Source organism: Phyllobates terribilis, unplaced genomic scaffold (assembly GCF_046119375.1).
Source record: "Phyllobates terribilis strain yellow unplaced genomic scaffold, ASM4611937v1 Scaffold_4__5_contigs__length_816908805, whole genome shotgun sequence".
Lineage (NCBI taxonomy): Eukaryota > Metazoa > Chordata > Amphibia > Anura > Dendrobatidae > Phyllobates > Phyllobates terribilis.
The window spans coordinates 172,585,998-172,694,841 of record NW_027362764.1 but is presented as its reverse complement, the minus strand read 5'-3'; the positions used below and the strand labels follow the sequence as shown (position 1 = coordinate 172,694,841).

At 42.7% G+C, this 108,844-nt stretch overlaps 1 protein-coding gene across 1 annotated transcript; it reads right to left on the bottom strand.

The window, feature by feature from the left end:
• Window positions 1–22,399: 22,399 nt before the first annotated feature.
• Window positions 22,400–81,239, bottom strand: OXNAD1 (oxidoreductase NAD binding domain containing 1). The gene is made up of 9 exons (XM_073677941.1): window positions 81,103–81,239; window positions 77,983–78,057; window positions 74,201–74,352; window positions 73,811–73,877; window positions 68,810–68,916; window positions 49,455–49,596; window positions 45,687–45,929; window positions 30,002–30,110; window positions 22,400–22,775 (listed from the first exon to the last, which is right to left on the bottom strand). The coding sequence occupies exons 3-9, from the start codon at window positions 74,320–74,322 to the stop codon at window positions 22,621–22,623; spliced, it is 945 nt and encodes a 314-aa protein (XP_073534042.1). The 5' UTR covers window positions 74,323–74,352; window positions 77,983–78,057; window positions 81,103–81,239; the 3' UTR covers window positions 22,400–22,620.
• Window positions 81,240–108,844: the final 27,605 nt, after the last annotated feature.

Sequence of the window (108,844 nt, the reverse complement as noted above, 5' to 3'; positions counted from 1 at the left end):
CTAATATAACTAGTTTAACACAAAAAGAAGTACGCATGCGACTGAGCAATTTAAACATTGACAAATCCCCTGGCCCAGATGGTATTCATCCACGGATACTGAGGGAAGTAAGCTCAGTAATTGACAAACTGCTGTATCTCATATTCTTAGACTCTCTGGTAACAGGGGTAGTGCCACAGGATTGGAGGATAACCGATGTGGTACCGATATTTAAGTAAGGTAAAAAGGTGGATCCAGGTAACTACCTGGTAAGTACTGGTAAGTCTGACATCAGTAGTGTGCAAAGTTTTTGAGGGCATTAGAAGAGATGACCTGCAGAGTTATATCACAGAGAATAATATAATAAATGATTATCAGCATAGATTCAAGAAAATAGGTCATGTTTAACCAACATGTTAGGGTTCTATGAGGAAGTAAGTGCAAATCTGGATGTTGGTAATGCGGAGGATGTGATTTATCTGGACTTTGCAGAGGCATTTGATACTGTACCACATAGCAGCCTTATACTGAAGCTACAGAAGCAAGGAAATGGGGGAACTATATGTAGATGGGTAAGGAATTGGCTAAATGATAGGAAACAAAGAGTCATCATAAATGGTACATTCTCTAAATGGGACATAGTCAGCAGTGGGGGCCACAGGGATGTGTGCTAGGACCGAATCTTTTTAACCTCTTTATTAATGACCTTGGAGATGGGATTGAGAGTAAAGTGTCAGGTTTTGCTGACGTAGGATATTAACCCCTTAATGACCGGAGCATTTTCCGTTTTTGCATTTTCGTTTTTTGCTCCCCTTCTTCCCAGAGCCAGAACTTTTTTATTTTTCATTCAATATGGCCATGTTAGGGCTTATTTTTTGCGGGACGAGTTGTACTTTTAAACGCCATCACTGGTTTTACCATATCGTGTACTGGAAAATGGGAAAAAAATTCCAAGTGCGGTGAAATTGCAAAACAAATGCAATTCCACAGTTGTTTTTTTTACCACGTTCACTGAATGCTAAAACTGACCTGCTATTATTATTCTCCAGGTCATTACGAGTTCGTAGACACCAAACATGTATAGGTCCTTTTTTATTTAAGTGGTGAAAAAAAAATCCAAATTTTGTAAAAAAAAAAAATGGCACCATTTTCCGAGACCCATAGCATCTCCATTTTTCGTGATCTGGGGCTGGGTGAGGTCTTATTTTTTGCGCGCTGAGCTGACATTTTTATTGATACCATTTTGGGATAAATCCGATGTTTTGATCGCCCGTTATTGCATTTTACTGCAATGTTGCGGCGACCAAAAAAACGTAATTCTGGCGTTTGGAATTTTTTTCTCGCTACGTCGTTTACCGATCTTTTTTTATACTGATAGATCGGACGATTCTGAATGCGGCGGTTCCAAATATGTGTATGTGGGTTTTTTTTTTATTATTTTATTTTGAATGGGGCGAAAGGGGGGTGATTTAAACTTTTATATTTTTTTATTTTTAAAATATTTTTAAAAACATTTTTTTACACTTTCTGCTTGCTTCAATAGTCTCCATAGGAGACTAGAAGAATCAGTTTTCTTATTGCTTCTATTGCATACAGGGGATGAGCAGATAGCCTGTATGAAGTAGAAATGCAATCTTTACATGACAACCACAGGGGTCTGCTGCAGACCCCGGGTTGCCATGCCCAGCCGTCAGTGACCCGCGATCATGTGATGGGGTCACCGATGTGCGGGGTGACGCGGTTCCGGCGCTGTTAAATACTGCTGTCAAAGATTGAAAGCAGCATTTAACTGGTTAACAGGCACGGGTGGATCGCGATTCCACCCGCGGCTGTTGCGGGCACATGTCAGCTGTATAAATCAGCCGATGTGCCCGGTTCAGCGTGGGCTCGGTGCCAGAGCCCCCGCTGAACTGGCCTTTCCGACATGGTGCGTACTGACCACGTCGGAAAGGGGTTAAAACCTGATCTTGACTTTACAATATTGCAGAATGATCTGGATAAGATGACTGAATGGGCAAATACTTGGCAGATGAGGTTTAATGTAGATAAATGTAGAGTAATGCACCTAGGACGGAGAAATCCTATTGCTACGTATACATTAAATGGGAGTATACTCGGGACTACAGAACAGGAGAAGGATTTGGGTATTCTGGTTACAAGTAAGCTGAGCAGCAGTACTCAATGTCAAGCAGCAGCCACAAAAGCAAACAATATTTTAGGATGTATAAAAAGAGAAATAAAATCCCGCGATCCCAACGTACCATTGCCCCTTTATAAATCACTGGTGAGGCCACATCTGGAATATGGGATCCAGTTTTGGGCTCCACATTTTAAAAAAGTTATTCAGAAGTTAAAGTCAGTTCAAAGGCGGCAACTAGATTATTACAAGGGCTGGAAGGCCTCTCATATGATCAGAGGTTGAAAAAGTTGAGTATGTTTAGCTTAGAAAAACGACACCTCAGAGGAGATCTCATTTACATGTATAAATATATGCGTGGTCAGTACAAAGGACTGGCACATGACTTATTCCTTCCAAAGACCATACTAAGGACCAGGGGGCACTCATTACTGGTGGAAGAAAGGTGATTCCGGCAGATAAACAGGAAAGGGTTCTTTACAGTCAGAGCAGTCAGACTGTGGAATGTCACAAGAGGTAGTAATGGCCGACACTATAACAGCTTTCAAAAAAGGTCTGGGCGATTTCCTTGATACACATAATATTGTAGGCTACAGTTAAACTAGAAAAAATATTACACCTATAGTAGTACATTTAATACGGTAATAGTAATTACATAACTAGTATCATATTTAGGTTTGATCCAGGGTTCTAGGACTGATCACCTTTTCTCAGGGTCAAGAAGGAATTTTTCCCGTGACGCGAATTGGCTGAATGTGTCCTGGGGTTTTTGCCTTGTTCTGGATCAACAGATTTAGGCATAGGGATTTTAGTAATACCATTACTAGAATCACAAGAGTAATACAAAATATAAAACAAAATTAAAAAATTATAAACTAGTTCATTTTTAATTGTAATAGTGTATCAATAATAACAATGGTAATAATACATTTGTGAGGCCAAGTCCCTGTAAGTTAGTATGTTAGTGTAGGGAGTACAAGAGGTTGAACTGGATGGACCAAGGTCTTTATTCAACCTACGTTACTATGTTACTATGTTATTTTTGAAATACAAAATTTGAAAAAAAAACCCAACCTTTCAGGGTTTCTTTGCCTACATTAAGCTGCTCTACGATGAGGTAGCAAAAACCTGGTGACAGATTCCCTTTAAGGGATTCAATACTAATGCTTATTTTGAAATGATTGTGTTAACAATGCAGCATTAAACTTTACTACAAATGTACAAAAATCAATTGTATGTTCATGATTACATGAGCTAGAATGTCATCAACGTTCTTTTCATTCAGTCTGTAATGATTGCCTCAAATTGTTTGAAGCTATAATTATTTGTCCAGAGATGTTGGCTTGAAATTTTCCATGTTTACAGGATAAAATCAATACTGGGTTTTCTCTTTTTTCAATTATTAGTGCATAAAAAAATCCTTGTAGGACTCAAGTACATTTATTTTTGGAACATGTCACATTCTGAGCTGTACAGAAAAGTCTATGGACCCAGAGCGTAACTCAATACGCGCAAGGCTCTGTCGTGGGCAGACAGCATTAAAAAAGGTACAGACAGCAAGTACATGTGTTTCTACAGGTTTTGTATTAAATGACAGGTACACTTGTGAGTAAATATTCATAAAAAGTCACATGTACAATGTGTATCAATAGGGCAGACCATTCCTAAGTGTGTTTCACTATCTATACATTCAGCATCTAACATTCTATCACAGAACGATGGATATTTTTTTTTTATTTCTGACATTTATAAAGGGAGAATGAGTTATTTAGTATGCTGAATGGTATCTGGCGCTCTGGTGCTGACCTTCAGAGATTTGCTCCTTTTATCCGTTATATGTTAGAGGTGTCCGGTGAGAAGTCACTCAAGTTCATTTACTGTGCAAATTGATACAGGCAACCGATCAAAGAACAACTGTCAGATGTAGACTTTTGCTTGCTTCATGCTATTTGCAAGATAGACTTTAACTCGGAGACATTTTACCATCATAATGCCATCATGATAGAGAGCTCAGCGCCATAGGAGCCTCCTGGCTATGATCTCCGACAACCTGTATACTGTATATGCCATGTGGTCATTAATAGCTTCTCATGACACAATTATAAAACCCATGCAATCTAGAAATCTACATATACCTGCGTGTCACCCCTATCAAAAATATAATGGCATTCCCTGCCAGATTCGGGGTAATCCAGAACTGTAGGGGTGAAGGAAGGCAACAGGCTCCAACAACAACGTGGTGAATGGCACAAGAGAGATCACGCAGAATCCCACTGCTGCCGCCACATGTAAAGGATCCCCACCATGCCTCCTGCCTGACGTCGCTATTACGTCAGCCAGATCACGTGATATGGATCCGCACTTTGCACCAAAGTGACATTTCACACCCACTCAGGGACACGTAAGGTCAGATTGGTACAGTTCTACCCAGACACCCCCTGTCCTCATGGGTTCAGGAAGGTACCGAGAGTGAGAATTATATCGTGGCCAGAAACCAGCCCCGGTAGCATGTGAGTTGAACCGAACAACGGATGTGTGGCTACGTGGATTGAGATAAAAGAGCAGCCCAAGGTTAAATTATATATTTAATCGCTTTAAGGGCATACTAGACAATACACTATATACATAAGGGTTATACATACATAATAGTCAGAGATGCAAATGATGCGCCCCCTGGGCCGTGCAGTACCCGTAGCCTGGCCGGTAGACGCTGGGGGTAGTAGTCACAGTGGCAGTGACCCGGTCCGTGACCCAGGCGGTCAATCCAAGGGTAGTATAGGTGTAAAGGTTATATATAATGTCCGACTATGCCACCTGTGGAATGCGGCTAATGGAGGCTGCCGCTGCGGAACAGTCCTCTGAAGCTGGTGGTTTTGCAGCAAGGGTGGTACAACTCCCCACAGGAAGAGTTAGCTTCAGGGCAGTGTGTGCGGATGATGGTGGTTGTGCAGGTTGTGCTGGGCGTTGTAGTGCAGTGAGGGATGGCGCAGCAAGGAACACAGAGACAAGATAGTGCAGTCCCAGGGTCTTTACTCACAATTATTGCAGTCCAAGTTACAGAGCTCAGTATAACTGTCCACGTCATGCTGCGCTTACTCAGAGTGGGGCTCAGTCCACCCTCAGGTATTTCCAGAGCACTTCACAGGACCCCTTTCTATGTGCCTTCCTCAGTCGTCTTCCTGCGCTGGCTCTCACTCTCCTGCCCTGCGCCTTACAGTCAGTGTCCCAAGCCGGTGGCCTCGGGTCTTGGCGGGCGACCTGCAGTCCCCTGGGCCCTATGTGGCCACCTTTTCGGCGATTGTTAACTGTGGTAGTGGGCAACTGCACCCTGAAAGTACAGCCACCTCTGGTTGCTAGATGGACTTGAAGTATCCGTGCTAGTTAAGGGGCCAGTACCCCTTCTGCGGCTTGATCCCTCCACTGTCTTGTAGATTCGGGCGTACGGGTGGCCTCCAGCACTGCCCGTACCTCTAGGATCCCTTCTGTTCCTGGAGCCTTCCTGCTCACTCTCCTTCTCCTTTCAGACTTGGGCCTCGCTATCCAGGCCTGCCTCTGGAGCAGAGCTCATACAGAGCCTCTGCTCCTTTCACTTCTCCTCCTCTGACTGATCTGATCTTTCTAAGATGGTTCTCCCTTTTTATACAGCTCCTGGCAAGTGCTCCCCTTTTCTACTTCCTCCACCCCATCCACTACATGGTTCCCCCTCTCTTGGTGGTCCCTCCCCCACTCCAGCCAGGGACCAGGGACTGTGTTCTCCTGTAGGAGCAATCTCGCCCTGTCCCCCGGAAATGTGGTGTGTGAATGCAGGTGTTAGGGTCCTGAGCTGTACTCCTTCCTTACCTGAGAGTGAGATACCACACATCTGGGTGAGATGCAGTACCTCTGTGGCGACTGAACCCTCAGGGGCGCCACACAAACACAATAGTAGTGGTACAAAAGCATGCAGATATTGAGTCAGTGAGATGAAAGGTCTGGCTTGCGGGGGGGCTGCCACATGGGAGGCTTGTGGTTCCCTCTGTTGGGGTACTTCTTCCACACGATGTGTCATCGCGACCTCCCAGAGAAAAAGCAATAGGCCAAGAACTGTAGGAGCTTTTTAGCCCCTCTGGGTCACCCCCTTCTGCCCCCTGGGCTGGACCTAAATCTCCACCCCTGGCTTCTAGCAGCTATAAACTCCAGAAACTAAGATGGGTCATAACTCTTTAATGGACAATCCTAGGGAGCCGGTTCTGGTGTCATCGAATCCAGCCGGGCCACTGCTACGCATGGAGACTAAACACAGTGGCCCTAGGGGTTTCTGAATGGCTGTGACGTGTATCTCTCTATCCCGATGTGCTAGACTGGGTTGGAACCCAGGCTGACATTCACCATGTCCTCGAGAGTTCAAAAATCTATTCGGTGTATGGCTAAGACGTATAGTATTTCCAGAACTTGATATGGAATTCCTATCTAACTAAAGGAAACTGACATGGCTTGGGACCACATGGCATGCAAGTCCTTTGTGCTGAGAGAGCTGGGATATTTGTCACTCACAGTCTGCTCCATGCCCTGTTACAACTGCACATTGAAGGGGGCTTTATAATCCTCTGCCAAATAGGATACAATGATTGACATGGAATTATATCTCCAATATTCTTCACACACGTCATTTGGAGTTTGCTCAGTGTAGAGCACAGCATAAACTTGATCCAAAATGGTATGTAAAATGTTCCCAATAAAATCTTCAGCTCAATCTGCTAAAAATGCAAGTCCCCACTCAGGTCCGTCATCTCTTGAGGGTAATATAGGGTGCTTCCACGTTACTGGTAGAACAAAGGCTCCGGAAAAGTGCTATGACTCCTAACCTCCCAAAAGAAATCCAGTGAATTCTGCGCTCCCAAATCTAAATGTTCCTCTCCATTCTGAGCCAAAGTGTTAATAAACCACATTTAACGTCCACATGTTTGGCATTTCTGTAGTGATGAGAGCCTGCTTAATTTATGGCTCCAGAAGCATGAGCTGGGCATAACATACTGGTCACTACAACGTACTGGCCACTACAATGGCAGATTTGCAATTTTCGCTCAGCAACATACACTGCTGCTTGTTTCTGGAAAACACCCATGGAGTCAAAATCATCAGTACACCTGTAGATAAATTCCTAGAGGGGTGTAATCTCCAAAATTGGGTCACTAGCGAGGGGATTTGGCTCATCTGGCACTTAAGGGCCCTGTATATGGAGTCCACAAACTATTCTAAGATAATTTATTCTCCAAGAGTCAATTAGCGCTCCTTCCCTCCCGAGTCTCACCGTGTGGCTAAGCTGTACTGTACACATATATGGGATATTGCTACATTCAGCAGAAATTGTGTGACAAATTTTGGTGCCATTTTTACCCATTTCCGCCTTGTGAAAATATAAAATATGGAGCTAAAATATTTTTTTTGTGGCAAAAGTTTAATTATTTTTTGGGTAACACATTTTACAGTTCATTTTCTCCTATTACCCCTTTAAAAATTAAAAACTTGGGGCCAAAGCAATATTTTAGTGGCAAAAAATGGTAAGTTTCCATTTATTCAGTCCTATGTTATACAATTCTGTGAATCGCCTGAGGGTTGAAAATGCTGACTACACCCCTAGATGAATTCCTTAATAGGTGTAGTTTCCTTAATGGGGTCACTTGCGATGGTTTCTGCTGTTTTGGCAAGTCAGGGGCTTTTCAAATGTGACATGGCATCGGCAATCTATTTCAGCCAAAATTGTGCTCCAGAATTCAGTTGGCGCTCCTTCCCTTCCGAGCCCTGCCGTGCACCCAAACAGTAGTTTTTCACCATATATTGGGCATCGGTTCACTCAGGAGAAATTGCACAACAAATTGTTGGTCAATTTATTTTCTTCTGTTAACCTTGTGAAAAAGAAAAATTGGAGCTGAAGCAACATTTTCATGGAGCAACATTATAAAATTGGTGGAAGCACCTGTGGGTTCAAGGTGCTCACCACACCTCTAAATAAATTCTTTGAGAGCTGTAGTTTAAAAAATGGGGTTACTTTTGGGGAGTTTCCACTGTTTAGGCACATCAGGGCCTCTGCAAACGTGACATGGCGTCTGCTATCTATTCCAGCCAATTTTACACTTCAAAAGTCAAATGGTGCTCCTTCCCTTCCATGGGCCCAAACAGTAGTTTTCCACAACATATGGGGAATTGGTGTACTTGGGAGAAATTTCACAATAAATTGTATGGTCCATTTTTTCCTGTTACCCTTGTGAAAATGAAAAATTTGGGGCAAAACCAACATTTTTGTGAGAAAAATTAAAATGTTAATTTCTCCTTCCACATTGCTTTAATTCATGTGGAGCACCTAAAGGGTTAATAAACTTCTTGAATGTGGTTTTGAACACTGAGCGATGCAGTTTTTAAAATGGTGTCACTTTTGGGTATTTTGTGTTACATAGGCCCCTCAAAGTCACTTCAAATGTGATGTGGTCCCTAAAAAAATTGGTTTTATAAATTTTGCTGGAAAATTAAAAATTGCTGATAAACTTTTAACCATTCTGTTGTCCTAACAAACAAAAAATATCTTTCAAAAATGATACTGTTGTAAAGTAAACATGTGGTAAATGTTAATTATTATCTATTTTATGTGATATATTTATCTGGTTGCAGGGCATAAAAATTCAAAGTTTAAAAATTGCAAAATTTTCAAATTTTTTGGTCAAATTTTAGATATTTTCATAAATAAGTGTAAATAATATCTACCAAAATTTACCACTAACTTAAGTACAATGTGTTATGAAAACAATCTCAGAATCACTGAGATTTGTTGAAACGTTCCCCAGTTATTACCTCATGAAGTGACACTGGTCAGAATTGTAACATTTGGCCTGGTCATGAAAGTGAAAACAGGTTTGGGGTTGGATTAAACCAAATTCTTATTTTTAGTATTTTTTATTTATTTATTTTTACACAGAATTTGTCTCCCACGAGATCAAAATATTTTGGTTTAATGTAATGACTGATTTTTGTACACCTATAGCTTTAACCCTAGATCGCATACCTGGGGCCTCGCAGGCCCGCCCTGTTAATTGTTTTCTATTTTCTGCAAGATTACTTTAGTTAGAATTTTGAAACTCTAGGTATTCCTCAGGTATATAGTTGTTTGTCATTTCCAGTTGTTCATTTATTTTTATGTTACAGGCATTTCGGTATAACAACTCTTTTTTGTGAATACCCCATATTCACATACCTGGGGCCTTTTAGGCCCATACTAGGTTTACATGTGATCCTAAGTCTTTTTGTCTTCACTGTTGCTGGGGAAGACTTTGACTCAGTCTTTATGACTCTGCTGTTGCTATGAAGACTGTGAATTCTGCCTGACTACATAGTCATGTGATCTTGGGAAGGAGGCTCCCTCACAACGTCATGCGTCTCTGACATCATCATAGGTCCTGAACACTGTTCATTGTGTGCTACTTGCTGAAGAGACTTTGGAGGAAGGAGTCAGCTTTCTTGTTTCTTGAAAAATAAACTTTCTGAGTTCCAAAAATCCAAAAGCTTCTACTGCACCTAAAAGAAAGTGGTGACCTGCTGAAGGTGAGAGGACAGGGGCTGCACTTTACCCTTAGCACACACACTAACAAAGAGTGTTCAACCCTGATTGTAATCTTTTTTTTTTTTCATTTTAGTTTACTGACTTCTAAGGTTACAATGGCACAGTCTACATCTAGGGGTTTGACTGACCAAGAAATCGAAGCAATACTTTTTGATAGTGATGAAGATAGTGAACTTTCTTTGTCTGATGTCGAGTACATGCCACCATCTAATGTCTCTACTTCATCGTCCAGTGATTCTTCAGATGATGAAGAAGTAATGGATCCAGCAGAACGTACAAATAGAACATCCAAAACTAATGTTTTTGGAACAGTACTGCTGAGGTTCTTGGACGAACCCCATCACATAATATTGTAAGAGTTGCTCAAGGAACTGTAGGAATTCCACAATTCTTGTCCAAAAGAGATATGTTCTGTAATTTTTTTTCAGATGATATTGTAGATGAGGTAGTTTTGTGTACTAACTTAGAAGGAAAACGTATCGCTTCAGGAAGAAAAAAAACATGGAAAAATATAACAAAAGAGGAACTGTATGCTTATATTGGCCTTACTCTTCTGGCAGGGAGTACAAAATCATACGATGTTCCTATCAGAGAACTCTTTATGAACCCTTTTTCAGATCCACATTACAAAGCTACAATGTCAGTCAATATATTTGAGCATATTCGGAGAAGCCTTCGTTTTGATGACAAGAGAACTCTTCCTGTCAGGTTGGAAACAGATAAATTAGCCCCCATTAGCTACATCTGGAATCTTTTTATCAAGAACTGTACTAAGCATTACCATTCTAGTGACAATGTGACAGTGGATGAGCAACTTCTTGCATTTAGGGGACGTTGCAATTTCATTCAGTATATGCCCAGCAAACCATCTAAATATGGTATTAAAATTTTCTTAATGTCTGATTCTACAAGCTATTATGGAATGAATGGTCTGATTTACTGTGGCAAAGATGTTGACGCTCCAGTCCAGAAAGACCTACTGTATGTTCTGACGTAGTAAAAACACTTGCGAAACCAATTTTCCATTTTGGAAAAAATATAACAATGGACAACTACTTCACCAATCTTGAACTGGGCAATTTTTGCTTCAGAAACAAATTACACTTGTTGGTACAATGAAGCAAAACCGCAGAGAAATTCCTCCAATCATGAAGCACAATCAACATCGACAACTTTATGATAGTGTATTTGGTTTCTGCAATCAAGCGACAATGGTGTCTTATAAAGCTCAGAAAGAAAAATCTGTGATATTACTGAACACAATGCACCGTGATGGAAGTATAGACACCAATAACAGGAAACAGAAACCCAAAATCATCTTGCATTATAATAAAACCAAAGGAGGAGTGGACAAGATGGACGAAATGATTGGAGAGTATACGTGCAAGAGGCAGACAAAACGTTGGCCTGTAGTTCTTTTTTATATTATGCTAGATGTGTCAGCCCTCAATACCTATATTGTTTATAGTGATACTCATCCAGAATTCCATGCCAACAGAAAGGACAAGAGACGTCTATACTTGACAGAACTTTGCTATGAACTTTTAATGCCTATCATGATGGAGAGAAGCAGAACAAAATGCTTACAAAGGCAAACAACAGAAGCTATGATCCGATGTGGTATACGTTTTCAGGAACATCCAGAGCCAAGAGATAAAAAAAGAAAGCGATGTTATATTTGTCCAGCAAAGAAGGACAGGAAATCTGAGCGTGTCTGTACTACTTGTGGACAAAATGTCTGCAAGGAGCATTCTTCCGAACAGATAACGTGTGAAAGTTGTTGCGGTCATTATTAAAGTAGAAAAGGAACCTTTGAAAAGAGATATTCCTGCAGCATGTTTACTGCAACTTTTATATAAAAAACTGTTAGACAAAAAAACATTATTATAAAGAGTTATATCGAATGCGTATACTGGGCGTTTTAAGCCCGTTCAGTTACTTTTTTGCTTTTTTTTGCACATAATAATGTTTTGAATTATTCACATCTTAGGCTGCGTTCCCACTGGCGCTGGGGTCTGCCAGGAGGTGATCCGTAATGGATCTGATCTCTTGGTAACTCCAGTTAAGACTGCTGGAATGCCGGGATTCCGCCAGCCTTAGCTGGGGTCCCCATGACGTCAGATCCATTACAGATCTCCTCCCGGCAGACACCAGCGCTAGTGGAAATGCATCCTTACTTTGCAATTTTCAAATAAACTTTGAAAATTATTTTTGTTTGAGTTATTCCATGTTATTTGCACACGGGCCTAAAAGGCCCCAGGTATGTGAAAGTGTAGATTTTTATAGTCATGTGTTCTAGGGTTAAAGCCTAGCTACCTTCTTATTGATGGCGAGTAGGCAAGAGAGGTCATACACATTGGGATGGGAAGGACGATTTTGAGACTCAATACCAGTGGAGTACCGCCAATGGCGGCAGACCACGCGACTGCTATGGGGCCCGTGAGCTGGGGGGGCCCCATAGCAGTCCAGGGTTGGACATACCGCCGCCGGTGCAGCTGCGCCGGGTCCCCACCATGCAGTTGCACCAAGGGGCCCGCAAAGTGCAGCTGCTCCCTGCACGCGGCGGTCAGGGAGCGATCCCTGCAGCTCCGCTGCTGTCAGGAGGAGAATAGCAGCGGAGCTGGAGGGTTCGTCCTCTGCTTCCTCCCTGACCCAGGCGCGTGCAGCTTGATGACGTCATCATGCAGCGTGCGCCTGGGTCAGGAAGAAAGCTGCCGGCAACCAGGAGGATGCTGCTGCAGGGGAGCGAGCTGAGGTAAGTTGTTTTTTTTTACTGAAATGCTGGGGAGGGGAGGTGGGGGGAGAGCAATAGTGGGATGGTGGGGCTGGGGAGAGGAATGATGGGGCTGGGAATAGCAATAATGGGGCTGATGGGACTGGGGAGAGAAATATTGGGGCTGGGGAGAGGGCTGATGGGGCTGGGGAGAGGAATAATGGGGTTGATGGGGCTGGGGAGAGCAATAATGGGGTTGATGGGGTTGGGGAGAGCAATAATGGGGCTGATGGGGCTGGGGAGAGGAGTGATGGGGCTTGGGATAGTAATAATGGGACTAATGGGGCTGGGAAGAGCAATAATGGGGCTGATGGGGCTGGGGAGAGGAATAATGGAGTTGATGGGGCTGGGGAGAGGAATGATGGGATGATGGGGCTGGGGAGAGCAATAATGGGGCTGATGGGGCTGGGGAGAGGAATGATGGGGCTGGGGAGAGCAATAATGGGGCTGATGGGGCTGGGAAGAGCAATAATGGGGCTGATGGGGCTGGGGAGAGGAATGATGGGCCTGGGAAGAGCAATAATGGGGCTGATAGGGCTGGGGAGAGCAATGATGGGGAAGGGGAGAGCAATGACGTGTTGCTGGGAGAGAGCAATGATGGGGGTGCTGGGAGCGAGCAATTATGGGGGGCTGGGAGAGAGCAATTATGTGGGGCTGGGAGAGAGCAATGATGGAGATGCTGGGACAGAGTAATGATGGGGGTGCTGAGAGGAAATGATGGGGGTGCTGGGAGAGCGCAATGATGGGGGTGCTGGGAGAGAGCAATGATGGGAGGGCTGGGAGAGAGCATTGATGGAGGTGCTGGGACAGAGCAATGATGGGGGTGCTGGGAGAGAGCAATGATGGTGTGCTGGAAGAGAGCAACGATGAGGGTGCTGAGAGAGCAATGACGGGGGTACTGGGACAGAGCAATGACAGGGGTGCTGGGAGAGAGTAATGATGGGGGTGCTGAGAGAGAGCAATGATGGAGGTGGTGGGAGAGAGCAATTATGGGGGTTTCACTTTGCTTGTACTGTGAAGCCTTGTATGTTTTCCGTGTGCACATAGCCTTACAGTTAATTGGGGAGAGTCACAGAGACTGAATAATTTATATTATTGGCCGGTGCAGATTATAGTTAATGGGGGGCACAGTGCTGCTTATCACTTTATATTTTGATTACTAAGTGGCTAATAGTATATTAATGGGGGGGGGGGGGTTACATATCTGTATTCGAGGACGCAGTGTGGGGGAGACACATGTATGCATACAATGTATGACCTTGTTATTTTCTAGGCTGGAGATCATCGTGACAAGACGAGTCGTGGCTGGGAGATGTCGACATGAAGGTCTGACCAGATGGAGAAGAACCAGCAGAAACCGGCTCTGATCAGATGAGACGTCAGCGGTAAGTGCCTGGATGTAAATATTATTCTGTATCTGCACTGTGTGACTTGAAGTGATGTCATCAGTAAAATCCCTTAGGCCACATTCTCACATTTGTGTGAAATGTCCGTGTGCTGCCAGATCTTTTTATCGGATGGTCCACGGACTCGTACAGTTTTATAGACCCATTCACACATCCATGAAAATCACATATCTGAGAATGAGATCTAAGAGGGTCAGAGAATGTCCTGTTCTGATCCGATTTTGAGGATTAGAATAGGACATGCTCAATGCGTCGGTAAAACAGGGCAGCACACCGACACTGCACACAGATGCAGGAATGTAGCCTTATTATGTATAGCACAGTCCCTTAGTATATAGTGTACTCACTTATTATGTATAGCACCATCCTTAGTTATATAGTTTCCTCTTTTATTATGTATAGCGCCATCCCTTATTATGTACCATCCTCTCTAGCGGTTCACAGTTGGGGGATCATACTGTGTTGGGGTCAGCATACTTTACCCTGGGAGTTGAGGTGAGGTACAGTAGGGTCATTATACTGTGCATGTGGAGGACTTCACCAGGGGGGTTTCATACTGTGTTCGGGGGGGCCTTTTATGGGGCAATGAAAGAGCGATCTAGGACGTCAGCAGGAGGAAAATTACTATGTAAAGGATGGAAAGTTGTGAGATCTGATCTTTGGTGACCCCGACAATTATTTACATTTTTTTGTGAGGGGGGCCCAATTGGAGCTTCTGCTATGGGGCCCCATGATTCCTATGTACGCCCCTGCTCTATACATTGTTATAATACCACAAAGCTTCTGTGAAATTAACTCACTAGACATTTCGTTTATTTTAAGCCACAAACTTAATATAAATGATCACAACCAACTCCAAGAACTTCAGCTCAGCAATATTTAATTGAATGGGAGCTGATCTGCAGTTTTTATCAACGACTTATACAGTGTATGGATCTGTTCTGCTCTGGCTCCATGCACTGTTTACATCCGGCAGTGCTAATTACATCTGATCAGTGGGTGTGCAGTAAGATGGACCCCCACCGATCTAATATTGATGACCAAGAGATTAGAGGCAATGTCAGAAAATAATATTTTACTGAAAGAGTAATGAACGCAGGGAACAAAATTCCAACATTTGTTTTAGGAAAATCAGCTATAAGTTAATGTAGACTAGCCCGTAGCTATCCTAAGATAATAATAAAATAATATAAAGCCTTAGAGCATACTACATGGGCCATTGTGTCTATTCTGCCATCAGTCCTCTGTTTCTATGTAATAGATGAAAGGTAGATTATTTGAAAAACCATTCACGCATCATACATAAAACAATAAGCCGCTATAGTATCAAGTACTCAAGGTCAAGGTGTCGGTCTCCCCCTTATGCTCCAGTCCATAGCTATCTGATGACAGTTACTCATGGTATTGGAGCAGACTGGTTATTTGATACCTTTTCATTTTTCACATTACACATAAGATCTTCTAATTATGGTTCTGTAATATAATAACCCTTAAATTACATCATACATGTGGTTTAATGGGTCTGGAGTTTACTTTCAGATTCTGTAGCTGGAACTCTTGGGAGCTTCAAAGAAATGTTATGTTAGGTTATAGAGTCTGATTTTCCTAAAAATAAATCTAAAGATGTATACAAAAAAAATTCTAAAACATAAAAGTTCTCTTGACCTGGGTCTATCCAAGATGTCTGAGATGCGGAAGAGTGCACAGATGGCACATGGATCCAGGTGTGAAAGACATTCTGTTGGGAGAATGTCAACTTTTGTCTAAATGTATCCTTAGGACATGTGCACATATTGCATTCCTTGCAGGTTTGCACTAAAGCCGAAGAAACTCCTGGTACCAGCAAAATGAATGAGAATCCTTAAGTCTCATGCACATGTTGCTTATTTTTTCCTTGCAGATTTGCAGCAGATTTAAATCTGCAGCGTTTGTGCAGCAGATTGTACCCATACTAATGAGCGGGAAAAAATCCTCATCAAAACTATATATAAAAAAATGAGACAAAAACAAACATATTTTACGCAGCGTTTTTTCTGCCAACCCATCAGGATTTGCAGCAGAATTCTTTGCTACAAATCCTAGACATTTGCAGATACCATTTTGAGGGCAGGAGACAAGGCAAATTGATGCCTTCTGGGGCATATATTATTTTCTTTTTTTACCTTTTTAGATTACAGCAACAAATAAGATGAAGAAATGGGTGGTGGGTAGGTGGGTATATTACAGTCTTACCAGTATTTCATGCTTTAGGCATTTTTTTTTTTTACTTTCATGCCTTTTTTATTCATTTCAACTTTTATTACAAAATTTCCAGTTTATACAGATTCAATCAAGATGTTTTGGTCCATTGCACAAGCTCAGAGTTCAGAGCAGTAGACCAAAACACCATGATTGAATCTCGCTAAACTGGAAATTTCTCAATAATATAAGTAAAATTAAATGTGGAGGACCATGAATCACTTCTGGACAGGAATTATGGATCAGAGGTAGCAGCTCAATCTATGAGTAGCAACCCTTAGCATAGTGACAGATAATGGCATTTTTCTAAGTCCTCATAGAGACCAGAGAACAATAATGTCTAAGGCTGTGTGCCCACTATGCGTTTTTTAAGCATTTCCGCAGCGGCAATTCCGCTGCAGAAACGCTTAAAGAACGCTTGGTAGGTCTGCAATGTTCCCCAATGATAATCCGCATGTGCTGCGCACATGCTGCGGAAATTTCCGCTGCGGATTATCATTGTGGAAAAATCCGCAGCACTACCAATTATTTTGTTTCGCCGCCATTGACTTGCATTGGAACGCATGGATTACGCATCACTGCATCTGTCGATGTGCATTCCATGCGTTTCAATGTGCGGATGGTACCCGGGTCTGGAGGAGAGGAGACTCTCCTCCGGACCCGGGTACCATAGTACCTGTAAAAAAAAGAATAAAATAAAAAATATACATTATACTTACCTTCTGATGGCCCCCCGTGCGCTTGTCTCTGCTTGCCGGCAGCTCACGGTGGACTCAAGGGCCTGCGGTGACGTCATTTAGTCATGTGACGGGTCACGCGACCGCTGACGTCGGCAGGTCCTTTAAGCTACCGCGAGCTGCCGGCAAACCAAGACACATCGAATAAAGACACCGGGGGCCATCGGAAGGTCAGTATAATATTTATTTTTTACCATTCTTTAAGGTCACACTATATAAATCCATGCTGGTTGCTTGGATTTATATAGTGTGACCAAGTTGTCAAGCACTTTCCAAGTGATGCTAAAATCATTGCATGCGGAAATGCATGTGAAGAACGCTTCACTTCCACTTGTCCCTGACAGGAAAAACGCATGTACAATCCGCATGTACAATCCACATGCATTTTTTTCTGCCAGAGAGATGCAGAAACGGTCAGGAAAAATCCGGAGCATTTCTGCATCGTGGGCACATAGCCTTAATCTACCTTAACTCAAGTACCATATCCCATTGTGGGTCAACTCATAACATTTTTGGTTTTCAGTTAAAAAAAACAAACACCTTAACTTCTTATATGTTATTTATTATACAGTAAGAATTGGGGAAGGGAATCATTATTTGCTAGTATTATTTCAATTTAATATTATGATGGGAACATATACAATTTTGTTATTGCATTGTGGAAGAACATGTTGCTTTCAGATTGCCAATTTAAGGCAGAGGATAAGCTCTCTCTTAAGTTGGGTGAGAGAATGTTTACAACTTTTCCATTCCTTCCTGTGAAGTGGGCTGCTGTCATTAGGAGAACATAACATCAAAGACAGCACGATACAAACAATCCTCTTGAACGCAGTGTCACAAAGAAAATGGAAGAGGAGTACTGCTCACTTGAAACAATATCAAGTGCTTGACAGATCACATGATAATTGAGAAATAAACAATTTCTCAGCCAGAGGAAGATGATGTATTCCCAATAAAGAAGGCATAGAAAAATTATTACTATGAGAAAAAAAAAAAGCTCTCCAACAATAATCATTAGATTTTATACACAGTACTATGTTGAGCAAAACTGAAACTAAGTAATGTTAAGGGCTCACCTGGTTGAGGTGCATTCTCTAAGCCAGGGGTCTCCAACCAAAATGTGGTCTGGGGGCACATGGTTATATTTAGGCTGGGGCTAAAATGTGGCTTTGAAGAGTGTGTGTCTAAGAATGGGCCAAAATCACACCTGAGCAATGCATGCGACTAGTTTCTCCATACAGGAGGCGTCTTGAAGCTGTCATCACCAACTAAGGCCTTCGTACGAAGATTACATTTCAGTAAGCATGTTTAATACTTTTTTCCTTGTCATTTCTCATTATTACACATTACTTAATTTATGGACATCTATAGTTTGATTTCTTTGCCTGTGTTGATTGGATGGGTTTCATACCAACATCTGGTGAGAATTTCACATCAATAGCACTTTTAGAAATATATTTACTTAGAAAATTGATGACGTGTTCAATACTTATTTCACCGGCTGTAAATAACAACTTACCTTTCATTTACATTCAGGATTAAGAACTGATCAGGGTACTGTAGTGACCACAGTGAGTCACGGATGTGAAATATGGTTAAAGAAGTTGTCCACTACTTTTTAAGAGTCCCCCAATATATTAACCCAGTGATTATAAGACGTTTTGTAAGTACCTTTGGTTGTCCTTCTTGCCTCTGAGCGGCGCTATCGCTGGCCGCTCACAGGCATCATGTGACCCCCCACTGATGTCACATCAAGTGAGGCGTGACATCAGTAACGCGGTGGACGCTGGGCTGTGAGCGAGGTTACCCTGCGCGTCACATCCAGCATGTGCTTTCCCAATGAATGTGGAGAGGGAGAGCGCGCAGTGGATGCCAGGTGTGACGCGCAGGGTAACCCTGCCCACAGCCCAGCGTGGAACGCAGAAGTGATTCACCCCCGGCTTCAGCCAGAACTTGTCGTGACATCAGCGGATGTCAGAGCCGGCTGCAGTCAGGGGTCACGTGATGCCTGTGAGCGGCCAGCGATAGCGCCGCTCACAGGCAAAGGACACAGCAAGGTATTTACAAAACGTCTTATAATCACTGGGTTAATACATTGGGGGACTCTTAAAAAGTAGAGGACAACTCCTTTAAGACCATGTTCACATTAGAGAAGTGCTTTGTGCCAAGTACTCTGTTGGGGAGTTATGTATAGTTACCTGGAAAAATAAAGATATTTTGACATGCCCCTTAATGTGTCCATTCACTAGAACGAGGAAAACAGAGTTCAAAGGACGAACATTTGGACTCCTTTCCATCATTTTTAAGGGACACAATAGCATGAAAGACTACATTGCAGGAGGCACATTTGAATACCATTTTCAGGCATGCGCCAAGCACTCTTCTAATGCAAGGACAGCCTTAGGTGACTAATTAGTACAAAAGTTTTAAAATTTGTTTGTGTTCCCTTGTGAATAAGCATTCCTGTATTTTCTATCATCTGCATTACAATAAACACACACACATACAGTACAGACCAAAAGTTTGGCCACACCTTCTCATTTAAAGAATTTTCTGTATTTTCATGACTATGAAAATTGTACATTCACACTGAAGGCATCAAAACTATGAATTAACCCATGTGGAATTATATACTTAACAAAAAAGTGTGAAACAACTGAAAATATGTCTTATATTCTAGGTTCTTCAAAGTAGCCATCTTTTGCTTTGATGACTGCTTTGCACACTCTTGGCATTCTCTTGATGAGCTTCAAGAGGTAATCACCGGAAATGGCTTTCACTTCACAGGTGAGCCCTGTCAGGTTTAATAAGTGGGATTTCCTGCCTTATAAATGGGGTTGGGACCATCAGTTGTGTTGTGCAGAAGTCAGGTGGATACACAGGTGATAGTCCTACTGAATAGACTGTTAGCTGCTTTTTTCTTGCCATAATGCAAATTCTAAGTAAAGAAAAACGAGTGGCCATCATTACTTTAAGAAATGAAGGTCAGTCAGTCCGAAAAATTGGGAAAACTTTTTGATGCCTTCAGTGTGAATGTACAATTTTCATAGTCATGAAAATACAGAAAAATCTTTAAATGAGAAGGTGTGTCCAAACTTTTGGTCTGTACTGAACACAAATAGTTTGGTAAAAGCAAGAAAAAAAATCTTCTATTAGTAATAATGCCTGAAAACAGGAATTTTGAAGTCTGTTTCATGAGGCTCCTAATAGCCCCGTTAATAAATTTAGCGCGTTCTTGGGATATTCATGTGACAGCTAGGCGCACATCATAGTAAATTTATTGTGGGGTCCTCGAACACCCTTCTTCTTTGCCAAATCCCACCTACTTTTCTTTAAAAACAAAAAAGTTGCACATTTTGTTTGTTCCGTTTGTCTTTGACTTGTATTATTCCATGTAAGTACAGAGAGTGCACTAGAGAAGCTGTACAGATATTAAAAAATAGATGTTAAAAGAAAAACTTATTAATCTAGCAGTAACTGCCATTTGTTCTACATTTCAACCATAATATATACACTATTCTGTACATTATGTAAACCTTCAGAGGAGCTTCACAACAGTTTTTCTCTTGGATAAAGTCCAAGAAGATCAGTCAGAGATCACAGTAGATTGATTGGTTTCTTGCATTGCTTAGTATTCATAACCATCTTCTTTATCCTCCATCTTCCAGTTCTTTTAACAAAAGCCATATCTTGATTAAAAGCTTTTCAATGATTGATGTAACTTCAGAATATATGACCACCGGAGGAACTACAGGGCACTTCTAGTCTTAACACAGCGATTCTAAATTGTCCCCACGCAAGATGTTGTTTAACCTCCTAATATCTACTCTCAGAATATGTCATTTTTCACGGCTAAACTTTTCCGTAGTATTTTTCCAATTTATTATTGCTGTTTTAGCTAATACTCGTGATGAATGGATGTGTTTGTGCTGTTGTCAAAGTTTTTAAACAGGCTACCTTTGAAGTATTTGGGCCAGTTTTAAGTTCCAAAGTTTTTTTTTACATTTGCAAAATGCAGTCACTTCATTTATCTTCATGCTCTTACCACCAAGTGCATTTATATTCTGTACTTATAGCGTGTTCTGGGCTAACTGTTTAATGCAAATAACATTTTGCCAATTCATACTAGACTCACGAAGTTGCAATCAAACCATGCATAAAAAATATTCCCTTGCCCCCTACATACTACCATGACTGTTTAGACCAGTGAGTTGCAACAGAGGGTCAACTGAGTAATTTGTCCCTGTAAAACCAAATTACAGTATTTTTAACGGCTCCAGATTTTTATATTCTAAGGTCATTGTATGTCAGGTCATGGTTGTTTTGCGTGATAGGCTTATTTTAATCTGAGTATTCTTGATACCGTATTTTTCAGACTATAAGATGCACTTTCCCCCCCAAATTGGGGAGGAAAATGGGGGTGCATCTTATAGTCCAAATGTAGCTCAGCTGGCTCGCTGTGGAAGAGGGCGGTGGAGCGGGGTCACAGGAGGTAGGAGCCGGGTCGCTGCTGCAGGAGGCCGGCGGCAGTAGTGGGATGATGCTGCAGTCCATGGGATGGGAGGAGGGAATGTCCTGGCAGTGTGAAGCAAGGGAGGCAGGAGAAGAGTGCCCACGGCGGCATACTATAGTGCTAGGGAGGAGGGTATAAGCACGTACGTGCCTCCATCATGAGACTGGTGTGTCCTCCATTAGCATAGGCAAATTCCACTGCAGGGCGACCTGTCAAAGTGACCCTGCCGCTGTTGCAAAACTACAACTCCCATCATGCTTGGACAGGCTGAGATGATGGGAGCTGTAGTTTGGCAACAGCTGCGGTCTCCATACAAGAGTGTTGCACAACATGTGGCCCTCCAGCAGTGTCAGTATGTTATTAAATATTTTACCACAATTTTTGCTTCAAAATTTTTTCCCCCATTTTCCTCCTATAAAACTTCGGTGCGTCTTATAATCCGAAAAATACGGTAATTGGTGAATGAGTGAGAAGACAAAATAAGGAACCCATAAATGAGAAAAAAAGGCTTCTTGAAGGTGTGGTCCAGTGGCTACAAGTTATCAGTCATCCAAAGGTTGGGTGAAAAATAGATCTCTGGAGGTCCAGCCACTGACACTGTCCAGCTGACCCACAGAGATCTAATAGAGTGGCAGCGGTCATATATAGCTGCAGTCCTGCTTAAACAGAGGGAACAAGCCCTCCGTTACGGCAACCGGTTGGAGGGGGGATGTTTCGACGCACACTTTTCATACTGGTGGCATGGCTTCAGTTACAGGAGCAATGAATGGTGACCCCTCTAACAGACCAATTACAATGCATTTTTATTACATTCGCTCAGGTTTCCGCCCCTTTTTTTTTTTTCTTTTTTTACCTCCGAATGAGTAGCACAGTATTCTCCACTAGTCTGACCGCAAAATGGTGATGCAAACCTGGGAGAAAAGGACTAAATGCAGTGTGAACTGAAAGTGAAGCATCGATGTATTGTTAATCATGTAGGTGTATGAAAGGTTTGATCTACAGTAAATAAGGGCACAACACGCACATTTCAGTTCACAAATGTACAATTTCAATTTAAATAAAAAAATTATTGAGTGAACTGTACATAAAATATAATCCATCTTTTTTCCCCCCATCAGTGCTAGTAGCTGACTGGTGTTAAAATCTAGGAGCGGCAGATGTCATTTATTATTTTAAAATCCATTCCCAGCATCTCCGTGTCCTCTCCAGGAACAGGCGGATCACTGGAGACCATTACACTGCTCCTCTACCACCACTTTTCAAAGTAAATTTGTTCTCTAGGCACGTGGAGGTCTTCAAGTTGTTTGCACATGGACTCGATCATAGGAGGTGGTCCACATATGTAACACAGATGATCCCTAGAAACATAATTTGCTAGATGACTTTCCGAAATTCTTCCCTCTGTGATAAAACAAACAAATCCCATATTATTAATAATTTGTTAGCCTTCTTCCCAGATTTAAAAATACATCCCCCATCCTATCCTATTTGCAATAAATGTGTGTTGTCAAATATATACATTTTTCAAAAATAGACCACTTGGCAACAATGACCCCTCAAAATACCCCATTCTAACCATGTGTCTATACCATGTCTTTGCTGGAGATGTCCTCCAGTAGTTCTTATTAGTTGGGTTGATCAGTGACATCTATGAATACTACACCATGTATTACAAAGTTATGTCGGTACCGGGGTTTTCAAAAAAACATTACATGATGAAAATTATTGCTTTAATTTGAGCAATGCACATGGCATTTCTTCAGAAAAATATGCCACCATTTACTGTTCAATAGCATAACAAGTCTCATATTAGAGAGCTGCTTATTATGGACCTTGCGCATCAGAAAAAAACAAAGACTTCCTCTGCCATGTTGAAAACATTGAGAAGGAAAATGCAATGTTTTCCCAGAAAGTCAAAGAACTTCTTTGCTTCGGACTATCCCTTTTTGTTAGAAGGCTTGATATTAAACTAATGACAGATTGTCCTGCTGCCGAGACCCCCAAAGATAACCTATAATCTTTTAAGGAACGTGTCAGCAAGTGTTTATCTGCAGCACCCCCATAAGGAAAATGACATTACACAATACCCTCGAAAATCAAAGTGAATGCAGAGCTTTGCTGAGTCCTCCATACAGCAAAGACAGATCTCTGTATCCACCCTGACTAATACAGGAGGATCATTTCTAGCATAGATTAAAAACCTTCCTAAAATAGCTCAGAATGCCCTAATAAGATAACCTCCATTGTTACCAGTAATTGACCAGTCCTCCTGGGGATTTATGGCCATCTGCCTCTTTCTGCCACCAGAAATATTGATAGCATACAAATAACATAGGGTTCTTAGTAAACACGGTTTTTGACCAAAAAAGCATAAAAGCCATCCCACCAGCGTCAAGGTGTACCCAGCCGGGGCGGTCCTAACCTCTAGTATTACAGCCTTACCATGTGTCAAAAATGGCCTCAATGTGAACATGGGCAAAGCAGGACCGGGACTCAACCATGGACATCCAGCAATGGGAAGCTATAGAAACGTAATGCCCAGCTCAAAGAGAAAGAAGGCCAAGCCCTTGTCTGCACAGAGTGCAAGAACCTAAAGCAAATCCAAAAGAAATGAACTGAAATATAAGTTGGTATACATGCAACGTGTAGGAGCATGTTCACACTGGCCATTAAACAGGCAAAATCTAAGACATATATGTTCATTTTGTTTCTAAGTAAGAAAAAAGCAATAGTGCATATAAATAACATAGGGTACTTAGTAAACACTGGTTTTGATAAAAAAAAAAAAAAGGTAAAAGCCATCCCACCAGCGTCAAGGTGTACATGGCCTCCCTCTCTTTGAGCTGGGCATTATGTTTATATGGCTTCCCATTTCTGGTGGCCCATAGTTGGGCCCGGTCATGCTCGACCCTTATTCACATTGAGGCAATTTGTGACACATGGTAATGTTTCAATACTAGAGGTTAGGACTGTTCTGGCAGGGTACACATTGGCGCTGGTGGGATGGCTTTTACACTTTTTTTTGGTAAAAACAGTGTAAACTAAGTACCTTATCTACTATATAATTGTCTTATCCCGTCTGTCTGTCTGTCCTGGAAATCCTGCGTCGCTCATTGGTCTGGCAGCGGCCAATCAGCGCCGCGGGATTTCTGAAAAAAGATGGCAGCTGTTAGCGGCTCATCTGGCGGACGGAGGTCAGCGGCGATGCAGCGGGGAGATGAGCGGCGCTAGCAGCACAACTACCCCGACCGGCGCCGCTGACCTCCATGCGGCTAACGTCGAAAGATCAGCGGCTTGGCCCGCTGATCTCCCGACAGCAAGTGTGAACGGAGGACCGGGGAGCGGCGCCGCCGGTCGGGATGCTTTTGCTGCGAGCAGCCGCTCATCTCCCGGCTTCTCGCCGCAGAAGGAGCCGCACAGGCAGCGCCGCTCCCCGGTCCTCGCTAATACGGAGCCGCACAAGCCCCGCCGCTCCCGGGCCCACACTAATACGACGCTGATTGGTCGCGGTGGCCGGCCGCGACCAATCAGCGATATGGGCGGCAAATTTAAACGCCGCTCTGCTGATTGGACGCGGTGGCCGGTCGACCGCGACCAATTAGCGAGATGGGCGGCAAATTTAAACGCCGCTCTGCTGATTGGTCGCGGTGGCCGGCCGCGACCAATGAGCGAGATGGGCGGCAAATTTAAACGCCGCTGTGCTGATTGGTCGCGGTGGCCAGCCTTAACCAATCAGCGAGATGGCCGGCAAATTTAAACGCCGCTCTGCTGATTAATCGCGGCCAGCCACCGCGACCAATCAGCGAGATGGGCGGCAAATTTGAACAACGCTCTGCAGATTGGTCGATTTTATCGCCAAATTTAAACAAGCTCTCCGGTCCTCACTAACACAGTTCGCTGATTGGTCGCGGCCGCCACCCGTGACCAATCACCGATATTGCCGCCAAATTTAAACACCGTTTTGCTGATTAGTCGCGGTTGCCGGCCGCGACCAATCAGCGATTTTGGCGCCAAATTTAAACAATGTTCTGCTGATTGCGCCCGGTCGGCCGCATACCTATTCTAGAATACCTGATGCGTTAGAATCGGGCCACCATCTAGTGTTATTTATATGCACTATTGCTTTTTACTTACTTATAGCAGGGTTTATGTTAATTTCTATCTTAGGTTTTGTCTGTTTAATGGCCAGTGTGAACATGCTCCTATACGTTGCATGTATACTAACTTATACTCCACTTCTAATTGGAGGTATTTGGTTATTTTATTTAGTATTACACCTACTACATATTAGGATAGGATCTTGGAGCAGTGGATGGGTAGATAACTGATCATAGCACAGCTACTACATCACACCAGAAGAGCCCATCCACTGTTGCAAGATTAGCTGTAAGCTCCCATGGCATTACAGGGACCACTAGTTTGACACCACTACAGTAGACAGTAAATATTAATAAAATAGTCTCAAACTAATTGAAAAAAATTCACAACAAATTTTAATTATCAGAAGAAGCAAAAGTACACATTGTGATTTATTACCATGTTAATAAGCCCAAATAATTCATGTTCTGTTCTAAAGGCCTGAAAGCATTAACATTTCCACATCCCTGCTGGAGCTCTCCGCTTGCCATCACTAAAACACTTCTGCTATTCTTTAAAGTCTGTTGAGCCTAAATGGCAGCACTTAGTGGTTAGGGAAATTTTTCACTTGCAGAACTGCAGTACCATTTTCTTTATAAAATGGTACAAACAACAAATGTAACCCAATTACAGGAAAAGAAGCTGCAAATTAATGCATTTCACCCTATAAATCTAAGTGAAAACCTTTCCTTGCATAGTCTATTAAACTTAAGTATAAGTTATAGGAGTACATTACACAAAATACTGCCAGTAAAAGGCCAGGCATATGTTTTCTTACAAGTTTCTGTTCTAGCACGGTCAGGGTGAAGATGTGGAATTCCTTCACCTTTTGTCTCTCGACACTCATCACACAATGTTTTGCTAAGAACACCTTGAAGTTGTTTTTGGATTTAAAGGGGCTGTTAGACTAAAAAGAATAAAAATATGGGGAAAAAAAGACAGAAACCAGAAATATTGGATGACTGGCAAATCAGAGGAGTATCAGATGACACATCATTCACCTGACAGCTGGAGAACTGAAGAATCAGTCATCGTGCCTTCCTGACCCGCTGGAGATCAGCTGCCCATTTTATTTTTGTTTACACATATATACAAGTGTTACTCACTAAATTAGAATATCATCAAAAAGTATTTCAGTTCTTCAATACAGAAAGTGAAACTCATATTATATAGAGTCATTACAAACAGAGTGATCTATTTCATGTGTTTATTTCTGTTAATGTTGATGATTATGGATTACAGCCAATAAAAACACAAAAGTCATTATCTCAGTAAATTAGAATAAGTAACAAAAAACACCAGCAAAGGCTTCCTAAGCATTTAAAAAGGTCCCTTAGTCTGTTTCAGTAGGCTCCACAATCATGGGGAAGACTGCTGACTTCACATATATCCAGAAGGCAGTCATTGAGACACTCCACAAGGAGGGTAAGCCACAAAAGGTCATTGGTAAAGAAGCTGGCTGTTCACAGAGTGCTGTATCCAAGCAGATTAATGGAGAGTTGAGTGGAAGGAAAAAGTGTGGTAGAAAAAGGTGCACAAGCAACCGGGATAACCGCAGCCTTGAAAGGATTGTTAAGAAAAGGCCATTCAAAAATTTGGGGGAGATTCACAAGGAGTAGACTGCTGCTGGAGTCATTGCTTCAAGAGTCACCACACACAGACGTATCCAGGACATGGACTACAAGTGTCTCATTCCTTGTGTCAAGCCATTCAAGACCAGTAGACAACACCAGAAGCGTCTTACCTGGTCAAGGAGAAAAAGACCTGGACTGTTGCTCAGTGGTCCAAGATGTTTTCAGATGAAAGTAAATTTTGCATTTCATTTGGAAATCAAGGTCCCAGAGTCTGGAGGAAGAGTGGAGAGGCCACAATCCAAGCTGCTTGAGGTCTAGTGTGAAGTTTCCACAATCAGTGATGGTGTGGGGAGCCATGACATCTGCTGGTGTAGGTCCACTGTGTTTTATCAAGACCAAAGTCAGCTCAGCCGTCTACCAGGAAATTTTAGAGCATTACATGCTTCCCTCTGCTGACAAGCTTTTTGGAGATGGAAATTTCATTCTCCAGCAGGACTTGGCACCTGTCCACACTGCCAAAAGTACCAATACCTGGTTTACAAACAACAGTATCACTGTGCTTGATTGGCCAGCAAACTCGCCTGACCTTAACCCCATAGAGAATCTTTGGGGTATTGTCAAGAGGAAGATGAGACACAGGACCCAACAATGCAGATGAGCTGAAGGCTGCTATCAAAGCAACCTGGGCTTCCATAACACCTCAGCAGTGCCAGAGGCTGATCGCCTCCATGCCACGCCGCATTGATGCAGTAATTGATGCAAAAGGTGCCCCGACCAAGTATTGAGGGCATTTACTGAACATACATTTCAGGAGGCCGACATTTCGGATTTTAAAAACATTTTTCAAGCTGTTGTTATAAAATATTCTAATTTACTGAAATAATGACTTTTGTGTTTTCATTGGCTGTAAGCCATAATCATCACCATTAACAGAAATAAACACTTGAAATAGATCACTCTGTTTGTAATGACTCTATTTAATATATGAGTTTCACTTTTTGTATTGAAGAACTGAAATAAAGTAACTTTTTGATGATATTCTAATTTAGCGAGAAACACTTGTACATACATATAACTTAATCAGATAACCAAGAAACAAAATCTTTACGAGATTAAAGAGGCTTTAAAAGGGAATTTGTCACTAGGATTTTGCCATCTAATCTGGGAGCAGCATGATGTAGGGGTAGAGATCCTGACTCCAGCCATGTGTCACTTACTGAACTGCTCGCTATACTTATTAAAAAAAATCAGTGTCAGCAGGAGATTATTATTAGAGGACTATTAGGCCTGCTGACAGGGAGTCAAACCCTGCCAACCCCCCAATGATTAGCAGCTTTCTGCCTATGAACAATGTACACAGAAAGCTGCCAATCAGTGGTGGGGATGGGGTTATACAGAGCTCAGCATTCAGAGAACTGCTAGATCTGCAGCAGGGAAAACTGTTTTTAATTAAAACCACAAAGACCAGTAAAGTAAGACATACATCACTGGAATCAGGGTCTCTGCTCCTACATCATGCTGCTCTCAGATTAGGGTAGCAAGAACCTGGTGATAGATTCCCTTTAAATGGGGTTACCCAAAAGCTTAAGTAATATCCCATTCACCAGGTAGGGAATAAATTGATTATTGTGGAGGTCCGACCATTGGAACCACCAGTGATGCTGAGAACGGGACTCTATGCAGACCTGTCTAGAATGGAGTAGAGGTGCACATGCTCCATGGGACCACTAGAGACGAGAGTACAATGCTCAGCTATTTAAGCTAGTCACATTGAAAATGAATGAATGAATGGAACAGAGTTCGAGCCTGCGCACTTTTGCATCATTAAAGATGTGGCTCAGGAGCTCCGTTCTCTGTATCGATGGTGATCCCAGCAGAACGGACTCCAGAGATCAGCAAGTTATCCATTATCCTCAAGATAGGGGCTAGACATGTCATTCTGGAAAAAAACCTCTTTAATGACCAATACATAAACCAAGTGGTAAGGTACACTTAGACCTCATGCACTGAACGTGTATGGAGGCACATGAGGTTAAAGGGGGTTTTCCCACGAACAAAGTACATTTTAATCAATAGATCTTGGAATACAAATAAGTTCTACAATCTGATGTGTGTAAATAATATGTTCCTGTGCGGAGATAATCTTATAAATGTGCCCCTGCTCTGTACTGTGTAATGGCTGTGTCTGACCATGCAGGAACATGGTCTGATCATACCACAGCTCCTGGGCAGGGGAGAAAGGAAAAGATTATACAGACATTACAGTATGGGATCACAGCCGATTCCTTTTGTGCAGCAAAACATTTCACCGTCTGTTTTTAAGCAATATTTTACCTCAAGAAAGAATAATTTGTATTTGCATTAGATTGTGTGCTACACATGTGATGCCTTATGTTAGAATGTAACCTACGCTCCCATTACAATGGTGATGGACTGTGTGTCGGACCAAAAAGTATTCGGTGTGTTACTGCCATCAAAAATATCAAAGCATGAAAACAATTGAGACTACTAAAGGTTAATTCTCTCGTAAGCAGATACATAGTCGTCCACAATTTGTGGAGGCAAAGCAACGAGACATATTGGTTAGATTAAAAACCTATCCATTTACACCCAACTTTTGCTTTGACAAATACATAACTGAATAGGATCTTTGTTTTGTAACAAGCTGTAAACTTTTTCATCTTGTTAAATGGATTATACATGGGTTTTCAAAGAATGCATGTCTTGTCGGGGTTAAAAGATATACTTTCACTGCACTTCAAGCTAAAAATAATCAGAATTAGTCAAACACAAACTAAACTAATCATGGTTTCTCAACATTTCATAACTTTAAGTGGCCCCTGCATTCCTGAATATTGTGTTCCAGCAATTCATGACGGATACTTGAACTATGTCCAGCCATAAGGACTTGCTCACCAGTGATGAACGGCTGAAGTTCTGTACAGACTTCTGAACTCTGCTGCGTGACATGAAAACTGCATGTTATTTTTCCTGGAAAACTGTGCATCAAATTAAGAATGTTTTTCTGCAAGAAAAAAAAAAAAGAAAAGCAAATCAAACAATGAAACTCATTACTGAAGCAATGAGACCAAGGAGAAAAATATATGTTGGCTCCTAGATGACAAACGAGTAACATTTTAACTCCATTTTTAAATATAGTACTTCTCCAAAATGACTGCATATATCTTATATTGGAACCATTGCACACTGACAAAGTCACTGGCAGAATACTGGAAGGGAGATATGTTTCACTGAGGCTGTTAGCTTCAGTGATGTGAAACATGGAAGTTTTTCTCCTGCATGGTTGGTGAAGAGAGGGTTGAGCAGACATATTTAAAAAGGCATGTTTTATAGGTGGATGGTTAAAGTGCGGGCGGGAGGCCATCCACCATATCTCCACCTCATGAAGTGGTCTGGGCTTTAAATAGTCAGCCTTTTCATCCAGCTGGTGTTCAGTATCTGGAGAGGCTTACTCCACGGAGGAGCTGGCATGTGTTGTGCTGAACCGTGTGTGGCTAACCCTGAGCGGCCGGACCCCGGCTGATATACGGACTGTGCTACATCTTTGTATTTTGTTTTGCTGTTATGCTGAATGGGCAGTATTTAAGTTATGGACTCCAGGTTTGGTTTATGACGCTTTAATAAACCAACCTGAAATTTAAAGAGACAATGTTCCGTTGTCTACCTCTGCATACAGCTGAGCAAGCCACTTTACCACAACATACATAGGTTCATGAACCATCAGTTATCTCTAAGAGAATATATTAGACAGCTTTCTGTAAAAAGTAGGAATTACCTGTGGCCTTGCATCCTATTACTGGTATGAATAAACACTAGCCGTTTATGCACATGGTAAGAATTTGGGCTGGAAAAACAATGAGTAAAATGCATGCGTTTTTGCAGAGTTTTTTTCCCCATTAATTTGAATGGAGGAAAGCGTTGCAAAAAAAAAAAAACGATGAAAGAATTGACATGCTGCAGATTGGAAACTGCAATAAAGCAGTATGTGCATAAGATTTCAGAAATCTCATTCACTTTTGCTGGTTTAGTAAAACACTGTTTTTCTAGGTAAAATCACAATGAGTGAACAAGCCCTAATAAAAGTGAATTTAATATTAACACCATTGAAAGGAAGTTTGCATGCACTGATAGTAATACGAAACTCCTGATCACCTATTTGCCAATTTATTCATATATTTCTAGGAGGAATAACCAGAAGAACAGCACAATGCAGATGTTTAAGAAAAGATGCCCTAGATGTTTTATTTCATAAGGAATACAAGTGTTTATAAAAACAGATATGGGAGGAAAGACCCTCTAAGTTTTATTTTCTAATGCGACTTCTCAATAATATTAAATTAAAATTACATAAGCTTCGAAACGGATGATCCCTTTAAAGACGTATACAAACAGAAAGGCAAAAGAAGAAAAAAAACAAACAAAAGCTTAAGAACATAAGAGCACAGCTGGAAGGTGGGCAAAGTGTTTACATGGAAAAAATGTAATTATTCCCTATTTGTTGTGCAGTAGGGACACATATGTACGTGTTGGTTTTACTACAGACTGTTGTGTCAAATGTAAGGTGGTCTGCAAAAAGAAAAAAAAGGCTAAACTTGAGCACACCGCACTTAATTTACCTTTCTGAGTATTATTCGTAAAGGGAACATTTGCATTTTGAAAGCATTACGGCTGTTGATTTCCTCCCGTGTGCAGCTGTGAAGGTGGCAGAGGCGAAACCATTTCCACTCAAATTGAATGTAGGCAACAAATGAGCTGCAGAAAACAGTTTGTAGGCTTTTGTTCACACCATTTATTCCAGGCATTGCCTCTCCCTATCCCACTGGGCAGTACTTACACTCACAATGAAGCAAGCAGCCAGGCTGAGCTTTAGTCGATAATAGACACTGGCAAGCCATTGTTTACGGACTTAAATGCACGGTTCTAAATATGGGAAATAAATGGCTGACTTGGAAATTATGTTTTATGTGATTTTGAATTCTATTTCAGATACTGAGTTATTTGTTCAAATCCTCAACATCACAAAAACAGAAATACGGTATGGGGCAAAATAGTTACACTTACTTTACGAGTGTTCAGTAACAAAAGGTTACCAAACGGTGTGGATTGATTTAGTAGGAATTCAAATTGTATAATAAATATGGATACCCTCTATTATTAGGAGAAAAGGCAAAGGTATTAATACATTCTGGGAGAGAAGGTCCATGAGGACTGGGCTCCAGCACCAATGATGAAACATAATTTTTACTATGCAATTAAAAACATGCTGAGAAAAGGCAAAAAAAACAAAAAAGATTAAGAATCCATAAGTATTTTGGGTTAGCAACCCCTATTCATAGCAGTTGCTAACCTGAAATGCATACGTTTATGGATTCTTAATCATAACTATCTTTTTATTTTTTTCTCACCATGTATTTAAAGGGAATCTGTCACCACATTTGATCTATCTAAACTATTAACATGGGTATACAGGATATAAAATACTGAAAAAAGTCCTTCCTGGATGTCTCGTATCAGAAGCCTAGTTCTGGATAAATCAACTTTTATCACTGTATATAAATGACCTTTTCCAGGCTCTGGGGAGGACACTTCCTGGAGGATAACTCTGCCTCCAGAGAATATTATATATACAACCCCTGGCAAAAATTATGGAATCACCGGGCTCGGAGGCTGTTCATTCAGTTGTTTAATGTTGTTGAAAAAAAAGCAGATCACAGACATGGCACAAAACTAAAGTCATTTCAAATGGCAACTTTATGGCTTTAAGAAATACTAAAAGAAATCAAGAAAAAAAATGTGGTACTCACTAAGGGTAATTTTTTTCAGACCAAGCAGAGGGAAAAAATTATGGAATCACTCAATTCTGAGGAAAAAATTATGGAATCACCCTGTAAATTTTCATTTCCAAAACTAACACCTGTATCAAATTAGATCTGCTTGTTAGTCTGCATCTAAAAAGGAGTGATCACACCTTGGAGAGCTGTTGCACCAAGTGGACTGACATGAATCATGGCTCCAACACGAGAGATGTCAATTGAAACAAAGGAGAGGATTATCAAACTCTTAAAAGAAGGTAAATCATCACGCAATGTTGCAAAAGATGTTGGTTGTTCACAGTCAGCTGTGTCTAAAATCTGGACCAAATACAAACAACATGGGAAGGTTGTTAAATGCAAACATACTGGTAGACCAAGGAAGACATCAAAGCGTCAAGACCGGAAACTTAAAGCAATATGTCTCCAAAAAAGGAAATGCACAACAAAACAAATGAGGAACGAATGGGAGGAAACTGAAGTCAATGTCTGTGACCGAACTGTAAGAAACCGCCTAAAGGAAATGGGATTTACATACAGAAAAGCTAAACAAAAGCCATCATTAACACCTAAACAGAAAAAAACAAAGTTACAATGGGCTAAGGAAAAGCAATCGTGGACTGTGGATGACTGGATGAAAGTCATATTCAGTGATGAATCGCAAATCTGCATTGGGCAAGGTGATGATGCTGGAACTTTTGTTTGGTGCCGTTCCAATGAGATTTATTAAGATGACTGCATGAAGAGAACATGCAAATTTCCACAGTCATTGATGATATGGGGCTGCATGTCAGGTAAAAGCACTGGGGAGATGGCTGTCATTACATCTTCAATAAATGCCCAAGTTTACATTGATATTTTGGACAGTTTTCTTATCCCATCAATTGTGAAAGGATGTTTGGGTATGATGACATAATTTTTCAAGATGATAATGCATCCTGCCATAGAGCAAAAACTGTGAAAACATTCCTTGAAAGAAAACACATAAGGTCAATGTAATGGCCTGCAAATAGTTCGGATCTCAATCCAGTTGAAAATCTTTGGTGGAAGTTGAAGAAAATTGTCCATGACAAGGCTCCAACCTGCAAAGCTGATCTGGCAACAGCAATCAGAGAAAGCTGGAGCCAGATTGATGAAAAGTACTGATTGTCACTCATTAAGTCCATGCCTCAGAGACTGCAAGCTGTTATTAAAGCCAGAGGTGGTGCAACAAAATACTAGTGATGTATTGGAGTGTTCTTTTGTGGGTTTGTTTTTCATGATTCCATAATTTTTTCCTCAGAATTGAGTGATTCCATAATTTTTTCCCTCTGCTTGGTCTGAAAAAAAATACCCTTACTGAGTACCACATTTTTAATCTGGATTTCTTTTAGTGTTTCTTAAAGCCATAAAATTGCCATTTGAAATTACTTTAGTTTTGTGCCATGTCTGCGATCTGCTTTTTTTCAACAACATTAAACAACTCAATGAACAGCCTCCCAGCCCGGTGATTCCATAATTTTTGCCAGGGGTTGTAGAAGGGAGAGTTACCAGTGTGATGTGTAATGGCCGCTCTTCTGATCTCACTGCAGAGCTGTGTGTGATTATACCTGACACATCTGTAGGTTTCTCACAGGCAGACAGGGCTACAATATTGTTGCAGTACAGCAGAGCTCAGAGAGAAGCAAAAAATGTGTTTGCAAGAAGATAAATGTAATTTCTCCTGTTCTGTGTTAGTTACTAGTCTCACACTGGTAACTCCCCCTTCATGTAAAATAATCTCTGGAGTCAGAGTTATCTCCCAGGTAACATCCTCTGCAGAGCCTGGAAAAGATAATTTACATATAAGAAGAATGTGGATTTCTCTGGAATAAGACATCAGATCACAGATATCAAGGTATCATTTTATACAGCTCCCTATGACCCTATGCCCATATAGATGGCTTAGGAGGGTTGATCCTACTGACAGATTCCGTTTAATTGCACAGTAAAAGTTATGTTTAAACATTTTTTCCATTGGTGCTGGAGCCCAGTCGTCATGGACCTTCTCTCCCATTTCTGACCTGGATACCAGCCTGGTGTGTTGCTCGATTCCCTGCACTACACCTTGATCAAACAATGTCTACCAAGGTTCCTATGTGAATTCAAGTGGTTTTCACAATGAATTGTCCTCTCTTGAAGGGGAGATGATTACCATTTTTTCTTCTTCTATTCATTCATTCTACCGATCTGTCCATTTGTATAATCTATGGTTTATCCTATAAAGCTCTTCTAGTCTAGTAGCTATATTAGAAAAAAAAAATTCAGCCAGTAAAGGAGCTGTCCCACTTTGGAAAAAAAACAACAACTATTAAATGGGTCATCTAAAGTGTGGTAAATAAAAAGAAAAAAATGTAAACGTACGTCCTGGACTGACGGCAATCTTTTGCTGAGCCCTGTGTTCCCCCACACAGTATCTTGACATAAACAATGTCATATGATCACTGCAGCCAATTACATCCTTCACAATTTCATTCTTCCGCTTGGACGTAATTGTGAAGGCTGAGACCGGCGAGGAACACAGGTCTCAGAAGGGAACAGTGGTGCCAATCCAAGAGCTAAGTATACATATCAGGCATTAAATAAGGGGTTGTCCAGTAGGGGTTCAACTAATTTAGGGCTTCTTTGAATGGCTGCACTACAGTGACTTCCAAAAATATTCAACTGATATAAAGGCAATAGATTTTTCCAGATGATAGAGGACATCAAAACACATTGAGAGTCTGTCACTAATTTAAAAATTGCAGGCCATAATACATTCAGCATTGAATATCATCTATTTAACCAAGTAGAAACAAATCCAACAGGATAACATGGGTGAAAAACATTCACAGATTGTGAAAAAAGTTGACAGAAGCTTACCCCAACAGACAAGAGGTGTGCACAAGTAGCAGACACCCTGGCCTTGGTTTTTGAGAAGGCATTGAATATTAAGGTCTTCCGCCAGTATAATAAATTCTCTATTCATTCAATGTAAAGAAATCAATGGAGAACTGACACTGCAGTTTTACAAGTTTGCACAATGCTTATCCTTGTGCACATTGTCACTCATTGCAATGGGAAGGATGAAATCCATAGCAAAATCAAGTAGGGTTGGTTTTACAAAGTCTTTTTCTTGTGAAAAATAGACCTTTAATTTTCAGTGTGCAGGTCCAGTTTTGGTCCCTGTAACAGTTTTGACAATCCTTGATGCACCTGTTTTCTCATATGAAGTAAAAAATATTTTTTGCTTTTCTTGCCCATTAAAGCACCACTCCGTTTTTTTTTTTTTAATTTCAGAGCTGGAGTGGTGCTACTAAAGTAAGGTTCCTGTACCTAGTCTTATACTTACTAGCCGCTGGCTTCAGCTCTTCCCATTGCTGCTCCAGTGGTCCTGTACCCCCATCTTGTGACCACAACTTCTGTTAGACCGTAAGTCAGAGGTAACGGTCACAAGCTCTCAATGCAAGTCTGTGAGAGCCAGAACGAGGCTTTATTAGACATGCATTGAGATGTGACTTCCAGATTGCTCCAGCAAACACTGGAGTGATCCGGCAGGTCACAAACTGCTGGAGACCGACCGGAGCGGTGCCAATACAGCTGAAACGGTGGCTGGTAAGCATAATACTAGGGTCAGGGAACTTAGATTAGTAGCACCACTCCAGAGCTGCAATTAAAAATGCAAAAGCACCCCATGAAAAAAAAATAAAATAATGCACAGCAATGTCAAAACGACATTGCTGTGCACATGTTCAGTCTTATGTCACTTTTGTACCTACTTCAGGGTTCAGATCCCTGAAATGGATAAAAGAGGGATGCTCATTCGTTGGGAAGCTTCGGCTAGGAAACTGCCCGCTCCTCTCTATGCTTAACAGTACTGAGCGAAAGAGGCTTCAAGAACGACGGGGAACCGCCTCAACAAAATTACCGCCGGTGGTTTCCTGAAGTGGCTTTGTCTGGGAACACTTGGCAGCTGCGCCAGCATCTAAATGGTCCCATGTGAACATACCCTACCATAAAAATACTTTGTGAAAGTATTCAGTTGCCAAAGAAGGCAACGGATTTGTCAGTTTTACAAATGACTACTAGGGATGGCTTCAGGCAAAGTGCTTATTTATTTTTTAAACAGAGGAAAAAAAACACAAAAAAAATGATAAATCAGATGATATCAGCACCTATATTTTATATAAAAAAGTAAAACTGAATTCTAAAACTCATATTGCTGATAAGTCTGATATGCTGACAGATGGAGGGCCCAGATACAAAGCACTAAGAATATTTTTGTCTTTCTGGTGCTTTGGCTTTGTACTGTTCTTCAGAGGTATATTTATTCATGCATTGTGCATAGATCTAAATAACTGCTGTCTATGCTGGTTTTCTGTTGCTTTGCATTGGCAAAAGTTCATTTCTTTAACATAAAAACCCCCCACAAAACAGAGAAACACATTCAGAATTATTCTGTGATCTGTAAGGTTGCATATTGCAGTTTGCCAATTTTTACGACAAAAACAAAAGGGACCTCATTATTTTTCATTTTGAAGTCAAGGAAACCAGATATAAGATATGATTTGGTATATACACATGCAGCAGACTCAGAAGTAGTACTGGGAATCAGTGCTTGGCTCGGCTACGCCATTCTTGTCCATTGGCTGGGTCTTGAATTGCAGCTCAGCCCTGTTTAAGCAGTCTTTGTTTTCTTACCTTCTGGACGACTTGACTCCAAAAGGCTGGCAGCGCCCAGAAAAATTGTATTTCTGGAATGGGATAACTCCAGAAGTGGATATAACCAGCAAAACAAAAAAGTGCATGCTTCTTTGCTTTGTAGCCATTCCCTCCAGAGGTGGCAGATAGCAATCCATCTCAAATAATCCATCTCAAATTGTGAGATTTTGGTTGGATTCACACATCCGCTTTTATAATCTTGAGTATGCGAACTTGACAGCCTCATAGGCATACGTAAGGCTTTCGAATTCAGGTAGAATACACACAAGCCGGTCTTTGCCCTGCGGTTGGTACTAGGACCGCAAAACACAAATATGTGGATCCGGCATTTGGAAATGTCAAAATGATTGATATAAAGTGGATAATCATGTAACATCTATTCTAAAGGGATTGTCTGATCCTAAACTACAAGTCTGCAGACAAGCGATGATTCTCCTGTGGCAGCGGTCATGTAACTTCAAGAATGCGATATTCCCCCTTCCGTGGGCATTGGCTTGTTTCTTTTGCTCAGGCGCTGGCACCCGAGCAGAAGAAACAAGAAGCCACTGCCCATAAGAGGGCGGAATATAGGAATTGCAGGGTGCTGGTGCGGGACAACCACTAGACGTCAGAGGACCCTGTGATGCTGATGGGAGGCGGCAGGCACATAATAAAGACTGGAGGCAGGAGTTACCTACCAGGCACCACACGCCCCAGAGCCTGGAAGAACGGATTAACAAAGGATTAAAAGAGGATTTCTGAAGAACAAGACCGCAGATATGAGGCATACAGGTATGACCATTTTAAGTATTCCAGAACCCGTATGCCCAGATTAATAGCTTAGGTACGTCCAAGAGGGTGACAGATTCCCTTTAACCTTTTCCCACAGCAGCAAATTTTGTTTGTTCACTTCTGATTTTTTCTCCTCTTCTTCCAATGCCCATATAGTTTTTAACCTTCTGTCAACAGACATATGAGGTCTTGATTTTTGTAATTCTGAATGACACCTTTCATTTTACCATACAGTATACTGGAAAATCACTTAAAAAATCCAAGTGGAGCAAGAAGGCAAAAAAAATCAATTCAGCCTATGGTATTTGGGCTTTGCTTTTATTATACACATTGTGTGGTAAAACTGACCAGGAATTTTCTTTATTACTCCCCCTATAGGGAATTTGAACCACAATCATCTGTTCACTTGTTCTATATACTACAATACAACTGCAGAATGATAAAATCATGTTCTAGGAAGCCCACCCTGAGGCTGGGCTTCAAGGACTGCAGACATGATAGCCATCACAGCCCTAAAAGGTTCCCTGCTGTCATGGGGACCCAGTGGCAGCGTTGGAAGGTCAATAAGAGCACAGACCAGCATGCCCTCAGGACGGAGCGCCTCAAGTCCCTTTGTCAGAGATTGACAGTGGCATTTAAAGGGGTTAACAGTAGCGGTCAGCTCCAGTGCCAGTTATGTGTCATACATGTGGACACTACATCGTAGGAAGGGGTTAAAGAGTCATGCCATAGACTAGCATGCCGATATGCAAATAGCCTTTTCAGTGAAAGACTTATAGCAAAGCCCAAAAGTCAATATCGAATCCTTTAAAGAGCCTTGCCATGTGATCAGGGGTGCATTGCATGGCTTATAAGTCTCCTTATGCCAACTTGGCACCCCCTACAAGAAGAAACGTTGCCTCTTAAATCCCCAGTGTGTGCTGAAGGAACAAGGATGCTTAGGCTTTCTGCACGCTCACAGATATGTCAGAAATCCTCTGAAGGTGCACTTTAATTGTTTGGCAACTTCATAAAGGATGTATCCTCCAGCATTTCTCGATTCTTGTCTTATCAGTGGCAAATTCTAATTTTTGTAAGTTTTGCCATTTCGTGAAAAATCTATATAAATTTACTATGCAAATACAGAAGTCACATGTAGGGGACTATATAAACATATGTATAAAGGGCAGCACTAAAGAATATTGAAGATTATTAAAATTACAATCACACAAGTTGGAAATTCTAAACAAACAAAACATAACAAAAACCACATCTCCTTAACAAATGCTTATTGGTATTACCATCTTTACAAGTGGAAGAGTTTAATTAAGTATGGAACTGGCGGGGAACTCACATTACCATTTTACAACTACCTGCATCTGCTCTTCCATTGACAGAACAGAAGTGATTAGAAACGGTGACCTGCATCTGTAATACAATTTACAGAGTAACAGCAGAAGCCCCTTAAGAAAGTGCTCAGCTGAGAAAGAGATCGATATAGTCCGAGTAGTCACATGTGGGAGCAATTACAAAAGGATAAGATACGCTGGAGGGACGTGCGACCATCTGCCTGAACAAGTCTGCAGGACAATGAACTTTACAAGCTGACCCCGGTCCCTGAACAAGTCTGCAGGACAATGAACTTTACAAGCTGACCCCGGCCAAAGTCAGCAACATCAACTTGTCATTCCTGCACAAAACAATGAAAAATGGATAGTTTATGGAAACAACTACAGTAATTCCTAATGGATCAAAAACATATGAAACATCTGTCACTGGGCGGCTTACACACGGTCTCGGACTTGCCCCTGACATGTGACCAGGCCTGGTATCCAGCTGCATAAGTTTTGGTATAGGTGCAAGTAGTTTTAATTCTTTTGCACTTCTTAGAAGAGGGGTTAAATAGAATTAAAGCACCACTCCAGTGTTTTTATTTCAGTGCTGGAGTGGTGCCATTAATCTAAGTTCCCTCCCCCTAGTATTATACTCACCAGCCGCTGTCTTCAGCTCTACCCAGCGCCGTTTCGGTTCTGATATGTGATCTTGTGACCACAACTTCTGACTGACCGGAAGTCAGAGGTAATGGTCATAAGCTCTCAATGTAAGTCCATGAGAGCCTTGTTCTGGCGTAGTGACATCCAGTTAGCCCAAACACTAGAGCAATCCGAATGATACAATGTTGGTGCTATATAAATAAAGATAAGTACATTTCAATATGAATACGCCAACATAGGAGACTACTAGATTTAGTAGTAAATCTCCTATACGTATGATGGCTAGCGCAAGCTGTCAAACTTGCCTTTTCTCAACGTGAAAGGATGGAATGTGATCTACGTATACAGCCCCAGCACAGAGCTGGAATGGGGACTTTTCCACGAGTCCTACACTTCATAGAGATTTGCATCCACTAATGTATTCCCAAGCAAGTATTAATAAGTATTAATTCAGATCTTGGATCGAACCTGATCAGAGTCAGGTGTGAGAGTAACTTAGGTAGAACTATCATTCCCAAGCTAGATACTAACAATAGCAGAAACATACCAAATCTACCAGAAGCCTGCATACAGACACTCTTTTTACCCAGTTTTTGAATACCTGAATTAGAGAGGAAACCTTCCTGTCTACTACAATCTACTCACACAGAATATCATGTATTGTTAGTTACCCAGCCGTGCCAATTGGCATATTGTTTAGAATACCCGTCCTACCATCTGTTTCAATTCTGTGTGTAATAGGCGGCTTCTGGTGCCCGGCTTGTAAGCATTTCTCTAGTAGAGTCTTTCCAGTGTTGAACCTCTGTTAGTTTATTCTATGAAACATGTTTCAAGCATATAAAATAAAAAGAGATGACGCCATATTGTGCAGATGGGAAATGTAGTCTACAATCATCAGAGAGCTATAACCCTCTTTTCGAGACATTACGTACTGGGATTTGTAGAGAGGTCCAGTAATATAATAACCAGTTGTGTGCTATGGAAGTCCACTAGAAACTCCTTCAAGACCAAGGGATTTTTTGTTTAAGCGCTTCTGTTTTTTCCTCCTCTTCTTCCCAAAACCATAACAATTTTATTTTTCTGTTGACAGTCATATGAGGGCTTATTTTTTTGCGGGACAAGTTGTACTTTTAAATGACACCGTTCATATTACCCAAAAATTTGCGAAAGTAAGAAAAAAAAGAGTAAGTGTCAACATTTTTTGAGACCCGTAACCTCTTTACGTACATGGATCTGTGATAGGACTTGTGTTTTGCGTGCCAAACGGAAGTTTTTATTTATACCATTTTGGGACACATGCAACATTTTGAGCGCTTTTCATTGTATTTTTAGGAATTCACGCATTTTTTTTTTTCACTTTACACCATTTACCATACAAGGTTAATTGTATATTCTGGTAGGCCATAATGCTTGTGGCTATGGTGATAAACTAACAAACATAATATTTATTTGTTTTCTTGAGGGAGGGAAAATGAGTGGGGGTTTAATATGTAATATATATATTTTACATGTGTATTTTAAAAAATATTTTTTTGACTTTTTCTTTTAAGTTCCCTTAGGGCACTTGCACGTGTGACCATCTCCTATGAAGGCTAAGATGGCAATCATATGAGCAGGCAACCGGCTTACATGATAACTCCTTGACACCCCGCGATCGTTTTGCGGTGTGCAGATGGAAACTATTGAACACCCACACTGGCAATCGCGCTATTTAAACATTGTCAGTGATTGACAGCGGCAATCAGAGCTAGCTCTGATATACAAATAATACATGATAAATGCAAATTATCTTCAGGAGTTGCTTAATAATTGTGAGAGAACAGAATCCATTTTGAGTATGTGGTATCCATCTTGTCTTGTAATCTCTGTGTAATGGTGATCAAGTAACACTGATGGGCAGGGAGGTTTCACATTTCTATTCACTCCCCTAAGGTTACTATTGGTTCATAGGTCAGAGGGAACTATTCCTTTGTCTCTGACTCTATTTAAAGTGCCACATGTGCTAATAAAGCAGAAGTCTCATCTAGTACACCATACATGGCTGTGCTGTATTGATTTCCTCGAGATCTCAAAAATATATTTTAATATTTGGAGTTCGGAAGGCATAGAAGAGAGCGTATTTCGCTCACAATAATACACACATTTTTGGAAACTAACACATATTTAAACCTTCAGACAATATTTACAGCCCCCTTCATTTGTAAACATAAAATCTAATATTTTACTATATTAAGCTATTTGTAATGTAACGGCTCCAAAAACAGTGACCCAGTTTCGGTCCTGCTGAGGTTTCCTTAAATTTGATGGCAAGAATTGTGCAGCAAGTTGAGTCATTCTTCCTGGCAAAAGTGATAGAAACTCTGTTAACATTTACTCTCAGAGCCGCTTTCAGGATTTTCATCATTTTTTCTATAGGAAGAATAGTTGCTAGATTATGCATTAACAAGCGTCGGTAATTTCACTTTTTATTAGTCCAAAAGCTGCTGTTTAACTAAATTACTATGAAAAAAGGAGAGTAGTGTAATTCTTTTTCTCTCTTGGGCAGAGATGGGATGGGCACAGATATACATCATTGCTCTGGTAAGTGCTCCTGCATCTGCTTTAGAGAAGATGACTCTCAGAGGAAGGTGTCAGACATGCTCCGCTATCCCTTCTACTGGATACATGTACTGGAGCAGTTGCACATGTTAATATGTGATCTCAATGAAAATTAATGTACCCATCACTTATCATTGTTCAATAAAACAACAAAAAAAAAGAAACAAAAAAACAGCCCCAGGGATATTTCTGCTTTCCTAAAACACTAGGGAGTGTATGTCGAATGTCATTGTCTCAAACGAAATCTTTCTAGAACCGAGCTCCTTTTGTTTCATCTATTATACTCCCTGCCTTCAACCATGTCTGTAACACAACGATCTTGAAGAGAAATTTGATCGGCCCCATGTCTTGGATTGATATTGGACAAAAATCTATCATTTTTCATTTGATCCATTACTAAATCGTGAATTCTTCAAACCCTTTTTCCCCTCATATCTGTCCTTACCGTAACAATGACACTGCCAAAACCTCAATCCAGTCCCATACAATTTTCTACCTATTACTATCTGGAATTCCAGAATTATATTCAAAATGCTCCGACTAGTCTACGAAACTCTCCACAACACCGCACCGCCAAACATCTCTGCCAATCTATCTTACCAACGCATTTTTACTCTTCATTCAGCAAATGACCTATAACTTCCACCCTCTCTTACGATATCCTTTCCCTCCAGTCTACAGGACTTCCACTATGCTGCACCCTTTCTCTGGAACTCACAGACCTGAACCATCAGACTTGCTCCTCTCAGTTTTGAGCAGGTCATTATATAGTTATTCTCATGATTATAAAATGGTTAAAATTGCAAAGAGCTTTGCAATTTATTTGTTGTTCAAAAATCCTCTACATTCTCAAGAATGGAGATATTTTTATTTTATTTACTGCTCATTGCCTAGGTTATTGGCCACCTCTGCAGGCTATCAAAGGTGGCCGGTCTCTTAGGCAAGGGATGAGTCTCTGACAAAACTCTTTTCTATAGAACTTCTAAGTGCTGTTGTGAGATTAACCAGATTGTTGGATCCAGCAAGCTTCAATCTCCCTGTGCTCCTACGATGCTGCAAATATTGCCTCTGATGGCAGCATCGGAGAGCACAAAGCTCGGGCCAGAAGTGCTAATATGCCACCAGCTTGAACGGCCAATCATTAGAAGCACATCAGGCATGGAAAGCAGGAAGCCGGGATTCTGGGGAGTGGTGCTCTCTTGCAGAACCAGAATATAAAACTTCTTGAAAACTCATTTCTTCCAGGAGAGTCCATGTGACATAACCATATGCAAACAGTCCGCAGGTTATGAACTACATATGTTCTGTAGCTTTGTTCATAATCTGGATAAGTATGTAAGTTGGAACATGGCTAGGAAAACAAAGAAAAAAACAACTTACCTCACCGATGACTGTTCCAGCCATGCACGCCACTGCTTGCGGTCTGCCATAAGGTCCTCCTCTTTCTTTCGTTTTGGGTGCACCGCATCTGCTGACCTCTTCCTAAATGTCAGGGCTTATGGCAGCATCCAGGCCTTGGAGGTTACTGTGTGTCATAACGTCATGGCCAGAAGTCTAGGAGAAGCGGCGTACAACTGCGGAAAGAAGACCAGAAGGACAAGCTGCGGAGCGGCGGGAGAGGCGACTCTTTAGTTTTTGTTTTTTTCACGCAATATTCACCTCACCAGCCACCCCACTGCTCTCCGTCCGGTCCTCTTCTGTCCATTGTTGAGCGCTCTGCATCTCCAGCCTTTTTTATATAGGCAAGTCATAACGTCGCCACCTTATGAGCTGTGACCTCTGGGGCTTAGACCTGGCCGTAGTCTTGGACATGCGGCGCTCGACAAAGTCTTGGAGAAGACAGACAGTTGGTGAGAAGCATGGCCGCCAGAGACATATTTAGTTGTTTTTTTAACCCAAAACTCACCTTGCTTGTTCTTTCTGTTGTCGGGTGTGCCGCATCGCTAGCCTCTTCACTATAGGCCAGGACTTATGGCTGTGTCCATCCCGAAGCTTACTGTGCGTCACAAGGTTGTGGTGATGAAGCGACCTTTTGGTGCTCAGTGAGCTCTGGCCTGGACATGGCAGCAATGAGAGGAGCGAATGGCCAGAGAGGTCAGGTTTTCTTTTTGAACATCCGACGTTTGTAACAAAGGGTTGTATGTAAGTCTCATGTTCGTAAGTCGGGGACTCCCTATACAATGAGCAGTACATAACCTCATTTAATCATATATATATCCACTACATCCTTTCTTCCATGACCCACCTCCGTCATTACACTTTAGATCTGTGTTAACATAATTACTTGTTGGTGAAGATTTCGGGCAGCTTCCTTTATAATCAAAATACCAAGAAAAGTCCCTGGCTCTATAGACGAAATTAGCACCATGTTTCACATATGTCACCTCCGCAATCTTGTTTAGATTGTAAGCTTTTAAGGGCAGAAACCTTTCTCCTTAGGTCTCATTGTTCATAAGCTTTGATTACAAAAATAAAAGGAATATCTTGAGTATTAAGGTGATTCTTATTTTTTTTACAAAAGATTATTATTTAAAAAAAACAGAATGGAGACAGATTAAATATTACTCTTAGTAAAACAAGCTTTTAGTTTGCTTATACACATCAGAGGGTCATCTACGGTACTTAGTCATGACTGAAAATGATGCTTTTACGTATTTTTTTCCTTTATCGACCACAAAATGTGCTAAGAAGTTTATCAATAGAAATTACCTTGAATAGTAACTCACTGGTGTTCTTGGCACAATAATAGAGTCTTACACTCCCCATTTGGAAGCCTTTACCCGTTGTCTCTAGGGCCTTGTGAAGGTCAGCAACATGTAAGAGTATTGAAAACAAGGGATTGATTCCTACTCCACCAGCTATTAAGACCAGATCCACAGGAGAGTCAGATGCTTGAGGATCAAAGAAGAACTCTCCCCCCACTCGTAGAGCCACTTCTGAGCCCAGAGAACACTGTGATACAGAAGAAAAGCCATAATAATGAATACAAATTAAACAAAGCAAAAAAAACAAAAAAAAACAACAAAAAACCCACATAATTAAATGTACAGAATAAGAATAAAAAGTGAACAAATTATGCAGTTTGTGGATACACAGATCGGTAAAGGGAGTGGTGCGCTTAATGTGTGCACTCATCTGATTAGTGATCAATAAAAACCATCAGGATAAAAGAAATCCCCAGTTGTGTATTAGATGAATGCACACAGAATAAACACTTACACAGGCGCAGAGTAATAAATGTGCCATATGTAGCTGACAGAATTCATTTTTATACAAATTTCTTGTTTTCTTTCCCCCCCACTGATCAGTGCTTCAGATATGAAGTGCAAGATAAATTGCAGGGATACACAATCTGTACCCTGTAATAAGAAAAATTGGCATGGCAGCAGTAAACACTTGGCAAAGCAGTTCATTGGCATGGTCACGCTGGTTCCATGCTATTCTGAGTTTTGCTACTGTGCGGTTTGCCTGCTCCACCATACAAAACAAGGCTGTTTATTAATATGCATTACTGAATATCTTGTGGAAGGAGCCAAATATCACACAAAAAAAGAAATACTGATCTAAAGAAAAATAGTGAAAATACATGAAATCTTTGCACAAGGCACCGTGGTTAGAATTTTAGGATTCACTGAATACATGCAGTATTGTTATCTTCTAGATTATATACAGTGCAATAAAATTCCTTTTGTTTAAAGGTGTTAGCCACTATACCTTAAAGGGATAGTCTTATGTTATTAAAGACTTTAGTTAGTTACATAGAATGAAAAGAAGCAAGTTTGCAATTGACTTGCTTTTTCTATTATTATTTATTATTATAGCACCATTCAATCCATGGGGCTTTACATGTGAAATGGGGTATACATAATAATAAACCAGTACAATAATTATCAACAATACACGTCAGCGACTTGTACAGGAGGAGAGAGGACCCTGCCCGCGAGGGCTCACAATCTACAAGGGATGGGTGAGGATACAGTAGGTGAGGGTAGAGCTGATCGTGCAGCGGTATGGTGGAGCGAGGGTTACTGCAGGTTGTAGGCTTGTCGGAAGAGGTGGGTCTTCAGGTTACTTTTGAAGGTTTCCACGGTAGGAGAGAGTCTGATATGTTGGGGTAGAGCGTTCCAGAGTAGGGGGATGCATGGGAGAAATCTTGTATGAGAAGAGGAGATCCCACAGGAGACCATCCGCAACCTCATCAGGAGCATGCCCAGGCATTGTAGGGAGGTCATACAGGCACGTGGAGGCCACACACAATACTGAGCCTCATTTTGACTTGTTTTAAAGACATTACATCAAAGTTGGATCAGCCTGTAGTGTGTTTTTCCACTTTAATTTTGGGAGTGACTCCAAATCCAGGCCTCCATTGGTTAATAAATTTGATTTCCATTGATGATTTTGGTGTGATTTTGTTGTCAGCACATTCAACTTTGTTATTTGAGTGTTCCCTTTATTTTTTTGAGCAGTATACATATAATCAGAATTACTCTAGCCACAAAATAAAGTATTCCAATACCAGAGCAAACCCCCTGCAGCTCTCCTGTCAGCAAAAGCAGGACTTTTCTAGCTGCTAGAATGAATACAGGCTGCTGCACTTATTTTACTGATAAGAGTCTCAGGATAAGTACAAATCATTTGAATATAATGCCACCCAGAAATCCTATTATTGGGTCAGTTATAAGGAAAAATATAAAAAAAATTGACAAGAGATATTTTATGCAATTACCCAACACACAATGCAGAAAGAAATCGAAGTTAAAATAACTGTAATTTACAAAACTGTAATTTTTCATACAAAAAGTAAATCCTGCTCATAACACAATTCTGGGTTCCATAAGCTATTCACAAGGGCCTGGATGCTAGAAACTACTGTCTTTAGCCCAAACCAGGAGAATTCTAATTAAAAAATACAAAGAAGGTTTTTTTTGGACTTGAACCGCACAAACTTAGATCACACTGACTACTGTTTAGTGCTTTTCGCTTGGTTCAGTAAATTGTAATTTAGACATGACAATGTAGCCAGGCTTAGTCTTGTGTTACCTTCAGAGCCACATTGCAGCCCTTTATCTCTAAAGAAAGTACAATATATGCTTTGGAAAATGTCTACCTGTTTGAAGTTTAAAATCTATTTCCACCCATCTAGCAGAACTGACAAGCTCCTCAATGTCCTTCCTCCCTGCCGATGCTGAATTTCTGCTCACCAAGTCCAACAGTTCATCAGTGCTCAAACTATTCAGCACAAGATGCAGCTGTCAGTCAGGACAGATGGTGGAGACTGAATATACTTAGACTCATGCGTTCTCACGCTCTTTCCATTCTGACACAGATTTTAAAAGCAAGTAACCCAGCCTCACCAGGTCAGACCTGGTGAAAGATCAGCTTTAATGACCATCAGAATCGCAATAGCCACTTTGGCCTGAAACTGCCTAGAGGTACAAATGCCGTATGGGCAGCACCAACTAATTGCAAGCCAGAATTTGCTTTTTACACTTACATATTCTATGTTTATAGTACATAGACAGTTAGCAAGTCTAAATACATACTTGAACAGAGGTGAAACTAGACATCATGGATTCACTATTCTCATTTTCCAATCCACAAAAAATTGTTAGACCAGGCAGAAAGCTCCCACACACGAACACCTAAACCTGTCTATGATGGGTGAGACCTCAGGCCGGGTTCACACATCCTTTTTTCTTCTCATACATGAAACATGGTCCATGTGTTTTTTTAGTGTGCCTGATTTATTTTTGGTCTGTGTGTCAGTTTTAACATGTATGAAAAAAAAATTTTTAGCTTCTCCTACCCATTGATCAGTAAAATACGAAAACAGTATATCGATGACATTCCTGTACTTTTTTTCTTCACGGGGCCATTGACTTGCATTTGCGAGTTTGATCCACAAAATTGATCAAAGTAGAACAAGTTTGTGTTGTTCTTACTTTTTTTTTTGCAAACAATCAGAACTTGTGCTTATAGCTAAACCCCACTGACACGATCATGTGTGAGGACAGGACAGTACAAAATAATGCATAGGCCGCTCTTGTACAGAAAATAGTTCCTGTGTTGGTGAAGATCAAGATATCAGAAAGGATAGGTTCACCAACTACTTCTACTATTAGTATATTCATATCTTCCAATACTATAAACTACGTTATAATTATTGGTCATTTAAAGTGCACACAAACAGAAATACACCATTCAGTAGAAAAGAGACAAACTACTTTTTTTAACGTCTAAAAAGATATACCGAGCTTAATGTTTATTTATTTCAAGAATTCTGGATCCCACAATGATGTTCTTACTATTTTCTCTTGAGAAGAGAGTGGATTCTTGTGGGAGAAAAGGGTTTTGGGCTGTCTACAATGGTAGCATGGCAGAGGTTACAAGCCCATCTGGGCCGAGAAGGAAGTCAGACGTTTTCTGCATACAGTATATACTTCTATTAGGATGCATGTACGCTGTGCTACACTTTACCTGTGTATGAATCCAGTGAGCAGGAGGATGTAGGTTGTATTTCACAGCAAGCTCCAGAACCCCTTCTCTTTCCAGAAGCCCAGGACTTGAACAAATGGAAAAGCCCCCGACTTTAGGAACCCCAGGAATAAAGAAATCAACCCTAAAAATAATAATGAAACAGATATACAAAATACATTAAAAACTAATAAAGAAAAGTTCACATTCTATACATTATTCTTTTAACTTAAATGGGTTGTCCAACAAAGTACATTTTAATTAATAAATCTAGAAATATTAATAAGTTCCACAATTGGCTGTGTTTAATAAAAATGTTCCGGTGCTGAGCAATTCTTATTAATGTGCTCCTGCAATGTACAGGTGTAATTTACCAAGCCCGGCTATATAGATCTGCTTCAGTTCACAGTCACGGTTACACACCAGCTGGTCATGGAAGGAAGCATAACTGAATATACTGATGACATGGCAGAGTCTCTCAGCTGCTCGCTTTTGTGAGGAAACACATTTCTTTGCCTGTTTGTTTTATCAGAGGAGCGAGTGTTTCTGTCATGTCACCAGCCCTGTGAGCTAAAAACCTAAATAAACAGGGAGATGCACAGCTAATATGGGAACGGGTGCTACATCTGTAAGCCAACTAAGACATGGCAAGAAGAGAAGCAATACACAATGATAAGCACACGCTGGCATGTGTGCCATGTGTGGCAATAACCTTGATAGCAAAGGATATATAGTACAAATACAACACGATATGCAAGTGTAATAGAGAACTAATTAGGTACAAAAAATATGTATATATAGAACCATAAAATAGGATCAAATATATCCCAAATAAAGCCAAGGCCAAAAGCACCATAGATATGAACAATAGGCGGCACAGCGGTGAAACCGTAATATAGTAGCTATAATAGCAATATCACCAACCAGTGTTCAAATGTGAACAATAAAAGTTTGTGATATACACACACTTATATATATATGTAGAGTAATCTATCGGTGCCCAGAGATTGCGTCACTGGGAAGGGGGGGCGATATGCGGCAGTGCATAAGCAGAGAGATTACTCCATTTAAATACTACTGTCAGTGAGTGACATTTATCCTGAAGGATACGACGACAAAGGAGAAATACATCTAAAAATCTCACGCACAATTATTTATCATGTTTTGCTCATACAGCGCCATTAATTCCACAGCGCTTTACAGACATCATCATCACTGTCCCCATTGGGGCTCACAATCTACTTTCCCTAGCAGTATGTCTTTGGAGTGTGGGAGGAAACCGGAGAAAATAGAGGAAACCCACACAAACACGGGGAGAACATACAAACTCCTTGCAGATGTTGTCCTTGGTGGGACATGAACTCAGAACCCCAGCGATGTAAAGCAGTAATGCTAACCACTGAGCCACCGTGCTGCCACAATGCTGGTACTGGAAAACGCAGATGAAAAATCCCCTGCACTTACTCTATGTTGGAACCTACCCTTATTGCCAGTGCTCTCCACAAATTACAGATCAGCAGGGGGAACTTTTTCGAGTCGTTTATGGCCATGGGACCCCTTTAACAAGTAGGGACCTTCTAAAGCAGAGAACCCTTTTAATTATTGCACGGGTAGCAACTATCAAGGCAAGCTACTGTTGTAATAATTACAGAACAGACATTTATAGGACATTTCATAACTTTCCCAAATTCTTATGAAAAAAAATATTCAGCACATTCTACATTGTACTACTGTACCCAATTTATTATATATTTTAGGAGTCGGTCCATTTTAAATAGACTGACTCCACAGCCCTGCTGTCAGCAGGTTTTTACTATGTAATCTGAAGACAGCATGTTGTAGGGGTTAAAACACAGATTTCAGGGATACCATTCTTATCAAGCTCAGAGATTTTGTTTGCTGCAATGATTGTTGTACCATCAGGAGCTTATAATTACTGGGACACAGAAGGCATGCTAGTCCAACAAGCAGCTCACTGTCTATGGACCTTGTACACAGAGAGCCTGGTGTGGGCAGGGTTTGCTTCCTCAGCTCTGCTGTATTGCTAAATCTAAAAACTCTGATTGTGTCAGAACAGCTGCACCCAGTAAACTAAGTGATACATCGTTGGATTCAGCTTCTCTTTGCCTACATCAGGCTGCTCTCAGATGAGGTAGAAAAAACTTGTTGACAGATTCCCTTTAATATTCTCACCCATCGCCATCTCCTCTGGTAGCTGATGCTGCTCTGCTCCTCTTCTGAGTAACATCATCTGATGGCAATTCAGACTCTCTCAGATGACAATGCGTTCTGAGAGACCAAAAAGTGGCTTTTAGGCCACGTTCACACATTCAGTATTTGGTCTGTATTTTACCTCAGTATTTGTAAGCCAAAACCAGGAGTGGAACAATCAGAGGAAAAGTATAATAGAAACACGTCACCACTTCTGTATTTATCCCCCACTCCTGGTTTTGGCTTACAAATACTGATGTAAAATACTGACTAAGGCTATGTGCACACGAAGCGATTTTAATGCGTTTTTGCGGCGTATTTTCGCCGCGAAAAGGCATTAAAATCGCTTGTAATAGGTCTGCCATTTACTGCAATGCAAATCCGCTGTGCACATCATGCGGAAATTTCCGCTGCGAATTTGCATTGAGGTAAAACCTGCAGCAAGACCAATTCTAGTGCGATGTTGCTGTGAAATCGCCGCCATTGACTTGCATTGGATCGCATAAGATCTGCATGACTACATGTAGTCATGCGTATCTTATGCGATTAATGCGCAGGTGGTATCCAGGTCTGGAGAAGAGGAGACTCTCCTCCAGACCCGGATACAATAGTACCTGTAAGTAAAAAAAAGAATTAAAATAAAAAATAACCTTATACTCACCTTCTGATGGCCCCCGCTCTGCTCCTAGCGTCGCTGCTGGCTCCGTGGCGGGTACCAGTAATGTAAAAGGACCTTCCATGACGTCAGCGGTCGTGACAGGTCACATGACCGCTGACGTCACGGAAGGTCCTTTTACATTACCGGTACCCGCCACGGAGCCAGCAGCGACGCCAGGAGCAGAGCGGGGGCCATCAGAAGGGGAGTATAACGTTATTTTTTACGTTCAAACTCTTTTTTTTTGTTTTAACATTATGTTGGTCACACAATATAAATCCATGTCGGTTGCATGGATTTATATTGTGTGACCAACTTTCAAGCACTTTTCCAAGTGATGCTAAAATCGCTTGGAAAAGCGTTTGACAAAAGCATGCGAAATCGAAAAAAGATTGCTTAAAGGAGATAAAAGTGTCCCGTCAAGGATAAAAACTCCCTGATCTCCCAATTAGTGCGGATCCCAGAGGTCAGATCCCCATAATCAGTAAGGGGTCACCTATAAATAAGGCTGCCATTGTGAACCCTAACTCGCTATCCAAAGTAAAGAACAGCGACAGCATCATTTGCTCTTGGGGACTTGGTGTGTTCTTGTGGTGGTATTTACTCCAAACTCGCTGCTTGATTCCCCTACACAAAATTATTTTGTGTTAACCCCTGCAAACCCACAAATCCACCCTTCTATTATGTACATGCATTTAGAAACCGGGCAGAAGTGTGGAGCAGCTAACATTGTAGATGGAATTCGGTCAATCTCAAGGAAACCTGATGCTTCAAGTATGATTTACACTGTTTTACATAGTGTTAGCAGGAAAAAGAACTCCCTGAAATTCCAAACATTCCAGATAAAGACACACGTATATCATATCGTATATCCGAAACATAACTCGAAAAGGCTGGGTCCTGATTAGACCCCATCATTCATGAAAGCAGGGCTAAAGAATGTTTCATTTCTGACATACTGTACATGGAACGCTATCTATGGTCTAAAAAGGAACAGCTAGCAAAAACTTGAAACAATCCACTAGTTTCCAAGGAGGCAGGAATGGCTATAGTTTCTACTGATGATGTAGTGGCAATGCAATGGGTATAATGGGCTGCTAAAATCTGCATGTATATGCTAAATTCTGCCATTATTTTTTTTTTGACTGGATGCACGACAAATGTGTAGGCTATGTGTTTGAACTTTGCCTTATATTTGAAAACTGTGCCCTGCTATAAGTCTGTTATTCAAATTTCACCTTTTACATGCACAGGGCAATAAAGCGTGTCTGTGGTAGAAAGAATATAGAAGAACATACACCAGGAGACGCGCAGGAGGCATCATTACGACGCAAATCTAACACCAAAATAATCAGGTATCCTCGCGAAGATGATATAATCAAGACCGGAGCAATGTAAAGTCTGAAAAACAATCCTACGTATATCTCTATATAAAATGTATGATAGGTCCTCCATAACAAGCGCCTAACCTGTCGCCAGGTCAAAAGTGGACAGTTTTCTTAAGCCTTCTCCCTGATTATTATTTTTTTTTGTTTTAAATACGCCACACAGCGCTCATGATTATCTGGGGAGCGTGTCCTTAGGCCGTTCTGTGACCACTGTGAGACCATAAAAATTATCACTAAATAAAATTCCATTTGGTGTTTTAGGATAAAAAATACATAGTTACTTACCGGTAACGGGATTTCTCAGAGCCCATGACAGCACCACAGAGAGAGGGGATCCGCCCTTCAAGGACAGGAAACCTACAGATAAAAAGGGGGGCACCTCTCTCCCGCATCAGTTGTTTATAGAGCATGAGAGGACATCCGGATTAATGACACAACAACGTATAACATTATTAATACGCTTATCAGGAACACCCTGTGACTACGTATAAATAACGAAAAATTAAGTGTGCACACCCACACGTGAAGGGAGGGAATGTACGGGTGCCATCATGGGCTCTGAGATATCCCGTTACCGGTAAGTAACTACGTCTTTCTCCTTCCCCCATGACGGCACCAAGGAGAGAATTGCAGAGAGATGTATCATTATGGGGGGGACCACTGCTTCCAGAACCCTTCTACCAAAAGTAAGGTCTTAAGAAGAGGCTAAGTCCAGCCGATAGTGATTGAAGAATGTAGAGGGGGGAAGACCATGTTGCACCTCTACATATCTGATCTATAGAGGCACCAGCTCTTTCCGCACAGGAGGTTGCCACTGCTCTTGTCAAGTGAGCCTTCAGTTTCTCCGGGGCGGCTTCCCCACATGAGGAGCATGACAGGGTGATGGTGTCCCTTATCCATCTTGCCAATATGCCTTTAGAAGCTTTTATCCCCTTTTGAGGACCCTGAAAACATACAAAGAGAGCCCTATCCTTCCTGCACTCTTGTGTTGCCCCTAGGTACTGGATTAGGCACCTTCTGACATCTAATGTATGCAAGTCTCTTTCTCTCTTGCTCTTGGGATTGGTGCAGAAAGAAGGGAGTGCAATCTCCTGAGACCTATGGAATCGGTTTTAAGAGTAACTCTATCCTCCGAGATTTGTGTGAAGGGAGGGCCTGCAGATAGCGCCTGGATGTCACTGACTCTACGTGCAGATGTGAGAGCTACTAAAAGTACTGTTTTAAGGGATAAAATTCTTAGAGATACCCCAAACGCCGCGACCTGAACTTTCCAGGTGCGTGTGGCTAGACCCTGTTCCAACCCCCTCTGGAGAAACTCTAAAATAGCTGTTAATAGAACCCCTTCATCTAACCTGGAACCTGTAAACGAAAGGAACTTCATCCAAGTTTTCCCATAAAGTTTGGTGGTTACAGGTTTCCTACTTTGAAGTAGCGTGGTGATTAAATTCGGGGAAAACCCTTTATCCCTCAACAGAGCCCTCTCAAATTCCAGGCTGTCATGTGCAAGTTTGTTACCTGAGGATGAAGTACCGGTCCCTGAGAAAGAAGGTCCGGAAGCTCCAAAAGTACCCAGGTGTCGGAGATTGACATCATCCTCAGCCAAGAAAACCATATCCTCTTTGGCCAAAAGGGGGCTATCAAGATTACTCTTGCTTTGTCCTCCCTGATCTTTCTTAGAGCTGCCGGAATCAGGGCATAGGCTAGTGGGTAACTCCATGGAATCATGAAGGCGTCCAACGCTGTTTGGTCCCCTTTGGGGTCTAATGAAGAGAACGTGTCTATTTTCTTGTTCTGACTGTTGGCAAATAGGTCTATGGAAGGACGTCCCCACATCTCTACAATCTGATTGAAAACTGACTGATTCAATTCCCACTCGCCCTGTCTCAGCTGGGTCCGACTCAGGAAGTCTGCTGTGCGATTTTCTATCCCTTTTATGTGGACGGCTGATAGGGACCCCAAATTTTCTTTGGCTAACTGAAAGATAGTCTCCGTCACTTGTATCAGAGGAAGGGACAGGGTACCCCCTTGGTGATTCAGGTACGCTACTATTACCCAGTTGTATGAGAACACCCTTACATGGTGACCTCGTAGGGTGTAAGAATTCCCGAAGTGCAAATTTTATTGCCAACAGCTCTTTCATATTTGAAGAAACTAATATGTCTTCTGATCAGATCCCCTGAGCTAATAAATCATTCAGGTGAGCCCCCCATCCCCTGGGGCTTGCGTCTGTGGTCAGGATCTGAGGTTTTAGGATCACACATGGAACACCCCGGGATAAATTGTCTATTCTCCCCCACCACCTTAGAGAAAGTGTAGTTTTTAAAGACAACATTAGCAGCCCTTCTAAATGCCCTTTTAAAGATTTTTCTGCTTCTATGATTTCCCACTGCAAATCTCTGGTATGTATTTGGGCCCATTGGACGGCCGGGAAGCATGCAGTCAAGGAACCTAGGAGGGACATAGCTTTCCGCAGAGTCATAGACGGGTGATACCTTGCCCGAGATATCTGGGCTATGACCTTGTGAATTTTTTCTGTTGAGAGGCAACACTTATGGTTTTGTGAATCCAACATGATGCCCAGATATTCTTGTACTTGGCTTGGCTCATTTTTGATTTTTTTAGATTCAAAAGCCAGCCTAAGTTTGTCAAGGAATCCATGACCTGGACCAGCAGGTCTCTGCAATGTAGGAATGAACAGCCTATTACCAGAAAGTCGTCCAGAAAATGGGTAGATGTGCCATTACGTCTGCGATGGAAAGGCCAAATGGGATGGCTGTGTATTGATAGTGCTTGACTACACTGCCTATGGAAATTGCCACCCTGAGGAATTTGGTAATCTTTGTGGATGAGAACATGATAATAAGCGTCTTTTAGATATAGAACAGTCATAAAAAAGCCTGGAAACAGCATTTTTACTAACGTTTTATTGTTTCCATCTTGAAGGCTTGTATCTTCAATAGTTTGCTAAATTTTTTCAGGTTTATGATTGTCCTGTAAGTCCCATCCGGTTTTTTCCTCAGAAACAGAGGGGAGTAGAAACCTTCACCTTTTTCCTGACCTGGGACTTCCTGAAGGACTGCTTTTTCTATCAGGCCTAGGATCTCCTGTTCTAAAGCTAGTTGCTCTTCTTTTGAGGATCTTTTGGGTGTCACTACAAAGTTTGGATGTGGAACCGAGTGAAACTGGAACTTCAGACCTGATTTTATTAGGTACAGAATCCACGAGCTGTTCGATATTTTTTCCCAGGTCGGGAGAAACCCTGATAGCCTTCCCCCCACTCGGGGAAAACCCTCATTGGGAGGGCTTTCTGCGGTCATTGGGGGGGGTCTGTTGAACAGGAACCCTTTGGTTTTCCTCCTCTTAGCCTCCCTCTTATCCTGGTCCCTAGGGGGTTTTCTGTGGATAAATCTTTTACTCCGAAAGGACTTTCTGTGAGGAGGGGATAGAGAAACGCTTTTTATTGTCCCCGGCTTTGTCAAGTGTCAAGTGTAGGCCCAAATAAAAATTCCCCCTCACAGGGGATGGAGCACAACCTTGATTTTGTCTGGAGATCCCCAGGCCAACATTTAAGCCAGAGGGATCGCCTGGCTGCATTAGCGAACCCTGCTGCCCTGGCTGCTAACCTGACCGAGTCTGCAGAGGCGTCTGCTAAAAAGGCGGCAGCCCCTTTCATTACAGGGATGGATTCTAATATCCTGTCTCTAGATGTTTTATCTTTTAGATGTGTTTCTAACTGGTCCAGCCAGACCATTAATGACCTGGCCGTACATGTAGCTGCTACCGCAGGTTTCAACCCTCCCCCTGTGGCTTCCCATGATCCCTTAAATCAGATAGGTGTCCGCTTTTTTATCCATGGGGTCTTTTACCACCCCCATATCTTCAAATGGGATGGAGAATTTTTTGGAAGTCTTAGCAATTGCCACGTCTAGTTTTGGAGCCTTCTTCCAAAAGGAACATGCAGGGTCATCAAATGGGTATTTCCTTTTCGGAGATAAAAGGCCCTTCCTTTCTGGCCTTTTCCACTCTGTTCTAATTAAAGAGAGGACTTTCTCATTAAGTGGGAAAGATCTTCTCTCTTTTTGCGCTAGCCCACTTAACATCATGTCCTGGACAGATTTTTTAGGATGGGGGTCAATCAGCCCCATGGTGGATCTGACTGCCTTGATGAGACTGTTTCCTCAATAGGAAAACAGCTCCGTCCGCCTTTATCCCTAGATGAGGTTGATGAAGAATCGGGCATATCCAAATCTCCCTCACCTTCCTCTGAACTACTTCCCGATTCAGGGGATATGTTTTTGGACTTTTTCTGTTTTTTCCCCCCTTGAAGGGACCTAACGGTGTCTTCCACTTGCGACTTTATCAGGGATCTGAGGTGAATTTCGGGGTCTCCTCGCAGACAGTCTGCTCTATACAAGAGCTGCAGAGACTTTTTACCCAAGTAGTGGGTAACTCCTCTGTGCAAAGTGCACAGGTCCTATGTTTAGTTTTGCCTGCGCTCTTCTTTCCCTGATGAGAGAAAAAAAAAGAGGGGGACCCTAGTTACAAGGTGAACTTTCACGAAGATCACTTACCAATTTGACGGAAGAAGGGGTACCGGGTTAGGAGGTAGAACCATCTGTGTAGACGGGGTTTCCCTCCGAGTTGACGCCGCAGTGGAGTCCCTGCTGCGCTGGGATGACCTGCCAGAATGCCCGCTCCCGCTGCTGCCCCGATCAGGATGATGGGAAGGGTCCTCCTGGCGTCCTGCCTCCTTCTCCCGTTTTTTCTTTTGTTGTGCTGGCGGTGGTAGTGGTGGAGACTGGGAATGCCGAGACCACACCTCCAACATCTCCTGGTCACTCATGGCTCAAGAAAGACCAAGAGCTCTCCAAGAAGCAACTCCCTGGTGTCTCTGTTGGTCTTATAAGATCCCAGGGGCACTCCCCTCCAGCTGGCCATCAGGAAATGATTACATTTTTTTTTTTTTAATCTGCTCCTTAGGAATGCGAGGGATGCCCGCGCAGACCAGATTTCCTAGTCGTGCTCTGCGGCGCCGCGCCATTGGGAGGCGCCCGGCGCACCAGCGCGTGCGCGGTGGAACCCGGAAGCATCGTTCACCAATACCGCCTGGCTGCTTCCGGGCAGGGGATTTGCACGCGGTCTCATCACCACCGCGTTCAGGGGAGGTCCAGGGGACGGCAGCAGGCTCCAGCAGCACAGTCATAATATGGATTGCGTGGTGTGAGGGTCTCACGCAGTGATCGGACCCCAGCAGGTGCTGCCTCCTCTTCAAGCTGGATCTCCCCTCACACCTTAGAGGCCCACAGACCCCAGCGGTGGCGCTTCAGGACGCCGCACCAGCCGAGGCAGGGAACCCCCGCTGCCTGAGTCGGTCTGGCCGGGCCTGGCTCCAACAATGATTCCTCAGGTACTTCCTTTACAGGTACTGTAGGCTCCCTGGTCAAGGACAGGAAACCAACTGATGCGGGAGAGAGGTACCGCCCTTTTTATCTGTAGGTTTCCTGTCCTTGAAGGGCGGATCCCCTCTTTCCGTGGTGCTGTCATTGGGGAAGGAAAAATATTGTAATATTTGACCCAATATAAATATTAAAACATAACACCTATGATAAAAGGGAGTATTTAGTGATCGTGTAATATATATATATATATATATATATATATATATATATATATATATATACAGTGGTGGCCAAAAGTATTGGCACCCCTGCAATTCTGTCAGATAATACTCAGTTTCTTCCTGAAAATTATTGCAATCACAAATTCTTTGGTATTATTATCTTCATTTAATTTGCTTGCAAGGAAAAAACACAAAAAGAATTGTCCTAAAGTCAAATTGGATATTTTTCCACACCAAACCTAAAAAAGGGGGTGGACAAAAGTATTGCCACTGTTTGAAAAATCATGTGATGCTTCTCTAATTCGTGTAATTAACAGCACCTGTAACTTACCTGTGGGACCTAACAGGTGTTGGCAATAACTAAATCACACTTGCAGTCAGTTAACATGGATTTAAGTTGACTCAACCTCTGTCCTGTGTCCTTGTGTGTACCACATTGAGCATGGAGAAAAGAAATAAGACCAAAGAACTGTCTGAGGACTTGAGAAACCAAATAGTGAGGAAGCATGAGCAATCTCAAGGCTACAAGTTCATCTCCAAAGACCTGAATGTTCCTGTGTCTTCCGTGCGCAGTGTCATCAAGAAGTTTAAAGCCCACGGCACTGTGGCTAACCTCCCTAGATGTGGACGGAAAAGAAAAATTGACGAGAGATTTCAACGCAAGATTGTGCGGATGGTGGATAAAGAACCTCGACTAACATCCAAACAAGTTCAAGCTGCCCTGCAGTCCGAGGGTACAACAGTGTCAACCCGTACTATCCATCGGCGTCTGAATGAAAAGGGACTGTATGGTAGGATACCCAGGAAGACCCCACTTCTTACCCTCAGACATAAAAAAGCCAGGCTGGAGTTTGCCAAAACTTACCTGAGAAAGCCTAAAACATTTTAGAAGAATGTTCTCTGGTCAGATGAGACAAAAGTAGAGCATTTTGGGAAAAAGCATCAACATAGAGTGTAGAGGAAAAAAAAAAAGAGACATTCAAAGAAAAGAACACGGTCCCTACAGTCAAACATGGCGGAGGATCCCTGATGTTTTGGGGTTGCTTGGCTGCCTCTGGCACTGGACTGCTTGACCGTGTGCATGGCATTATGAAGTCTGAAGACTACCAACAAATTTTGCAGCATAATGTAGGGCCCAGTGTGAGAAAGCAGGGTCTCCCTCAGAGGTCATGGGTCTTCCAACAGGACAATGACCCAAAACACACTTCCAAAAGCACTATAAAATGGTTTGAGAGAAAGCACTGGAGACTTCTAAGGTGGCCAGCAATGAGTCCAGACCTGAATCCCATAGAACACCTGTGGAGAGATCTCAAAATGGCAGTTTGGAGAAGGCACCCTTCAAATATCAGGCACCTGGAGCAGTTTGCCAAAGAAGAATGGTCTACAATTCCAGCAGACCATTGTAAGAAACTCATTGATGGTTACCGGAAGCGGTTGTTCGCAGTTATTTTGGCTAAAGGTTGTGCAACCAAGTATTAGGCTGAGGGTGCCAATACTTTTGTCTGGCCCATTTTTGGAGCTTTGTGTGAAATGATCAATGATTTGATTTTTGCTTCATTCTCTTTTGTGTTTTTTCCTTGCAAGCAAATTAAATAAAGATAATAATACCAAAGAATTTGTGATTGCAATCATTTTCAGGAACAAACTGAGTATTATCTGACAGAATTGCAGGGGTGCCAATACTTTTGGCCACCACTGTGTGTATATATTATACATATATATATATATATATTATAAAGATGGAGCATAAGGAGTAATTTGTAATGGAAGAACGGATTAGACACGCAGTACATGAATTGCCTTGGTTTTAGATTTGGGTATGGTGGGGCCCTGAGTTCAAATCCCACCAAGGACAACATCTGCAAGGAGTTTGTATGTTCTCCCCGTGTTTGTGTGGGTTTCCTCCGGGTTGTCCGGTTTCCTCCCACACTCCAAAGACATACTGATAGGGAATCTAGAATGTGAGCCCCAATGGGGACAGTGGCCATAATGTCTGTAAATTGTCTGAATTGTAAAGCGCTGGGTAATATGTTGGTGCTATATAAATAAAAAGATTATTATTATTTTTATTTTTAGAAAAAAAATATTTGTATTATAGAAGATCTTGTATATTGATTGTAAATGAATGCTTACACCAAATTTAGTGTCATGTGTTGGAGAGCATGCTCAGCTTACCCCAGAAGAAGCAGACAGGCGAAACCCAAAGTTGCTTAAAAGCTGACGTACCATGTAGAATGTTTATTGGTTTTTAAAACACTTGGAAAAACATGGTACATTTAAACATGGAAACCTGTCCAGCTGTGCTGCTCTATGTCCTGTAATGATTGTCCGATAGTGGAAGATCATTTGTGGAATTAATAGACATAGCAACACAGGAGGATATTGGACATGGATTAGACTGATACTGAAAGTGTGCTGTAGGAGGAGGATTCAGAAGGATGTTTATCTGCCTAGAAGATTGTATATGCAGTAAAGTGTTAATTTATACCCATGTTCAACACATAACAGCAACAATACTGATCCTACGGCAGTTGCAAAGAATTCCCCATTTTTCCCTGTTGTCTTTGGCCTCTAGCTCTAGGACCACTTCTTTCAGGATGACCTGTCAGCCTCAAGTGTGCATATTGTGCCTAATTCTTATAGAGAAGTCACTAGAAAACTAATTTTCTTATTCTTTAGTAATTGTCTTTTACCTGTATAGCTCCAGCTGTTGCAGAATCACAACTCCCAGGTTCAAAGCACCAGGCTGCACCCAACTGCTATCAAATCTACATGCAGATAATTTGGCCTTTCACTGGCACTGACCCTATAACCAAAACCTGTAATGAATACAGTCATGTACTCTGAGCTTAGGACACCCAGAAGACTGGAGGGTGCGGTCCGCCATGCAGCGGCCAGTGTATGCTGGCAATGTTTCGGCCATATGACCAGCCGCACCATCTAACCCTTATCTATAAAGTTTCATCCAACAAGTCCACAGATTTTACATTACATTCATTTCACCATTGCACTAAAATTACGCTGGATTTTTTGTGTTCTTTTTCTTTTAGAAATGAAAACCATCTGGCTCGTACATGGATTAACAAGCTAAATTCGCTGATGTATAAGAGTTAAAGCTTCTCATGTCACATGACTCCTAGATATTTATATTTAAAAAAAAATAACAAAAAATTCTCAAACTTGTTTTTTTAACAAGAACAAATGATTTTTTTTCTTTTAGCCAGGAACAGAAGGTAACCATACAATACATGGTAACAAATCTCTATAAATACTTCTACATGAAGTCATTGTTTTTCTTAATTAAATCTACAGACGCTTATTATATTATTACATACTCTGGTCGACTCTGGGATTCAATTGTTCCTGAAATGACCTAGAAACAAACCCACAAAGTATAGAATATTTCTTTCCCGAAGTGCATAAATACACCTTTAGAAAGATAGATAGTCTCATTTTTTAGGATAATTGTAAAGAATACCCCATAATAACAATTACTGAGAGAGTACAGACACCACTCACTGCCCATGAATCACTAAGAAATAAATAGATTAGAAAACTGTTAGTCAAGAGCACCCCCTTGTGGAAAGAGACTTGTTTAGCATCCAAAGTCCTTAGTGGTTGATTCCTTTTATGACTCTATTTATTCATTTTTTATTTACTGGATAACATGGTACAAAGATACTTCTTTTCTTTGGGTAAGAAAAAAAATATATTTCCTCATTAAATAACATTTACAAGCCGTCCAGGTTACAAAGGGTACCGAATTGAGATGGAGACCATAGAAAGCCCCAATAAAGAACAATATATACAGCTGGGTTCAGAAATGTTTGGATAGTGACATAAGTTTTGGCATTTTAGCTGTTTACCAAAACATATCCAAAATACAGTTATATAATGAATCAATAAATAAAGTGCAGAAGCAACTTTAATTTGAGGATATTCACATTCTAATTGGAGTAAGGGTTTAGGAATTATAGCTCTTCAATATGTAGCTGCCTATTTTTGAAGAAACCAAAAGTAATTGGACAATATCTCAAAAGCTCTTTAATGGGCTATTCCCTCATTAATCTATCATCAATTAAGCAGGCAAAAAGGTCCGGAGATTATTTCAGGTGTGGCATTTACATTTGGAAGCTGTTGTGAACCCACAACCTGTGGTCAAAGGAGCTCTCAATGGAAGAGAAACAGACCATTAATAGGATGAAAAAGAAATCTATCAGAGTGATAACAGAAATGTTAGGAGTGGCCAAATCAAGTTTAATATATTCTGCAAAAAAAACAAAACAAAAACGCGCTTGGGAACTCAAAAAGGCCTGGACAACAATGGTGGATGATCGCAGAATCCTTTCCATGGTGAAGGAAAACCCCTTCACAACATCCACCCAAGTGAAGAACACTCTCCAGGAGGTAGGTGTCTCAGTATCTAAGTCTACCATAAAGAGAAGACTTCATGAGAGCAAATACAGAGGGTTCACCACAAGGGACAAACCTTTAATCAGCTTTAAAAATAGACAGGCCAGATTAGACTTTGCAAAAAAAAGCACTACAATGGGTAGGAGAAGCTTTGCAAATTTTCTATTTTTGGGGGGGTATATGAGAAAATTTCTGTTGGTAAAAATGTACACACATTTAGCAAACACTGATGAAAATCTGATCCGGCAGACCTGTGAAAATCAGTCCATTATTTTCAAAGTACAAGAAAAAAAAGTTGTGACCGAACTGTAAGAAACCGCCTAAAGGAAATGGGATTTACATACAGAAAAGCTAAACAAAAGCCATCATTAACACCTAAACCGAAAAAAACAAAAGTTACAATGGCCTAAGGAAAAGCAATCGTGGACTGTGGATGACTGGAGGAAAGTCATATTCAGTGATGAATCGCAAATCTGCATTGGGCAAGGTGATGATGCTGGAACTTTCGTTTGGTGCAGTTTCAATGAGATTTATAAAGATGACTGCATGAAGAGAACATGCAAATTTCCACAGTCATTGATGATATGGGGCTGAATGTCAGGTAAAGGCACTGGGGAGATGGCTGTCATTACATCTTCAATAAATGCCCAAGTTTACATTGATATTTTGGACAGTTTTCTTATCCCATCAATTGAAAGGATGTTTGCAGATGATGACATCATTTTTCATGATGATAATGCATCCTGCCATAGAGCAAAAACTGTGAAAACATTCCTTTGAAAGAAGACACATAAGGGCAATGTCATGGCCTGCAAATAGTCCGGATCTCAATCCAATTGAAAATCTTTGGTGGAAGTTGAAGAAAATGCTCCATGACAAGGCTCCAACCTGCAAAGCAACAGCAATCAGAGAAAGTTGGAGCCAGATTGATGAAGAGTACTGTTTGTCACTCATTAAGTCCATGCCTCAGAGACTGCAAGCTGTTATTAAAGCCAGAGGTGGTGCAACAAAATACTAGTGATGTATTGGAGCGTTCTTTTGTCTGTTTGTTTTTCATGATTCCATAATTTTTTCCTCAGAATTGAGTGATTCCATAATTTTTTCCCTCTATTTGGTCTGAAAAAAATTACCCTTACGGAGTACCACATTTTTAATCTAGATTTCTTTTAGTGTTTCTTAAAGCCCTAGAGTTGCCATTTGAAATGACTTTAGTTTTGTGCTATGTCTATGATCTGCTTTTTTTCAACAACATTAAACAACTGAATGAAAATCCTCCGAGCCCGGTGATTCCATAATTTTTGCCAGGGGTTGTATTAGTCTGGGAAGGGGCCAATAAACATGGGAGCTTCCCAATCTATTAATGCCAACTCACAGCTGTCTACTTAGCCTTTACTGGTTATTAAAAATGGGGGACCCCCAAAAAAAATGACGTGGGGTCCCCCCTATTTTCAGTAACCAGCAAAGGCTAAGCAGACAGCTGCGGGCTGATATTAATAGGCTGAGGAGATCATGAATATTAGCCCCTTCCCAGCCTAATAATAGCAGCCCTCAGCCACCCCAGAAATGGCACATCCATTAGATGAGCCAATTCTGGCACTTAGCCTCGGCTCTTCCTGATTACCCTGGTTCATTGGCAATCGGGGTAATGGTTTTGGGGTTGATGTCAGCTGTGTAATGTTTGCTGACATCAAGCCCAGCGGTTAGTAATGGAGAGGAGTCTATCATTCACCCCCATTACTAACCCCATATTCAAAAGAAATAAACACACACAAAGTCCTTTAATTATAAAATGCATTCCATATACAATTAACAAATAAAGTAGCACTCTGCAACGCTAAGTATGTAAACATGAAGTATGAAATTGGCCAATTTATGCGCTAAGATTTCTCATTTATTTCTATTTTCTACAGCAGTAATGCCATTCATATTTCATACTTCATGTTTACATACTTAGCGTTGCAGAGTGCTACTTTATTTGTTAATTGTATATGGAGGTAGCTTCTCCTAGTAAGCACCTGTTCACACCTATTTTTTGTATTGGAAGAGTCGTCAGTTTTTTCTGTAATCCAAATGTAGGTCCCAAGAAAATCCCAGTCTTCTTTGTCCAGTCTATGGAGCTCCGTTCAGAGAACGCAGCTCCACACAATGGAGCAGCAGCCACTGCTGGTTCTCACGCTGCGTTCTGTTAGAATCTGGCTACTGTGACGAGTGGTGACATCAGTAAGTTTACCGCAGGTCATAGCCGCTGAACTGCGGTAACCTTTCTGATGTCACCACTCGCAGCATGAGAATCGGCAGTCGTTTTTAAGGTCTTTAACCCCTTCATGAGCTTGGGATTTTCCTTTTTTTGTGTTTTCGTTTTCTTTCTCCCCTTCTTCCCAGAGCCATAACATTTTTATTTCTCTGTCAATATGGCCGTGTAAGGACTTGTTTTTTGCGGGATGAGATGTACGTTTGAATGACACCATTGATTTTACCATATAGTGTACTGGCAAACGGGAAAAAAATTCGAAGTACGATGAAATTGCAAAAAACAGGAATTTCACAATTTTTTTTTATCATGTTCACTAAATGCTAAAATTGACCTGCCACTATTATTCTCCAGGTCATATCGAGTTTGCAGATACCAAACATGTATAGGTTCTTTAGGTTCTTTTTTTATTGAAGTGGTGAAAAACAAAATCCAAACTTTGTAAAAAATAAAAAAATAAAATGGCGCATTTTCCGAGGTCCATAGCGTGTCCATTTTTCGGAATCTGGAGCTGGGTGATGGCTTATATTTTTGCACGCCAAGCTGATTTTTTGATTGTTTTTATTGATACCATTTTGGGGTAGATACAATGTTTTGATCGCCCGTTATTGCATTTTATTGCATTGTTGCGGCGACCCAAAAAAACGTGATTCTTGCATTTTGATTTTTTTTCTCGCTACCCGATTAGATTAATTTAGTTTATATTTTCATAGATCGGGTGTTTCTGAAAGTAGCGATAAAAAATATGTGTATTTTTTTTATTTTGAATGGGGCAAAAGGTGGGTGGATTTGAATTTTTTTATTTTATTTTTTAAAACATTTTTTTTCTATTTATTACTTGCTTCAATAGTCCCCTTAGGAGACTTGAAGCTGCGACCATCCGATCGCTTGTGCTACATATAGCAGGGCTTCATTTTCAGGATATGATGGAAAGAGACCTGAGAGCCTTGTCAAAAAATGTCCTTTAATAAAATTGGTTGTAGCAATCTTACCCATTTTTAGTTTTGTGTCTCACGCTGGTAACACCACCTTTTAATTAAAATAATCTCTGGAGGCAGATTGTCATGCAGATCAGTGTCCGGCCCATAGTTCTGAACAGCTCATTTAGATAACAGAAAAATGTGCAATAAAACATGGGATCGCAGATATCATTTTATTCAGCTTTCTATGACCTTCATGGCTATATAGTCGGGTTGATCCTGACAGATGCAGATTTTCTTTAACATATTTTCCTGTCTGATTTTTAAATAGAAGTATGCCATCTAGTGTTTTTTTTGTATATCACAAACGAACAGTCCACCATGAAATACAGTATATCCTAAATTGCAATATTAAGATTATCCAATAACAAATCACGGAAAATTTTGAATGTTACAACAAGCCTGCAGATTATAATTTACATGCAGCCTCCTAGATGTAGATGATATTTACAATGCTAGCTAAAGCTATTTTAGATTTTAAGGACATGAATATGAGATCAACGGGGAGCTGACAACAGACACCCCCACAGATCAGCTGAGCTAGGCTCTGGTAGCCCCCGGAAGTAAGCAATATATGGGGAAGAACACAGTAGCCCTGTACATTGCTTGGTAGCCGCTGCAGAGGACTTTATCTGCCATTCAAGTGACACAAAGCAATGTGCGGGGCTGCTGTGCTCCTCGGCAAAAATTGCTTACTTCTGGATGGTGTCACTGCGATTTTCAGCTGATCATAAGTCATAGGAAATGTATATTTCAGGCCTTATTTATAGCCGACTTGGAGCCTCTGTCACGCAGAGTCCATCATTTTTACAGGAATAAACAATGCAGCATGACAGAAACCCAATGGACGCCATCATAATACATGGGTCTGTCTGGTACCATATATTTCTGTCAACCAGAAAATGGAAAAATAATTGTTTTCCTTAGGAGGCTAGAAACCTCTGATAAGCTAGTCCTGCTCCCATAGCAATGTATAAGAATTCCTGTTACTAACAAATTGCCATAGGCAAATAATCCCTAACTAAACACTATAAAATATAAATGTTAATCACACTATTTAAGGAATATGATTTAAAACTTTTTTCATGAGTCAGTATATTCAGACACATGTGCTGATCCTTTGTAGCCTCATCCTCTGATGAAGCCAGTTGTACTGGTGAAACATGTTGGGGAGGCTTAGGACTATATTTTAATGGTGTTAGTGAGTTATAATGGTGGATACTCAGTCATAGGATGGTATAGATAGCGGCCGCACCAAAGCTATCCTCTAAAGACAAAATAGGAATGATTAAAAGGACACAATAGAGTGTTTAAAGGTCTCTAAATAGAGTGATGACCTCAATGTATGGATAGTTATCTGTGTCAGAACACACTGACTCATGCAAAAAGTTTTAAATCATATTCCTTAAATAGTGTGATTAACAGTTACATTTTATAGTCTTTAGTTAGGGATTATTTGCCTATGGCAATTTGTTAGTAGTCTTGTTGACCCTACACTGACTGTTGTGAACAGCAATTATAGTGTGTTATAGGAATTCCCGTTCACTCTCTTCCACGCCACCACAAACAGTTCTTGTCCAGGTAAAGTTTTGGTCTTCAATGTAAACAATTGGGGCCCAATTGAACATTTGTGTTTTGTTTTAAAATCACTTTTTTCTTTTGTTTTGTGGCATTTGCTTACACATTGTTCACAAAAGACAGAAAAGGTATTTTGTTCGGTCTTTAATAGTCTTTCTGGTGTACATAGAATCGCTCCATATACAACTGGCTCTGGATTTTCCCACGCACTGAATAGAATGGTGTAACGCAGATGATATATTTACCAAGTGTAGTAACTTACCACTGTCCCGCTTTAAAAGTAAATTCACTATTTTCCACAGCTAGCCGGACTCTCTTCACAGTAGAAGATTCATTCGTTATCCCACAAATTTTCGCAGGAGAAATAATCTGTCCAAAAAAAAATAAAAAATTACTTCACTGCTACCCACTTAACTGGTTCTTATTATTAGAGATTTCATACAAGTGATGCACCTCTATTATAATGTATTCTACTGAGAATCTGTCACCAGGACTATACATGGCACTCCGAAGGAAATATAACACACATTAATTTATGCAGCATATTGCTACTGGGCTTTTTGTTGTAGTTTTGATAAAATCACTGTATTACTTGCTGCAGCTCTTCTAGTCCTCTCAAATGGACGTAATAATGAGCTCTGTACAGCCCCACTCACACCATCAATGGACAGCTCTCTGTGTACGCTCTGCATAGACAGAAAGCTGCCGATCAGTGCTGGGGACCGGTTATACTAAACTCAAGAATATCAAGGACGACCCAGCATGAGATCAACTCTACACTGGTTGTCATAAGTTTTGATATGGACACAAATTTTGGTTTTCACAAAGTTTGCTGCTTCAGTGATCTTTTAATCAGATATTTCTCTGGTTACTGAAGCACAATTATGAGCTTTTCATACGTTTTTAATGCTTACTGAGAAATTAAGTTTATGCAAAGACTTGGTATTTACAGTGTTAATCCTTATTTTTCAAGATTTCTGCAATTCGCCCCCCAACATGCTGGATAACACGGCCAACTCCTGATTTACAATCGCCCATTCTTGTATAATCAGTGCTTGGAGTTTATTCCAATTTCTGTATTTTTGTTTGTCTACTTGTTCTTTTTGCGAATTGACAAAATATTCTCTATGGGAAGAATAAGGCGAGTTTCCTGGCCATGGACCCAAAATGTCAATGTTTTGTTCACCGAACCACTTAGCTATCACGATTGCCTTGTGAAGTGGTGCTCCCTCATGCTGGAAAAAGCATGGTTTATCACAAAATTGCTCCTGGATGGTTGGGAGAAGATGCTATTGGAGGGTGTTTAGACACCATTCTGGATTCATGACAGTGTTCTTAGGCAAAACTGTGATGGAGCCCAATCCACTGGATGAAATGAAACACCACACAAAGTCATTGTTTTGCCAAATTTTAGCCACTTCTTCATGACTGTCTTCACAGTGGGAGTGTATTGAATGCCTTGGAAATTTTTTTGTTCCCTTCTCCTGATTGATAACTTAACAATGAGATCCCTTTGCGGAGTTGTAAGCTGTTTTGCTCTAAAACGCAACTAAGAAATGGCCAGGAAAATCCTACTAGAACAGCTAAACTTTATAAGGGGTTAATCAGAATCACTATAAATGATGACAGCTGTGTACTGACTACTATGTAACTCATGTTAAATAATAGTCAGTTGCGCTCTGCTTTTTCTGGCAGCCTCACAGAGAATGAATAAAGCGGTGGTCGGCCGTGCGCACTGCCGCTCCATTTGAAATGCAATTAAAGTGCCCGGTCGTTGATAAAAAAAAATCCAATTCTGCCAATTAGAGAAGGTCCCACCGATCAATAAATTATTACCTATCCTATGATTAGGTGATAAAGGGGTTTTCCAATAATATTAATAATAATCTTTATTTGTATAGTGCCAACATATTCCACAGCACTTTACAATTCACAGGTGATATGTACAGACCATCGCAGACAGTACAGAATTCAACAATTACAAGCTTGCAATCGATGAGGAAATAAGGGAGACACAAAAAGTAAAAAGTGCTTGTTGCTTATGGTCCAGCCATCAGTATAATAAATGGGGATATTCAAATAAAGCTGCATTAACCAGTCACCAGCCAGTATCTGTGTAAGTACAGAGACAAATTGCTACTGAATGTATGGAGGGAGTGAGAATAGATGATAGAAGGGACAGATTCTGAGGAAAGTTAGAAAGGGACAACGGGGAAGTTAAATTAGCAAGGTGAGGTGATAAAACACATCTCTTTAGATAGTCCTAAAAGAACGTTTGAAACTGAGGATACTGGGAAGTAACTGAGTTGTCTGGGGTAGCCCATTTCAGAAAATTGGAGTAGCTGGAGAGGAGTCTTGGAGACGGGAGTCGGAGATTCAAATTATTGAGGTTATTAGTTCATTAGCGGAGAGGACAGCACGGGTAGGGTGGTAAACAGAAATGAGGGAAGAGATGTAGGGTGGTGCACAACTGTGGAGCGCTTTCTGGGTGACCGTAATCAATTTATATTGGACTCTGTAGCGCATAAGCAACCAGTGCAATGACTGGCACAGAGTGGAGGCATCGGTGTAATGGCTGGACATACATGTGACCCTGGCTGCTGCTTCTAGAATAGATTGGAGAGGGGAGTTTAGGTAAGAGGGAGACCAATTAGTAGGGAGCTGCAGTAGTGCAGACGCAAATGAATCAAAGCAATGGTAAGAGTTTTTACGGTCAAAGGTAAGGAAAGGTCAGATTTTGGAGATGTTTTTGAAGAGCAGGTGTCATGAGTGAGTGAGTGATCAGATATAGAGAGTGAATGAAAGATCGGAATAAAAAATAACTCCAAGTCAGCGGGCTTGCTGCTTGGTAGTTATGGTAGAACAACACATGGAAATGGCAATATCAAGTTCAGGTAAGTTAATAGTAGGAGGAAACACAAGAATTTCAGTTTGGGAAAGATTGAGTTTCAGATAGAAGGGAGGGCATGATTTTATGGACAGAAGAAGGACAGTCACTGGTACTTTGTAGAAATCCAGTGGTGATGTCAGAAGATGATGGTTATATTCGTCATCATCATGTAGATGGTACAGGGAACCAAATCTGCTGATGGTTTGTTCAATGGGGTCGGTGTATAGAGAAAAGAGGAGGGGACCCAGGACTGAGCCCTGAGGAACCGCGATAGTAAAGGGAAGAGGAGCCAACAAAAGATACAGTGAAGGAGCGGTCAGAGAGGTAAAAGGAGAACTAAGAGAGCGGTATCCTTGAGAAAGATAGAATGGAGCATAGAGAGATGAAAACAAGTTACATTTCTGATTAGTACTCTACGATAAAGTTTTTGGCTAATCAAAAGAGGAGCTACAAATACAGAGAGGTAGAAAGTGATTTTCAGGGCTCTCGTCCAGTAGTCACAAGTTACTATCTGTTGGAGTGGGTCCTGCAAATTGAGTTCAGCCAACTCTAGTAATTCAGGTTAGTTTGACCACTCTTGCTTCTAGCTTGCTCCTCTGGCTAACAGCTACTCTGTGGATGCAACCCTGGGGGCCCTGTTTTAAGTCTAGATCTCAGCATAGGGAATAAAGGGTGAAGGCCAGGGATCCTAAAGTATCTGCTAGTTGGAATGGCTACAGCCAAATTTGTCCAGTGTAGTCATTTTGAGCTGACTGTGTCAGGCAGATACTAAGGGCTCCTTCACACATTCGTATAAAACATATAAGTGAAAAAATGGTACCGGTGTCAGTGTTTTTCCAGTATGGATAAAAAAAAAAAAAAGATTACAAAGCTTCTCCTATACTTTGCAATGTTAAAAACAGTACACGGATGCCATTTGTGTGCTGCAAGTGTTTTTCATGGACCCATAGACTGATATTGGCCCTCGTCATCCGAGCTGCCAGCAGAACTCGGACATGTCTCTGTGTATTTTGCACGTACACACGAACCATGTAAAAACACGGACATGTGCAAAGCACCATAGCTTATAATGGGTACGTGTGGGATCGTAAAAAAAAAAAAGGATACCACACGTACTGGAAACACGGATGTGAAGGAGGGCTTGCAGTTAGGAATATCTTAGTTATGGTTTATTTCATTTAGGTAATTAGTGTTAGGGGTCGGCGTTACTGTGCAATTAGAAGCAGAGTTGGTTAAGGTTTATTTCAGTTGGGTTGGGCAGTAATTGCATAATACTGGTTTAGCAATACCTGATCCCGATCATTCCCCTGATTTTACTACAGTCTCCTGATTTTGTCCCTGTTCTCATCAATCCTGGTACTGACTTAGTTTTATTTGACTAGCATTGCACAGGCTCGCTACTCCATGGAAGCAACCCAGATGGCTTGTTATAAGTACAGATCAGTTTCAGGATTGAACAGTGAAGACCATTGTTACCGGCTAGATTAGATGTTGTGGCTTGTGCCTTTTTTAAAAGGTGGTATTTAATTTTTTTCCATGAATTTAACAACAAACACAACTTAACAAAAAAAAAAAATGTAAAGGGTTTGGCTGCTAATTTCTTAGAATAGGCCATCAATATCTGATCGGTGTGGGTGCTAAGCCTAGCACTCCAGCTGATACTAGCGCCGGCCGGAAGTTCTCAGATGCTGTCGGAACACCACAGCTCCGTCAAAACTATAGCGACTCGGGTCGTGGCCACTACAAAAATGACGGAGCTGTGGTGTTCCAGCAGCATCTGAGAACTTCCGGCCGACGCTAATAACAGCTGATAGGCGTAAGTGCTGGGTGCAGCACCCCAACCGATGAGATACTTATGATCTATCCTGAGGAATGGGCCATCAATAAAAAAGTAGTGGCCAAACCCTTTAAGAGCCATATTATTTTTCTTGGTCAAAAATTACATTATTATAGCAGACAATATGTCACTTCACATATGTACACACAGAATTGTGAGGTGAATATACATACATACTTTACTTACTATGATCAGCATAATGCTTAATCGAGGACCTGTTTACGTCATACCTTTGGAGTATATTCTGGAAAAAGCTCATGGAATAATGTACAAAAGGAATAATTATCCTTATGGCTGGTATATTTTTTTGTTGTAGTATAGAATAGGGTGGTAACCTGTGCTATTTTATATAATGCTACACAATGATAAAAAAACAAACAGAAAAAACCCAGTATGCCACACAGATCTTTTTTGATTGGGAGCTTTTCCCAGTGTATATGTCAGACTATGATGTGAACAGCCCCATATCTTTACATGATACACGGCATAGCCAGTAGTGAACGATCAGACAGCTTGTCTCTCATACAGTGACTTACCTCTTGTCTGAAGGTGTTCGCTGTTCTCTCTAAATGATCCGTTTTTCTTTGTGATGTCATTCTCCTTCTATGTCAAATAAATCCAAAATCTAGGGTTAGAATATTCATTGTGGTGCTCAGTCCACTAATGGATGCTATTGGGATGGTTCACCAGCCTCAATAAATGAACAATTTTCACCCGAGTCCCTAATCAGTGCATCTGACACATGAGCGGCAGGAACGACTGTGCTGAATAACCCGGGTGAAGCTACTTACAGCCGCCCTCTGCTCTACAACAATAAAGATCCAGTGCTGGAGAGTTTGATGAGCAACTCTTTCCTGAAACAACAGAACTGCCCTCACATCACTTTTTAAACAATATTTAATAGTGCCTGCAGACACATCACCCACCTATTCAGGGTACAAGCGCACAAAGCTGGGGCCCTCCACAGCACCGAGGCCGAATGACTGGTGAAAATTCCAGTCGTCCCTCTGAGCACTTGACAGGAAGCAGAAACAGCAGCAAGAGCCATGGCTGAGGTCAAACGCCCGGACACTTATACCTGCCGGACAAGAGAATTACCCTGTCATCAGAAAGCACATCTCCTGGTCACATTAACATAAATCTCACACACAACGCTGCTCTATTCTGTTACACTAATACATCCACCGCTGTGCTGCAGTTACAGGGGTTGTCTACTTTCCTGAAAAGAAGGTCTTACCTGAAAAGGGCATGTTATGGGAGTCAGGTTATTAAGTAAATACATATTTCTGGTGCTTAGTTTTGATAGTTTTTAAGATAAATAAATGAATAATTAAAATATCAAAACAGTCTGCTGCTAATAGAAACCAATCACAGCAAAGCTTTGATATTTTGAAAGCAAATAAAAACATGTACGTTTTGTTCGGATTGATTGCTACAGGCATTAAGGTCAATTTTCCTTTTAGACAGTTTCAGAAATGTACCCTAATATGCTAATGCGTCTTGTTCTATGTAGGTCCTTTGTCAGACACAGGATGCAGAGAATTATCTCATTAATATTAAGGGGGGGGGGTGAGTTAAAGCGATTGTGTCAAGTTCTTAAAGGGAATCTGCCAGAAGAATTTTACTCCTCCCAATCTATTTATATGCACACGTTGCTCTTTCAAACACAAGTCCAGCAATACAATTACATGACAGGTCCGTTCCTCCCTTACTGAGTGATCACATTTTTAAATAATATGCAAATGAAGCTGATGAGCTATGGTAGATCTGAAACCTCTGTCACACCAGCTCTATTACCTGCTCATCACAGCCTCCTGACAGCTCTTTTGCCTGAAGTCACACAGCATAGAGGCTGTCATTCAAGCAGGAGGAGGTGGCGCAAGGTGGGGAATAGAGCTGGAGTGACAGAGGCTTCATATCTACAAATAATTCTTCTGCCTCATTTGCATATCAATTCAAACGCTCGATAACAGAGGAACAGACTGGCCATGTAAAGTTATTGCTAGACTTGTCTTTGAAACCGGTACATGCACATATAAATAGTTTGGGCGGTGAAATTTTGCTGACAGATTCCCTTTAGTAGTTAGAATTGCAAAAAAAGCTTGAAAATTGTTGTGCTGCTCTGAAGCTGGCCGGAGCACTGTATCTGGCCAGCTTCCCTCAACCTGAGCTTATCCTGTGTTACAGACACAAAACAGTTCGGACCAGTGGCACAACCATGTGGCTGGTCCATACTGTTAATCATCAGGAGCGCAGCACCCCCAGCAAGCTATGAGGCAGGGGAGCGGGTGTGCTCCTGAAGACAGAAGATTAGAACAACCCTTTAAAGAAGTTCATCGCTTTATTGATATTGCCAGCCATAGTCTTTTTACAACGAATACATGACACTTTAGATGACTGATGATGGAGGATCATATGACTTAAACACAATTTTTTGACAGATAGAGGATAAGACTTTTTGAGAAATTTCTTGTGGAAGCAGCAGCAGCTAAAAGATGTGCCATATTCATTAACAGGCGCAGGCCTCTTAATCCGTGTGTCATCAGTGTGACACGTATCGGCACCTGGGAATCAGCGGTACAATTAGCGCTCTTCCCAAGCGCTGAGTGCTAAATGCTGCCCTCATCATTGTCCTCTGCTTGCTCTGTGATCAGCGCTAGCAAGGGACAATGATGAGAGTGGTATTCTGCTCCTGCTGTGTCCTGGTGTAAAAATAGGAATAAAATAAAAAATCCTTATACTCACCTGTCCTAAGTGTCCCCCGCTGTAATTCACCTGACCGCTCAAGCTGTGGAGGCAGGAAGAATGACTCACTAAAGCGCAATTCTGACAAGTTTTTTTGGGAATTGTTTTTATGGCGTACGTTGTGGGGTAAAAAATTACCAGGCAATATAATTCTCCTCGTCAGTGCGATTACGGCGACACCAAACTTGTTCAGTTTTTTATTGTTTTAGTAATGTTTTGATTGTGTCGCCATTTTCAGAGACCGGTAAAATTTTCACTTTTAGGTATATGAAGCTGCACGAGGAGCTATTTTTTGCGGAGAGAGATAACATTTTTATTGATACCATTTTGGGATAGAAATGACATCTAATTGCTTTTTACAGCATTTTTTTTCAATATTGTCAATCAAATAAAACGTAGTCTGGGCGTTTTGAATTTTTTTCTGCTTACGGTATTTACCAATTGGGTAAATTATTTTTAGATTGCGATAGATCAGACTTTTCTGGACGCAGTGATATCACATGTGCATTTGTTTTTTTTAATGGGGTAAAAGAGGGGTGATTTGAACTTTGATAGTTTTCTTCTATTTTTTCCATATTTCTTAGGCCCTTTAGGGGACCAGAACCTGCAGTCGTCGAATTCCTCGTACTATATATAGCAATACCACAGTATTGCTGCATGTAGTAAAAATCACGGTCTCCTTTGTAGTCCGGCCACAGGCTGAGTTTCAAGGGAGCTCCATTTGCCAGGCACAGAGGTCTTTAACGTATATTTATTTTTATACCTAGAACAGTTTCCTATTTACATGAAGATATGCCAACTGTATGGGGACCAAACAATCAGACTAATGATCATTCATACCCATACAGTTTGCATCATATAATGTAAAAGGGTCTTTAGAAGACACACTGACCAATTTACAATCTTGTAAGTAGGCTTTCGATCAGACAGATAATCTCTCGAATAAACTTCCCATTGCTGCTGATGCCGTCAGTTCACTTAGGTTGGTTCCTCCTTATCAATTCCGGGCTCTTTCTTTCACATACACAAAACCCCTGTTAGAGCCGTTCACATGATTGTATTTTCGGTCCAAGTGCTGTCCATGAAAAGAACGGATCGCACTCGAACCAATGTTATTCAATGGGGCAGGACAGATGACCCAATTTTTTTCACTGACCGAATCTGCATGTGAAAACAAACCTCAGCATGCACTAGTTTCTTTCGTAAACCGGATGCGACTTGTCCATTCATGTCTGACTGTGCTAAAAAAAAAATAAAAATTGGATGCCATACGGAGCCACAGTATAGCATCTGTTTTTTACAGCTATGCAATTATGTAACATAGGACTGTACAAAGATGACAAATGAGAAAAACAATTGGCCGAGATTTCTGGATGAAACAGAATGATTTTTTTATACACTCGTGTGAATCTACTATGACAGCGGTAAAGAGATAATTGTGCTTCCTTCCAAAATGAAACTTTATAAAAATTTCCCTCACACTTACTGTACCAATTTCCCATAACTTTCAATATCTCTACTTGCATATAATCAAGAGGAAACAACATTGTTTACTTCCCGGCTACCTGATGGGCACACAGGTACAGAACCAACTACAGTTACAGTACAGTCATCTGCAATATGCCTTGTAATAGGCAATGCGGTTGTGTGTCGATCACAAGACCAGAACAGAGTTACTGCAATCCCCTGGAAGTTGAGAAGAAAAAAAAAAAAAAAAGTTCCTATCAAAGGACAGCAAGCAGAGATCTTAAAAAACATGAGGAACTGATACTAGAAGTATACAGAAGAATAAAAAGTATGTTAACATGACGACTATACTTGTGTAGAAATGTTCACTACTCATATAATAATTATACAGTACAGAGCAAAGTAAATGATAAACAGAAGTTAATGCCGAGTAACCAAATAATGAAAGTGTTACTTATCCAACATATCCCATCCAAGCAAAAATACAAAAACAAACCTTTACTCCAGGACCAGGGATCACAGATCAATCATGTTCACCAAATGGTTCAGGATTTCACTCACTTTATGATACCTGAAATTTAAATTAGAAGATGATTTAGATTTCATGAAGCTGAATTATTTGGAAAATGCAAAAAATGAAAATAATTAGTCACTATATTGCACACGTGAAACCGAGCAGTAGGCACAATCACATGGAGATGGCAGTGGAGCCTCCCTTACATCATAATCTCATCATTGACAATGACAATAAAAATTCTCAGCGCTGTGTATAACAGTATACATATTCAGCGGTACCCGTGTGTAGAAAATAACTTAGGAAGGACATTGATATGACCTGACGGAGGCCATAGAGGTGTATGGGAATGGATGTACGTGCCCAGAAAGTCTTCTAGTGCCAACATGAAACATTACACTATAAACAAAACTAGGATGGTTTTTGAATGTTGTTATGGCAATTATGGTTTTTGAATATTGGCACCCATGGTAAAGTCAACCTCTGTTTTAAAGGGAATCTGTCACCCCCTGGGACGCTTTGAAGCCATTGCTATGGGCATACAAGTGATTGTTATAATAGCCCTACCTGTGCCTCATAGCTTCTGTCTTGTTGTTGAGTAATAGACTCTTAATCGTTTATGTTAATTCGTTCTTCCAGGCTCTTGTGCCTGGAAGAACACTCTGCCTCCTGTGTTAATTTGCGTACCATCCACCTCCCATCAGCGTCACAGTGCCATGTGACGTGCAGTTGTGGCACCGGGATCCTGCGCCCGCGCTCATGCGAATACACAGTACCATTTCCGCCATGCTATGGGCATTGGCCCAGAGCTGGAGGGGGGCCCTTGCAGGCAGAGACATACTGCCCATAGGGGCAGGCCACGCAGTAAAGATTATGGGCGGGAGAGGGGCCCGATGTCAAGCAACACCGGGTCCCTCTCACTCCTGCCTGTAATCATTCTGACTCAGAGTCGGGGAGAGAGTGGTGCACAGAGTACAGGATTTCAAAAAGGGGGTGTATCATGCAGGGAGAGAAACGCTGGCCAATGAACACTTTCCCCACCAGACTGATGAGAGCGCTCACTGACTGCAGCCTCTGTCCTCCTACAATGTGCGTCCCAATGGTGAGTGTTCACCTGTAATCAGGGGGCCCGGGCCGCACAGCACACTGGGGGCAATAGTGGAGAAAGAGCAGGACTTACAGCGCGTCTTCTGCTCCCTCCGTTCCTTCCAGCAGCATCTCACAGAGAAGAGGTGGGGGAGGAGGCTTACTGCACGGGACAGCACCGCAGCAGGGAGCTGATATAGTCCTTTCTGAGGTGTCCCCATCCCCCACAGTGGTTTCTGCAACCCTCTCCAGCTGATCTCTAAGCTATGTGGTCGACCTCCTACACAGCTCATCTGAACACATGATACAGAAGAGTAGCATTTGTGTATGTATGTGTGCTCTGTAGTCTCGTGCTGAATGGAGTAGAGTTGTGCCTGCTTGGCCTTTGCTCTATTCAGTATCTATAGAGCTGCTGAGCGCTGTGCTTGGCTATTTCCATAAGCTCCACAGAGAATGAACAAAGTAGATACCAGATGATACAGACACATAATGTAATATAATATATTCATGGTTGGGTTCTGCTGGTTCCAGCAGTTATCGTGTAACCACGAGGATGCGCTTTGCACACTTGCTGTCATGTGTCAACTAGAGAGTCAGCCACGTCTTGCAGTATTCTATTCACCGACAGAGCTGACACTTCAGTTGTCTGCAGGTCTCAGTGAAAAAATACATGTTTTTTTAGAGGTGTGGGGCCCTGTGATTTCTATGTACGCCCCCTGCTTGCAGGGCGGTAATAATGAGGGTAACCTGGCCTGTTGCTCAGGGTCTGAGGCTCCAGGGGTCTCATAGTCAGATTGCCCTCATCATAAGCAGCATGCCGGGCAGGAAGGGGGGGGTCCAGACATTTCTTGTACAGGGTCCCCAAGCTGTCAGTGTCCACCCCTGCACTGCCTTAACTGTTCTTCTTGCGCAAGCGCCGAAGACTCGCTGACTCCTGCCCAGAAAACCGGTAAAGACAATGCTATGTAGCAAGGCGGCAAAGGTACGAATAATTGTGCGAGTGCAGGCGCGGGATCCCGGCGCCACAACTGCATGTTACATGGTACTGTGCAGGGGAGGGGGTGGTATGGAAATTAACAGAGGAGGCAGAGTTTTCTTCCAGGCACCGCACGCCCCAGAGCCTGGAAGAAATAATTAAACTATTAAAAGTCTATTTCTCAACAGCAAGCCAGCAGATATGAGGCATAGGTAGGGCTATTAGAACAATCACCTGTATGTCCATAGTAATAGCTTCAGAGCTCCCACACAGGTAGGGCTATTAGAACAATCATCTGTATGCCCGTAGTAATAGCTTCAAAGCTCCCACACAGGTAGGGCTATTATAACAATCATCTGTATGCCCGTAGTAAAAGCTTCAGAGCTCCCACACAGGTAGGGCTATTAGAACAATCATCAATATGCCCATAGTAATAGCTTCAGAGCTCCCACACAGGTAAGGCTATTATACCAATCATCTGTATGCCCATAGTAATAGCTTCAGAGCTCCCACACAGGTAGGGCTATTATAACAATCATCTGTATGGCCGTAGTAATAGCTTCAGAGCTCCCACACAGGTAGGGCTATTATAACAATCATCTGAATGCCTGTAGTAATAGCTTCAGAGCTCCCAGGGGTGACAGGTTCACTTTCACATCTTCCTTTAATCATGTCTGATACATTCTGTGCTTTGTGTCTTTTATGTAGTTTATTGAGTGTTACTTGTGGCTGCCTTACTCCTAGCCTTGTTATATACTTGTAGTCTATTAGGAGGGCCTCGCACTATTTGGTGTAACTATAGGTTTGTTATGAAACATACAAGGTAAATTCAGTGTGAACCCGGCTGTACAAGATCACACCATTGCCGGGGCTGAGAGAGGAGGGATACAGGGTATGAAGCTGCTCACTGCTCCCAGCATACACTGCACGCTCCTCGGTACTGGAGCACATAATGCCCAGCATACAGAAGGGAGGACATGGCATCCTGTCAGCTATAAGTCAGATAAGAGCCCACAGAAGTGTGTGTGACGAGCCCTCACCTGCACGAAGAAGCACATGTACAACTTGCCGGCTCCTGAGCACAGGATGGAGGGTGACATTGGTGACTTCCGGGTTCATTACTAATGTGTGCCGAGAAAGGACCTGTGTGATGTCATGATCACGTGATCAGTCAGATGTGTGGGCGGAGTCAGCGCTGGAGAGCGTAGCTGGGGTGGTATTGTGCTCTGTCATATACCGCCCGGTACCGGGAGCCTAATGCAGGCCGGTATCCGGCTGTGTAGAGAGAACAATGGGGACAGTGATCACTGCTGTGCTCCACACTGCGGCCGCCATTCTTCAGGCATTACTGCAGTGTCCTCCCCAGCGCTCACTGTCCCCGGCCCCTCCCGCAGTCTCCCACTCTCAGAGGTTATGAAATAGGAAAATAACGTACAGCGGGCGGAGGGGCCGGCACCTGTGTGCTGTGTGTAGCTGAAGAACGGCTGGTTTTCCGCAGTCCTTTACATGGGACTGCAAGTAAACCTGCTGCTAACATCTGAGCTCCGCTACACTGTCATCAGCGCCATATAGTAATGCGACACCTCAAATACTGCAAAATAATTGTGCGCACAGATGTAGCAGAGCTGGGTGTGCTGCAGGCCTCCTACATGTGGTTATACTCTGATTTTACAATATTTCTGGTCTCAACCAGGACTGCAGACTACTCTCTGCTACATCTGTGCACTATGATACATAGGACTGCAGCACAAACTCCTCTGCTACATCTGTGCACTGTTATTATACATAGGACTGCAGCACAAACTCCTCTGCTACACCTGTGCACTGTTATTATACATAGGACTGCAGCACAAACTCTTCTGCTACATCTGTGCACTGTTATTATACATAGGACTGCAGCACAAACTCCTCTGCTACATCTGTGCACTGTTATTATACATAGGACTGCAGCACAAACTCCTCTGCTACACCTGTGCACTGTTATTATACATAGGACTGCAGCACAAACTCCTCTGCTACATCTGTACACTGTTATACATAGGACTGCAGCACAAACTCCTCTGCTACACCTGTGCAATGTTATTATACATAGGACTGCAGTACAAACTCCTCTGCTACACCTGTGCACTTTAATTATACATAGGACTGCACTACAAACTCCTCTGCTACATCTGTGCACTATTATTATACATAGGACTGCAGCACAAACTCCTGCTACATCTGTGCACTGATATTATACATAGGACTGCAGCACAAACTCCTCTGCTACACCTGTGCACTGTTATTATACATAGGACTGCAGCACAAACTCCTCTGCTACATCTGTACACTGTTATACATAGGACTGCAGCACAAACTCCTCTGCTACACCTGTGCAATGTTATTATACATAGGACTGCAGTACAAACTCCTCTGCTACACCTGTGCACTGTTATTATACATAGGACTGCACTACAAACTCCTCTGCTACATCTGTGCACTATTATTATACATAGGACTGCAGCACAAACTCCTGCTACATCTGTGCACTGATATTATACATAGGACTGCAGCACAAACTCCTCTGCTACACCTGTGCACTGTTATTATACATAGGACTGCAGCACAAACTCCTCTGCTACATCTGTGCACTGTTATTATACATAGGACTGCAGCACAAACTCCTCTGCTACATCTGTGCCCTGATATTATACATAGGACTGCAGCACAAACTCCTCTGCTACACATGTGCACTGTTATACATAGGACTGCAGCACAAACTCCTCTGCTACACCTGTGCACTGTTATTATACATAGGACTGCAGCACAAACTCCTCTGCTACATCTGTGCACTGATATTATACATAGGACTGCAGCACAAACTCCTCTGCTACACCTGTGCACTGTTATACATAGGACTGCAGCACAAACTCCTCTGCTACACCTGTGCACTGTTATTATACATAGGACTGCAGCACAAACTCCTCTGCTACATCTGTGCACTGTTATTATACATAGGACTGCACCACAAACTCCTCTGCTACATCTGTGCACTATTATTATACATAGGACTGCAGCACAAACTCCTCTGCTACATCTGTGCACTGTTATTATACATAGGACTGCAGCACAAACTCCTCTGCTACATCTGTACACTGTTATTATACATAGGACTGCAGCACAAACTCCTCTGCTACATCTGTGCACTGTTATTATACATAGGACTGCAGCACAAACTCCTCTGCTACACCTGTGCACTGTTATTATACATAGGACTGCAGCACAAACTCCTCTGCTACATCTGTGCACTATTATTATACATAGGACTGCAGCACAAACTCCTCTGCTACATCTGTGCACTGTTATTATACATAGGACTGCAGCACAAACTCCTCTGCTACATCTGTGCACTGTTATTATACATAGGACTGCAGACTACTCTCTGCTACATCTGTGCACTTTTATACATAGGACTGCAGACTACCCTCTGCTACATCTGTGCACTGTTATACATAGGACTGCAGACTACCCTCTGCTACATCTGTGCACTGTTATACATAGGACTGCAGCACAAACTCCTCTGCTACACCTGTGCACTGTTATTATACATAGGACTGCAGCACAAACTCTTCTGCTACATCTGTGCACTGTTATTATACATAGGACTGCAGCACAAACTCCTCTGCTACACCTGTGCACTGTTATTATACATATGACTGCAGCACAAACTCTTCTGCTACACCTGTGCACTGTTATTATACATAGGACTGCAGCACAAACTCCTCTGCTACATCTGTACACTGTTATACATAGGACTGCAGCACAAACTCCTCTGCTACACCTGTGCACTGTTATTATACATAGGACTGCAGCACAAACTCCTCTGCTACACCTGTGCACTGTTATTATACATAGGACTGCAGCACAAACTCTTCTGCTACACCTGTGCACTGTTATTATACATAGGACTGCAGCACAAACTCTTCTGCTACACCTGTGCACTGTTATTATACATAGGACTGCAGCACAAACTCCTCTGCTACACCTGTGCACTGTTATTATACATAGGACTGCAGCACAAACTCTTCTGCTACACCTGTGCACTGTTATTATACATAGGACTGCAGCACAAACTCCTCTGCTACATCTGTACACTGTTATACATAGGACTGCAGCACAAACTCCTCTGCTACACCTGTGCACTGTTATTATACATAGGACTGCAGCACAAACTCCTCTGCTACATCTGTACACTGTTATACATAGGACTGCAGCACAAACTCCTCTGCTACACCTGTGCACTGTTATTATACATATGACTGCAGCACAAACTCTTCTGCTACATCTGTGCACTGTTATTATACATAGGACTGCAGCACAAACTCCTCTGCTACATCTGTGCACTGTTATACATAGGACTGCAGCACAAACTCCTCTGCTACACCTGTGCACTGTTATTATACATAGGACTGCAGCACAAACTCCTCTGCTACATCTGTGCACTGTTATTATACATAGGACAGCAGCACAAACTCCTCTGCTACATCTGTGCACTGTTATTATACATAGGACTGCAGACTACTCTCTGCTACATCTGTGCACTTTTATACATAGGACTGCAGACTACTCTCTGCTACACCTGTGCACTGTTATTATACATAGGACTGCAGCACAAACTCCTCTGCTACATCTGTGCACTGTTATTATACATAGGACTGCAGCACAAACTCCTCTGCTACATCTGTGCACTGTTATTATACATAGGACTGCAGACTACTCTCTGCTACATCTGTGCACTGTTATTATACATAGGACTGCAGCACAAACTCCTCTGCTACATCTGTACACTGTTATTATACATAGGACTGCAGCACAAACTCCTCTGCTACATCTGTGCACTGTTATTATACATAGGACTGCAGCACAAACTCCTCTGCTACACCTGTGCACTGTTATTATACATAGGACTGCAGCACAAACTCCTCTGCTACATCTGTGCACTATTATTATACATAGGACTGCAGCACAAACTCCTCTGCTACATCTGTGCACTGTTATTATACATAGGACTGCAGCACAAACTCCTCTGCTACATCTGTGCACTGTTATTATACATAGGACTGCAGACTACTCTCTGCTACATCTGTGCACTTTTATACATAGGACTGCAGACTACCCTCTGCTACATCTGTGCACTGTTATACATAGGACTGCAGACTACCCTCTGCTACATCTGTGCACTGTTATACATAGGACTGCAGCACAAACTCCTCTGCTACACCTGTGCACTGTTATTATACATAGGACTGCAGCACAAACTCTTCTGCTACATCTGTGCACTGTTATTATACATAGGACTGCAGCACAAACTCCTCTGCTACACCTGTGCACTGTTATTATACATAGGACTGCAGCACAAACTCCTCTGCTACATCTGTGCACTGTTATTATACATAGGACTGCAGCACAAACTCCTCTGCTACACCTGTGCACTGTTATTATACATATGACTGCAGCACAAACTCTTCTGCTACATCTGTGCACTGTTATTATACATAGGACTGCAGCACAAACTCCTCTGCTACATCTGTGCACTGTTATACATAGGACTGCAGCACAAACTCCTCTGCTACACCTGTGCACTGTTATTATACATAGGACTGCAGCACAAACTCCTCTGCTACATCTGTGCACTGTTATTATACATAGGACTGCAGCACAAACTCCTCTGCTACATCTGTGCACTGTTATTATACATAGGACTGCACCACAAACTCCTCTGCTACATCTGTGCACTATTATTATACATAGGACTGCAGCACAAACTCCTCTGCTACATCTGTGCACTGTTATTATACATAGGACTGCAGACTACTCTCTGCTACATCTGTGCACTATTATTATACATAGGACTGCAGCACAAACTCCTCTGCTACATCTGTACACTGTTATTATACATAGGACTGCAGCACAAACTCCTCTGCTACATCTGTGCACTGTTATTATACATAGGACTGGAGCACAAACTCCTCTGCTACACCTGTGCACTGTTATTATACATAGGACTGCAGCACAAACGCCTCTGCTACATCTGTGCACTATTATTATACATAGGACTGCAGCACAAACTCCTCTGCTACATCTGTGCACTGTTATTATACATAGGACTGCAGCACAAACTCCTCTGCTACATCTGTGCACTGTTATTATACATAGGACTGCAGACTACTCTCTGCTACATCTGTGCACTTTTATACATAGGACTGCAGACTACCCTCTGCTACATCTGTGCACTGTTATACATAGGACTGCAGACTACCCTCTGCTACATCTGTGCACTGTTATACATAGGACTGCAGCACAAACTCCTCTGCTACACCTGTGCACTGTTATTATATAAAGGACTGCAGCACAAACTCCTCTGCTACATCTGTGCACTGTTATTATACATAGGACTGCAGACTACTCTCTGCTACATCTGTGCACTTTTATACATAGGACTGCAGACTACCCTCTGCTACATCTGTGCACTGTTATACATAGGACTGCAGACTACCCTCTGCTACATCTGTGCACTGTTATACATAGGACTGCAGCACAAACTCCTCTGCTACACCTGTGCACTGTTATTATACATAGGACTGCAGCACAAACTCCTCTGCTACATCTGTACACTGTTATACATAGGACTGCAGCACAAACTCCTCTGCTACACCTGTGCACTGTTATTATACATATGACTGCAGCACAAACTCTTCTGCTACATCTGTGCACTGTTATTATACATAGGACTGCAGCACAAACTCCTCTGCTACACCTGTGCACTGTTATTATACATAGGACTGCAGCACAAACTCCTCTGCTACATCTGTGCACTGTTATTATACATAGGACTGCAGCACAAACTCCTCTGCTACATCTGTACACTGTTATACATAGGACTGCAGCACAAACTCCTCTGCTACATCTGTACACTGTTATACATAGGACTGCAGCACAAACTCCTCTGCTACACCTGTGCACTGTTATTATACATAGGACTGCAGCACAAACTCTTCTGCTACACCTGTGCACTGTTATTATACATAGGACTGCAGCACAAACTCCTCTGCTACATCTGTACACTGTTATACATAGGACTGCAGCACAAACTCCTCTGCTACACCTGTGCACTGTTATTATACATAGGACTGCAGCACAAACTCCTCTGCTACACCTGTGCACTGTTATTATACATAGGACTGCAGCACAAACTCTTCTGCTACACCTGTGCACTGTTATTATACATAGGACTGCAGCACAAACTCCTCTGCTACATCTGTACACTGTTATACATAGGACTGCAGCACAAACTCCTCTGCTACACCTGTGCACTGTTATTATACATAGGACTGCAGCACAAACTCCTCTGCTACATCTGTACACTGTTATACATAGGACTGCAGCACAAACTCCTCTGCTACACCTGTGCACTGTTATTATACATATGACTGCAGCACAAACTCTTCTGCTACATCTGTGCACTGTTATTATACATAGGACTGCAGCACAAACTCCTCTGCTACATCTGTGCACTGTTATACATAGGACTGCAGCACAAACTCCTCTGCTACACCTGTGCACTGTTATTATACATAGGACTGCAGCACAAACTCCTCTGCTACATCTGTGCACTGTTATTATACATAGGACTGCAGCACAAACTCCTCTGCTACATCTGTGCACTGTTATTATACATAGGACTGCAGACTACTCTCTGCTACATCTGTGCACTTTTATACATAGGACTGCAGACTACTCTCTGCTACACCTGTGCACTGTTATTATACATAGGACTGCAGCACAAACTCCTCTGCTACATCTGTGCACTGTTATTATACATAGGACTGCAGCACAAACTCCTCTGCTACATCTGTGCACTGTTATTATACATAGGACTGCAGACTACTCTCTGCTACATCTGTGCACTGTTATTATACATAGGACTGCAGCACAAACTCCTCTGCTACATCTGTACACTGTTATTATACATAGGACTGCAGCACAAACTCCTCTGCTACATCTGTGCACTGTTATTATACATAGGACTGCAGCACAAACTCCTCTGCTACACCTGTGCACTGTTATTATACATAGGACTGCAGCACAAACTCCTCTGCTACATCTGTGCACTATTATTATACATAGGACTGCAGCACAAACTCCTCTGCTACATCTGTGCACTGTTATTATACATAGGACTGCAGCACAAACTCCTCTGCTACATCTGTGCACTGTTATTATACATAGGACTGCAGACTACTCTCTGCTACATCTGTGCACTTTTATACATAGGACTGCAGACTACCCTCTGCTACATCTGTGCACTGTTATACATAGGACTGCAGACTACCCTCTGCTACATCTGTGCACTGTTATACATAGGACTGCAGCACAAACTCCTCTGCTACACCTGTGCACTGTTATTATATAAAGGACTGCAGCACAAACTCCTCTGCTACATCTGTGCACTTTTATACATAGGACTGCAGACTACCCTCTGCTACATCTGTGCACTGTTATACATAGGACTGCAGACTACCCTCTGCTACATCTGTGCACTGTTATACATAGGACTGCAACACAAACTCCTCTGCTACACCTGTGCACTGTTATTATACATAGGACTGCAGCACAAACTCTTCTGCTACATCTGTGCACTGTTATTATACATAGGACTGCAGCACAAACTCCTCTGCTACACCTGTGCACTGTTATTATACATAGGACTGCAGCACAAACTCCTCTGCTACATCTGTGCACTGTTATTATACATAGGACTGCAGCACAAACTCCTCTGCTACATCTGTACACTGTTATACATAGGACTGCAGCACAAACTCCTCTGCTACACCTGTGCACTGTTATTATACATATGACTGCAGCACAAACTCTTCTGCTACATCTGTGCACTGTTATTATACATAGGACTGCAGCACAAACTCCTCTGCTACATCTGTGCACTGTTATACATAGGACTGCAGCACAAACTCCTCTGCTACACCTGTGCACTGTTATTATACATAGGACTGCAGCACAAACTCCTCTGCTACATCTGTGCACTGTTATTATACATAGGACTGCAGCACAAACTCCTCTGCTACATCTGTGCACTGTTATTATACATAGGACTGCAGACTACTCTCTGCTACATCTGTGCACTTTTATACATAGGACTGCAGACTACTCTCTGCTAAACCTGTGCACTGTTATTATACATAGGACTGCAGCACAAACTCCTCTGCTACATCTGTGCACTGTTATTATACATAGGACTGCAGCACAAACTCCTCTGCTACATCTGTGCACTGTTATTATACATAGGACTGCAGACTACTCTCTGCTACATCTGTGCACTTTTATACATAGGACTGCAGACTACCCTCTGCTACATCTGTGCACTGTTATACATAGGACTGCAGACTACCCTCTGCTACATCTGTGCACTGTTATACATAGGACTGCAGCACAATCTCCTCTGCTACACCTGTGCACTGTTATTATATAAAGGACTGCAGCACAAACTCCTCTGCTACATCTGTGCACTTTTATACATAGGACTGCAGACTACCCTCTGCTACATCTGTGCACTGTTATACATAGGACTGCAGACTACCCTCTGCTACATCTGTGCACTGTTATACATAGGACTGCAGCACAAACTCCTCTGCTACACCTGTGCACTGTTATTATACATAGGACTGCAGCACAAACTCTTCTGCTACATCTGTGCACTGTTATTATACATAGGACTGCAGCACAAACTCCTCTGCTACACCTGTGCACTGTTATTATACATAGGACTGCAGCACAAACTCCTCTGCTACATCTGTGCACTGTTATTATACATAGGACTGCAGCACAAACTCCTCTGCTACATCTGTACACTGTTATACATAGGACTGCAGCACAAACTCCTCTGCTACACCTGTGCACTGTTATTATACATATGACTGCAGCACAAACTCTTCTGCTACACCTGTGCACTGTTATTATACATAGGACTGCAGCACAAACTCCTCTGCTACATCTGTACACTGTTATACATAGGACTGCAGCACAAACTCCTCTGCTACACCTGTGCACTGTTATTATACATAGGACTGCAGCACAAACTCCTCTGCTACACCTGTGCACTGTTATTATACATAGGACTGCAGCACAAACTCGTCTGCTACACCTGTGCACTGTTATTATACATAGGACTGCAGCACAAACTCCTCTGCTACATCTGTACACTGTTATACATAGGACTGCAGCACAAACTCCTCTGCTACATCTGTGCACTGTTATACATAGGACTGCAGCACAAACTCCTCTGCTACACCTGTGCACTGTTATACATAGGACTGCAGCACAAACTCCTTTGCTACATCTGTGCACTGTTATTATACATAGGACTGCAGCACAAACTCCTCTGCTACACCTGTGCACTGTTATTATACACAGGACTGCAGCACAAACTCCTCTGCTACATCTGTACACTGTTATACATAGGACTGCAGCACAAACTCCTCTGCTACACCTGTGCACTGTTATTATACATATGACTGCAGCACAAACTCTTCTGCTACATCTGTGCACTGTTATTATACATAGGACTGCAGCACAAACTCCTCTGCTACATCTGTGCACTGTTATACATAGGACTGCAGCACAAACTCCTCTGCTACACCTGTGCACTGTTATTATACATAGGACTGCAGCACAAACTCCTCTGCTACATCTGTGCACTGTTATTATACATAGGACTGCAGCACAAACTCCTCTGCTACATCTGTGCACTGTTATTATACATAGGACTGCAGACTACTCTCTGCTACATCTGTGCACTTTTATACATAGGACTGCAGACTACTCTCTGCTACACCTGTGCACTGTTATTATACATAGGACTGCAGCACAAACTCCTCTGCTACATCTGTGCACTGTTATTATACATAGGACTGCAGCACAAACTCCTCTGCTACATCTGTGCACTGTTATTATACATAGGACTGCAGACTACTCTCTGCTACATCTGTGCACTGTTATTATACATAGGACTGCAGCACAAACTCCTCTGCTACATCTGTACACTGTTATTATACATAGGACTGCAGCACAAACTCCTCTGCTACATCTGTGCACTGTTATTATACATAGGACTGCAGCACAAACTCCTCTGCTACACCTGTGCACTGTTATTATACATAGGACTGCAGCACAAACTCCTCTGCTACATCTGTGCACTATTATTATACATAGGACTGCAGCACAAACTCCTCTGCTACATCTGTGCACTGTTATTATACATAGGACTGCAGCACAAACTCCTCTGCTACATCTGTGCACTGTTATTATACATAGGACTGCAGACTACTCTCTGCTACATCTGTGCACTTTTATACATAGGACTGCAGACTACCCTCTGCTACATCTGTGCACTGTTATACATAGGACTGCAGACTACCCTCTGCTACATCTGTGCACTGTTATACATAGGACTGCAGCACAAACTCCTCTGCTACACCTGTGCACTGTTATTATACATAGGACTGCAGCACAAACTCTTCTGCTACATCTGTGCACTGTTATTATACATAGGACTGCAGCACAAACTCCTCTGCTACACCTGTGCACTGTTATTATACATAGGACTGCAGCACAAACTCCTCTGCTACATCTGTGCACTGTTATTATACATAGGACTGCAGCACAAACTCCTCTGCTACATCTGTACACTGTTATACATAGGACTGCAGCACAAACTCCTCTGCTACACCTGTGCACTGTTATTATACATATGACTGCAGCACAAACTCTTCTGCTACATCTGTGCACTGTTATTATACATAGGACTGCAGCACAAACTCCTCTGCTACATCTGTGCACTGTTATACATAGGACTGCAGCACAAACTCCTCTGCTACACCTGTGCACTGTTATTATACATAGGACTGCAGCACAAACTCCTCTGCTACATCTGTGCACTGTTATTATACATAGGACTGCAGCACAAACTCCTCTGCTACATCTGTGCACTGTTATTATACATAGGACTGCAGACTACTCTCTGCTACATCTGTGCACTTTTATACATAGGACTGCAGACTACTCTCTGCTAAACCTGTGCACTGTTATTATACATAGGACTGCAGCACAAACTCCTCTGCTACACCTGTGCACTGTTATTATACATAGGACTGCAGCACAAACTCTTCTGCTACACCTGTGCACTGTTATTATACATAGGACTGCAGCACAAACTCCTCTGCTACATCTGTACACTGTTATACATAGGACTGCAGCACAAACTCCTCTGCTACACCTGTGCACTGTTATTATACATAGGACTGCAGCACAAACTCCTCTGCTACACCTGTGCACTGTTATTATACATAGGACTGCAGCACAAACTCTTCTGCTACACCTGTGCACTGTTATTATACATAGGACTGCAGCACAAACTCCTCTGCTACATCTGTACACTGTTATACATAGGACTGCAGCACAAACTCCTCTGCTACACCTGTGCACTGTTATTATACATAGGACTGCAGCACAAACTCCTCTGCTACATCTGTACACTGTTATACATAGGACTGCAGCACAAACTCCTCTGCTACACCTGTGCACTGTTATTATACATATGACTGCAGCACAAACTCTTCTGCTACATCTGTGCACTGTTATTATACATAGGACTGCAGCACAAACTCCTCTGCTACATCTGTGCACTGTTATACATAGGACTGCAGCACAAACTCCTCTGCTACACCTGTGCACTGTTATTATACATAGGACTGCAGCACAAACTCCTCTGCTACATCTGTACACTGTTATTATACATAGGACTGCAGCACAAACTCCTCTGCTACATCTGTGCACTGTTATTATACATAGGACTGCAGCACAAACTCCTCTGCTACATCTGTGCACTGTTATTATACATAGGACTGCAGACTACTCTCTGCTACATCTGTGCACTTTTATACATAGGACTGCAGACTACTCTCTGCTACACCTGTGCACTGTTATTATACATAGGACTGCAGCACAAACTCCTCTGCTACATCTGTGCACTGTTATTATACATAGGACTGCAGCACAAACTCCTCTGCTACATCTGTGCACTGTTATTATACATAGGACTGCAGACTACTCTCTGCTACATCTGTGCACTGTTATTATACATAGGACTGCAGCACAAACTCCTCTGCTACATCTGTACACTGTTATTATACATAGGACTGCAGCACAAACTCCTCTGCTACATCTGTGCACTGTTATTATACATAGGACTGCAGCACAAACTCCTCTGCTACACCTGTGCACTGTTATTATACATAGGACTGCAGCACAAACTCCTCTGCTACATCTGTGCACTATTATTATACATAGGACTGCAGCACAAACTCCTCTGCTACATCTGTGCACTGTTATTATACATAGGACTGCAGCACAAACTCCTCTGCTACATCTGTGCACTGTTATTATACATAGGACTGCAGACTACTCTCTGCTACATCTGTGCACTTTTATACATAGGACTGCAGACTACCCTCTGCTACATCTGTGCACTGTTATACATAGGACTGCAGACTACCCTCTGCTACATCTGTGCACTGTTATACATAGGACTGCAGCACAAACTCCTCTGCTACACCTGTGCACTGTTATTATATAAAGGACTGCAGCACAAACTCCTCTGCTACATCTGTGCACTTTTATACATAGGACTGCAGACTACCCTCTGCTACATCTGTGCACTGTTATACATAGGACTGCAGACTACCCTCTGCTACATCTGTGCACTGTTATACATAGGACTGCAACACAAACTCCTCTGCTACACCTGTGCACTGTTATTATACATAGGACTGCAGCACAAACTCTTCTGCTACATCTGTGCACTGTTATTATACATAGGACTGCAGCACAAACTCCTCTGCTACACCTGTGCACTGTTATTATACATAGGACTGCAGCACAAACTCCTCTGCTACATCTGTGCACTGTTATTATACATAGGACTGCAGCACAAACTCCTCTGCTACATCTGTACACTGTTATACATAGGACTGCAGCACAAACTCCTCTGCTACACCTGTGCACTGTTATTATACATATGACTGCAGCACAAACTCTTCTGCTACATCTGTGCACTGTTATTATACATAGGACTGCAGCACAAACTCCTCTGCTACATCTGTGCACTGTTATACATAGGACTGCAGCACAAACTCCTCTGCTACACCTGTGCACTGTTATTATACATAGGACTGCAGCACAAACTCCTCTGCTACATCTGTGCACTGTTATTATACATAGGACTGCAGCACAAACTCCTCTGCTACATCTGTGCACTGTTATTATACATAGGACTGCAGACTACTCTCTGCTACATCTGTGCACTTTTATACATAGGACTGCAGACTACTCTCTGCTAAACCTGTGCACTGTTATTATACATAGGACTGCAGCACAAACTCCTCTGCTACATCTGTGCACTGTTATTATACATAGGACTGCAGCACAAACTCCTCTGCTACATCTGTGCACTGTTATTATACATAGGACTGCAGACTACTCTCTGCTACATCTGTGCACTTTTATACATAGGACTGCAGACTACCCTCTGCTACATCTGTGCACTGTTATACATAGGACTGCAGACTACCCTCTGCTACATCTGTGCACTGTTATACATAGGACTGCAGCACAATCTCCTCTGCTACACCTGTGCACTGTTATTATATAAAGGACTGCAGCACAAACTCCTCTGCTACATCTGTGCACTTTTATACATAGGACTGCAGACTACCCTCTGCTACATCTGTGCACTGTTATACATAGGACTGCAGACTACCCTCTGCTACATCTGTGCACTGTTATACATAGGACTGCAGCACAAACTCCTCTGCTACACCTGTGCACTGTTATTATACATAGGACTGCAGCACAAACTCTTCTGCTACATCTGTGCACTGTTATTATACATAGGACTGCAGCACAAACTCCTCTGCTACACCTGTGCACTGTTATTATACATAGGACTGCAGCACAAACTCCTCTGCTACATCTGTGCACTGTTATTATACATAGGACTGCAGCACAAACTCCTCTGCTACATCTGTACACTGTTATACATAGGACTGCAGCACAAACTCCTCTGCTACACCTGTGCACTGTTATTATACATATGACTGCAGCACAAACTCTTCTGCTACACCTGTGCACTGTTATTATACATAGGACTGCAGCACAAACTCCTCTGCTACATCTGTACACTGTTATACATAGGACTGCAGCACAAACTCCTCTGCTACACCTGTGCACTGTTATTATACATAGGACTGCAGCACAAACTCCTCTGCTACACCTGTGCACTGTTATTATACATAGGACTGCAGCACAAACTCGTCTGCTACACCTGTGCACTGTTATTATACATAGGACTGCAGCACAAACTCCTCTGCTACATCTGTACACTGTTATACATAGGACTGCAGCACAAACTCCTCTGCTACATCTGTGCACTGTTATACATAGGACTGCAGCACAAACTCCTCTGCTACACCTGTGCACTGTTATACATAGGACTGCAGCACAAACTCCTTTGCTACATCTGTGCACTGTTATTATACATAGGACTGCAGCACAAACTCCTCTGCTACACCTGTGCACTGTTATTATACACAGGACTGCAGCACAAACTCCTCTGCTACATCTGTACACTGTTATACATAGGACTGCAGCACAAACTCCTCTGCTACACCTGTGCACTGTTATTATACATATGACTGCAGCACAAACTCTTCTGCTACATCTGTGCACTGTTATTATACATAGGACTGCAGCACAAACTCCTCTGCTACATCTGTGCACTGTTATACATAGGACTGCAGCACAAACTCCTCTGCTACACCTGTGCACTGTTATTATACATAGGACTGCAGCACAAACTCCTCTGCTACATCTGTGCACTGTTATTATACATAGGACTGCAGCACAAACTCCTCTGCTACATCTGTGCACTGTTATTATACATAGGACTGCAGACTACTCTCTGCTACATCTGTGCACTTTTATACATAGGACTGCAGACTACTCTCTGCTACACCTGTGCACTGTTATTATACATAGGACTGCAGCACAAACTCCTCTGCTACATCTGTGCACTGTTATTATACATAGGACTGCAGCACAAACTCCTCTGCTACATCTGTGCACTGTTATTATACATAGGACTGCAGACTACTCTCTGCTACATCTGTGCACTGTTATTATACATAGGACTGCAGCACAAACTCCTCTGCTACATCTGTACACTGTTATTATACATAGGACTGCAGCACAAACTCCTCTGCTACATCTGTGCACTGTTATTATACATAGGACTGCAGCACAAACTCCTCTGCTACACCTGTGCACTGTTATTATACATAGGACTGCAGCACAAACTCCTCTGCTACATCTGTGCACTATTATTATACATAGGACTGCAGCACAAACTCCTCTGCTACATCTGTGCACTGTTATTATACATAGGACTGCAGCACAAACTCCTCTGCTACATCTGTGCACTGTTATTATACATAGGACTGCAGACTACTCTCTGCTACATCTGTGCACTTTTATACATAGGACTGCAGACTACCCTCTGCTACATCTGTGCACTGTTATACATAGGACTGCAGACTACCCTCTGCTACATCTGTGCACTGTTATACATAGGACTGCAGCACAAACTCCTCTGCTACACCTGTGCACTGTTATTATACATAGGACTGCAGCACAAACTCTTCTGCTACATCTGTGCACTGTTATTATACATAGGACTGCAGCACAAACTCCTCTGCTACACCTGTGCACTGTTATTATACATAGGACTGCAGCACAAACTCCTCTGCTACATCTGTGCACTGTTATTATACATAGGACTGCAGCACAAACTCCTCTGCTACATCTGTACACTGTTATACATAGGACTGCAGCACAAACTCCTCTGCTACACCTGTGCACTGTTATTATACATATGACTGCAGCACAAACTCCTCTGCTACATCTGTGCACTGTTATTATACATAGGACTGCAGCACAAACTCCTCTGCTACATCTGTGCACTGTTATTATACATAGGACTGCAGCACAAACTCCTCTGCTACATCTGTGCACTGTTATTATACATAGGACTGCAGACTACTCTCTGCTACATCTGTGCACTTTTATACATAGGACTGCAGACTACCCTCTGCTACATCTGTGCACTGTTATACATAGGACTGCAGACTACCCTCTGCTACATCTGTGCACTGTTATACATAGGACTGCAGCACAAACTCCTCTGCTACACCTGTGCACTGTTATTATATAAAGGACTGCAGCACAAACTCCTCTGCTACATCTGTGCACTTTTATACATAGGACTGCAGACTACCCTCTGCTACATCTGTGCACTGTTATACATAGGACTGCAGACTACCCTCTGCTACATCTGTGCACTGTTATACATAGGACTGCAGCACAAACTCCTCTGCTACACCTGTGCACTGTTATTATACATAGGACTGCAGCACAAACTCTTCTGCTACATCTGTGCACTGTTATTATACATAGGACTGCAGCACAAACTCCTCTGCTACACCTGTGCACTGTTATTATACATAGGACTGCAGCACAAACTCCTCTGCTACATCTGTGCACTGTTATTATACATAGGACTGCAGCACAAACTCCTCTGCTACATCTGTACACGGTTATACATAGGACTGCAGCACAAACTCCTCTGCTACACCTGTGCACTGTTATTATACATATGACTGCAGCACAAACTCTTCTGCTACATCTGTACACTGTTATTATACATAGGACTGCAGCACAAACTCCTCTGCTACACCTGTGCACTGTTATTATACATAGGACTGCAGCACAAACTCCTCTGCTACATCTGTACACTGTTATACATAGGACTGCAGCACAAACTCCTCTGCTACACCTGTGCACTGTTATTATACATAGGACTGCAGCACAAACTCCTCTGCTACACCTGTGCACTGTTATTATACATAGGACTGCAGCACAAACTCTTCTGCTACACCTGTGCACTGTTATTATACATAGGACTGCAGCACAAACTCCTCTGCTACATCTGTACACTGTTATACATAGGACTGCAGCACAAACTCCTCTGCTACACCTGTGCACTGTTATTATACATAGGACTGCAGCACAAACTCCTCTGCTACATCTGTACACTGTTATACATAGGACTGCAGCACAAACTCCTCTGCTACACCTGTGCACTGTTATTATACATATGACTGCAGCACTTACTCTTCTGCTACATCTGTGCACTGTTATTATACATAGGACTGCAGCACAAACTCCTCTGCTACATCTGTGCACTGTTATACATAGGACTGCAGCACAAACTCCTCTGCTACACCTGTGCACTGTTATTATACATAGGACTGCAGCACAAACTCCTCTGCTACATCTGTGCACTGTTATTATACATAGGACTGCAGCACAAACTCCTCTGCTACATCTGTGCACTGTTATTATACATAGGACTGCAGCACAAACTCCTCTGCTACATCTGTGCACTTTTATACATAGGACTGCAGACTACTCTCTGCTACACCTGTGCACTGTTATTATACATAGGACTGCAGCACAAACTCCTCTGCTACATCTGTGCACTGTTATTATACATAGGACTGCAGACTACTCTCTGCTACATCTGTGCACTTTTATACATAGGACTGCAGACTACCCTCTGCTACATCTGTGCACTTTTGTACATAGGACTGCAGACTACCCTCTGCTACATCTGTGCACTGTTATACATAGGACTGCAGCACAAACTCCTCTGCTACACCTGTGCACTGTTATTATACATAGGACTGCAGCACAAACTCCTCTGCTACATCTGTGCACTGTTATACATAGGACTGCAGCACAAACTCCTCTGCTACACCTGTGCACTGTTATACATAGGACTGCAGCACAAACTCCTTTGCTACATCTGTGCACTGTTATTATACATAGGACTGCAGCACAAACTCCTCTGCTACATCTGTGCACTGTTATTATACATAGGACTGCAGACTACCCTCTGCTACATCTGTGCACTGTTATACATAGGACTGCAGACTACCCTCTGCTACATCTGTGCACTGTTATACATAGGACTGCAGCACAAACTCCTCTGCTACACCTGTGCACTGTTATTATATAAAGGACTGCAGCACAAACTCCTCTGCTACATCTGTGCACTTTTATACATAGGACTGCAGACTACCCTCTGCTACATCTGTGCACTGTTATACATAGGACTGCAGACTACCCTCTGCTACATCTGTGCACTGTTATACATAGGACTGCAGCACAAACTCCTCTGCTACACCTGTGCACTGTTATTATACATAGGACTGCAGCACAAACTCTTCTGCTACATCTGTGCACTGTTATTATACATAGGACTGCAGCACAAACTCCTCTGCTACATCTGTGCACTGTTATTATACATAGGACTGCAGCACAAACTCCTCTGCTACACCTGTGCACTGTTATTATACATATGACTGCAGCACAAACTCTTCTGCTACATCTGTGCACTGTTATTATACATAGGACTGCAGCACAAACTCCTCTGCTACATCTGTGCACTGTTATACATAGGACTGCAGCACAAACTCCTCTGCTACACCTGTGCACTGTTATTATACATAGGACTGCAGCACAAACTCCTCTGCTACATCTGTGCACTGTTATTATACATAGGACTGCAGCACAAACTCCTCTGCTACATCTGTGCACTGTTATTATACATAGGACTGCAGACTACTCTCTGCTACATCTGTGCACTTTTATACATAGGACTGCAGACTGCTCTCTGCTAAACCTGTGCACTGTTATTATACATAGGACTGCAGCACAAACTCCTCTGCTACATCTGTGCACTGTTATTATACATAGGACTGCAGCACAAACTCCTCTGCTACATCTGTGCACTGTTATTATACATAGGACTGCAGACTACTCTCTGCTACATCTGTGCACTTTTATACATAGGACTGCAGACTACCCTCTGCTACATCTGTGCACTGTTATACATAGGACTGCAGACTACCCTCTGCTACATCTGTGCACTGTTATACATAGGACTGCAGCACAAACTCCTCTGCTACACCTGTGCACTGTTATTATATAAAGGACTGCAGCACAAACTCCTCTGCTACATCTGTGCACTTTTATACATAGGACTGCAGACTACCCTCTGCTACATCTGTGCACTGTTATACATAGGACTGCAGACTACCCTCTGCTACATCTGTGCACTGTTATACATAGGACTGCAGCACAAACTCCTCTGCTACATCTGTACACTGTTATACATAGGACTGCAGCACAAACTCCTCTGCTACACCTGTGCACTGTTATTATACATATGACTGCAGCACAAACTCTTCTGCTACACCTGTGCACTGTTATTATACATAGGACTGCAGCACAAACTCCTCTGCTACATCTGTACACTGTTATACATAGGACTGCAGCACAAACTCCTCTGCTACACCTGTGCACTGTTATTATACATAGGACTGCAGCACAAACTCCTCTGCTACACCTGTGCACTGTTATTATACATAGGACTGCAGCACAAACTCTTCTGCTACACCTGTGCACTGTTATTATACATAGGACTGCAGCACAAACTCCTCTGCTACATCTGTACACTGTTATACATAGGACTGCAGCACAAACTCCTCTGCTACACCTGTGCACTGTTATTATACATAGGACTGCAGCACAAACTCCTCTGCTACATCTGTACACTGTTATACATAGGACTGCAGCACAAACTCCTCTGCTACACCTGTGCACTGTTATTATACATATGACTGCAGCACAAACTCTTCTGCTACATCTGTGCACTGTTATTATACATAGGACTGCAGCACAAACTCCTCTGCTACATCTGTGCACTGTTATACATAGGACTGCAGCACAAACTCCTCTGCTACACCTGTGCACTGTTATTATACATAGGACTGCAGCACAAACTCCTCTGCTACATCTGTGCACTGTTATTATACATAGGACTGCAGACTACTCTCTGCTACATCTGTGCACTTTTATACATAGGACTGCAGACTACTCTCTGCTACACCTGTGCACTGTTATTATACATAGGACTGCAGCACAAACTCCTCTGCTACATCTGTGCACTGTTATTATACATAGGACTGCAGACTACTCTCTGCTACATCTGTGCACTTTTATACATAGGACTGCAGACTACCCTCTGCTACATCTGTGCACTGTTGTACATAGGACTGCAGACTACCCTCTGCTACATCTGTGCACTGTTATACATAGGACTGCAGCACAAACTCCTCTGCTACACCTGTGCACTGTTATTATACATAGGACTGCAGCACAAACTCCTCTGCTACATCTGTGCACTGTTATACATAGGACTGCAGCACAAACTCCTCTGCTACACCTGTGCACTGTTATACATAGGACTGCAGCACAAACTCCTTTGCTACATCTGTGCACTGTTATTATACATAGGACTGCAGCACAAACTCCTCTGCTACATCTGTGCACTGTTATTATACATAGGACTGCAGACTACTCTCTGCTACATCTGTGCACTGTTATACATAGGACTGCAGACTACCCTCTGCTACATCTGTGCACAGTTATACATAGGACTGCAGACTACCCTCTGCTACATCTGTGCACTGTTATACATAGGACTGCAGACTACCCTCTGCTACATCTGTGCACTGTTATACATAGGACTGCAGACTACCCTCTGCTACATCTGTGCACTGTTATACATAGGACTGCAGATGTGCGGCGCATGAAAGCCCTACCCTGGGAGATGGGGGACTCGGAGCCGGGTCCTGTGTGGTTGATGGGGTTGCAGCCGTGGCCCGGACCCGCTCCGTGCCCAGGGCCGTCGCACTAAAAAGGATGGTATGGGCTTATCCGGGGTGAGTGGCTGATCTCGACTACGCCACCTGTGGCACCTGGTGAAGGCCACCAGCGCTGCTACAGTCCGCTGAGGCATGGTGTTATTGCAGCCATGGTTGTTACTACTCCCCACAGGCGGAGCAGGGCCTCAGGGCAGAGGGACAGGATGGAGGGAGGCACTCGCAGCGGACCTCCCTCTGGCGTTGCTCCCGGCTGAGTTGAAGGATCTGCTGACGGCACAGCTTGTTCGTCCTGCGCGCTTCAGCCCGGGTCTCCCGGGGGAAGCCCATCAGGTCCCCCCCTGGTTGTCCCAGGCCCACTCCTCAGCTGCTGACCAGGTGACTGTTGGTGTGGGCAGCGGGGATTGCTGCGGGTCCTCTGTAAGTGCGGACCAGTCCGGGTTGGGGTCGGTGGATACCCCAGCAGCCTCAGGTACTTCAGAGTCAGGAGTTGGGCGGCAGTGCAGGTCTCCGCCTATAGCTGAAGCTTGCAGCTCCGGGGCAAAGACCTGCTCCCAGGTGACCGCACCGGGCAGGAGATACTCTGCCATGAGGTCCACTACGGGTACGGTAGGTTCAGCAGCCGGGGCAGGGGCAGTACACTCACCCGCCTCTGGGCCGCTCACAACCTCTGTCACCGCTTCTCCCTGAGCTTCAGCTCCTTGGCGGCAGGTCCGGATGCGCAGCAGCATTTCTTCCTGCCACGCAGCAGATGCCACCTTCTGGGCCTCATCCATTCTCCGTGCAAGACCCGGGGCTTCCTGGTGGAGAAATTCAATATCTCCCGCTGTAAGTCTGGTGCCGCTTCGCTCCCTGCCGGGGGAAGGACCTGGGCCGGGTTCGGAAGGCTCCGTTTGTTGCGCTCCAGCAGCGTCCATGTCCGCTCCTGAAGGTCGCCAAACTCCAACTGCAATGGCCGCACCTTGTTGTTTTTCTTTTTCCTCCTCTTTCGGGGCGGCTCCAGGGCGGTATGCTGACTGGCACACCTTCGTCCAGCCCATCCATTTTGACAGGCATTACCCCGCGGACAGTCTCTGATGGAAGGGGCGGTCCACACTTTTGGCGCCATGTGGGAGCCTGGCCCACGATAGGAGGTGTTAGAAGACCGTCTTTCTGATACACTATGGCGCCTGTTCTTCTTGGGCGGGCGCCATTTTAAGTGGAAACGACAGTCCAAGGTGTAAGGCACCCAGTACCCGGTAGCAATGGGTAATTCCTTCCTTTGCTGGGGCACGCGATCCTGCCGACTACGCCAGATGTGCGGCGCGTGAAAGCCCTACCCTGGGAGATGGGGGACTCGGAGTCGGGTCCTGTGTGGTAGATGGGGTTGCAGCCGTGGCCCGGACCCGCTCCGTGCCCAGGGCCGTCGCACTAAAAAGGATGGTATGGGCTTATCCGGGTTGAGTAGCTGATCTCGACTACACCACCTGTGGCACCTGGTGAAGGCCACCAGCGCTGCTACAGTCCGCTGAGGCATGGTGTTATTGCAGCCATGGTTGTTACTACTCCCCACAGGCAGAGCCGGGCCTCAGGGCAGAGGGACAGGATGGAGAGAGTAGTAGTCTAGGAGGTCTGGTGCTGCGTAATGCGGTGTAATGCAGAATAAAGAGTCCGGAGGCCATAGGGGTTAACTTCCAGGGTTTTTACTCACGATGGAGATGACAGTAGGAAGGAGTCTCCCTGCTCCTCGCGGACAGTTCTGTGGTCACCAGAGACGGGGGGGGGGTCCGACAACCTCCGAGTAAGTCCAGTGTTCAATCAGGACCCCGCACCAGAGTGTTCCTAGACTTCAGACCGAGTCCTTTCCTGTCTGTGTGTGTGTAGATAGGCCAGGTCTCCCTCTGAACTTCACTCAGAAAAAGGGTACGGGTGGCAGCTTCGCTCCTTCCGATATCCGGTGGGATCCTCAGGGCCTACCAGGCTTCCCTGACCAGGACGTAGAGTAGCAAGGTCAGGTGTCGGGGGCTGGTACCCCTCTTGCAGCCGGAATCCCTCTGAATAGATCAGCTTGGCGAGGACAGGTGGCGTATACTGCTCCGTCTGCATCCTCCTGGGATCCATTTGCGGTGGAGCTACACTCCTAAGCTCCGGGCCTTCTTGGTCATGGTCCTTGACCGGGCTGAGACATACATTGTCTGCAGCCTGCCCCTCGACCCAAGGCCGGGGTACGAGGGCCGTGTCTCGGTCCTCTGCAGGTCCACACAGGATCCACGCTCAGGGAGGAAGGTCATGGACACAGAACGATCAAAGAACCAAGAACCAAAATGGCTCAGGATTAAATATGAAATTTGAAGTGTCACTAAAATGTGAATTCTCCACCCTCACCCACTAATTGGTTCCCCTATCTCTTGGTTCCCCAGTCTCCCAATTTCCAGTAGGGGCAGCACCTAGTGCCTATTAGCCCCCTCTGGTGGGAGAAGTGTGGTGTTGGATGTGAAGGAAGGGTCCTGACCATCGCACTGTTCTTACCTCAGAGGAGGAACACTACACCCCATTAAAGAAGTGCAGCATCCCTGTGGCGGTCGAACACTCAGGGGCGCCACACTGACTACCCTCTGCTACATCTGTGCACTGTTATACATAGGACTGCAGACTACCCTCTGCTACATCTGTGCACTGTTATACATAGGACTGCAGACTACCCTCTGCTACATCTGTGCACTGTTATACATAGGACTGCAGCACAAACTCCTCTGCTACACCTGTGCACTGTTATTATACATAGGACTGCACTACAAACTCCTCTGCTACACCTGTGCACTGTTATTATACATAGGACTACAGCACAAACTCCTCTGCTACACCTGTGCACTGTTATACAGTACATAGGACTGCAGACTACCCTCTGCTACATCTGTGCACTGTTATACAGAGGACTGGAGCACAAACTCCTCTGCTACACCTGTGCACTGTTATACATAGGACTGCAGCACAAACTCCTCTGCTACACCTGTGCACCGTTATACATAGGACTGCAGCACAAACTCCTCTGCTACACCTGTGCACTGTTATACATAGGACTGCAGCACAAACTCCTCTGCTACACCTGTGTACTGTTATACAGAGGACTGCAGCACAAACTCCTCTGCTACATCTGTGCACTGTTATACATAGGACTGCAGCACAAACTCCTCTGCTACACCTGTGCACTGTTATTATACATAGGACTGCAGCACAAACTCCTCTGCTACATCTGTGCACTGTTATACATAGGACTGCAGCACAAACTCCTCTGCTACATCTGTGCACTGTTATTATACATAGGACTGCAACACAAACTCCTCTACTACATCTGTGCACTGTTATTATACATAGGACTGCAGCACAAACTCCTCTGCTACATCTGTGCACTGTTATACAGTACATAGGACTGCAGACTACCCTCTGCTACATCTGTGCACTGTTATACATAGGACTGCAGCACAAACTCCTCTGCTACACCTGTGCACTGTTATTATACATAGGACTGCAGCACAAACTCCTCTGCTATATCTGTGCACTGTTATTATACATAGGACTGCAGCACAAACTCCTCTCCTACATCTGTGCACTGTTATTATACATAGGACTGCAGCACAAACTCCTCTGCTACATCTGTGTACTGTTATTATACATAGGACTGCAGCACAAACTCCTCTGCTACACCTGTGGACTGTTATACATAGGACTGCAGCACAAACTCCTCTGCTACACCTGTGCACCGTTATACATAGGACTGCAGCACAAACTCCTCTGCTACACATGTGCACTGTTATTATACATAGGACTGCAGCACAAACTCCTCTGCTACATCTGTGCACTGTTATACAGAGGACTGCAGCACAAACTCCTCTGCTACACCTGTGCACTGTTATTATACATAGGACTGCAGCACAAACTCCTCTGCTACATCTGTGCACTGTTATACAGAGGACTGCAGCACAAACTCCTCTGCTACACCTGTGCACCGTTATACATAGGACTGCAGCACAAACTCCTCTGCTACACCTGTGCACTGTTATTATACATAGGACTGCAGCACAAACTCCTCTGCTACATCTGTACACTGTTATACATAGGACTGCAGCACAAACTCCTCTGCTACACCTGTGCACTGTTATTATACATAGGACTGCAGCACAAACTCCTCTGCTACATCTGTGCACTGTTATACAGAGGACTGCAGCACAAACTCCTCTGCTACATCTGTGCACTGTTATTATACATAGGACTGCAACACAAACTCCTCTACTACATCTGTGCACTGTTATTATACATAGGACTGCAGCACAAACTCCTCTGCTACATCTGTACACTGATATTATTCATAGGACTGCAGCACAAACTCCTCTGCTACATCTGTGCACTGTTATTATACACTAGCTATTGAACCTGTTCTACGCTCTGGTGGCGAGATTTTTATTGGTATATGCTCCCCCATCCTCTTACATGCCGCCCCCTTCCTCTTGCGTGCCGCCCCCATCCTCTTACGTGCCGCCCCATCCTGTTACGTGCAGCCCCCATCATGTTACGTGCAGTCCCCATCCTGTTACGTGCAGCCCCCATCTTGTTCCCTATTCCGACGCCGCACTCCTCCCCCGGACTCCGGCCAAAGCAGAGGTGCCGCGGCAACATTCCTTCAGGTCAGGTATGTACCCGGAGCTCGCAGTATGCGTTCAGTGTCTATGCATACCGCGATCTCCAGCGTCATATACTTCTCTTACCTGTAACGGCTGTATGCGTTCTTCTGTCTGGAGCCAGACTGCGCAGGCGCGTTACGCATGTGCAGTCTATAGAGACTTCGGACAAACGACACATCCCTGGTTATATTATAGATGTCCCCCAATTCTGTTAATATCCCCCATCCTGTTATGCATGGCACCCCTTCATCCTGGTATGCAGTATGCATGGCACCCCTCCATCCCTGTATGCATGGCACCCCTCCATCCCTGTATGCATGGCACCCCTCCATCCCTGTATGCATGGCACCCCTCCATCCCGGTATGCATGGCACCCCTGATCCCCATCCTGGTATGCAAGGCACCCCTCATCCTTCTATGCAAGGCCCCCATCATCCTTATATGCAAGGCCCCCATCATCCTTATCCTGATATGCAAGGCCTCCCTCATCCCTAACCTCGTATGCATGGCACCCCTCATCCCTATCCTGGTATGCATGGCACCCCTTTTCCTGGTATGCATGGCACCCCTCATCCCCAATCCTGGTATGCATGGCACCCCCTCATCCCCTATCCTGGTATGCATGGCACACCTCATCCCCAATCCTGGTATGCATGGTACCCCCTCATCCCCAATCCTGGTATGCATGGTACCCCCTCATCCCCAATCCTGGTATGCATGGTACCCCCTCATCCCCAATCCTGGTATGCATGGCACCCCCTCATCCCCTATCCTGGTATGCATGGCACACCTCATCCCCAATCCTGATATGCATGGCACCCCTCATCCCTATCCTGGTATGCATGGCACCCCTCATCCCCAATCCTGGTATGCATGGTACCCCCTCATCCCCAATCCTGGTATGCATGGTACCCCCTCCTCCCCAATCTTGGTATGCATGGTACCCCCTCCACCCCAATTCTGGTATGCATGGTACCCCCTCATCCCCTCACACACAAAAAAAACAAACACTTCTACTCACCTTTCTTTCCTGTGCTCCAGCGCTGCGTCCCGTTCTGCCGGAGGCCAGGGGAGGAGTGTGGTGCCAGAGTACGCGTGTGCCCATACCGCGCTGTCCGACGCTGAAGACTGCAAATGTGTCTTCAGTAAAATGGCGTGGATAGCGCGCTATGCGCACGCGCCGATTGCGATGCCGCAGTCCGCCCCCGGCCACCGGCCGGAACAGAGGCGTTGCGGCAACACTCCTCCGGGTCAGGTAAGTTTGTCCTTATGGCGCTGGAGATTGCAGTATGCGTTCAGTGACTACGCATACCACGATCTCTGGCGCCATACATTCCTCTTACCTGTAACGGCTGGATGCTGTCTTCTGTCTGGAGCCAAACTGCGCAGGCGCGTCGCGCTTGCGTATTCTAGAGGCTTCGGACAGAGGGATGCATCTAGCGTTATAGATAGGACTGCAGCACAAACTCCTCTGCTACATCTGTGCACTGTTATACATAAGACTAAAGCATTAACTCGACTCTATGAAGCTCAGATAATATTGTACAATCATTGGCCCTGATTCATCAAAGCGATAACGCCAGAATAAAAATCTTTGAAAAATAGCAAAAAATTGTTGGTCAAAGTGAGGTTGAGCAAAAATGTATCTGCTTTTGGTGTTTTCATGCCGTTTCACCCAGATCTTGACAAAGTGGTGGAGCTGGGAAGTGGCGACTCCCGTTCATGAAATTCATGACTGGAGTAATAAGGTGGCGAGGCGCGTGCACTCCACCCCTCATCAAGACCGGAAGGAACATCTTGATGAATTGAGGCCACAGTGTGCACAGACTGCTTGTGATTTATCACCAGAATTAAATATCAAGTTCAGGGCTGTAACCGCGCCACTGGCACTGACTGACAGCTCACTCAGCATTAGGGCCGGCTGTCAGTCAGTGCTGGGGTGCTGTTACAGCTGCCGCTCTCTATACACAGAGAGGTGATTGAAACCGTGCCGGTGAAAGTTAATTTCCCCCCGTCAGCTGGGCTCTCAGTGTGGGTGCCGCACGGTGTCAGAATGCTATTAACCTGCTGAATAACCCCATATCTGCAGGTTAACAACGTTATTTTACATGACAGGTGCCCTTTAGAGGGTCTTCTCATTTTGTTTCTTCAGGAGTGCACCACTCCACACC

Bases quoted from the DNA above. Each gene is read 5' to 3' on its own strand.
- OXNAD1 (XM_073677941.1), bottom strand. From the start codon at position 74,322: ATGGCTCTTGCTGCTGTTTCTGCTTCCTGTCAAGTGCTCAGAGGGACG. The intron at 30,111-45,686 runs GTAATTTCTATT...TTTTTCTTGCAG, and splicing joins CCAGTGAGTTACTATTCAAG to AAAAACATTCTTAATTTGAT. The intron at 22,776-30,001 runs GTGAGCAAGTCC...GTTTTATCACAG, and splicing joins ACTTCAGCCGTTCATCACTG to AGGGAAGAATTTCGGAAAGT.